This window comes from Cygnus atratus, chromosome 5, assembly GCF_013377495.2.
Source record: "Cygnus atratus isolate AKBS03 ecotype Queensland, Australia chromosome 5, CAtr_DNAZoo_HiC_assembly, whole genome shotgun sequence".
Classification (NCBI taxonomy): Eukaryota; Metazoa; Chordata; class Aves; order Anseriformes; family Anatidae; genus Cygnus; species Cygnus atratus.
This window is the reverse complement of record NC_066366.1, coordinates 34,166,613-34,291,285: the sequence shown is the minus strand read 5'-3', so window position 1 is coordinate 34,291,285 and position 124,673 is coordinate 34,166,613. Positions and strand designations below refer to the sequence as shown.

The 124,673-nt window shown below is 46.7% G+C and overlaps 4 protein-coding genes across 7 annotated transcripts; 1 reads left to right on the top strand and 3 right to left on the bottom strand.

Moving 5' to 3' along the window:
* Positions 1–8,412: 8,412 nt before the first annotated feature.
* Positions 8,413–24,309, bottom strand: MRPL21 (mitochondrial ribosomal protein L21). Of its 2 annotated transcripts, XM_035539460.2 has the most exons (7): positions 24,205–24,309; positions 22,770–22,830; positions 18,949–19,034; positions 15,691–15,854; positions 14,415–14,467; positions 9,336–9,439; positions 8,413–8,651 (listed from the first exon to the last, which is right to left on the bottom strand). In XM_035539460.2, exons 1-7 carry the CDS (start codon positions 24,293–24,295, stop codon positions 8,587–8,589), a joined length of 624 nt encoding a protein of 207 aa, XP_035395353.2. In that variant the 5' UTR covers positions 24,296–24,309; the 3' UTR covers positions 8,413–8,586. The 2 variants fall into 2 exon arrangements, with proteins under 2 accessions (XP_035395353.2, XP_035395354.1); XM_035539461.2 differs by lacking the exon at positions 22,770–22,830 and having other exon boundaries at positions 24,205–24,275.
* IGHMBP2 (immunoglobulin mu DNA binding protein 2) lies at positions 24,108–68,286 on the top strand. 3 transcript variants are annotated; one of them, XM_050710922.1, is made up of 16 exons: positions 24,187–24,524; positions 25,586–25,661; positions 25,814–25,983; positions 27,832–28,024; positions 28,738–28,835; positions 37,221–37,384; positions 37,795–37,995; positions 41,938–42,085; positions 44,407–44,581; positions 54,407–54,589; positions 59,410–59,528; positions 61,260–61,354; positions 61,722–61,845; positions 63,874–64,707; positions 64,961–65,145; positions 67,013–68,079. In XM_050710922.1, coding segments are annotated over exons 2-16 (2,889 nt in total). In that variant the 5' UTR covers positions 24,187–24,524; positions 25,586–25,659; the 3' UTR covers positions 67,211–68,079. The 3 variants fall into 3 exon arrangements, with proteins under 3 accessions (XP_035395351.1, XP_050566879.1, XP_035395350.1); XM_035539458.2 differs by having other exon boundaries at positions 24,108–25,661; positions 67,013–68,233; XM_035539457.2 differs by lacking the exon at positions 25,586–25,661 and having other exon boundaries at positions 24,262–24,382; positions 67,013–68,286.
* Positions 68,287–69,870: 1,584 nt separating this feature from the next.
* On the bottom strand, positions 69,871–74,691 carry SYT12 (synaptotagmin 12). Its single transcript, XM_035539923.1, has 7 exons — positions 74,655–74,691; positions 73,046–73,239; positions 72,521–72,913; positions 71,256–71,471; positions 71,032–71,152; positions 70,729–70,862; positions 69,871–70,044 (listed from the first exon to the last, which is right to left on the bottom strand). Exons 1-7 carry the CDS (start codon positions 74,689–74,691, stop codon positions 69,871–69,873), a joined length of 1,269 nt encoding a protein of 422 aa, XP_035395816.1.
* A 6,335-nt stretch (positions 74,692–81,026) lies between these two features.
* PTDSS2 (phosphatidylserine synthase 2) lies at positions 81,027–121,582 on the bottom strand. Its single transcript, XM_035539714.2, has 12 exons — positions 121,403–121,582; positions 112,138–112,239; positions 106,832–106,914; positions 99,855–99,922; positions 97,026–97,160; positions 95,965–96,015; positions 94,014–94,127; positions 92,452–92,570; positions 91,605–91,719; positions 89,227–89,372; positions 84,377–84,562; positions 81,027–83,532 (listed from the first exon to the last, which is right to left on the bottom strand). The coding sequence occupies exons 1-12, from the start codon at positions 121,534–121,536 to the stop codon at positions 83,388–83,390; spliced, it is 1,398 nt and encodes a 465-aa protein (XP_035395607.1). The 5' UTR covers positions 121,537–121,582; the 3' UTR covers positions 81,027–83,387.
* Between the last annotated feature and the right edge of the window lie 3,091 nt (positions 121,583–124,673).

Genomic DNA, 124,673 nt, shown 5'->3' with positions numbered 1-124,673 from the left:
TGAGTTGTTGGTTTCAAGGGGAGAAGACCTTCCGCCAGGTCTGGAACCACATCTTGCCTGTGCTTTGGTGTGGCAGCATTGCGAGGGCGTTCAGTAACAGGGCACGGGCATATCTGCGAGCAAGGGGCGTGCGTGCACGGATAATTGTGGGCACAGGCGATGTGCAGCCACGCAGAGCAGCAGCTGGAGCAGGTGAGGATGTACATGGTGGGTGTACACCCAGCCCCAAAGGCAGCAGAGTGCTGGGATGAAGGGAAAAGACCTGCAGCATCTTGACCACCTTCAGCAGGCTCTAGGATGACGCTTGCACACACGGTGCAGATGCACGGCTGACACCAGCACCCCAAAATCCCACAGAAGAGACACAATCAAGGCTACAAAGCAGCTGAACGGCCCTGCTAGGGCTCCAGCCTCCTTTTGGAAGGCTTCAGTCATTCCTTGGTGATGAAGCATTTTGCCCGACAAGCTCTGGTGACTTCACTTGCAGCAGCACACAGATCACCTCGGCCGGTGCTAAAGGTGACAGTCACCTCACCCAGTATTTATAGCCCGTACCACGTGTCGAAGCTAAACATCGCTGATGCCTGCACAGGATGTGACCTCAGATGGGGAGAAGGGTCAGCCGAAGCATTCCTGCCACCAGTGGAACCACTGAAGCCCTCCCTGGGAAGAGGGCGCTGGATAAAACAAAGAGCATCTTCGGGGTGAGCCCAGGGAAGGAGCAAGAGGAGATGCAGAACATTGACTTCACAATTCCTCCTGTGGCACCAGCCCCTTACGATGCCCATGCTCGTGCACCACTTCCCCAAGGCTGCCAAGAAACACATCTGCAGCCCGACTACATCTGGAGCCCAGAAGACAACGGCAAGAGCTCCAAACCTCAGATTTCAGGACAAAAGCCACTACCCAGCTGGAGAGGGGGGCGTCAAGAAAAAGAAGTCTTCCTTATGTCCTTCTCCTATTTTTAGTCCCATTTCCTAAGGAAATGAGATGTCTGCAATCAAACCCTCTCTCGCTTGTCCCCGTTCAGTGCAGTTGTTGAGTAGATTGGCTGATTTCAGCCAAATCTGACAGCGCTGTGTGCTCTGGGTAAATCCCAGCTATATTTTTACGTGCATTTATCCCAACTTGTGGCAAATGCATCCAGAAGCCACATCTCCCTCGGCAGGTGCTTAAAACTCCCCCTTGCTTCTCGCAGTATGCCCACTGTCAGCTCTGCTAAGGTGAAGCTCAGATAAAGTGCCAGTAACAGCCAGGTGTGTCAAGGCTGGGTCTCTGCTCCTCCATCAGCTCTGCTGCTAAACCAGGCCTAGGCAATTTCCTTGCAGGCTGGTGTCTGGCGAGCTCCCCTGGTGGAAGGTGCTAGTCAACCACCTCTGTGCCCATCCTTCCTCGGGGTGTAACAGCAGGAGAATGATGTAACGGCCCTGATGACAGATACCAATATCCAAGCACGAAGTCTGCAAGAGGTTACGCCTTCCAATTGTTTTTTTTTCCAACAAATTGGAATTGATGAGCTTTCACCAGCTGCGTTGCATCATATTGCTGCAGCGTTTTGTAGAGCCAGTCCTGGGTTTGTCACAGCTTCAGCTCCCTGCCCGGTGACAGATTCATAGCCCTGGGTAGGACCAAAAGTGAACCATAGCGCTGTGCTCAGCTGCAATGGCCAGAGAGCATCAGGGGGAACAGAGTCTAGCTGAGACACTGGAGCTCCTCTCCTCCTCCCTCAAAAAAACTGTCAGAGATGTTTCTAGGTGCACATATTTGGAAGATCAAATGGAAAAATAATAATAATGTTAAAAAAACCTTCCCACTTGCAGAGCTGTTCCACTGAAAGACCTGACGTATGCCCAGCAATGGCAGAGCAAATGATGCTGTCACATCTTTTTACTCCAAGACCTACCCTCAAGGAAAATCTAAATGGCTCTACTATGATGTCCAGCAAGCGATGAGATCCTAGGTTGGACTTAAGGTTTCTTCTTCAACACACCTTTCAGGCTGGTTTCTTCTGGTGCCCATCCAGGTCCTCTCTTTGCATAGGTTGGATCAGCCAAGACACACTTAACTTAAAAGACTTTGTAAACACTGAAAAGGTTTCTCAGAAGCAGACTGAAGGCAGGGAAGGCTGCAGGGTGAGCTCAGCCCTGCCCTACACAGAAGAAACCACACAGGAGATCATGGTAGATAGTCTCAGCTTTGAGAAGGCATCTTTCAGCTCTGGGGTGGCCAGATGCAAAGTCCATCAAGCTCATGAAACGGAGCCCTAGGCAATGACCAAACTTCTGTCCCAAGAAGTTGGACCCTCACCAACCTCATTTTCTAAATCTCTAACATATATTTAACTCGAGCCAGTAAACACAACAGCATACCTAGACACCCATGCGTGCACGCAAGGGCAACCATCTCCGAACCAGCTCCGCAGTGTGGAGGTGTTATCAAAATCCTGCTTTTGCAGCAGAGCCCATGGAGGAATAGGGGTGAGGTGCTGCCTCAGCTATGAGCATCTCCCCTACTTCTGTAGCCTTCAGGAAAGAACTTGTCAGAGTCCACCCAAAACTATTTGGTGTGTTTAAATCCAGCCAAGGGTAGGGTGATGCTACACCCAGCCAGCCCACAGCAGAGTTCTGAAGGAAAAATGTTTCTGGCTAGCTCGCATCCAATTTCCTCCCCTCCCTCCAAACCCCTGTTTTCACTTCTCTCAAGAACAGGGACAGGAGCAGACTGACCCAGCCTAGAGCTTGGGTAAATTTGTTCCTTCTTTTCTCCTTGATTCAAGTCAACAAACCTAAGCACTGCATTTTGGGAAGTGCTGGCCTGGAGGATCGGTCAATAGCCACATCCAGCTCCAGACCTTCCTGGAGAGACGAGAAGCAGAAAGCACCTCTTGGGGAGAAAACAGCCCCACAGTCCTGTGTTTGCTGGAGACTTTTCAGATGGACGATGATGGAAACACAGCTTTATCACCTGATCGCTGAATAAATCACCTCCAGCGTAACAAAGCACCTGCAGCAGAGCCAGGTGAAGGTAGGCGGGGTGGATATTGCTTTCTGTTGAAATATTTGGGACCAGGCTAGTCCACATTTGCAGTTTTGTTGTTGTTGTTGTTGTTGTTTTTAAAGACAGGGAGTTTGCACTGGGAAAGAGGCCAAATTCACTCATGAATCATGTCCCTGCAAACAAAAATCCAGAAGTAAAAAGTTATCCTAAAGCAGACCGAACGAAATCACCTCAAGCCCCAGAGCATGGGATTCCCATAACACGGTCCAAACTAAATCCCTGGCTATCACTGGCTATTTTGAGAAGAAACAAACAAACAAAAAAAGAACTTTGCTGGACCTGAAAGAAGTGGTGTGTTTGTTTTGATTTAGAAAAGGAAGGCAAAATACAAGCCAGTCCTTTTTCACTCCATTAAAAGACCTGGAGATGCAGGATACATGCAGAAAACAACTCAATACCAAGCTGACTTCAGAGCCTGCACCCTGTTTTTAATAATGACCAAGGTGTTTCAAAGCTTTGGTCCCAACAGTGGTTAGCTCGTCTCCTGAGCACCCACTCGAAGGGCCCAAATCCCAGGCTTCCAGCTCAAGTATTACCCTTAATTGTCTCTCATTAATGACTGCACAAACATTGTTCCTGTTGAGACAACAAGTATGCAGCAAGCTTTGCTACTCACACGCCTCTTGAGAGTTAATGTTGGACAGGGCCATCAGGGACTCCTCTCCAAGAATATATCTGAAGCCACGCTGTCAATAAACATATTTTTAGTTGCTATAGCAAAGACAGCATACAATTAAAAAGTGCTCTCAGACTTCAGGGAGCACACGGAGCCCGCTCCTTTCTCAGTGCTGTTGCAGCCTCCTACCGGAATTGAAACCTGACTTTGCTTCGGCAGTGCAAACATCACATTAGCAGCCAGGCAGAGACACTGCAGAACAAGGACACGGATCCCTATCGCTTCTCCCAGCTTCTATAAATAGGGAGAGAGAAAATAGATGAAAGGCACCTAGTCCCCCTGCTCGCTCACATTGAGGTTGCTGGCCGCTGTCGGATTTCTCCGTAATGGCTTTGTATGGACCTGGCGGTGAAGCATCCCTTTTCTTAATATAGAGGCTGTATTTTTGGGGTCACAAAAGAAGAAAGAAAACCTCTAGTGCAAGAGAAATCAAACCAACACGGTTTCCTGGTGTTACATTCTGTCTGTTGCTGATTTCTAACCGCTGAGGCGTACTGTGACGCGCAGCCAAAATGTGTCTGGATCATGCTGAGAAAATAAATCTGCCTGCACGTAAGAGTTCAAAGACGGCTTTGCAAAGCTGGCAGGGGAAATAAAGAAAAAAGAAGAAAACACCACCAAAGGGGCGTATTAACAGTATTTGCCTTCCACCCCAGAGGCCTGAACGAGGTGCCCTAAGAACTTTCCAAGCCGCTTTGCCACTTCACCAGGATGAAGACTTGCAGCTTGTGGAGTGATACAGAGTGTGAATGTTGAGCAGGTCCGCACATCTTAACCAAGATGCTAAGTCCTTCTGCTGGCCCTTGGGTCCCAAAGTTAGAGTTTAAGGCACTTCCGTTCCTCTGCAGAGGCTGGCCATCGGAAGGAAAGGCCGTGGATGCTCACCACTTACATGACACTTGGTTATGCTGCACGGATAACGCATCCTCACAACAGGAAGGCTTCATGCTGCGAGAAACAGCTTCGTTTGTGGAGCTCATTTTAGAGCACAGAACAACTTGCCAAGGGATGGAAGAGGAACCCCATAAGGCAGGTAATTTAAAACTTGCCCAGACAGAGCTCTGGAGACACGCCACAGAAAGCTATCCCGCCGGATGACCAGCGTGGGCTGTTTCCACTTCAATCGCGATGATAACCTCAGCTTTGTCAGAATGCAAAACCCAAATACCAGCACCTTGATGTTGCAGACTGTGCATCCGAGCAGCCGTGACCATAACGTCCTGCCGGAGGAGGAAGAGAACAGCATTAGCCTTTTAAATTATTGAAACCTCATTTCAAAATCGAACTCTTGAAAGCATCCATCTGAAGGGAAGAAGAGAAAACGAAGCCACAAATGAATTAAGGTGCCACGCTCCATTGCTCTTAAAAGGACACGGGATGAGGTCGGGGCTGGTGCTGACATTCAGCCAGGCCAGCAGTTCATCGATCTCTTGTGCGCCACCATGTCCTGCCAGCTGCTGGGCTCACGCTTAATTAGCACTTTGCTAAATGCTTCCTTTTCCTCCTTCGGAGAGGGAACAGGGGAGCAAGGGGTGCCCTGAGGGGGCTGTATGATTCATCGGGGATCCAGAAAGCAGCACAGCCGGGAATCGCGTCTGCTACACGCAGGCATTCATACCCCAAACCGGAGAAGACGAGAGCAGCGTGAGGCCAGAGCAGAGCTGGCAGAGACGCAATGGCAACTTTCTGAGCAAACCTCTCAGCAGTCTGGCTGGTGAGAAAACAAGGCTTCCTTGTAGTGGGAAAATGTCAGCGTTGCAAAGCCCGTTGTCCTTCTGCTGGGGAATGAAGCAGAGTCCCGTCGGCATTCTTCGAAAGCACGAGAGGGAAAGCAGAACAGCCAGCGGCTTTGTGGCCAGCGAGCAGGGAGCAGGCACTGGAATTTGTGTCTGACTCAGAGCAGACAGATGCCCTCCACGCTCCGGGCAGTGAATACTTATTTACACAAAGTCAAACAGCTCTAAGGGAGATTGGGGGGGGTGGACAAACTCGGCAGTCTTGCTTTAGAGAAGCTGGATGGCAGGAGCTCAGGTCTGGATCTCGTCTAACCCATGTGGATGCCTGATCATTAGAGACCGGGCAAAGCATCTCTCAAATTCCACCCTGATCCGAAGTGCTGTCCAAAAAGATGTTTTGTCCTAACGGATAAATTTCTGCTATGAATCAGTGCTAACAAAAAAAAAAGAAAAAAGAAATCTGTTTTGTAGAGGAATTCCTGCTCTTGCTTAAACTATTTAAGTGTGACAAATCACATCTAGCAGCAAAAAAAGAAAATCTCAAGCGGCCACCCCTAACATGTAAAGCCAAAGAGACCTGCAGCTTCACTCTGGAGAACCAGGGATTTCTGCTTCCATTTGGAAGAGCAAAGAGCTTTCACTTCCCCCAAAGCAGATGCCAGAAGTAGCCCCGTTATGCCTCGAACTGAATGCATAATTTCAATAAAACCTCAATATTTTGCTCTGACTTTATGTAATTACATTTTCGAATCAAAAACCAGGACTTCCTGATATTGGTTGAATTTTCCCTTCCTGCATTTTTCTCAAAAAAAAATAAATTAATAAATAAAGGCAGTAAGCAGAAGCCACTCTAGTTTCATATAGTATCTCATCTGGATTAGAATTGCTTTTCCCAAGGGCATTTTTTTGGGTGGGACCAATTTTATAGATGGACTGAAAACATTTGATTTTTCTTTTGGATAAACACCGGGCTCTTTCTTCCAGTTTCTGAGCCTTGAAATCTCTCATTATTTTCAACCGTTTCCCCAGGAAGGCTAGAAAATTCCTGCTGGAGCCAAGACACGCATGCTGTTCCTTAGCCCCAGCGCTCACAGACCTTAAGAAACGCGCAGGAATCGTGACGTCCCCACTCAAACTGCTTCAGCTGGCAGGGCTGCTTCCGCCGTGGACCGCGAACAGCCTGTAACTGGAAGAGAGGCACCGCAGAGCCTGCGGCAGCGTGCTCTTTGTGCCAGCCCGCTGCCACTACAGATTGCAATTAACTGCTCCTGCTGGGATCTGTGGTCCCAGCGAAGGAACAGAGGCACCTTTGGCAAAGGGGGAAAAGGTGGTGGCACCAGCAGGAGGTGTTTTTTTTTTTTAGAGAAGAGGTTTCTCCCCGCCTTCCGTTTGTAAGGGATTGGAAAGGAAGAAGATGGAATGGTTGAAGCAGGCTGCAGAAAGGGCCCGGCCTTCATATTAAAACCTAGGTGCCCAACCTCCCTGTGCAGTTGGAGAACCAACAGCATCTCCCCAGTGCTGTCCATGCCAGGCTATCCAAAAGGGGGAGATGAGTTGACCATCTCTCTTCCATGACTAGAGAACTAGCTTAACCCAACCGCACCTGGATCTTTCTCTGATGGAAGTCAGGCGAGATGAAAAGCAGCCCAAAGCACTAAGCTTGCTGCTTACGGCACCTCGAGGGATCTCCTGAAGGCTTATAATGACTTGCAAGACTTGAAAGCCAGGACCACACCCCAACATAGTTATGTTCAAAACCAGCATTTCCTTCAGTACAGGGCTGTGGGCACCCTTGGTCCTGTGAAGGAGTCACAGAGAGGGTGCGTAAGGACACCCCATATGGGGACTTCCCTCCTGACCTGGTTGGAGTAAGATATTCCCTACAGACATGGTAAGGTCAGAGCCCGCCTGCCACTTCCCACCATTGCTGTAGGGAATCTGAAAGCTCCCTGGAGAGCCTGCTGAAAGCTCAAGGAAACTCTTCCTGGTTCCATTACTGTCCAACAAACACATGGGGACCCCGGCTGAATACACCTGCTGAACCTGGCCCGGCATATGCTGCTCAGTGACACTGCCCAGTTTGCAGGCAAAGTGAAGAGAGGAAGGAAAATACCGAGACCCAGAGATCAGAAAAGTACTCTGGAGGTCAGGCATCAAGTCTGTTGAACAGACACGAAATCACTCCTGAGCCGCTGGTATCTGTTATTTTGATGGTGAGATACACACGCCGACTATTTATTGCTATGCAACAGCTTGGCTCACCTTTAGGAGGTGAATTTCCCAGCTGCATCTCCTGTTGTTAACGCTTAAGGATTTCCACTGCTTAGCTGGGATCCTGCAGTCATCTTGTTTCACTGCTCTCTTCAGCCCCATGCTTGCTGTGGGCCACAATGTACCATGCGGTATTCCCTGAAGTCATCCAATGCCAACATTATATTAACAGAGCAGCCAGAATTTTGTCAGGAGAGGAAAGCAGGCAAAAAAAAAAAGTCACTTAACACTCTTAAAAACATCTCGCCTTTCTATAGCTATGTAACTGCCGTCTGTGGAGAGCACCAAGTGTTTCCAGAGGACAAATCGGCTCACCTAAACATGCCTTCCTCTCTGCTAGCCTTAAGTGCACTCACAGTCCCAGGATAGGGAAACTTGCAAGGACATGAGCAACTAAGCACAGCAGCAGGCTCTTTAAATTGACTGATCACAGACTTAGGTCCTGCCTTCCAGAATCAGAGCCTCATCTCGGGGACTACAGAGGACAATGGCCCTATTCTTCTGCAGCCAGTGAAGCCCCAGATATTTTTAAGACTTAGCTGAGACACTGATAAACTAAAGTCAGAGAGGTGTGCAGGAAAAGGGAGACCCTATCGGCATGAAACAGCTTGGCAGCTAGCAAGGGATCCTGGGTTGTTTAGGACGCTGAACAAACAAACACCGAAGTTGAAATAATAGTTAACAAAACCATTTCATTTTGCTTTTTAAAAAAGAAATTACATATAGATTTCCATTGTAGACAATAGCAAGAAGTCCAGAAGTTTCCAATGACGAAGCAGTTTTATTTCCAAAATTGCCTAAAGCAACAATAAGCCTAAGCCATACAACACCCGATCAATCAATCAATCATGACAAACAGGGGAAAATTTCTATGGTGTTTATCCGGAGGACGGTCTGCGGGTTTGTGATGACTGAAAAAGAATGAAAAGAGAAAAAAAAAAAAGATCAGATGATAGCACAAAAAACTGTTACATACCTTTCAGAAGGCTTAGCTACATCAGTCTAAGGCATGCCAAGGCATGACAATGCCTAGGAGGGGGCATGCTGGCAGGTAGTGTCATGTTGACAGGACAGCTACATACCATTGGTATGGCACAAGGCAGAGCTCCTATGGGACCATGTCAGACTGCTCGACGTTTTAGTGTCTGTTCTGCAAAGAGCAGTCATAACTTCTCTCCCTCTCAGTCATATCTGAGAAGGGGCCGTCGTCTGGCAATCAAAAAGCCTGCCACGTGATACTGTTAAAGCTTGTTAGTATCTGTGATTAAATATCCAGTATTCACGGCTTTGGAAGGAGAACAAAATTGCTTTTCTGCCCTGGAACTTCCCCCCCCCCCCCCCCCCCCCCCGAAAGGCCTTTTCCAAAGCTATTCACCAAAGGGTGCTAGAGAGAAGGGATAAAGTCACTGTGCTCTGAATGCAGTGTGCACACCTCAGGCAGCAGGCTGGGAAAGAGGTGCTGTGCCATGAGGAGTCCTAGGGTATGTTGAACAAGTCTCCCTCCCCAGGTATTGCTCCTACGTCGCAGTATGTTCCTCTCCCAGACCCAGCCACAGAACAGCAGGGAAGGAAGCTCTGTACTCTTTACATCTTACTTTTCTTCTTTTGATAATTGTGCCTTTTCCAGAAGCGCACGTTAATTTTTGGCCACGACTCCGTCTTTTCAATCACAGTAGCCTCCACACGGACGAGTTCTTTCCTTGAAAATAAACCAAAAAAAAGATACCACCTTTCAATTATTTACATCCTCTGCCTGTCAGTGAGCAGGTTTCTGGGGAGAAAAATGACACCCAGGTAACACACCCTGCCTTACAAAGCCCAGATATGGAGGAACTACAAAGTCACCAGGGAAGGAGGAGGGAAATCTGTCAGGTTGCTGCCTTCATGGTGCAAAGACAAAAGCCTCGAGGTGCTGTCCATGAATCAGGCGAGTGATGTGCTATTCTGCAGGGCAGTACCTCTCTGTCACGTGAGAGCTGAGACCAGAAACAGCCAAGAATGCAGTAGTAAGAGAATCCTGCAGGAACTTGTAGGATTACAGTAGGGTAAATTCTCCTGGCATGTTCACATGATCTTTCTACTTTGCTTACTGTACAGATTAAACAAACACAGTCCCTTCTCCTGTGCTCGGCTGGTCAACACAGAATTCCTTCCTTCTGTACAGCATCCCAGGCAGCTGGAATAAAATCTTCACACCTTTCTCACCTGATTAAGTTCTGGCAAAGGCTGAGCAAAAACATTTGGCCCACTGTTTCTAGCAGGAAGCACAGCTAATTGGCTGCTGGAGCAAGTCACTTCTTCTCCCACATGGTTCTCTTCTGCCTCCCACTCTTGGTCGGTCCTGCTTGTTTACCCCAGATTGGAGGAGAGGACAGGGATTCACTGAGGATTTCATGTACAGCTTTCACTGCAACCAGGGGAGTTCAGGTTGAGTGGTGAGACCACTCAAAGACTCAAATTGTTTCTAAATCTCACTACTACACATGAGAATTCTCAGCAAGTAAACATCCTTCCTCCCCTAGGATGGAGAAGAAGAGAAGAATGCAGCCCGTACTTCTTTCACACTTGACTAAAATCAGAGTAATTTGTCCCTCTGCATTAGCTTACTGACACACACAAATAAACACTTTCTGCCCAGCCAGGGAATCTGCAGAGCATCAGGAGAAGTCCTGCTGAAGTTAGAAAAAAAGAGCACTGGGAATTCTAGCTGCCACTTGAAGAACACCGGAGGTGGAAAACAAGGGGATCTGAGGTATGTGCTGGAGGTCCAGCAACCTGTCTGCACAACGCCTCCTCTCTGAGAAGGTAAGAGCCTCCAGACAAGAGCTTTGGGAAGTTTAGTTTTAATCAACAGCCACAGTGGAGAAGGAAGAGACACTCTTTCATGCAGCATCACTGCAAAATACCATTAAAAACTGATTAGCATGCTCACTTGGCTGCCAGAAACAGTTAAAGAACATTTTCTTGACAAACGACTCTGCACTTCAGGGGCAGAGGAGGGAAGCCCATCTAGCCTCACTGTTCCAACAAGGTCACTAAGAGGCCAAAGGCTTTGAGACATTTAGCATCTCTCTTAACATTTACCCTCTGGGGTGTAATATATATCAGAGGTTAAATCCTTAAGGGAGGAGAGAAAGACAGCCAGAGGAAAAAACTGATAAATTTACATTTACTGACTAGCCCAGAGGAAAACAGACATAAGAATATCTAGATTTTAAAGAGACCGCTGGGTGACCCTGACATCCCAGCTAAAGGGTGTTATCCAGATTCAACAATAGGACCAACAGCACTACTGAAATACACAACAAGCACTGCAAGACTAGGAAAGAAACCAAAAACATAGACTGCACTCCAGGGGCTGGCTGTGTTTTGCCACTCTAATTAGGGAGCTTTACTTTCTGGGCCTAACTTCTGTCCACTGAAAGCAAAGGGAAATCTAAACTCCCACTGACTTCTCACAGGCTTGGACGGTAAAGGCATGTAAGAAACTCACTAATGATGATCACATGGGCAAACTGGACAGCAGCCAGGCCAGATAAAAGGAGCCAGTCACTGAAATCTCCATGCTGCTCTCAGGAGAATCAGGGTTTGCAGCAGCACAGCCAAGCTACCCCGGTACAGCTCTTGCTGCTGGACCACACTAGCTGCCCTAAGCCTCGAGTAGCATTCAGCTGAGGGGAGAAACACTGAAACATCTGCAGATAACCATCTACCTGATGCTGCTTATGGACGTTGACTTGCTTTCCAGCAAATCTTTAATGGTGTTGTTGAGCACAGCTGAGTATTAAGGCAGTAGCTTCACTCTGCAAGTCAAGGTTCAAGGGCAACGGGCCCTGGTGAATCCCCCTCTCTGCTGGACCAAACACCAAGACCTGCTGGCTGAAAGGCTGAAGCAGGGCAGAAGCCAGCTCGCTGGTGAAGTGCATACAAACATAAAAGTTCTCAGCAAAATAGAGCCCAAGAAAAAAAAAATATCTTTATTGAATGTTTTAGGTATGACTGGAATGCCCATAAAAATAAGAAGGGGGGTCACACATTTCCCAGAGTCTGAGATAGTCGGGCCTGCTGCTCTCAGAAGGAAAACATTTCATGAAAAAGGACATCTACCAGATTTTAGCAGGAGGCCAGAAAAATTCATACTGAAACATCAGAGATCAGAGATCAGTCCAATGAAAGGTATTGCCAGTGGGCAGTGCAAGTGATCCAGGTCAACTACAGCCCTGATCCCTACAAAAAGGATCATAACTCTTAGAGGTTAACAACTTAAGCCAAGTCAACGAGCCCTCTCTGTCCTTGCAGAAGGTAACTGAATCCTAGCCTGGCTGTCTGGAAGAGCCTAAGGCACTTTCTCATTGCTGCTGAAGCCATTGCAAAAGTGGTCTGGTGGCAGGAGAAAAAGTAGGGATCATTAAAAGGAAAAAAAAAATCTCATCAGCTGTACTTTGTATAGAAACAAACACAACTTTTTGGCTCAGAGGCACCACTCATTTCACTCAGGCCTAAAACAGATGAGAGGACTCAGCTGATGGTTTGAAATACAAACCTGCCCAAAGTTATGTTCGCTTCCAATCACGGATTTAAAAACGCACAACAATTTTTGCATTATACAGCTAAACGAAGTACAACCACATACCACTTGATACCCTGTGCCAACTGACCAGACAGCAAGTTACTTGAACAGAACCAAAACCCAAGATTCCAGAGTAGAAGCCAGCTAAGAGTTCCCAAAATAGCCTCTGCCACGCAGATATGTTTTGTTGCACTGTTTTTTTTTTTGTTTTTTTTTTTAAGGCTTTAGAGAAGCGTCATCTTGGGAGGTATCTGCTACATAAAATTAAAACATGACCATCTGCCCAAAACAGGACAAGTTCCTACCCGTCTCCAAGTCAGAACAGGGAGTGCAGCTGTAACGAACTGTCTTACGCAGACACTGGTGCAAGCACCCACTGATGTGTTTATTTTTAAAACAACAGAAAAACAAAAATGCCTTTGTTCGCATCCAAGCTCTTATCTCCCCTCCAAAATGTTTGTGGTTTAGGCACAACCGGGAGCTATGTGAAAGAACTGCCTGCAACACATGGGGTTCTGCTTTCCTCAGCCCGTAGCGGAGAGCTGGGGAACCCACAGCTCACGGGGAGGACAGCACCTCCCCAGCAGCCCTTCGCTCTGCCTGGGCAGCCTCCTCCACGCACTGATCACCCTCTGCCAAAGTTACTACAGTTCAGTCCAGTGCCGGCAGATGTGCAGTTTGGTCTGCCTCGAGCAACTGACAAGGCTTTCCGCACGCTCAGAGCACTTGCAGGAACCAAACAGATGGTTTTCTTCCTGTCCTGGAGCTCCTGGCTCTTGGGGCACATACCAAGTGCAGCACTCGGGGAACTGTAAAGAACCACTCCAGTGCCACCAGTTAAGAGAACCAGGTGAAGGACAGTGCTCCTATCCTGCCTGAGGTGCCATATCCCTGTCTGCAGAACGTAGGCTCTTATTTGAGCATCTGGAAGATGACATTTCTAGTCCTAAAAATGGTATTTCCCCTTCCTAAAAATCTTCCACAAGTCTAACAGTGTCTGGCAGTAATTCAAAGGCTCCTGAGGATCTGCTATTCCAGATCTCTTTGCAGCACTGCTCAAAGAGCTGTCAGCTCTCGTAATCCTGCCTAACAAAGGGAACCTGAGGCAGGTACCACCAGCGCAGCTGAAGTCGCATTATCAAATATGCAAACATGTTATCAATACCTCTTAAATATGGACAACCTCCTGGTAACACAGAAAACACTCAGAAGCCAAACCCACCTGAAAACGCGTGGTATTTCTAACTCGAATCTACAAGCCACCAGGAAATATTTCTCAGATCTGCAAGCTCCTCCTCATCTGGCCATCCTCTGCCAAAGTTGCTTCAGTTCAAGCTAACACAAACACGTGGGTTAGCCTGAAACCAGACCACAGCCAGGGCTTCCAGATGCTTAAAGCACTTGTAAGCCACATTATCTTGACCTGTACTTTACCACTAAAACCTCCTGTTCTGGGGAAAACCACATACCATTGATGACTTTGCTTCCAGCCAGTGCTAAGAGCTGAAACAGCAACACCTAGTCCACATACCACTTCCTTCTGGTAAAGCAGAGGCTGAAGAACCAGATGTTCTGACAGTTTGTACAGTGAGTCCGACAGCATTAAGACGGAGCTGGGGCTGTGATTGCTGGAGTCATGTAACTAGGAGGAAGGGAAAACTGGGAACTCTTAAATTAAGATTAAGACCTGCTGAGTTAAGACATGGGTAAATGGAAGTGGGTTTAAAAAAAAAAAAACACAACAACTCAAATTACGAGATTAAGGGATGGGCAAGGATTTCTGGGTTATTCTAAGATGGCTATCGCTGCAATTATGGTTAGGGAGTAAAGATGCTGAAGAGCAAGATTTACTGCTAGTTTGTGCAAGGCTTTTACAATGAGGAAAAAGAACCAACCCAAGAGAGGTGAATATCCTACAGTTACCTTAGGAACAGGTACTGCTGCTCTATCCTGGCATTGAGGTAATGGTTGAAGTCAGCAGAGGCTGATGAGCTTATTTTATGGGTGATTCTTTCAAAACCCATGGGGCTGGGAAAAGAACTAGTGCTGATAAGTTCATGTTTCTCTTCAGTTTAGAGGATAATTCTTGTGTGAAACCTCTTACCCAAGGAGCGGCCTTCCAATAAGCGTGAAATCATCTGCACCAACCAGCAAAACCTATGGAAAATAACTTAATCAGACATATCAGTGGTTCATTACCCCGGCAGAAATGCAAACAACATTTTCCAAATTCTGCAGTCACCATAACGGAGCCAAAAAGCTTAAAAATGCATGTTTCAAACCTGACACTGTTACTAGAGAGGAACAGTGGGAAAAGGCAGCTAACAGGCTAGAAACAGATTCATAAAACAGACAGTCTTCCAGGAGAACTTAAATCTACTAAAACATACTTTACAAGTATCTTTCACAGTCATCAGAACACACTGAACTTTTCTGTTCTGGCTCACCAACAGTTGTAAAAGATATGAAAAGCAATACAGGGAAGAATAATATGCCTTTGCGTGGGATCTGAATGAATGGCAGCTACTAAAATCATTTTTTTTTATACCAATTGCAACACATCTCTACAGAAACCCTTTCATCATTCTCCTCCATGAGGCCCCAAGATGGACAATAACGAAATGAACATCTGGCGTGAATTCGCCACCAAGGGACTAACCATTTTGTTTCAGGACATTTCAATCACCTGCCAAAGACATGACTGAAAAAGTTGCCTCTAAACTGGACTTTCAAAGCAGTGGATGAAGTAGAAAAACTGCCCATCTCTCCTTAACCGCTTACTTGGCTCTACCAACTAGATATTAAGCCAAGCGAATCCCACTTCGGTCTTTCATTTAAGATTTGGATTAACGAGCCTCTACAAGTTCCTGCTAGTTAAGCATGGCTAAGGATAAATATATTGAATTGCACATTGGCAATTCTCCCCTGCATGCACCATCCCTCCCTCCACCCAAGACACTCAGCACGATAAGGATCTCACAAAGCACGGAGCGGTGACAGTTCCTCTGGGAGCACTGTCAGTGTTTTGGGTGTTGCAGTCTCAAGGTAAACACAATCTTCAGCTGCCATCTCTAAAAACAACTGTAATTTTCTCTTTTTTTTGGATGAAGTTAGTACAACAGAAATCCGTCTCCTAACAGAGTCTGGCACAACTCATTCCAACCACATTCGACAGAAATCACATTATCACTAACAGCTTAACTGAGACTGGAACAAAACTAAGGCAAACAGTTGGAGTAAGAACAGGAGATCCAACAGGAACTCTTCAAGACTTTTCTAAAACTGGTTTTCGGTTTTGTCTCACGGAACGTTCGCGTGCCATTTGCTCCAGCCCCATGCATAGCATGGCAATCACAGGCACTGTGGACAAGGCACGTTACCTTTTCCATCCGGATTCGGTCTCCACATTCAGCCTCCAGCACGTTGTCCATCATAATCAAGTCTTCACTGGTTATTTTCCACTGCTTGCTGGCAAAGTGGACCACGGCAAAGAGCCTTCCGTACTGCCCTGCTGCGATCATATTGTTCACCTTTTGTACCACTTCTGTTGGCAAACATCAGGGAAAAAATCAGAGTAGAAAACCCAACAAGGTGTGAAGAGCTGATCAAAATTAATTCAGCCACACTGCTCTCCCCCTAAAACTGTTATCTTCTGGGAATCTCTAAGCAAGGCTCAACAGCGATGTTGTTTTCTACAGGGTGTGAGCCATCCTTTCACAAAGGTATTTGCCTTTTAGTTGCTGGAAAAAAATCATGCAGAAGTAAACACCTATGTATATATTGTGCAGTCAATCCAAGGGTGTTCATTTCTCGGCTTGTATCTTAGGCATCCTAAAAGGCACTGTGTTCAAACACAAAGCGTTCCAGAAGAGAGAGCTTGTCAACACGCAACCTACATCTGGAAGGGAGCTATCCTCAATTCCCAAGTAATACTAGGACTAGGACCCTAAATACTTTGTAAGGTGCCCCGGAGCATCAGGAAGAGTTCTGCAAAGTACGCAGGAAAAAGTGCTCCAGGCATATTAACAAAGCCTGGCCTGAGAACTTGTACCTACAGCAAAATCAGGAGAGACTGCCAGAAAAGCTCTTCCTATACATGCACACACATCCAGAGGTGGTGCCAGGAGCAGCACAAATTCCAGGGACGAGGTCCTGCACAGCACATGCACATAACTCAGTTTTCTGTGATCAGCTTCCTGTGCAGTGAAGCCAAAACCAAGTTTTATGGGAACATCAAAAGGTACTTCTTAATGAGTGCCATTCCCCTACCAAATAGCAGCCTTCCACCCTCTCGAGCTGTTCACAAAAAGAGTAACTTTGCTATAACTGGAAAAGTAGGTTTTCTTCGTTGTCCTCAAAAGTGGCTGAATCGTTTTTTTTCTTGGAATGTAAACACAATATAATGACCGTTTGGGACAGACAAGAATTTAGCAACCAAACCAAACCCAGCCCTTACAGGAACACTCTAAAAGTGTCCAAGTTTCAACTCAGCAGAAGCAAACTATTATAGGCAGAGGTGAAAATAGAAATGATTGTGTGAGACAGTAGTTACTGCAGTCCTCACTAAGATGAGGAGCTTAGCTTCTGTGTTTCTGCAACTGCCATTCCAGAAGAAAAGACCACTGTGTGCTCTTCTCTGACTCAGAGTGGTCCACTACCAGAAGTGCATAGAAAAGCACGATCCCCTTCTCTTTGTTACATCCCCAATGCACAATGGGATATGATAAGTTTCTTCCGGCTCCAAATTGCTGATCCAGGTCTATGAGCAGTCCTGTGGCCAGCATTTCAAAACCAAAATTTCAAAGTGCTGACCTACAGTTTTCCCCTAGCCAGAAAAACACATGTAGTCATGCTCTAACAAGGGTTATTTCCTTGTCAAATTTCAACTTTCTACCCACAGGGCTTTCTCATCTTTTTGTAACAGAAAAAGGTACGTGTTCTTCAACGTACTTGGGCTCTGAAGCTGTTGATAACTCTTCCAAATATCTCTAGACAGGAAACATTGTACGCTTGTACATTTGATTGTTAGTACGGCTTGTATCTTAGCACCATGCGGAGCGACCCTTCCTAAAATATCCATGGCTGTTTCCACAGACAGCAGGAGAATATAAGGCAGAATTCGAATGCTCTGGCTGTTGTATGCTTTGGATAAGCACAGCCAGGAGATAATGATGCAAGCTCATAAACAGTAGGAGGTTACGAGGCACGGAAATCACAATGGCCCCAAGGATCCCGTGTGAAGCAGTCAGAGGAACGTGGGACCCTGCTCACCACAGGGCGTCAGCAAATCAAACCGAGCAGTTTATGGTTCACTGCTGGGTCAAATCATGCTCTGGGACAGAACACTCATCCGTCACTTAAGCAATCCCAGGAGCACAGAGGAAATGAAAAGCGGGATAAAAAAGAAGCCAGAGAGGGGACCTGGAGCAAGAGACTGTCTCCAAAGCACATCACTTGCACAACTATTAACACATTTTAGCTATGCTATGGGAGACTATCTGCAAAAATACAGACACAGCTCTGCTTCTCTCCTGTCATTGTCTCCTTGTACAAGAACTACTCTCCTTCACTTCTTGGGTCTCTCCAGTCTAGAGCCTTTAGAGATGTCCTTTCAGGTGCCTTTCATAGATGTCCCAGAGGCTAACAGAACAATACAGTAGGACAGCCTGTTAATAAACACAGGAGCTCATTTCCTGCATAAAGCAGGCAACTGCTAATTGCCCACCACCACCATGGTAAGGGAAATTCACCCACTGGGGCTCATTACTCCCCAGTTCTGAGAAACATCCTGTGCCCGTGCTGGCTTCCCTGCTACCACCTCTACCACAGTCTGGATGACAACAGCCCCACCTGGGCAATATAAGGCTAGGCACATCTCTGTATTCGATTTTCACATTCCCACCTGCCATGGGGAACCTGTGTGCGTGGCAACAAGTGGAAGCCTGACATGCTGTAGTAAGACCAAGTGATGAGAATGGTTGCTAAACAGCTACGTGCACTTCACTTGCTGATTTGGGAGGCTGACTGCTCAGGAGTCAGCCTCCCGAAAAGGAGCCCAGAGGCTTCGTTCGGGAGGACCACTGGCTGCGTTCAACAGTCCTGACTAGATGCAAGGACAAGAATACATTCACTAAACAGTGTCACTTACCACCTGCTCGTTGCCTTATGTCACACCTCTGCAGCTCTGTCGTGTGCCCACTACCCAACTGCTTATGCTGGCTCTAGCATTCTGTTTTATTTGCTACAAAATACCAGCTCTCTGATGTGCCCACTATCCAACTGCTTGTGCTGGCTTTAGCATTTTGCTTTATCCGCTGAAAGAAAAATAGGTGTTTCCTCCTGTCCAAAATGCATGTTTCACACTTTAGGTGGCAACACATTACATCAGGTAAGATTCCTTTGGCAGCTTTATGACCTGTCAAGCTGTCACACACTAAAGAGGCTTCATGATCTACCCAACTCTCTAATACCAGCAGTTAGAGCACGAGGCCAGTGACACTAAAATATGCCAGAAAGAAGACAAAAAGTAAAAGAACAAGAAGTAGCTTGAATCATTGAAGACAGTGATTTATGCTCAGTCAGGCCACGAATGGCAGTAACAAATCATTAGTCTTCACTTGGAGCCTTGAGACCTTTACCTGCATGATACTTTGCTTCTTCTGTTGGATCTGGCAGTTTCACTTCAGGCCATGGCGGTGAAGTTAGAGATGTTCTGGCAACAAGTCTGTGAACGATAAGGTAAGATTCACCTGTAGCAAACAGATATTGCCAAGGAATGCAAACCACAAAGAGGAGAGAAGGTAAAGGAAACTGGAGATAGAGCAGAAAGTGGTTTTCCACTAGGGGAGCAGAAGTTGTACAGGAGAGTTGACGATTTGTCAGTATGAAAGACTCACCCCAAAACACACTCACACCAGAAGGCAATATCCCACAGACCACATTTCACTTTGTAGCAGCTCATGAACAAGGTGAGGGTTTGTATTCAGGTCTTAAGTCTTATGGGTAGAGGGTGTCAGGCAACACAAAAGCAATGTTACTTCCCTAAGACTTAATCCAATGGAGGACACTGGATATGGCAAAGTCCCCAGACCTTCCACAAGAAATGCTACGAAGGTGCTGAAGCTGCAGCCCAGCTCAGAAGACTGTTCACACACATGCAGAAAACACTTGGCCTCATTTCTGAGTTCAGCCTGCAAACTCTCTGCCACACACAGTCACTGCACCCAGGGCTTAACATCGTTCAGGTCCACCATGAATGGCAGCAAGCTTTAAGTAAAAGCAATAAATGCCTCAGTTGCTGGTTTGTTTTACACCCATCTATCATTAAATTCAGTATGGGGGAAATGGATTTTAGTTTTACTTTCCATTTCAGAATGTTATTTGAAATAGTGTGAAACAAACAAAGAGTTCAGAAAGCAACCAACTGAAAATAAACTCAAAATTCACCTATTTATTGCTTGTTATTGCTTGTCCCTTATGTTCAGACATCTACAGGTAGACGTGCTAGTGACGATCGAGCTCAGCAACCACCAGTTACTTCCCACTGCCTCGTTTCTACAGACTGGGATTTTATCACAAACTCCAGCGCGATCAGACCTACCCAAAGCCTTGCTTGCACTTGAGTTTTAGACAAAAGGCTCGTAAGCTTTTCTAGGTATGTATATACAAATTACCTCCACCACAGCTGACAGGCTGAACATGTAAATGCTCCTCATCCCACTTCAGTACCAAGTACAAAGCCCTGCAGTTATCCAGTAGCAGAGAGCATCCGGGAGGAGGCAATGTGCCTTTGACAGGGAGAAAGGGCTAATGAGCATCCTTAAATCAGCCTCGAGCGCTACACATGAATGACTCATGCATCCTTTTTTCCTCTATTTGTAATGCTCTTCTGTTAAACAGATAGTTTTGAGAGGGTCTTAAGACCACAGCTGGGTTCTTTACAGGAGAGTTATAAGGCTGCTCTTCCTTTGTCACTTTCAGCTGTGTACCCTGAATGGCTTCTCCCATCCAGGTGCAATTCAGCATTCAATACAACAAATATTTAGCCCAAAAGCCTCTTCTGTGCTATCATGATGTCTGTCATCAACCTATACCACTCTGGGGAGGGACTAGCAGAGGGCTCTAACAAGACTTCTTAGACCCATGCCCAACTTGGTTCAGGTGGACCACGGAAGTGAGTGGGAGCATGCGCTGTCTCAAATCCAGCCAGCCAAGCACAAACATAATTTCTCAACATATTTTGCTAAAAGATGCAAATTAAATCCTTTTTTTTTTTTTTTTTTTGAAACAGTAGCTTCCACTGTTGTTACTAAAAAATTGCTTTAATAATGTCTTTTTTCAAAACACTCTGCAACCATACTGCTAAGACAAGAGCCTCACAATTTCAAGACTTCACTTTTGCCCCTGAAAGCCTTCCTGGGGATCATCCAGCGGAGTCCTGAGCATCACAAACATGACCCTTTCAGGATCTTTCAGCACTGCTGCAATTAAGGGATCAATCACAGCTCAAACCACCCCAGCAAGAGATCTTACTTAGAGCCTGCTCTACTTTCTACACCTGGCTGTTGCTGTCTTACTTACTGAAAATGGTTTATGGCTGTCACAGCATGAGACACCTCCAGTTTAGAGAATAAACTGGGAGCTTGAAAGCAAGCAGGCCATGGCATTGACACAGAATGGAAGACTGAAAACAGCCAGGGGTATTTCAGCTAGCAGCCAGCTACATGTTCCCACTAGCTGTCATTCTGCATTCTTTCTGCTTTTCTCAAGACTATCACTGGGAGGGATCCCCTGTCTGAAAACTGAACTAATTCTTTACTGCCTCAAGCCATCGGTACTTGGCTCAAGACATCAGTACCATCGGTACTGCAGGTATTCACGTGCATATGCTGCCTTTCTCGACAGCAGCGCAGATAGCACTAAATCATGAGAACCCTGTTTAAAACGTCAGAGCTGAACAACAATCAACTCTGCTCAAATGTGCCACAGGGTGTTAACTGAAAAATAAAATGCTACGTGAAATTCACAGCGTGAGTGAGAGCAGAAAAAAATGCGAATAGCCCTTGCTTGCAATTAGTTGTTTTTCAAGATCTCTAGGACAAGGAGCAGCAAGGAGGAGCACCAGAGGCAACTGTTTACTTCTCTGCATTAGAGTCAGTTCCAAAAACTATTGATTTGTTCCCAAAGAAACACTGGAGAGAAAAGCATCGCCCTAACCAGGGACAGCACTTTGCACACGCAGTGCTTTCATCAGAACTGTGGCACACACCTCACTGGGCAGGGAAAGGAGGCATGATGCCAATACAGCTACATTTAGACATTATCCTGAGAGGTGCCAAATGCCTTTACTTAGAACACGACACACGGCTGAAAGGCATCAGATTATAGTTCTTTTTTAGGCAAGGACCTATGATACCATAGAGCCAATCTCAGATTTAGTCAGTGGCAGGAAGATTCACCCTGGATTTCATTGAGATGATCAGAGAGCTCCTGGTTTCTCTAATTTGAAGAGAAAGGTGTTGCTCAGTAAATATCACCTCCAACACAAATGGAAAGCTGGGAATTTCCTGTGGGCTGAGATCCACACTTTCTATATAAAAAATTGCTAGTCCTAAGGCTTTGTGGGTTTGTTGCAGAGTTTAGTAATAACATTGTATGCTGTGTCACAGAGGCAGAGATCCAAACTGTGTTCCCACACACTGAGGACCAGCGGGAAGAGACCACCCCCTGCACTCTTCATCAGGACAGAGTGAATGGAAATGAACCTTGTCATTTCTCCCAGATGCTGCTTACAGGATTTCTTTATTTCTGCAGTGTCCCCTTCTGGTTAAAGCAAGAAGCAGCACAGCCTGCAGCTCTATCCAGGTATTTTGGTGCTAGATCCCAGCAGAAGAAATAAAATAAAGATACAAACAAGCAGTTCTAAAAGCGCTGAAATTAATGAAGCCTGAAGTTTTCTGGCTTGGTGTCTTAGAGCAGCTTCTCTTAATTACAATTCATAAAGAGTGCAGTGCAAGTTCAATATTTATCAGATACTGAAAAGACTGGCCAGGAGATAAACCTTGCCTGAATAATAGACCACCTGTACCAAAAAAGATGAGTGTCAGCTGAGGCCCCTTCCTCAGAGTCTGCAATGCCCTGACTTGAGTGGCTTCTCTGCTGTTTACTATGGACTAAGCCACATTGCAGCCCTTTGCTAAATGGAGGATTTAGTTACCTGTCTCTCTACTCAGCTGCTTAATTTCACAAATCAATAGAATTGGCCTTTTAGCAAAGATGACTGAGGGTAGGCAGAGTGTCTAAAATTTTTCAGGAAGTGACAGACAATGGGATCTGAATAGTCTCTCTTTCAAAGGAAAAATAAGCTGCCCCCCAGCCCTTCCTGCCCCATCTTCCCACTCTCCCACAGAAGGTCAGCATTTCAGGGGGCAAAAATCAAAGCAGAGTCATTTGACATTACCCTTCCCGCACTGCAGTGCTCTGGGAACTCTGGTGCCGAACTGCAGATGAAAACAAGAAAGCTAAAAAGGAGAGAGAGAAAAAGAATTAAAAACAAGCAGCAACTGTTGGATTCTTAGGCCTTAGTGAGGAACAGTAGAGCAATGTCAAAAGAAACATCACAGTCCTGGTACCATTTTCTGCCTGTGAAAGCTTTGTTCAGTTTTATCACAATAAGCAAACATAAATGGAAGGAAAAAGAAAATACACAAAGGACTTGCTAGTTGCGTGCAGCATTGTATGAGAGCAAGGGAAAGGCCTCCTCCTGCAAGTGACACATCCAGCTGGACACAACAATTTCACAGGGACACGCTCCGAGCACTCCACCTCTTTTAAAGGACAGTGTGACCGAAAGGCATAGGGGACAGGTGATCTGAACTCTGTACTGCACTCCCTTGATTCTGAGTGCTAACTGATGGTGCTAAAAGGATCCCTCCTGGATGCCTCAGCCCCCAAAACGGGGAGAGAAACTCTTGCATGGCATTTATCAGGCGATTCTCAGCAACTCTTACTAAGCCTTAGAGAGTTTCCATCCAAAAACACGCTGGAGGTGTTCTTCCAGGAACTCACTAGCCATGTGGCCTCCATGCAGATGCCACAACACCAAGGGAAACCTGGAAGGTGCAACAGGTTTGGGTTTTCTGCTCCTACATCTGGATTTTCACTGTCCCAGACAGGCTTTTTATTCCAGAAAGGAATGAAAGAGCTATGGAAGTAAGAACAACAGGAGAAGAATTTAGGAAGATGTATTCATGCTTTTCAGAGCTATGTATATATGAGTTAATAGCATTCACCTGAACACTGAAGTTGGTACTGCCATTAAAACACGAATATTGAAAGAGTTGGTGCATTACCACAACTTAAATTGCGTTTTAAGTGCAGCTTCAGCATTCTTGGAAAGGAGCTGGACATGTCTATACCTTGTTAATTCACAGAAAGAGATGGAGGCCTAGAAACACACACTCAGGGACTCGTCCCCATGTCATCTCGGGGGTAACAACATCCTTTCTGGAACAATTTGTTTAATTAAATGCCAGCCCATGAACACTGTGCGGGAACATCCGCCTTCTCACCCCCCAGCCACCACACGAATGGCAGAGGGGCTTGGGAAGACCTCCTAAATCCAAACGCACATGGTCCCACGAGCAAAGACAGCATTTAATGAGGTTATATTCGCAAGCACACGAATAATCCTAGACAACAAACCTTCACAGGACGAGGGCACCAGCAGCTCACAGCACAACCCCCATACCAAAACCCCACACCTGCCTACAAACCCGCCCCGGCTCCTCCTTTCCGGCCCTCAGCCGAGCACCCCCGGGGGGCAGCAGCCGCCCTGCGAAGGACCGAGAAGGCGGGATCCCCCTTCGACCGACCCCGTCCCCGTTGCCCCTCACCTGCCGCCCGCCGCCGGGCTGCGGCCACCGCCGCCATCTCGCTGCCCCCCGGCCCCTGCCCCGGTAGCGGAAGGGGCGGCCACGGAGCCATGATGGCGGCGGCCACGGTGGAGGCGGCGGCGGAGCGGCAGCTGGAGCTGCTCCGGGAGGAGCGGGAGGCAGAGCTCGCCGAGAGCAGGTAGCATCGGCCCCATAGGTGGTCCCCGAGACCTGCCGTCGCTTGTGGGGAAGCTCTGCTGGGATCGCCCCTATAGGATCTGCTGGCACCCCTAGGAAAGACTCACCCCCATAGGAAACCGAGCTGGAGTCACCCCTGTAAGGTCTGCTGGCACCCCTAGGAAAGACTCGTCTCGATAGGAAACCCTGCTGGGCTCGCCCCTATAGGGTCTGCTGGCACCCCTAGGAGAATCTCTTGACTCGTCCATATATGAAACCGAGCTGGAGTCACTCCTATAGGGTCTGCTGGCACCCCTAGGAAAGACTCGCCCCATAGGAAAATGAGCTGGAGTTACCCCTATAGGGTCTGCTCACACCCATGGGGATCCCTGCCAGACTTACCTCTGTAGGACTTGCTGCCACATGCAGGAAACCCTGCTGACTCCTATAGGATCCCCTCTCCTATGGGAAGCCTGGCTGGCCTGGGCCTTACAGACACTTATAGGAAATGCTGCTGTACTCACTATGTACAGTCCACTCAATGGGAAACCCTGCCACAGTCATCCTGTAGCACCTGATCTCACATATAGGATTCACCCATACTGCCAGCTCGCTCCTATAGATCCCTGTTAGACTCACCCTTTAGGGCTTGCTGTCATCTATAGGATCAAAGCTCACTCCAGCAACATTTTGGGGCTGCTCTTCTCTTCCCCAGACCCTAGCTGGCATCCTGCGGTCCCGTGGCCCCCACACTGCCCTGCCCAGATGCTTAAAATTCCCTACAAACAATGAAACAAATTGGGAGACTAAAGAGGATAAACTTGGGGGTTTTTATTTTTTGTGTCAATCCATACAAAAGTAAAGAACCCACCAAGGCCCCCAAGTAAGACTGTGGGGTGAACCCTGCTGCTGTGGCAGGCGTTGGGCCCAAAGGACAGCAAGCTGCAAAGCTGCTGCCCGTATTTTGTGCCTTAGTCGCTTGTAGCCTGCATGTCAGCGCAAGATATCTGCTCCTTTTCCCTGTGCAGCTGCATGTGTGGAGTATTTGTTGGGGATTAGCAGAACTTCATGTGAAAAACAGCAAATCTTCCATTTTAGAGCTTATATGTGATAGGAGAAAACTTGGATTATTCTCTCATGGCTCATGGGACTGGGTTAACTGGGCAGCAACTTCCTTTTCACACTCAGACAGGAGAGAGGAAAATCATATAAACCTCTTCTTCAGGATCAGTGAGCATCGCCCCATTGCCCAAAATAATTCTGCAGAAGCCAATCCAGTTAAATTGCTACCAAGCAGTCATGTAAGTCAGTACTTCGGTACTACAGGAAGCTAATGTCTCTTTTTGCTGTCATCCTCTTTTTCCATCCCTTTGTCTTTTTCTCTTTTGTCTTCTGAAGCTTTGAATTTGTCTCAGTCTGGCAAATGGTGTTCATGCCTGTGTGTGGTTTCCAGGGCCTGGCAGGAAAACGTCTCCCTGAAGGAACTGCAGCGCAGGGGTGTCTGCTTGCTAAAGCTCCAAGCTACCAACCAGAGGACTGGCCTCTACGGGCGGCTACTTGTGACGTTTCAGCCTAGAAAATATGACTCAGACGCTGAGCTGCCCTATAACAGTTTCGGGCCTGGTAAGTGCTATTCCTGTTCATGGGAAGTAGGTAAGGTGAGAGACGGCCAATGTATTCTTCCTAACATCTTTCTAATGTGACACTTGTAAAGACTGAGCAATTGATACAAAAAGGGAGAAAAAGGTTATGGCTAGAAGATGAATCTAGAGAAAAATGTCCTCTTTCTCCCTCAGCTTTTTATAAGCATGTATGTTGCAACAGGGAAGAGTGACAGTGATTAAAGAGTTGGCTTTCCCTATTCTGAATCCTTAAAAACAAAGCCCTGGTCTCTTGTCATTAAAGATTTCGTGGCACTCTTTGTATGTGCTTACATCTTGGGGTAGGTAAGGAGCTTTTGTTATTTACACTTTAATTTCAAAATGAAAAGTGGATTTTCCTTTTCCTTCCTGAGCTGCCATATTTCCTCCCTTCCCTGTACTGTTATTTTTGGTGAAAAAGAGGTGAAGAGCGTGCCATGTGTATTAGTTGACATGCCTGGATTTCTGTCGGGAATAAAAACAATAGAGAAATACAGACTCACCAGCACATCAGCCAGTGCCCTTTTGACTTGTCTCACCTTCTGCCATCACTTTCTTGAAAAGAGCTGAGCTGCTGCCAGTATCTGAGGAAGGTAAGGACCCAGTCTGCCATGCTGTGGCCAGCTACACAGAATTATCCCTTGAAAAAAGTTGGGTTTGACCATGAAATAGTTCCAAGTGACTCTGCAAGGAAAGCCCTCTGTGTTTTTTTTCCTGCAGAGACCTTTTTTCTCTTTTCCTTAGGCAATAATGATATTGCCTTGCACTCTCCAAAACTGGTCTACAGGAGTGAAGCTGGCTGCACCAGATAGTTTGCTGGTTTAGCTTAGTCCTTTACTTGGTTTTGTTTGCTCAATCAATTAGTTTGCTAAGCAGATGCATTGGAAGTGGAAACTGGACTGTTTCTCATCTGTGGTACTGTTATGAAGTGTCACAGTTCAATTTGTTGATGCATTCCTTGCCAGCCAGGCCTCCAAGCTGCTGACGTGAAATTAAAATGACTCATTGCAGATCAGGGTCTCAGCCTTGAGGTCTAAGAAACAGCATCCGTCAGGGCTCTTCAAAGAGAAGTAACGTTACTGTAGCACTAAATTGTTCCTCAGAGACAAACGTTTTAATGTAAGAGCTGATGGAGACTATTGAGGCAAGCTTCCCTTACTTTGCAAATCTGAGATTTAGTCCTCAATGAGTGTGTGCCTCAGCTAAGGTATCCACTTGTCAGACATCCTGCTTAAAATCTCCATTTCACCACTGCACTGCATAATTTGACTGGTCCCATCTCAACGTGACTGTGAAGAACAGAAAGGCCACAGTGAGTCCTTACAAATCTTGTCTTTCTTAGTTCTACTGACTGGTGTAGAGCAGTCATCTGGGAGGCACACATTGTTGTACAGCCTCCTTGGCTATTACTGAATGATAAAATGAATGTAAAACAGTTTGAGAGTTTGGAGAAGTTAGGTCTTTCCAAGATCTGTGTGAAAGCATCTTAGCTTTATGTGCAGCTCTGTGGAGAGCACTGTTGGTGTCCTCTCCAAGCCCTGTGGTGCATGGAGAACATAAGGCAGCTGGTTAGTTGTTACCTGGTGTCTTCTCACTGCTAATAGTTTTTTCACTTGCCTCTTGCTGCATGCACTATCATGAAAGAGAAGGATATTTTTCTCCTTTTTGGGCTTGATACAAATTCTGATCTTGGCAGAAAACATGGAACTAGTCCTGTGGCTGGTGTAGGTGAGCCCACTGTCTCCAGTGGACCATGCTGGTTTCCTCCAAAGAACTTCTTTTCAAAATACTTACTCCACTTCACTCTCTGTCTTCTAACTTGTCTTTGCAGGTGACATTTTGGGGCTTTATGATTCAGTCGGCCAGGGCGATCCACTCTCCACCGGCATTGTAACACGTGTCACCTCCAAAGCAGTCACCGTTGCCTTTGAGGAATCTCGAGATGGCATGCTGAGCTTGGACCGTGAGAGCTCTTACCGCCTGCTGAAATTAGCCAATGATGTCACCTACAACAGGCTGAAAAAGTAAGGGCTGAGAGGGTGTAGTTTGCCTGGGATCACTGCTCAGGAGTGCAAAGGCCAATTGAAAATTGCCAGGCTTATTTTGGGAGAGCTCTTCTGCGACTGATCTCAGTCTGCTTCACTAGTCTCAGCTTCTCTTCTTTCCCATCTTATTCCTCTTACTCCTGTGGCAGCTCCACTTAAGAGAGGTATCCACCTTCAGGACGTGCCTTTCTTTCTGGTGACTACTGAGGGAACCTGTACTCCTTAATGAGATAATTCAACTGGCTATCTTATGCTGAAGAGTCACAACAGCCTAAATTTATTTACCAGCTGGCTGGTGCAGTCCTGCTCTTCTCTGTTCCTCCCCTGCCCCGCATCCCACAGTTACCCGTTTTGGTCCCGCATTGTGCCAGCTCTGGTGCCCACTGGATTCTGTGTAGCAACTTTTCCATCCAGGCAGTAGAACTGAGTAGCACTTTGATGAATTAATGCACTGAAAAGGCTCAGCACAGGGTCTGACTGTATCAAACCAAAGCACTAGTAGAAAGGGGAAATGTACGGCAGGTACAGGGGATATGAGCATGTGAGGGGTGGGAGATGGAGCAATTAGACTTAGTCGTTGTGCGCACAGACGTCTTTCACTGGGGTACATTGCCCTAGCCCCTAATGTGCACTGGGAATCTCTGAAGGAATTTATGCTGTGCATATAACCTGGGTGTTTTCTTCTTTGGCAGAGCTTTAAACACACTAAAGCAATATCGTGGTGGTCCAGCGTCTGGTCTGATCGATGTCCTCTTCTTTTCGTCTGATCCAACCTCATTCAGTGAAACAAGTAAGGATGTTCCTTTCTAAGACTTTATATCATCCTGATGGCAAGTGCTGGGTTAGTCTCTCTAAAGGAATTTTCTGGACCCTCAGGGTGAGAGCCCCTAGCAGTTTACAGCCCAGTGTGTGCACTGAGACTGCCACTGTGTTTGATCTGCCTTGGTATGCAGGACTGAGAGCTAGGCAGGTGGAGAGCTCTTTTGGATGTATCAGTAAAAGCACATGTTGCTACTCACACAGGTTTTAAGCAAAGATCATGGTAAGTTGTTGTGGGGAAGGAGGTAAAATCTTCAGTCTCCAGAGCAGTCAGTGAAGCCTGAAGTTTCCTACCCACAGGCTCTGCACCACTTTTGAGGATGTTCACATCTTCAGATGCCCCATTAAATCTGACAGATCCAGAGTACTAAGTGAGGGTTGTACAGGTTTTTCCACCCACTATGCTGCCATTACTCCTCTTCTAGTCCACGAAGATGCATCTCTGGGGCTGACCCTCTGAGAGGAGTGCTTGTGGTCTCTCAGTTCATGACCTGTTCTTTGAAACTGCCCATAGGAACAAATTATTCAGATCTTTGTGCAGTTCTGGTCCACGCCAAAAGTGCAGCTCACTTTGCTCTAGGAAAGACCTGAGCTGAACGTGAGTAGTAAGTGGTGTTGCAGCTGGCAGCATTAAACACCTACTTTTCATACTGGTTAATGGGTCACCGGACGTGCTAACCTGGTGTAAAGACCCTTGTCATCTCTGGATCATCGCTGGAAAAGAGACAGAATTACCCAGACTGTTCAGATAGCTAGTGCCCACTTCCCTCAGGGTGTACCAAGAAAAGCTGAATTGTGGCATAAAACAAACAGGATCTGTGATGGGGGAATTTCTTTGCACACGTTCACAAGTCTGAAATTCAGTTTAGTTTATGAGGCATTTCTTATTTGCTTTCTGCCCCAATCCTATCCATAAACTTCAGAGATAAGAAACTACCAGGTCTGCTTCTGTACTTAAAATCCAGTAACTCAGCCTTCATGGGAATTAAGCGACTGTGGAACTACTGCAGTTTGAAACAGCATGGGGTGTATTCTATTGGCTTGTATTTTTATTTTTACAGCCTTCTGATTATGTTTAGTCAAGCTGAAGATATGCAGAGACTGCTTTAGTCTCATCATCAAATACTTAAAACATCACAACTTGGTTTTACCAACAGCTGTCCAAAAAAATGCATGCAAGTAGAATCCCCTTTTACTCTGATCTTTCTTGATTTGAGTTTTTGGGAAACTAAAGATGAAATTACCCTTTAAGAGGAACTGTGAGGAAACCAAAGCCCCTGATGAGCAGAATATGAAGGCTGGGCATCTGTTAATGAGTATTATCCCTTGACAGAAGGGAAATATCATCTGGGCTGCAAAAATCAGGGAAGAAAGGCAGAAGGTAGATTGAGTTGCCTAAGAGGATTGTCAACCAGCCTGTATCTCAGCTCTCTCCTGAGGCCCAGGCTCACCTCTCAGCAGCATATCACGCATTATGCCATCCATCCCTGGTCTCCTTGCTGACCAGGGCTGTGCTCGGTTTCCTCCCCGCTGCAGCTCCTCGTGCTCTGTGCTTGCTGTTGCAGTTTTTTTCCTGTTACCTTGATTACTGCATTTAGTTGTCCACAGTGGTTCCCTTTTTTCACATGCACACTTCTATTACCTTCAGGCTAGGTTTCTGATATATCAGAGATGAAGAGTTAATGCTAGTGTGAGTCATACCTCTGTAGTTCTAAGCACTGAGCTTAGTCTGAGTCAAACCTCTTAGCCTTTTGGCTACCCGGGGACTTTGGTGTACTCAGGTTTTTAATATTAGATAAAAGAATTAAATTTTAATGAACTAACTTTCTTAGCAGCTTCAACTGTGCCTTTTCCCCATGGTGGCAGAACTGCCTCGCTAATAAAGAAAAATTCCTTTCCACTGAATTGCTCAGATGTGCCAAACTAAGCACAGAGATGAATTTTACATCTCCCCAGCACCGAGAATATGGATTGATGGAAACATTCAGTCACATCAGACAGGAGATGCAATACGAGAAGTCAGCATATCACCTGAGAACAGCAAAACACTCTGGCAGGGTGGAATGGCCTTCTATTTACATTTTCACTGTATAGCTCCTTTCATGCCAGCTAGGAAGATGTGATATTAGCCAGGCATTAAATAATAATAACTTTTAAGTTCAAATAGGTCCTGCAAGGTGCCTTCAACTCCCAGCCTCTAATGAGTTCAATGGGAGGGCACTCAGCAGCTGGCTGGATAAATCCTCTCTCTTACACCTATAAGATGGCACACGCGGTTCCCCGGGTGTCCCATATAGCTCATATATAGATGTGTTTCTGCAAATAGTATAGAAATGTGCAACGTGTGGATTATCTGCAAAAGGCAAGAAGTATTTCCCAGGTGTGTGGTCTGACATGGAAGGATAGAAAAACCTCCCAGCATTTCAGGCTGTTTCTCTTCCATGGCATGGCATGGCACCTCCTTTCATGATCAAACATCTTTTAGTCTGGTTTCTTAAAGGAATGTTTCACTGCATCTGTCTCATCCCATCCATTATCTGATTTCAAACAAACCCATCAGGAGTCCCAGAGTTAATAAGTTCTCTACAGCTCATAAAACTGGATGTCTGTACACGCCAGGTTGGATGGGGCCCTGAGGAACCTGATCTAGTGGGTGCCCCTGGCAGGGGGGTTGGAGTTAGGTGATCTTTAAGATCCCTTCCAATCCAAGCCTTCTATGATCTATGTTAACACCACTCTGGGATGCAACTTAAACTCCACTTCCATCAGAAGCTCAGAAAGCCAGCAGTAGGAATAAGACCATATAAACACCCATCCCGAGGAAAAGCTAGAACTGACACTAGTCTAGGCAAAGAAGAGTAGATAAGGTCTGTGCCCAGAGGGACAGTCACTGTCTTCTCTGACGACGTGTAAACCAAATTACAAGGAGATTGAGAAGTAGAAGGGTCACTGGAGAGCATAAGCACCCAGCTCCATGCCCAGATAAAAAATTAGGACACCCTCGAATATCTAAGATGTGTGTGATAGTGGGGGGGGGAGTAGATTAGAAAACTAATTTCTCAAGCATAGGAGTCTTGGGTCTCTTAGCTGGGTTCTCAGAGGTCTGACACCACTGTCCATTTTCATAAAACACATAGGGACTTCATGCCAGCTTGGTTTGAAATTTGTCAGCAGCTTTGTAGTTCTTCATTCCTGCTGCAAAGCTTGGCAGAGTCCTAATGCCATCCTCTGCTTTGTTGGTGCTTTCTGCTGTTTAGTGACATGGAGCCTCTCAACCTGGAGGGAAAAGCAGGGGAAAAGCAAACTTTTTTCAAAAAGGTTGGTTATACAGGGTTTCTTTAGGGCATACTCAAATAGAGTTGCAGTAGCCTGGTGGCATTTTGTGGCCTATCTGGTAAATAACTTCGAGATGCTTGTTTGTTGTTTTTGTTTTACTCTCCTGTGTTGTGATTTACTCATGAGTGGATCACAGCTGCCTTATTATGACAGAGTGTGCTGCCAAATGCTGTGCCTGGAGGATCTATATTAAAGCCTGTGTCATCCCAGGAGGGTGTCTAAATCCAGGCACTGACTGATTAGATGGACAAGGAGTCAGATAAAGCCAATTGAAACATGTTTTTAAAGTAGTTAGTGGCTGCTGGCGTCTGACCAGTGCATGATATATGCTTGCTAAAAAAGCACCGGTATGCACAGAAGGGTAATAATGACAAAAAACAAATTAATGCCTTTATACCTAACTGCTGATGACTTCCAGAGTTGCTAATTGCATGCAGCTATTTCCCACCATACGTGGAAAAATCCTGCTCACTACCTGGGGGATGAGTCCTTCCAGTAGTAATGGGTGTAGGCATGACTCCCACTGGGAAAATGGCTCTGGAGCATGTTTGTTTTGGGATCGGGCTTGTATAAGATGGTTGTCAGTAACTCAGGAAAAAAAAAAGCCAGGCTTTTGACCCTGAGAAGCCTAAAATTAGTTCGTACCAGCCTTCTCACCCCATGATCTTTACAGGCAACAGACAGTCTCACAGCTTGTGGCTCTCACACCACTGCTACTGTGAGATGCTTGGGTTGCCCTTCAGCATCTAGCCAGGAGTATGTTCGGAGATCTGAACTGTGAGGGACATCTAGGGGCTTCAGGTTCAATTCAGAGAGCTGGTAGCTCCCTGTCTGATGCTAAGTGGTGGGGATGTCAGAAGCTGTCTCTTCTGCACGAAGAGCAAAGCTGCAGCGCTCTTGGAGATAACACAGAATGCCAGGGCACTCTCACAAGCCCCTTACATGAGAGTGCATGGCTAGTGCAATCAGAAGGATTGTATTTGCTGAAGTTAGGCCCTCAATCTCTGCTGTTATCTGTCCTCATGAGCTGCTGTGATTGTGCATGGATTGAGCCCTGCATGATGAAGTCCAAGTCCTTGCAAAACATTAAAAACTGCAACTCGGAATAAATATCCTTGGCGTAACACAAAAACACTAGACAGGCTTCAGGAAGAATTACCTATGGATCATCCAAAGGAGCATATGAAGATAAAACCAATGGGTAGACACGATCTGCAGCTAAGAATGGGACTGCTCCCCACCACAAAGCATTTCCAACCCTTATCTTGTTACCTCCAGAAACGTACCAAGTGGAAAAACAGGCTTTCCAAAAGGCAAACTTTGAACAGAACAGGATTTCTGTTCACCAGGCTTGGTGAATAAAACAAAATCCAGAAGCCCATCCATGAGAAATACTTTGCTTGGCTCTCCTCCACTTTAACCTGCACCTGTGGCCCAGAGCATTTAGGGCTTTCCCACTGGAAGCCTCCTATAAGAAAGCCTTCCCTGCTCACAGCTGCTGTCTCACAGCATATACGCAGGGATTCCTGCACCCATACGTTGTGGTGGATGTACAGAGAGGCTTTGCTAGCCAGCAGAGGCCAGCATTTCTCTGCTTGCTGTGCGCCACAGGGCCAGCCAGGCTAGGTGCGTGCAGTCTCTTTTCTTACAGAGAATTCCCTGTTGCAGGCCTAACCCAGTGCAGATCGTGATAGGAGAGAGCTGGTAGCTGTTAATCCTGGAGCAGGTCAAGAAAAAGTGAGGGGATATTAATCTGGGTCTAGATACAGTCAGCCAGTGCTGGCTTCCCAGGCCACGTGGAGTGCAAAAGGCATTGCTTATATCTAATTCTGCTTATTGCACTAAAAAGACACTTGAGAAAGAAAGAAGAAAAAAGCCTATTTTAAAGGTAGGGGTGCAAGCAGTAAAAAAAAAAAAAAAGTTGACCCAGCTGACAAAGGTCTGGGGAAGCACCAGGGATTTATACCAAAGTTTCCTCTGCTCCTTGTCCCATGCATTGAGCTTGTGCTGTGTCACTTGCAAAACCTTAAATGCTCCTTGTCCCTCTACTGTGAACCTTCTGTCAACACAGGGGCCAGGAAGAGGGCCCTGAAATCTATGAGGAAAACTAAGCAGTGTGGACAACTCAGCTGCCAAATACCTAAGGAAGAGAGAAGGGGAAGTTCCCTGTTTCAGGCTGAATTACCCACCTGGGTTTTGTCTAGCAGTGTTTGGCTGCAGAGGTGCTGATTGTGGGATCTGGCTTGTTCTTGGTACCCATACACACAGGAGGCGAGGAGCATACCTTGGAAGGTACATTGAAGTGCAAGAACCCTCCAGCTCTGGAAAACTGGATTTCTTCCTCCCTGGAGAGATTGTTCCTTCATAGTTATGCACCCAACACAGATGGGAACAAAGACCCCTTTCCTGGACTTGAACATCACCTTCCAGCCCACTCCTGCCCCCTGAACTGCTGGTACCATGCAGAAGAGGGTCTTGGTTCCTGCAAAAGTTTTTGGAGGACCAACCTTGCTGGCCAGGGTTGATTTTTTCAATGTAAAGCTAAACCAAGTTCTGCATCAGGGGCTGAGTTACTTGGCCCCCAGTGAGACCCAGCCCAGCCAGGGATGCAGATTGCCCTTCATCCTCTCCAGGGACTACGTGGGGAGGCTGAGATGGACAGCCTTGGGCAGAGCAGGAGACATCAACACAGACTTGATGCCACAGCACTACATCTGGGTTAATGGCCCTCTTCTGGGACCATCTGTGCAAATCCTAAACTGATTGCTTTTGAGAGTACTCGGGCCAATCCTGCTGGAGTAGATAAACAGCATTTCTTGAGGTGAGCCTTCTCAGAACCCAGCTTATAGATGGAAAAATCAGAGGAGCCTCTTAAGAAGCTCTGTCCTCCTCCTCAAACCTTGCTAATGTGTCCAGCCCAGAAAAGAGGCACATTTCCCAGCCTGCCCCCACAGCAACTCTTGGCAGTGTGTGATTAAAAGGGAAGAGGGTGTGCATGTGTGGGGAAGACTGTTTCTGATCTCATTCTTTCAGCAAAGAAATATCAATGACTCTTCCATCCTCACTTGTTCCTTGTTGTGGGAAGTAGCTTTCAGTTTTTAAGCTATTCTTTCTTTTTCCCTGGCCCATGGAAGCTTGCTGTTCTTAGTCACTGCCATACTAACTCAAAAATAAACAAAGCAAGAGGCAGGCTAGTAGGAAAAGTCACCAATACTTCCCCACCGAGCCTTTTTAACCTAACTGTGCTCTTTGTTTAACCTGGGTGCCTCACTTGCTTGTGCTGCTTCAAAAGTCAGTGCCAGAGGTTGCCTGGGAGTTGCACCTAAGTTCACTTGTCTGAAGCCAGAGGAAACTTTTATGCTTTTGATGCATCCCTACCTTAATGCAGAGGTAGAGATAAAACAGATGATGCCCTGCAGGGAATGATGCCCAGAGATTTGTCTTATATAAGCTTTCGTGGGAACATTATTTTCAGTAAACCTCAGATGAGTCATCATCTCTGCTGTAATTAATTTCCATAATGAACAAGGAGATTAGCAGCAGGATTAAGTGGGATGAGAATAAATAATGGGTTTAAATTAGATAAATCTGGGAGGTAAAGAATGGCTTGTGAGAGAATTCTATCTTCTGCAGTGAAACCAATCCTCTTATAACGCAATTTAAACACTCTTTTCTCCTTTCTGATCATTAAAATCCAAACTAACAGTTTTCATCGTTTATATGGGCTGCTTGTATCTTTTTCGTGCCTAGGAAAAAGCGTCTTTGTGTCTTGGCTTCCCCACAGACCACGTACTTCTTTTCTGCTGCTTTTTCACTAGCTGTTTGTTGGGTTTGTTAACCAGACGAAGAGAAATTCCCTTGCAAGGTCAGCTTGAGAAGCAGGCCCCTGTGAGCCTAACAAGGTTCAACAAGTCCAAGTGCAAGGTGCTGCACCTGGGTCGGGGCAATCCCAGGCAGGAGCACAGGCTGGGAGAAGACCTCACTGAGAGCAGCCCTGCAGAGAAGGACCTGGGGGTTCTGGTGGACAAAAAGCTCGGCAGGACCCAGCAGTGTGTGCCTGCAGCCCAGGCAGCCACCTGCATCCTGGGCTGCATCACCAGAGGGGTGGCAGCAGGGCAGGGAGGGGATTGTCCCCCTCTGCTCTGGCCACGAAGATGCCCAGGGGGCTGGAGCACCTCTCCTATGGAGAAAGGCTGAGAGAGCTGGGGCTGTTCAGCCTGGAGAAGAGAGGGCTCCAGAGTGACCTCATTGCAGCTTTTCAATACTTAAAGGGAGCTTATAGAAAAGATGGAGAGCAATATTTTGCTCATACAAATAATGATAGGACAAAGGGGAATGGTCTTAAACTAAAAGAGGGGAGATTTGTATTAGAGGTTAGGAGGAAGTTCTTCACTCAGAGGGTGGTGAGGCACTGGCACAGGCTGCCCAGGGAAGCTGTGGATGCCCCATCCCTGGAGGTGTTCAGAACCAGGTTGGATGAGGCCCTGGACAACCTGATCTGGTGGGTGGCATCCCTGCCCATGGCAGGGGGATTGGAACTGGATGATCTTTAAGGTCCCTTCGAACCTGAGCCATTCTATGATTTTCTTCCCTCTTTTCACTGAATGCTTATTAAATATGCTGGCTCACCTCCAAAATATCCCCAACGCACCCTCCCTGTCCTAAACATTTTGTATTATGGCAAGCAGATGCCTCTTTAAACACTGTAAAGGATCCACGTATAGACTAGCTGTATTCACGCCTGAAAGCTTGCTCCTTTGGAAACATTACCAGGTGGGGGGAAGAGACTGATGCAGCACAGGTAACCTGTTTGTTCTAGAAGTACAAAAATCCTTACTTTTACCAGTTTGTGGTCTTTCAGCCACCTAGGTGGGAAACAGCATACCTCACTCCCCAATCAAGTTATTCTCATTATCTAATAGATTTAGCCCAGCCACTGAGAGCATCTGGTTTATATTCATGTATTTGTTTCTCAGAAAGCACCCAAGTTAAGGCTGAGAATCTCTTGCTGTCTCCCCAGAGCCTTTAAAGTTTTACAATGACTTGCTGGACACATCACAGAGGGAGGCTGTGTCCTTCTCCCTGGCACAGAGAGAGCTTGCCATCGTCCATGGACCACCTGGCACAGGGAAGACCACGACAATAGTAGAGATCATCTTGCAAGCTGTACAGCAAGGCCTGAAAGTGAGTAATCAGTGACAGAACTGTAGTGGCAGCAAGCATGCTGATTTATTTTGCAAAGTCACTGGGGTTCATGGCAGCTGGAGCAGATCCAGTAGCAGCTGTGTTACACTGTAGAGCCTGGCTTGACTTGCACAGGCTGGGCAGTTTACCCTACCAGCTGAAATGAGGTGCAAATAGAAGCTTCAGCGCTCAGGTTTGCTAATTATAGAAAACCCTGCCCTGGTGCTTGAAAGCAAGAAGAGAATTTGAGTTTCCTTTGGTGTCTGGAGGCTATGGAGATGTCAGTGGTTTATTCCTAATAGCTATCCTCTTCTCTGCTCTGCTGAGCACCCTCCTGTTGCTCCAGTGCTTTGCTGGCCTTGGCAGTCTCACATTCAGCAATAACAAGCACTGGCTTTCTCCCCTCACAGGTCCTGTGCTGTGCCCCTTCCAACATTGCAGTGGATAACCTGGTGGAAAGGCTGGCTGGCTACAAAGCCCACATCCTACGGCTTGGGCACCCTGCTCGCCTGCTGGAGCCCATCCAGCGGCATTCCTTGGACGCGGTCTTGGCTCGCAGCGACAGCGCTCAGATTGTGGCAGATATCAGGAAGGACATCGACCAGGCCTTCGTACGTGTCCCTGCAACAGGCCCCACGTGGGTAACCTGAACGGCAGCTCTCTATATTAGCGGCACCCAATCTGTTAGCCAAATTACTTTGTAAGTGAGGAGTGAGTAACTCCACCACTTCTTGGATACTTAAGGGTATCCATCATCTTCCAAGGAAAACAGTGACTTTAGGCAGGTGCTCTGGGTTGCCCCATGAAGAGTGACTGGAAGCAAGTCTCAGTGACTAGCTCTGAATCACATGGAGGAATCAACAGAAGGTCACTTTAGGGGAGGGAAAAGGTTAAAAAAAGCATAGCGGAGAGGTCTCACAATGACAGCTGGAGGTGTACATAGCCTGCATTCATTCTTCTGACTGGGCATCATTTAACTTGGCCTTGGAGGAAAGGAATTGGGGTGCAAGCCTGGTCATCGGAAGTGGGGGAAGCTTCCAGCCTGAAGCAGCATCTTACAGAGACAGCCTCTCTACCAGGGTATGCCTGAGCCAAGTTCACTTGCCAGCAGTGCTCATCTCCATCTGCTGTAGAGGCAGTTGAGGGCAAAACCCCTCCTAGACAAATTCCTCTCTGAACAGGCAAAATCATAGTCATTACTACTGTGCAGGGGGGAGATGCTGCAGTGGCCCTGCTCTCCACATTTTTTGTCTGGCATTGTTCATGCAGTCCTCTTCATCAGAGGGGAAGGGAAACATTCACATCACTAATTCACTTCCTAATGAGATATCTGGCTGTCCTAACACTCCCTCCCACTCTCAGCCACCTCAAGTGGAAAGAGGAGTACGCCATAAAAATGCATCCTTAATTTCTTCTTTCACAACTTAATTTTTTAAACTTAATTTACTGAGTAGCTCTTCTACTTGAGATAATAGATTTTGATGATAATTAGAACTTTTTTCTCCCTCTTCTGGTGACTGCATTGTCCAAAAGCCATTCTGCAAATGTGTCCAGCCTAGGCAAAATTTCCTGTGTCTCAGTAGAAGACAAAGGAAAGCATCTTCATACCCCTGCACGTTGCATCATACTTGCTCAAGTATACTGCCATGCCATTTGGTAGGGCACCACACATTTACTTTTTTGAATGATGCAGGCTGAACATGGCGTTCAGCTCCATGAACATCAGTCTGCAGCTACTGCTGTGGCAGCAGCTTCATTTATTTCCCCAGATGTAGGACCCAGTTGTAATCACAGCTACACACCAAGTATTTTTTACTTAATTTATTTTGCATCTTTCTCACTAGTGGCTGACTTTTTTGCCCTGTCCTCTCCTTGGGAAGGACTTTGAAAGGCGTGAGGAGATTTCACCTGGGAAAGGTGGGAGAAAATGGAAGAAAGCAGAGTCTTTAATACTAAGATCTCCATCTGCTTCCTCCCTAGAGGAAAGGATACATAGGGATGGGAGACAAGGACTGGCCACTAAAGCTTGTTCCACTTCATAACACCAGAGAAAAAAACAATATCTAACATACTGCTGCAATTCAGCTTGCATGGCAGCGCTTTGAGATGCCTATGATAAGGTCTTTCACAAAATAAACACCTGACTTATTACTACAGAATATCCCATGTTGGGAGGGACCCATAAGGATCATCGAGTCCAACTCCTATTACCTCCCTTTCTCTCTCTGGACTGCAGAGACCACCTCTGAGGTCCTGGCCTCTCTCTCCCTAATCCTGCCTCAGTTTCTCCCTCTCAGTGTCCCCTAATTGACTATTTAATTATTTCCTTCCTTTTTTCACTTCTATTTTGACTCCTCTCTCCCCTTTTCTTTACCACTGCCTTCAACCGTGGAGGGACTAGTAAATGAAAAATCCATGTTCTTTGCACACATTTTTCTACCCAATTTTGTTCCCCCCACACACATGCACCTGTTTAGGCTGGGAGCTTTCCAGGACGTCATCTTCTGGATCTTGTTTGCACCAGCAAAGGTGCAGTCCCACAGCAACCGAGCAAGAAAGTCAGACGGGTCCAGGAATATCAAAAAAAAAAAAAAAAAAAAAGGTTAGCCATCTATCCATATCACCAGACAAACAGTGAAACAAGTCTGTAGCTAGCCCAGAAAGAAAGCAGAACCCAACTGAGTTCAGTGCAACCCCCCCTACAAGGTTCATACAAGGATAAGGGAGCAAGGTCTGGCCTTAAATGCAGTTCCCAGACCCAGGGGTGAAGGACACATGGGTGGGGGCCCAAACAAGGCAGATTAGAGTAACTAGAGCCTGCTGGCACCCATGAAGCCCTAACGAGGAGTGAGTGGGCTCAATGTACCAAGCAATATCCTTGGGGCTGACTGACTGCGCTGTTACTGCTGGGCTGGGCTCCCTGCTCCCTCAGCTGCTTTCAGATTTGACATTCAGCCAGATGTTTGGGTCTTAATTTCATCAGCCAGTCGCTATTGTTAATTCACTAACTAGATCTTTTTTGCAAAACAGACATGAAACTTGGAGTACTGGCACCAGCAATTTTGCTCTCTAATTTTCCTGTGTTTCAGGCGGAGAGGAACTTGACACTAGTCTGTTTTGTTCCTTCAACTAAACGAGTACCAGTAACGGCACCCACTCTCTCCTTTTAGGCCAAGGAAAAGATCATCTTTCCTTTTAGCTCAGGAAAGGATGATCCCTCCTGTGTGATACCTCCCCTGTAACTTGTGAACCCGTCCACCTATTTGACTACGTTTGACAGACATATGGAGGCCTTGCAGATATTAAATACCTAGAAGCTTAACAAAAACAGGTGGCTGGGGAGATGAGAGAGACACAAGTGAACGTCTTTCCTAGGGGAAATGCTGTGGTATGAGCTGTGGTAGGGTCTTACACCCCAGACAATCCATCCATGCAGAAGATGGTTATAGGAACCATCAACTCTTATTGGCTTGGCTGCTTTTGAAAGCCCATGTTTGTAGCCTTTTCAGGTTTCTCATGTCATCAGCCTTCCCTCCAAGGAAACAGTCCAAATTTCAGCTTGAGAGCACGGGCAGCCTTCTCAAGGTGACCTGCAGCGAGCGATAGCTTGTCCGTTGTCTTGTAGCTGCCGGCCTGCAGCCAGGAAGTGCCAGCAACCAGTGGTGATGATTTGATGTTTTAGATATATGTAATAGGCATTGCTAAAAAAAGCCACGAGCCTGTGTAGATATTGCTGTGAATCATTTACAACAACTCAGAGACGCCTCTTTAAAAATGCAGAGCTGCTGCTGTGGCTGGCCATGGCGCAGCCAACTCGGGGAGCCCTTCTGCTTCGAGGCCGCTTGGAGCCCAAGGGTCCCTGCTTCCCCTGAGCAAAGGAGCAGACTGAGACTGGGAGAGTGTTTGTGATGTTCCTCACCCAGTAAAGGCACAGAACTCTTCCCTGTAAGCTTAAACACCACTACATATTACACCCCTCCATGTGCTAAGGTGCTTCTGCTTATGCACGGAGTTGGCTGTTGGCCGGACCAAAGCATCTGACCTTCTCCCTGCTAATCTTTGGGGCACAGGGAAAGTACAGGGCAGAGCAGGAGGGCTGAACAGAGGATTTAAGGTCAGGGAGTTACTCTTTAACAATCCTTTATGCTCGTAATTAAGGATGGTTTTAAGAGGTTTTTAAGTATGGACCAGCTAAGTTTGGGAAATCGCTGTCTGGACCATGAGTGATGGTGCTAGTGCTGATGCTCCCAGATGGTCCGATAGGCAGTGAGTGATATTCTCATTTTGCTGCTCCACGCACCGAGCCTGGGGTTGTATTGATACAGTTCATCTTTTGCACAGACAGACATCCTCGTTATGTTTCAGGCAGTGCTGATTGCAGAACGGGCTTGCTGGCAGGGAGAGGGAAGAGAAACCAAAGTTTTATGGAGCTGATTCTGATAAGCCAGTGGACCATGGTGTACAAAGAGGAGCTGTGTTGAATTTGACTGCTTTGGTTATCTGAGAAGCTGGACATAACCCTGTTTGGTCTATCTGCGTTTTTTATTTTACAGGCAAAAAGCAGAAAGGCCCAAGACAAGGGAGAACGGAGCCATTTTCTCAGTGAGATTAAGGCACTGAAAAAGGAGCTGAAGCAACGAGAAGAAACTGCCATGACTGCAGCCCTTACTCATGCCAGTGTTGTCCTTGCTACAAACACAGGTGCAAGATCCTCTTTCTTTGCAATATTTTGCCTCACTTGGCAAGACTGATGTAAACCACGTGCCATGCAGTGCTGCATCCTGCCAGGATAGGAGGGAGGCTTAGATTTCCTGCTCCTGGGAGTTCTGTCAAGTTTTCTGCATGCTGTCAAACCGCTCCCCAGTGGGATCCTCACTGCTTACACCCTGGCACGTTGTTCCACTCTGCAGTGAAGAGAAGGTGTAGACCAGCTTGTGGATCTAGAGTATGTAACTTAGAAGAGCCTTTGGTGGGAGCCAGCGCGGCCCATCTTTTTCAGTTCTGAGTAGGAGCACAGCTTCTAGTGAGTAAACAAGCGCTATTGGAAGTGTGCAGTCTGCTAATTGATTTCATAAGTCACATGGAGTTGCTTTCCTGCTTGGATAATTTCCACGGCTGATGAAATACAACACATGTTTCCGTAGCCTGGTCTCAGTCTGTGTGTTTGGTTAGCTTTGTAAATCACCCGAGTGGAATAAACCACATGGGATTTAGGGAATTGTTCCAGGTGTTGGTCAGGCAGCACATGTAGGCACATCTACAAAATCCCTTGCAATCAAAGGGAAACAGCAGTGTTTAAATTTAACACATGCTAAAGTGCTTTTCTAGATCAGATGTGTAATACTCCAGAGCCCACTTATAATCTTCAGATTTGGTTGCTCAGAGATTACTTGCTGAAGGAAAACATCAGTAATTTTAGGTCAAAAAAAAGAACCTCATGGGGCATTCGCAAGTTACTAACATGAAGGTAAAATGGAATAAAATTCCTTCCAGTAATTATTTGCTGGGAATTGGTCTCTCACTTCTTGTAGCTTTGTATGAAAAAATGGGGGAAGCTTTCTTTTTTTTCAATAAAACTGGTATTTTGTGCTAGGCATTGTGATGATCAGATTTGATTATCTCCTGGGGCTTGCTAACCTGTTTGGAGGTCTATGCAATTCTGTTTCAGTGAAAGGCAATGGAAAAACAAAGGGTTTGAACTTTCGTTTCCTCAGTTAAGTAATCTTGGTATTTGTCTCAAACCATCTAGTTTGGTGGGAATTATTTATGCAAGCCAAACTGCTCTGTTGCTAGGTTCAGCGGAGGGGGAATTTAATCATGGCAACACAGAGGGACAGCAGTGACCTTTAGTTAATGGGAGTTCGATAAGTTGAGCTGCAACACTGGAGGGGACGGAAACCATCTGCACAGCTGCATGCCACATAGGGACAGTTTTAGACAGAACCTTTCTGGTTATTTTTCTTTTCCTTCCACCTGCAGCGTGGTAAAACTGCAAACGTCAAGTTCCAACTGTATGCCCCTTGTTATCAGAGTGGACTTACATAGGCTGGATTTTATTTTATTTTTTTAAGGAAAACACAGCATCTCAGTTGACGAACTATAACATCAGATTTGATGCAGAGCTGTAGAGGCAGCAGGGTTTGCAGTGTCAAAGCAAAATCATTCCTAATCAGTTGCTTTCAGTGTTACATTGCAATAGCACAGGAGCTTTTGAAAAACATTTCTGTGAATGCTGTGACTAAAATCTCCTTGTCTGGCACCCTGGCTTCTTCATCATTCTTTCCTCCTTTTGCGTCTTCTTTTTCTTATGAATTGCAGTGGTATTTTGATGCCTGGGAAATTCACTGTTCTGATTGTTGCACGGATCAATGTTGTTTCATGTCTGGATTATAGCAGGACCCGGGTGAGGGTTATTTGTTTGACAATACAAATGAATGTTTGACGTAAAAAACAGCTCTTGCCCTGGCTGTCTGACTACAGTCTCTTGTGTTTCCCTTCTCCTGCTCTAATGGGGAAGGACAGGGGAGCATAGCCAGGGTCAGCAGGGTTGAGGAATCTGGGTCTCAACTGATCTTTCCCCCTTGGGGTATCCCTCAGTATATTAAGCAATCTCAAGTCTGTCATCCTTCCAGTTTTGGTTGGTGAGTTGCATTTGAGGGCAGAAGGAAAGTGGGTGTTCATTAGTGCTTTTGCTTTACTTTTGCTCTGGTGAAGTATTCGAGCATATTGTTCTGTTTGTCAGCTGTGTTTCACTGCTGTTTTCAAAGATGCTTTGGAAGCTTCTGGCCCCAGATGCCAGGGCAAAAAAGGACAAACAGAAATTGGCAAAAACAACTCTGACACATACATGTAAATGTATATTTATTTGTCATCGACTGCAGAGCTGAATCTCTAAATCTCTGCAGAGAAACATCATTCTACCTCCCTCCCTCAATCACAAAGCATGTAGGCTTTGTTTTAAAAATGTGTTGCTTGCTCTTCTGTGCTTCCCTGCTAAGCTGTGCACCTTGTCCTTTCATTAGGTGCTTCCTCGGATGGTCCACTGAAGCTGCTTCCTGAAGATCACTTTGATCTTGTGGTGATAGATGAGTGTGCACAAGCCGTGGAAGCCAGCTGCTGGATACCTCTGCTGAAAGCTCCCAAGTGCATCCTGGCTGGGGATCACAAGCAGCTTCCCCCCACCATCATCTCTCACAAGTAAGGAGCAGTTTGCGGCCACAGGTTCTCCTGTTTGTGCTTCTGGACACCTCGAGTTTCAAAACATTTCATTAGTGTGATTATTTAGTAGTGTCCTCCATGGGCTGGGCTTGGTCACACAGCCAGAATTACATCAGACCTGTTTTACCCAGAGCCACTGCTTAAAGTTTAATGCACCTCCATCTGAGCAGGCTTTCTTACGGCACAAGGACGTGACAGTTGTGTTACCTGCTGCTGACTCACATAATAGCACAGCATTTGTAGTCAGCATGGCGCTGGAGAGCCTCCTTTTGTGCTGATAACTGCCTGCTGGGCAACTGCTCAAGGGCTTGTAAAGGTTTTGAGGTTGCAGACAGGGAGAGCAATTTGACAGGCAGCCTTTGGCCTCACTCAGGAGCTTTTGCGAGTTCTCCAAGGCGCGTGCACCTTGCCCACGAGGCTCTCGGATGTGCAGGAGCAGAGATGTGGCTTACGGGAGCCTGCACGTCAGATGAAGTTTTGTAGGCATGAGCATAGGTGAGTTGCCCTGGTAGAGGTGCTAAAGGAAACCTCAGAAACTGAAGGCAATTCTGTGCCAGATCCAGCTGTTTGTAGTGGGAATGTAGTTGTCACACAGTGACAGGGACATGCGAGCCTTTGAAACACTGCTGTGCCCGTTCTGCATAGGGCTTCTAAGCTGCATCAGGGGCGTGATCCAGCAGCTGGATTGCCTGCCTTGTCTGAGATTGCTGTTTGCCCATGTTCTGCATGCAATTGAGGCTTGTGTGTCCACAACAGAGAGGATCCTCCATGCAAAAAGCAAGGCAGACAGGGAGGATGAATGCAATGAGGGCATTTGCACAAGGGGCAGGTACTTTTGAGATAAAGAGCATGAGATGAGAGGATACTGTCCTGACTGGTACTGCTAGGGAACCGATGGTGCTTTCAGCATGCTTATCTGCATCCTTCCATCAGCCATCTGAAATGTTCCCCAGCTCCAAAGAATTAAATGTGTTGAGCCTGCATTATTTGCTTGTTTTTTCCTTTAGTGAGAAGGAGTACTGTGCTACGCGCTAATGCTGGATAGCTCAAAATTGTGTATACTTTAATAGATGTTTTTCCTGAGAGATGTGTCATTAGCAGAGATATTTTTTTTTGATTCTGCTTGTTTATGAGCACTGTGTTTGAATTCGTGGTTTTCTCTGTTTTGCACTGAAACTTTCAGACTGGTTGGAAAAGTTGTTCAAAAAAGAGTTTAAAATACTGCATGTCAGCCGTTGAAGTTAGTAAAATGGTCAGCAAACAGAAGTTGAATAAAAGCCAGAAATTCATAGATTTTTAAAACGTTTGTTTTTAAGAAAAATAATCTGTTTTTCTGTGTGAGGTTTTCTTCCACCTGGCAAGAAGGGTGGCCTAGTTTACCTTCTCTTTGCTGACTACAGGCTCCGTAGAGTGAATGTAGGCTCCTGCTCAGATTAATCCAAGTCTTCTCTTTCCTTTATTAAATTCTGCCTCTATGGTTCTGCATTTATTCATTTAACATATTAATGTGGGAGTTGGCCCACTGAGATGCTGCAACGCATTATCACATGCACCACAGTGATTATAAAACTGCAATATGTACAACATGCACATTAAGAACAAGTAGTTTGTGGAAAAGATCCATGGCTACTGCAAATTGCCTGTGCTTTGAGGGGGATACTCTGAACAGTACTTGGGAGCTTTCTGGTAGTTTAAAATATAAATGCAGGCATGTTTATCTAGCTCTAGATCTGGAATTACTGAACTGGCTTTGTGCACAAGCAGAGAAATAGGTCTGACTTCATAAACTTTCTCCTGCTTCCAAAAAATAATTAGCCAGATACATATCTATAACCTCACTTGAATTTTGAACAAGAGAAATGAAACATCCGAGGGAAGCAGCAGCTCAGCAGGTGCCTGAGAGATGGTGCAAATAATGATAAGGAGCTGCATCAACCTGGAGACAAAGGCCTGGTTTTTACCTGATGCACAAATGCTCATTGTTTTGCATATCTTTGCAGGTGATAAGCACACTCCTACACCGTCTAGCAGAGTTGTCTAGGTTGGTGAACTGCACAAAAATGCCTGTCTGGAACCCCCTCACCTTCTTGGTTTGGTGTTTATTTACTGTGGCTTTGCAGGCTGTCTCCCTGCGCCCAGGTTTTCCCCATCTGTAAGATGGGAACAAGCAGCCTTCCCTCCATGCAGCAGCCAAATGGCTGGCCAAGGCCGGGGAGCTGGAGGGAGGCTGCAATCTGTGCTGAGTGAACTGAGTTGTTCTTAACCTCGTCTTGAAAAGAGGTTAATAGTCAGGGGCTCTAGATGAAGGCTAGAGCAAGCTTAGCTCCTGGTAGATCCTTGCTTACTTGCTGTAGGATGGATTTGGTTTCTTTTGGAATCAGATAACAAAACCATGCCCAGTAGAGAAGAGCTTCCTGTATAATGCACAAGGTACTGCTTGGAGTAAGTTTCTATTTACTAAGAAGAAGAAATTTACAATTTGGTCCTTCTAATTTCAGAGTTTTTTTTGTTGTTGGCTTTTTGTTGTTTTTCTTGGAGGGCTGGGTGTTGGTTTTTTTGGTTGTTGTTTTTAAATGCTGTGTTCACTTGTTCTGGGCCCAGCGCTCCTGCCACAGTAATGCTTATTTATAAGATCAGAAGCTTCAGTTGGATGAAAACACTCACCAAATACTTGCTGCGGTCCCAAAGCAACAGCTATTGGAATTGCCATGTGCTAGTGAAGAAGACAGGGTTGCCCAGCCCCAGGAACAGAGCCTAGAGACTTACTTCCCCAAGAGTAAGGCAAAATGTAGTAGAAATCTACTTCTATGTAGATTCTTCTTCTTCTATCTACTTCTACTTCTATGTACTTCTACTTCAATCCTTCTACTATGGCTGAGTGTCTCTAACACTCAGCTGATGTCAGTTTTGCCTGCTCTTTGAAACGAAGCAGATTTTTTTCAGAAGAGCTCAGAAAACATTATACCACCTGCCCAGCTGCTTTCTTCTGCCCTCTCGCTCACGATGGCTGATGTCAGGAGCCTTTGCTGGTGCTGCTTCATGGAGCTGACAGCAGGGAGCTCTTGTGTTTGGTAGGACCCATCTGCTGCAGATCTGCTGCACTTTTCTCTAACTCAATTTTGAGTTCATTTGACAGTGCAGTGGAAAGCTGCCACTAGTTTGCATCTCTCCTGCATTCACAAGTGAGCTTAATGTCCTCTTTCTCCATCAGAAACTGTTGTGCCCCTTAGGTCCTACGGTTGCGACTTGGACCAAGCTGTTTAACCTTGCTGTTCCCATTGTTGTTCTTTAAAAAGAGCGTAATGGTTTTGTTTTCCTTCTGTATTTTTAAATCCCAGCTGCACAAAGAACTGGTATTTGTAAAATTAAGAGAGGGTGCTGGCAGAAGTCAGATCTTCTGGCTTTTCAACCTTGGCAGGGTTAACAACAATGCAGGGAAGCCAATTGTTAGGTCAGCTCCCATCTCGTGGAGTAATCCCTTTTGGAGCTTAACGATGTTTAGACACTGTGTCGCTCTGTGCTCTTCCTAAGTTAAATAGATTTAAAATAAAATAGGACAGAGAGACCGTGTGTCTGAATCAATAGCGTTAGCAGTTCTGTATTTCAGCCTTACTTACCCATGAATTATGATCTGAAAAACTTGCTATGCAGAAAACATTATTGCGCAGAGCATCAGCACGTCCATGACCCAAGTGCTGCTCAGACACGACACCGATCCCCTGCTCAGCCTCGTAAACAGCTGAGTTTTGGAAGATAAAGTGCAAAAAGCCAAGCTGACTTAAGCTTACATGGAAGAAATACAGGCTGGGCTTGTAAATGCTTCTGCTCTCCAGGCAAGCCTCTCTGTTCTTAGGTTAAAAGGCAAAGCTGCTGCAACGCTGCTGGCAGTGCAAGCCAGTCTTCTCTCAGTTTCCCGAATAACTCCTGAAATCCTTTAGCTAACGTGAAGGAAATCCATCAAGGTGTGGAGGGCCTGGAGATCTTCAGCTCCATAAAAGTAGGTAACAAAGCTGAAACCTGAGTTTATGCCTACGCTCTGGGGAAAGCCATCATATGAATTCAACCAGAATAGTGGCCACAAGAGAAGCTGCACAGGAGGGAGCCAGAGGAAACACATCTTTCTGAATTAAGATGCTTGTACAGCTTTCTGTATTAATTACTTTTTAGTATGTTAGTTTAAGTGTTGGAGGACTCCAGCTAATATTCCACTGTATTAGGCATGGTATATAATGAAAGACAGTCCGTGTTATGATATGAAGAAATAGTTTAAAGGGACAAGAAGAATTATTTTCCCCAATTCATACAGGAAATCTGTGATGGCTTCAAGGCCTGAGCAAGATCTCTTGAGCCCCAGCCTGGCATTTGTCTGTGTGCCCATCTTTCCTGTCCTTCCCCTCACTGCTAAAAGCTGGAATCTTGTTAAATAAAATGATTTAAAATTGGGCATTTTAAAGCTTTGATCGTTGATCAGATGATCGACTGGAAAGACTGAGAATGTAGAAAAACAAGTGGAAAATGAATTTCAACTGGAAAATAAAGCTTTCTGAGCTATTTATGGCTTTACCTTTCATCTCAGTGGGAGCCCCTGGTAGCAGTTCCATAGATCTTAATTGCAGATGGGTACACTCGTAGGTATCGGCTTCCATACAGAAATCAGAGTGGGTGCTCCTCAGGCAGGCACTGATCTGCAGTCTTCCTTCTAGACTTTGCCACTGCTTGGAAACAGCAAAGTTTGCCTCTTTTCTACCCAGGGTACCATCCTTCATCTCTGCAGTCTCTGTAGAGCAGAGGGTTCTTAGACAGACTGAATCTGCAGAGGGTTTAAATAGTGTGGTATAGAGTATTTGTCCTGTGGGGAAAAAAAAAAAAAAACCTGGGATGGCACATGTCATGCTGGTGGAAAGCAAAGCTGTGTAATGCTCAACGAAAGGAGTTTTTCGTTCAGGCTCTGTTGTGTCCTGAAAACACCCAACAAGCCTGTGATGGAGAGGATGTACAGCGAGGTCCAGCTGGAGCAGCTGACAGAATTTGGCTCAATAGCCCTCCTCATGAAATGCAAAAGCTAACAAATCTTGATCAATTAGAACAACTTACTTTGAGAAATCAAATTACTTTTCAAATAAACACCTTTAAAAATGAGTAGCTCTTTTCCTTTATACATCTGAACTCCAGCCTTGTTTTTAATTGCTGCCTGAGTGAAAGCATTTGCTTTATTGACCAGGGTGAGGATCACAGCTCTCCTCTTTGCAGCACAGCCCCTTCCCCACTCGAATAAAGCAGAGGCTGGAGAGCATTGCTTTGTGCTTTTCCCAGCTGTGGCCCCTGCAGGCTGCGAGACGCAGCACGAAGGCGGCTCCGTTCTACCTCCATGCTGTTGGGTATTTCCAAGGATTAATTAAGGAGCCCAATCATCCGCCAGCTCCCTCTTTGGTTAATGGAAATAGATAAGCTATTTCCAGGGATGATTCATGCCGAGGACTCAAATCCTTCCACCTACCTTCCTCTTCTCCTCCATTGATGACAGCAGACCTGCAGTGGGTGGACTCCTATTTTCGGGGCCTCAGTGCAGGGTCTAAAGTTAGCCGGGATGAATCTGGGCTGACAGAAGGATCATCTGTTACTACCGGGTGTGAAGTCAGTCCTGCCCAAGTGGGAAGCCTCTGTGAAACAGGAGGGCTTTTATACTTTCTACATGCCATACTGCAAGCACGAGCAGATGAGCAGGCTGCCCCTCAGCTTGTGCTCAGCGCAGGGAGCTGGGCCCTGTCTGGTGTAACTACTTTTTTGTTACCTGCTTTTTCTCCCACACGTTCAGCATTTCAACTATTATTTTTTTTTTCCATTTGAGGAAAAGGGATTTTCGGTGGGGGGGTCTGTGGGATGCACTTCTTTCGTGCTTTTTGAGGTAGCTCAGGATGCAGAGCAGAAGACATTTTGCTGCTGTTGGGTTGTCTTGTCTCCCTCACTCACACCTTACAAACCTTATACCTAGATCTTGTCCATGTTGGATGTGTTTCCTCTGAAAGGGCTCCCAGCAATGGCAAATACCCGTCCCTGCCTGTCCCCTCTCAGCAGCCTTCCTCAAAGCTCACTGACATCAGCTTCAGGCCTCACACTGGTTTTTGGCCTGGTCCCAGGGCGCATCTCAATTTCCAGACACTTTCTGCAGTCTGGCAGGAACATTTGTTTTCCTTGTTTTCATTTTAGTCCTCATTCCTTCCTTTTCTGACATCCTAGTTAATTTGTTTCCATGTCAGGGCTTTGACTTATTTATTTGTTTTTACTCTCTTCAGATACCTGCAGATAGTTATCAGACCTCTTGTTCTCAGCTAGTGTCTTAGACAAGCCGAGGAATATTTTGCTTTCTTGTTTGTTAGCAGTCAGCCTGGATGCCTCCACCATCCAAAACCCCTGTGCTAGACCTCCAGAATAACTTTGCTGAATTGCACATCAAGGTCAAAATGGGTTTGCTTTCAATTTCTCACAGAAGAGAAAATGTCAGGCCTAGGTTTTCTTTGCTAGCCTCTGCAGCTGGAAATAACAAGCTACCCTCCTCCCTCATATTTGTAAGGATTAAAAAAAAATAAATAAATCCACAATATCCAGAGAAAAGGGGAGTTCTGGACAGCCTCACTTACTACTACTACTTTACTTCTGTTTGTGAAACCTCTTAAATCTATACCAGGATGGAAAATCTCAGGGCACAAACCAGAGGACAGCTAATACTCTGAATGTCCACAGCAGCCTCGGCCTGTTTTTGACATCCAAGAGCTCTTGAGGTAGGCAAACACAATAAAATCCTGTTATTTATCCTTCTTCAGACTTTTCTGTCTGAACTTGGTGATACACAATGGGAATCAGAGTGTCTTACAGAGGAGACCAGCTATCCAGAGAGTGAATAAGGAATGATGTAATGTGACTGAAGGTACAGCTCCATCCCCCCATGGGAAACACTTCCCATTTACTCCCCCAATAAAGATCATCCGTTACATCGACGTGGCAGGCTCCTCACGCCCAGCCCATAAAGGATATTTCACACCACAGTGGGCACAAGAGCCTTTGAACTACTTGGTTCCACTTGGCTGCAGCTGTCACTGTTGGCCTTACCTGTAAAGAGCAGCACACAGCGCCAGGGCCTCATCCTCCCTCTTTGGGATCCATCCTGGTAGCCACAGGAAGGTGTATTCAAGCCAAGTGCAGCCTTTTCCTGCATGTGAACCAAGGCAAAAACAGGTTAACAGCAAACACTGGCTTCTGTGGGCTTGTTTGGGTAATCTTGGTGTTTCTATCTTTACTTTATGTATTTTAAAGCAGATGTTTTCTGAGCATCAGGAATGTGGTTCTGTCTCTCCAACCTCCTATCCCAGTTTCATACCTTAAACAACCAACACTTAAAAGCTTTTGCTCTGTGCTGCGTTATTTTGTTGGCATAGGGATCAACCGTTGCAGGAATTAACTGAGCTGTAAATAATAGGAAACTTATTAACAGGTGAAATATTTGTGAGCAGTTTAATATCCTCATTATTAATTCAACATATAACCTCATGTAGATCCCTGCGGTGAAACCTGTGCTGTTAGTGTATAGAAGAGTGCTATTTCCAGGGCTTGCTGTGAGATTTTAATGCCTCCCCCATGCATTATTGTATATCATTAGAAGAAACCCTTCAGAATGTTTGTTGTTAAAAACCACTGCTTTTTTTTTTCCTGCTGGTTCTGCAGAAGAGTCAGCTTTAGACCTGCAAGAACTTGTGAGCCAGGGGAGGAGAGTAAAGGACAAAAGCAAAGGGGAGATTCCTGGGGAGATACCAGCATGGGATGAACAAAGTCTGGGGTCTCTGCAGGGAGTCCCATCAGCATGTAGGCTGGACACAAGGCCACAACACAGGTCCAGCATCCATCCAGCAAAAAACATGGGATCCAAATGACCTACGAGGTACGTCCAGCAGGCAGAGACAGGACATAACTCAGTAGGAAGGGAAGGCAGCTCGCAGCTCTGTGCCGGTGCCTTTCCTTGCTGGCAGGGCCGGGGGACAGCAGGAGAGCCACGCTGCTTCCTAAATTGCCGTGTTTCAGAAGCAGCACAGGGGCTGGGAAGTTGTAAAGGCTTCATGGCCACCCTCAGCAGGGGCCATGGTCATCAGCAGAACACAACACAGCTGGAAGCCGCTGTCACATAACCCAGAATATCCTTACTGCACCCCTGCCAGCTCTTCTCCTAGCCTCCGTGGCTGTGTACGCTGTTCAATGGTCATTATGTTAAAACAGTCTTTGAAAAAGCAGCGCTGTCTCCGAAATCCTGCAGCCGTGACCGTTCACAGCTTATGATCCTTTTTTTATTATTTTTTTTCCCTGTGTGCTGCATTCTGCAATCTGGCAAGGAGGAGGGCTAACGAGACTCGACTTCTCTCCTTGGAAAAATCTACCCTCAATTTTCCCTTCTGCAGTTTTAATGAATTTGCAGTCTCTTGATATATTTACCAAGCTCACCGTTAACGTGACAGAGCTGGCTGGCGCAGCAAACAAGGCGCTCGCCGTGGGGCTGTGTATTGATGCCGCGCTTCCCCGCAGCAGTAATTGGATGCGTGCTGTGCCCGCCGGCCTCAACAGAAACAATTTTCCCGAGCTGTTCCCTGTCATCATTTCATCATTGCTGTGCTTGTTCTGTGTGTTCTGGGAGCAAGCAGAAACCCTCGCCGTGAACCATGAGTCTCAGACGAGACTCAAAATGCTCAAAACATGCAATTCTCGCACCGCGATTCCTCTCCTCCTTCTTCAGACAGACAGCACTGACAAACCCTTTCTGTACGTCGAAGAGAAAGCAATTAGGCTCCTGAAAGGCTTACTTCATTAGCAGGTTTATTAATTTGTGTCACCGGGAACTTTGCCATAAGTGAGGGAGTGTTGGTTTTCTTGATGGGCTGTAAAGCAAATGTTAAAAACCTTGGTCTGGGGTGAGCAGCCGAGGGGTAATGAGAACGCTTGCATGTCAAGTGTCTCGATAAAACACCAGTAAGATCTGGCTGTGCTGACACCAAATGTTTTAAGATGCTTGTAGGGTCAAGCTGTAGTAATAATGCATTAGGTGATCCTGGTGCCACTGCTGAGCTAGGGGTAATGTGAGTACAGCGTTAGGCTGACCGACGTGGTACCCAGAGCTTGTATGAGGAGCGCGAGGATGTTGACGAGATGAGCTTACAGGTTAAGAGTATTTTGTTCTGGAGTTGTTTACCCACGCTGGGCATCCTGACTCCTCTTACTCCAACCACACAGAGCGAATCTGGGTGTGAGAACTGGCCGCTCCAGGCGGGGATGGCTCCTAAACCATTTGTGTCTCTCACATTATGGTGGCAATGCCAGCAGACTTTGCCCTGTGGGAAAGGGAAGCAGGCATCTCTCCATCCCGACACGTTCAGACCGATCTGGTATCTGTGAAATTCTGTCCCTGAGGGCTTCACCCTGCTGGGGACCCCACGCTGGGGATGCTGCAGCCTTCTCCTGCTCCCTCTCCACTCCCCACTGGGACCCAAGTGGAACACACGAGGAAAGCCAGGGAGGTAAAACCATCCCAGCAAGGGGCAGAGACACACAAGGGTGCTCAGCAGGGTCCAGAACATGTATACAAGGTACTCTGATAGCATTGCTGCCTCACACTTTCAGCACTGATGGGCACTGTGTTCAGTTCCAGCTGCATCACTGTCATGGCTGTGTCCGTACCAAGAAGATGCTTATTGATTCTTAAGTGCAAACAGGGTTAGATTCATACAGACATCTAGACTCCACTTCTGACTTGCTTTTCCCATGCAGGGCTGCTGCCAGCGGCCTTTCACTCAGTTTGATGGAGCGTCTTATCGAGAGGTACGGGGAGAAGATCGTGAAGATGCTGACTGTGCAGTACCGGATGCACGAGGCCATCATGCAGTGGGCTTCCTCGGAGATGTACAGCGGCCGGCTCACTGCTCACCCGTCAGTAGCCCAGCATTTGCTCAAGTAAGTGACTTATTCCTTGGTGATATAGCTGAGCAGAGATGTCTTTTTTATCCAGGTGCATGTGGGGTTTGTCCCTTTCCCCATGATGGAGCTTTCCATTCTTCCCTGCGATGGCATTTCTCTTTCGTCCTTTATTTCATTGAGGAAACATTGACTGGGGGGGGAGCTGTCCTTTTTGCTTTGTAACAAGAAGCCATGCAGTTATCTTCCATTTCCTCCGTTGGTAGGATAAATGATTATTATCATTGGTATGATAAGTGATTAAATAAAATCCTCTTGCACCTGCTGACAAAATACAAAGACCTGACCTGCGGTGGGATGACCCCAAGCAGCGTTTCCCTGTCTCGGGCTTTCACTTAGGGTAGGGCCAGACGCTGACTTTTACTGTTTTTCCACATGTCCAAGCAATTACATGGACCACCGTGTCCCCCATCTGTGGTCCCAGAATTGACATCAGAAAGATGAGAAAGCAAGATTCCTTTTCTGGCTTGGATAGTTTTACTGAGGTAAACTTGGATAGTTTACCTGAGGCAGGTCTGACAGCATCAGATCCTTGTCTGCAACACTTTACCATTCCTTTGGTAATTCAGAGGAAATGACTAGCGTTTCTTTTCCATTGCATCCTGGGACCAGCAATTGTTTGCCAACACATGCTGTGACTGTCAATAATTGGTGCTTTTTAAAACTGCACTCAACAGAATTCTTGGGAGGTGAATGGGAAAACATTAATTCTCTCTGTTGGACTTGGAGAAGCACAAAATACCACAGTGCCTGTCTGCGTAGTGCTTTTGTATTTTTAGCAATGCTTTTTTTTTTTTTAATGCAGATATGTAGGAGTTGGAAAAATTGAAATTCCCCTAGAATCTCTCCATTTCACAGTGGAAATGGAAAGAGATAGCAGGAGTTGTTTTGGACAGAGACAGCTGGAGTGGCCATCTTGTTCTGCTCGTTTCATAATTATCTTACTTGTGAACAATGCGAACAATAACGTGAGATAGGAACCTGTGCCCAGACAAGAAGAACAAGCTTTGTGTTTGAGACAGCCCCGACACCCTCATCCTCATCTGCTGCAGCCAGCGTGGGGATTTCTGCAGGTGTCAGCATGCTCTGTATCAGGGCTTCAGCTCAACTTACATCAGAGAGCCTATGCAGAATAATGTCATGGTTTATATATATTTTGTATGTACATATATATATAAATATATATGTAATTATATAGGTGTGTGCAATGAGTTCTTTAAGTAAAAAGGCTTCTTTCTGATGGTTCATCTCTGCCCGGAGCTCAGCTGAGATGGACAGGACTCATTCAGCGATGTTTTAGCCACGAGGATCTAATTCCAGGACTGGTGCCATACAAAATGCACTTCTCGGTTGTTCTTGTTCCTTGACATGCTTATTTTCCCATTTAGCTTCACAAATTAAAAATAGCAGCTAATGAGAAACCCCAGGCAAAATGGTTTGAAACCATTAAAATAGGAGCTAATTGAAAAGTTGAAGTTAGCATACTGTTATTCTGATGAGCTGGCTAATTTTTATGGTTGATAAAGGAGTGAATATCTTTCTTCCCAGCCCACAGGACAGCTTTGTCCCTGCTCAGGGCCCTTTCCTGCAGATATCGATGTCTAAACCTGTAATCAAATCTGCCAGCCCACAGCCCTGCTGACATATCGCATGAATACAGCAGTCTTCAGTTCAGGCACTAGACCACATAAAATTTCTGTGCTTTTGTATAAGACAGATAATGCAGGGCCTTGATACTGGACCACAGTCCTCTTATATTTAGGTTGCTAGTACAAATTCTTTCATGGTATTTGTGACCACCTTCTCTCTTCTGTTGACTTAGGCCAAATGATTTGCTTAATGCAGTGCCTGAGCGAGAAATAAGCAAGTTTTTTCTCTCTGATAGTTCAAAGAAAACCTCTCTTACAAGCAGAAATATCCTAGGGAAGGCTCAGGAGTGCCCACAGGAGTTACCTGCTCCTACTGAAGAGCAGTCAAACCCTGGGCTGCAGCTGCAATAGCATTTACCCAAACTCTGGCTTTGTAGCTTTTTGTTACCTCCTTCCTAAGGGCTGGTGGCCGATGCTCGAGGAATCTGAGCAGTCCTGAAACACTGTGCAAAGAGCAGGGTTTCCATCTCTGCTGAACACATTTTGAGGTATTCCTTTGAAGAAAAATCTGAGGTGATCCCATAATCACCGTAGCCTTTCTCTGAAGAGCATCGTTGATGCAAATCTCGTCTCCCTTACCTGAAGCACAAACACGAGGCTTTGAAAGAACTGCAGCTCTGCTCTGAATGACTTCCTATTTCCTTACCAACTTCTGCTCTGACTTCAGAGGCACTTGGTCTGTGATCTGCTAGGGATTTCTCCAGCACCATCTTTTCTCACAGAAGGGAACTTTGTTTTCCTGCAGTGTCTTTTTTGGGGGGGGGCGGGGAGGAAGAATTTCCAAGGGAGCAAAACCTTCTTCCCACATCCCCCTTCCTTCTAAAATGGGTGACGAAGCACATCAGAAACCCCCACACATCTCCGGAATAAAGTCCAAGAGGCTGCAAGCAGTATTTTCCAACATGCAAAACATTTGTGACTCAATCTGTGAGAAACAGGTTTGAAAATCACCAGCAGCTTCTGCTGTCAGTTTTTATCTGCGCTGGGTGTCCTTTCTCTTAGCACATTTCTGGGGGCCAGCACCCTCTCACTGATGGGGAAAATGGGGGAACCCCTTCTAGTAGGACCCTCAGAAGCCAGAATGCCCCAACTCACCCAGCTGGAATCAGATCCTCCCGGACAAAGCACAGGGTCCCTGGATGCCCCAGGGCAGCACACTGAGCCTGGATCAAGTGTCTGGCTGCATGGATGACTGAGTTTATCCTTGAAGGGCAAGAGTCTCTCCAGGAGCAAAAATCCATCCCCGGATTAAACCACAACATTAAACCACAACAGCACCAGAGATCTTTTCTCCAAGGTAACAGCTGGCTCTGTTGCAATATCTTAAAAAAGAGTGAATTCTTCTCTCCCCTGCAAGATTTATGTAGGTAGTTACTCCTCTGAAGCAACATTCCCAGGGTTGAGGTTGTTCCTGGCACCGAGAGATGCTACGAGGTCTTCCTGTGGCCACTACAAGCAGATAAAGAATCAGGATTTTCTACGTGGAGACCTCAACTTTTGCTCAAAGCGAATCTGCACAGACCTGGACTGTGGCAGGACAGCAAGTGGGCAGGTACAAAGGAGATGGGAAACCTGCTAGATTTGATGTTACAAAGAGAGGAAGACAAACTGTAGCGTGCTGCACAGGGAAGGAAGCCCTCTAATGTGGGACTGAAGGTGGCCCTACTCCAGAGGAGATCATGGAGAGGGAAGTTGGATGCTGATCCCTGTGGTTCTTGGAAATGGGGAAGGTATCTCGTGCCTCTCTTTAAATCCAGTCACCAGGCAGAGGCAGCCAGTCCCCAAAGCTGGGGATGAGCTCTTTCTTTGGGCTTCTGCTCACTGTAGGAGTGGGGAACGTGCACCCTGGGCACTTTTGCAGGGCTTTGGCTCCCCATCATAGCTGTGCTGGTCTCTGTACTTCACAGCCATGCATTACAACAGCACTAGCTTTGAGACGGCAGAAAAATGAGTTTCAGTCAGGAGAGGAGACTCTTGTTGTCACTGAAGTGAGTAATGTCCGAAGTGTGTGGGAAACGGGGCAGTCAGAGGCATACAAATGCAGAGGAGCAGACACACAGTGCTGGGAGTCCTGAGGAGGAGAGGCTGCAGGTGGAACTGGAAATTGGCTTTGCCCTCACTTCCCTGCCTGTCATTTGGTGGTAATCCTCCTCTTCGATGGCTTGCCGTCTGCCATTTTTATTTGCAAGGCTCTCCAGAGTCACAGCTCTCCTTCACTAGCACATGAAGCACTGTAACACCTTGTTTCAGAGCTCTCCTGCCATCTCTGGGCTTTCTCTTCCTGCCCTCCATCACCAGTCCTCTTCCTAGGCTGTAAATTCAGCAAGCAGCTTTCTTGAATAATAAAATACGGTTTATTAAATTTTGTTATTTTCTTTTGAATGCAGAAGCTTTAGATGTAGAAAGGATGTGAAAATCCAATTCCTCTGTGGTTCCCTGTGCTGCACTTTCTTGCCTTGCCCAACAGCACTGCTGTCAAATCTCTGGTAATGCTTCTTTCCCCTCTGAGAGCAGCTGCCACGTCTCCCTAGGCCTGCGTATCTTTCCTGTTTGAGGTCATTTGAGCGAGATGCTGCCACCCACACACCGTGCCCCTGCCTACAGCAGCTGGGCTGTGCAGCAGAGAGAAAGCTCATGGCGCTGCTGGCTGACCCACGCCAGCCACCCCACAGCCCCTCATCGGCGTTTGGGGAGTAATTTAAAGGACGATCCCGCAGCGCAGAGCGATAAAGGCTTTTCAGCTGTGGCTTCCTGGCATTGCCAGACTTCCCTGGGGCTTTGGGACTTCCTCTACTGGTGGCTGTGGTTGCAGTCCTGGCACTGAACCCAGGAAGTCTGGAGATAAAAGCCTGAGACCCCCCCAAGAGCTAAAGGGCCCTGCCCAGTTATCGCTGTACGTGGCAGGCTCTTCGGTAGCATCACTGCCAGCGCAAAGGGGACCACAGCTTGGAGAGACACAAAGTGGGGGGGATCTCAGTTCTCAGATGGCTGTGGTTGATCCACAGCCTTGTCCCTGGGAAGCAATACCCAGCTGTGTTTTCCCCCTTGCCCTTGCTGTGTTGCTGGGAGGAGTAAGCAGCCAGACAAACGATGGCCCTTTTGGCCTAATTCCAGTGCTGTCAGCTGGCCCTTTCCCAACACCTTTTGCAGGGACCTGCCGGGGGTCACCTCCACGGAAGAAACCACAATCCCCTTACTGCTCATCGACACCGCTGGCTGTGGCCTGCTTGAGCTGGAAGTGGAAGACGAACAGTCCAAGGGCAATCCAGGTACCGCGGTTTTGGGAAAACTGGCCTTGCAGGAATTCATCGAGGTCCTCAGCCTCACAGCTTAGTCACAGTCCTGAGATGCTCCCCCTGAGATGCAGGTAGGGTCCCCAGGGAGCCAGGCAGTGGTGGCAGTGGGTGGCCGCGCTGGCTGCCTTGGTCCCTCGCAGAGACCTTTCTCCGAGCAGAGGCAGAGCTGAGGGCTAGGGCAGGGTGGGGAATCCCTGCAGCAGATACCTCACACAAGGTAAATAATACTGAGCACGGCACGAGGCTGTTGCAGAGAGGCTGTAGATGTGGCTCAGAATTGCCTCCCATTCATCTGCTGCTTTCATAAAGTCCCACGTGGCTGTTCTCCATGAATCTTCCCGAGACACTGAGCTTCCTGTGTTTTTCTGGCTTAAAAAATAGGTTTCATTATAAAGATTGAGTGTGAAGTCAGGCTCCATAGCCATTCTCATAAAGCAGGAGAAAATATGAAAATGAAGATGCTACCTCCTTTGCGTCCCTGCATTCACAGCAGGCTGAATGGATGTGATTTGCTATTCGGGGATGCTGCTCGTGCTCCTCTACACTTAGTCTGGCTGGATAGTGCTTAAGAGGCTCGTGGAGGGCCTTGGCCACCCCTGCCCACCACACGACACGCTTTCCCCAGTGGCTGAGCCACAGGCTTCTCTAGCCAGTCCCTCTCACGTGGCCAAAGAGGGCATTTGGCAACGCTGCTGCCTGCTTCAGGGATTCATTTGGTTTCCCTGCCGGTGCAGACCTAACACCAGCGACAGGTTTCTGAGGTTCCATGTCCCTCTCTGACAAGACAGGGAAAACAGACTGTAAAAAACAAAGGCAGTTTATTACCAATTTGATTATCTTATTCGTGAAAATCCACTGGTGTTTTAGTGCCTCTCATTTTCCCGTGCACCAATTCCCATGGCCCCACTGAGACAGAGAAAGGCTCTTGCCCCCAGATGGAGATGTAGAAAAACTTGTTCAGGGATTCTAAGCAGGGGATTAAATGCAAGTCTCCCAAAATTTGGCAGGCTGCAGGTTCTGGATTTTTATACACGTGTTTTGCTGCAAAAGATGGTAAAGGCAGTCTGGCAGATAAACCAGTGAGGTAGTTTACACTCATATTTAGCTTGGCCTTGTTAGATCTCTCTGAGGCAGCCACCGGCCTGAATAGCGAGCTGTTTGTGGCAGGCTGTCTGCAGAGTCTGGAAGCTCAGAGCCCACAGGTCTGAGCATGAAGGTTGTTTCTGTGACCACGGGGGTGGGCTGAAAAGTAAAATAAGACAAAAAGCTGGACTTCTTTCAGCTGCAGCCTAGAGAAGTATATTTGCAGTGAGGTCCAGGGTCTCACTTCAGAGGGAGACTGATCTCTTGCCTGGATTATTGTTATCTCTTGGATTAAGGCAGAAGGGCCAGGGAAAGCTGGGGCTGTTCAGAAACTCTCTTCCTAAGCGTAAACGTAGACAGCTGGTGACTTGGCAAGGCAAGAAGCTGGCAGGGTGCAGCACCAGGAGTGGGGCTGCGTAGCACATCACCATCTGTCCAAGCAGGCCAGGCTGGGAGTTGTTGCTCCCATGCAGTGCTGGACCACAGGCAGTTCTTGCCTTGGTCTTTCCTCCCTGTTTAAGAGGAGGTGGGCAAGCTTCTCCAAGCCACAGCACTCCCAAGCTGTTGGTTTCAGCAGCCTGAAACCATTCCCATCACTGTCCCTTCTGTTTTGTGCCCTAGGAGAGGTGCAGCTGGCCGGTTTGCACATCCAGGCTCTGGTGGAAGCTGGTGTGAAGGCACAGGACATTGCTGTTGTAGCCCCCTACAACCTCCAGGTGAGATGACCCTCTTGCAGCATCCCCTCTCTTTCCCCACGTGCACCGTAGCGGATTCAAACCTTGACACTTTGAGGCAGGATCCCAAAATATCCTCAGAGGGAGGAAGGTGGAAGTCAGAAGCAGAAGCCAAATTACATAATAAGCTTATATGGCCAACTTCTCAAAATTTAAGCAACTCAAGGCCACGGAGGTGGTGTCAGAGAGCTGGGTTATTTTCCACTCCCAGCATCAGGAGCCAGCACTTGGGAGATGCAAGCACTCGTCCTTGTGGATTTGAGAGGAAGGCACTTCTCCAGAGCAATGTCATTTTAATGCTTTTCACCCGAGGCTTTTCTTTAAACGTGATGTATCTCATCTTTTCCAGGTGGACATGCTAAGAGAACACCTTTGCCACAGGTACCCAGAGCTGGAAATTAAATCAGTTGATGGTTTCCAAGGGAGAGAGAAGGAGGCAGTGGTCCTGTCGTTTGTGAGATCCAACAGGAAAGGTAAGAGTTTGCTGCTGAGGAGTAACTCCATGGGGAATGGGGAAGAAATGGGAGCTGTGATTGCTGAAAGGTCACTGGTCTCGTTGCCAAGTGCTGTGGTTTAGTTTCAGTTCTGACTGTCTCTAGCACTTCGCTCTGCACCAGTTTACTGGCAAGAAGCTTCCATTTCAGCTTTTTTTTTTTTTTTTTTAAATGAACACATTTGCTGTCACAGTTGTAGAGGAAGGCTCCCATGCCAGGCAGCAGGTAAAAAGGCAGCCAGGACTGCTTAGTTTGAAGGTTTCCAGAATTGAGGCCTCAGAAATGATTGAACTGGAGTCCCAGGTGTGGCATGTATCAGGTTAGCACCACGCTTGCTGGAGTGCTGAGGGCTTCATGCAGAAGGTGGAAATCCGTGGGGCTTGGAGACTATTTCGGGTCGCTCACTCGAAGAAAGTAGGAGCTGGCATTGCAAGTCACGCACAGAAAATGCTCCTTTTGGAAGTGAAATCTGGAGCGGAAAATCGAGTTCTTCCTTATCGGTGACTGCAGTGGAAGTTAATAGCTGGAAAAAAGCTGCAGCCCCGGAGCCACCAGGCTCCTGTGCAGAGCCATCAGCCCGTGCCGCAGGGTTTTGTGGCAGCCAGCTCAAGCAGAGGGCACGTGTGGGATCGCCCCCCTGAACCACCTCTCTCCCCCGAGGGGTTCGCTGCCCTTTTCAAACCCAAAACAAGACACATCCCTCGCTGCACTGACTCGGCCGCTAATGCTGCTGAAGCCGAGACACCCAGTGTGTGCTGGGGGGGCTGATGTCTGGAAGAAAAAAAGGGGAAAGGATGCATGGAAGGGGGAGGTGGTTTGGTGTTTTTAAAGAAAGCCTGGAGCAAGAAAAGCAGCACCGGGGGGAGGATGGAGGTGGGGTGCAGGACTAAGAATAGTCTTTATTCATGAGTGACTCACCTCGCCTGTGCTTAGTGGCTCAGCGGGAGCTGGTTGTCCTCTCCGAAGGATGTGGCCCCCAGCCCCATTCCGGTGCACAGCGAGCAGACAAAGCTCAGCCCAGTCCCTTTCCTGGGGCACAAGCAGCTTTTCGTGATGTCTGGGCACAGCTCTGGTCTGCACGGGACGTGAGAGATGCTGTTAGCACCCTGTGAGACCCGGGGGAGAAAAGCTCACCTATTTTGTGACCACATTTCTCAGCTCAGGGGAAGCTGGGCACGGTGCTGGCCCTGTGTGGCCATCCAAGAGCCAGCAGGAAGCCCTCGTGCTGGATCAGAGGAGCTGACCTTGCCCCTGCAGTCAGGGGAAAACGCATCAAAGAACCCACAAACCATTCCCTAAGCTGCAGAGCACGGAGAGGGAATCGCCCACACCCTGCTCCTCGAAGGCAACGCAACGTGGACTGCTCGGCCACGGCAAGGCCAGGCAGACACGGAGCCAGGCTGGTCCCTGCAGCAGAGGAGACGTTAACTTCTTCCCTGCCGGCCTCCTCTTTATCCTCAGGAGCTGGAAACTCGAGAGCCGCCCACGCTGCCCTTCTCACTAGCAGATCCTCACTGAGTCATCCTGGCGTTTGCCAGCTCTCACTGCTTTTCTCTGACGAAGTAGCCAGACGGCAGAAGCAAACCTTGCAGAGCTGCCTAAATGCCTGGTGCTGTCAGCCCTGCGTGCACCGGGAGCCTGGGGGCAGGCAGGGGGAGCTCGTCTGGGGCGGTGGATTTCTCATTTCTTCACCTGCAGCTCCCCTTCTGGTGCAAGGGGAGCCTCTTCCACACCGCTCCCTAGGCATTTGCTTCCCGGTCCCAGCCTGCTCTCATGTCCTGGGCTACCCGGGAAATATTTCTCCTCCCTGTGTGCTCTGGGTGTCACCCAGCCCTCTCCCCAACCCAGGGGAGGAGCAGGGACCCCTGGCTCTGGCTTTCAGGCAGTGAACCAGAGGCAGAAGGATCACGGTGTGCCAGCGTGAGTCAGGGGCCCTGCACCCACAGACGGTGCTGAGCAGACACCCGGTGAGTGACCTGGGGGGGCCTCTTGCTTTCTTCCTGCCAGGTGAGGTGGGCTTCCTCGCGGAGGACCGGCGGATAAACGTGGCGGTGACCCGCGCCCGGCGCCACGTGGCCATCATCTGCGACACGCGCACCGTCAGCAGCCAGGGCTTCCTGCAGCGCCTCGTGGCCTACTTCAGCCAGCACGGGGAGGTGCGCACGGCCTTCGAGTACCTCGACGGCCTCGTGCCCGAGAACTACTCCCACGAGAGCCACGGTGAGCGGCGGCAGGGCACGAAGCCCCCCGCGGCACCCGGCCCTGAGCCGCGGCCGCCCGCAGGGAGGAAGCCCAAAGCAGCAGCAGCCAAAGCAGCTCCGCAGAAGCGAGAAACGCCTTTCTCCCCGAGCACCAGCGGGCCTGGGAGAGAGAGCCCAGGGACAAAAGATGATACGAACACGTTTAAAACCATGCTGCTGGCCTTCCTGGAGAGCAGCGAGGCCCAGCTGGATTTCCCCCCGTCCCTCAGTTCGCACGATCGGATGCTGGTGCATGTCCTGGCAGAGGAGTACGGGCTGCAGCACGGGAGCACCAGGGAAGGCAAGGAGCGGTACGTCAGCGTCCGCAAGAAAGAGCCTGGGCAGCCTCCGGCACCCTCAGCTGCCACCTCCAGCCTTCAGCATCCCCTTCCTCAGCCGCAGGAACCTCCTGGGGAAGCTCCTGCCCCTGTCGAGACAGGAGGAAGCAGTGAGGGCTCGGGAAAAGTGGACCTGAGAAGCTTGCACCTGGAGAGAGTTCAAAGGGAGAAAGCAAGACGAGAGGAGATGGCAAGGAAGCTTCAGGAGCCCAGTGCTGGCCTTCAAGGCGGCAGCAAGAAGAAAGACAAGAGCGAAGCCAAAGGTAGGTCATTGCTTCACAACCAGCACCGTTAACGATCCTGCTTGAATGGGTCTTGCTGCTTAATCCCCTTGGTTTTGCCTCCAGACCTCATGTGCGTGAGGGGCTTGGGATGTGGCTCCTGGAAATCTGCAAAAGGGGCTCCCTGGAGCTGTGCTGCTTTGCAGCGGCTGGGTCACGAGGCTTTTTTGGGGGGTTTGTTCGCCACTTCCAAGCGGGTGCTTAAACCCCCATGTCTCTTCTGCCCTCTCTGTAGGAAAGCCAGCAGTCAAAACCGGGGTGGCCGGCACAACGGAAGAAGATATTGATGCTCTGATTTCTGCTGCCATTAAAGCTGACAACACCTGTGGCTTCCCCCGCTGCAAAGCCAGTGTTACAACCCTGGGCCAGCTCTGCCCCCACTGCAACAGACGCTACTGCCTCAGCCATCACGTCCCCGAGGTACGCGTGGGGCCGGGCAGCTGCCCAGGGACTCGAGCACCGTGGGGGCTGGAGAGGAGTAGGACGTGCCCAGCAGCACGGCGTTAACCTGAGAATCGTCCCTGTCAGGCTCCCCAGAAAAGATTTCCTTGCAGGGGGGTTAAAGTAGAACCAGCTCAAGAGTAGGCTTGTGATGGCCACTGAATCACTGTCTTCATAGAACGGCTCGGGTTGGAAGGGACCTCAAAGATCATCTAACTCCAACCCCCTGCCATGGCAGGGATGCCACGCACCGGACCAGGTTGCCCAGGTTCAGCCTGGCCTTGAACACCTCCAGGGATGGGACATCCACAACCTCTCTGGGCAGCCTGTGCCCGTGCCTCACCCCCCTCTGAGTGAAGAATTTCCTCCTAACCTCTGATCTTCTTTAGTCTTCTTCCTTGCTGTTCTTCCACAGCTGCTCGAAAGCCCCTCGCTCCTCAGATCTGGGAAGAAAGAAAGGAAGAAAACAAAGCTTGAACTGTTGTCAGGCTTTATCTTTTAGTTTTGGTGCCAAGGCAGACGGGTAGGTTTAAACCTCCAGGGCTGGCAGCGTGATGCTTCATGGTCAGCCAGCCCTGGGCTTTGAGCCCCTCAGGCAGAGCTGATGAGGCTGTGAAGAGTACTGGGGCTGAGAGATGATGATTTTCCATTCATCCACAGCCTTGTGCTCCCCTCCTGCATCACCCAAGCGTAGCGCTTGGCCACGTGGAGCCTCCCAGGGCTTAGCAACGTTTAGCAAGCCGACCTATAAATCATCAGCAGAGATTTTCCCCTTGTCAAATGCTATCTGTTTCCATGGCAAAGAATAGTTGTATTTATGGTCATTCACAATCCGGGTGGGATGTGAATTTATTTCTTGCAGAATCGCCTCTCCCTGTTGAATTGTAATGAGAACTCCAATGAGAAACAATTGGAAGGATAAAATCCACTTCAGTGAGTTTTTCTTCCCTTTCAAAGCTCAGCCCTTTTTCTAGAGGTCGTCTGGCAAATAGCCTGGGACCTTCTACCCATGCCTGACCCTCAGGGGGGGATTAGCAGGGCCAGGAGCAGCTTGCCAGGCATTGCTCACAGTTCTTCTCTGCCACTGACATGCCCCAGCAGCAGAGACAGAAATCTTTATCAGGGCACGGAGAGAACCAGCTGCTGTCTTCCAGGCTGTGTGTGTTCCTGAAAACATCAAATGATTTGGGGGTAGACTGAGCAGAAGGGATGAACTTTTAAGAGCCAATTTAGACCCAGTGAAGGTGATTCAAGCCGGTGTTGATCTTAACATGCAGTTGGGTCACCTTAAACACAACCTGCGCTTCAGTGCAGGCTGGTTTTGTAAAAGGTTCACCTGCACAGAATGAGCCTTGTGATACCTTTGCTATTATCGTACAGACCAAACTACCCTAGCAAGGCAGATAACGTGGCTGAAAAGAGCTCTTCTCATTTCCCAAGTCACCTGTCCTGTTTCACTCCTTTTTCCATACTGACAACATCAGCGAATGGGAGCTCAGTTTTGTTTCCAACTCACACGTAGGAACCATAAAAGATCCAGCTCCTCACGTGAGGAGTGGAAGTTTCCCCCAAACATTGGAAGTTTCTTGAAGGCGACACTTCAGCTGTCCAAAAGGCTGATTTACCCACTGTGCAGATCCTGCAAGGAAAGAAATTACCTTTCAAAGAAATTACCTTTCTATTTTTGTTTCTTGTTAGAGGAGCTGTAAATAAATGGGAGGTGGTCTTAGGGAGTACGAAGCAGGTGGAAGAGGACCTCCAGGCTCCAGCCACACAAACGCCAGGCTCCCTGTTTCCCACCGTGTGCCCTGTTTCCCACCTGTGTCCCTCCTCTCTCTCCCCCCAGGTTCACGGCTGCGGGGAGAAGGCCAAGGCGCACGCGCGGCAGAGGATCAGCAGGGAAGGGGTTCTCTACCCTGGGAGCGGCTCCAAAGACAAGTCCCTGGACCCTGCCAAGAGAGCCCATCTCCAGCGCCGCCTGGACAAGAAGCTCAGCGAGCTGACCAGCCAGAGAAAGAGCAAAAAGAGAGACAAGGAGAAATGAAGGTGCTGGTTACTTCTCTCTGACAACCGAGACCTTTTCTTAGGTTAACGGGTCAGGCTACGAACACCAAAGATGCACCAAAGGGTGGTGCTGAGCCCCACAGGAAAAGGGGAGCTCGTTCTGGGTGGCAGACAGCTTGGAGCCAGCGTGCCATAGACTGCTGAATAAATAGTCACCGGGCCTCTCGAAACCCCAGAGCTGCAACGGAGGAAGGAGAGCACTTTCCTTTGTCCCAGTTACCCTTATTGACAAAGTAATGGATGTACACAGAGAGGCTGCAGCGTGCCAATAAAGACGGATGTTAAAACACCTAAAGCAATCAGCTGTCACTGGGACATTTCTGCTCCAGCAAAAAGATAAATGCCTGTGGGCAGTAGGGTGGGGAGGAACTGAAAAGCCCCAGGTGACCCTCTCCTCTCGGGAGGATGACTAAGGAAATGGATGCCTCCAGCTCTGTCCTCCCAGCTCCTGTCCCTCCCGGACCCATTACCTGGCCCTGTACCCCCCGAAATAATCCATCCCCCACCCTGCTTTGCTGCCTGCTGAGCCTCAGCTCTGTAGCATCTCCTCCACAGCCCCCAGCGCCATTGTCCCCTCTCCTCGATGGCTCAAGGAGGTCCTGATGACCCACACGTCTTGAACCACCCCCGAGAAGTGGCTCAGAAAGCCACTTACTGTCCCCAGGGCAGCACACGAGTGTCATTCTAGGAGGAAGGGAAAGCTGCTGAGAAGCCTGCACAGAGGAGGGACTGGAAGAGGAGCAGCGAAACCACCAAACCATACGTGCCTTGGCATTTCAGAGCTTTGCAGCACTTGCCCACCAGCGATTTCAGCCTCACTGAACACCAGGGGAAGGCACTCATCTCATCCTGACTAAAAAAAAAAAAAAAAGCTCAGCAATTTGCAGGGGCTGCACATTAGGCAAACCTTCCTATTTCTTTCTTTCTTCCCAAACGCTAGGTGAAGTAGCTAATAAGCACATTTTTCCCCTCAAATCTTGGTGCCTGTCAGTACCGGCTGTGCAAAAATAAACAAACAAACAAACAAAAGTGATGCTGAGCATCACTTGGCTCGTGCCCCGGTCCCCAGAGCCAGCCATGCGTCAGCTCACGGAGGGATGGCGCCGGCTCACGCGGCAGCTGCGTGGTGGCAGCAGATGGGACATGGGGGCTCCTGGAGGGAGAGGTGGGGAGGAGGAAGAGCGTGGGAGAAATAAAATCTGTGCCTCTGCGAGCAGCACTGGGTGCGCACGGGGGAAGGAGCCAGCGCAGCACATGCAAGGGGTTGTGTGGGGGGGGAGCAATCACAGCCTCGTGCCAAAACAATGGTCAGACGGAAGACAGAGGAGCAGAGAAGAAAATCACTGCCAGCTCAGGGTACCACCGTGGTATTATCTTTAATCAGGGCTAAATGGCTCATTCACACTTTTATATTTTTTTTTTCCAGCTCAAATCATTCAAGCAACCCAATGCCTCACCTAGCCCACCCCGTGGAGCCAGCTCCCTGGCAAACAGCCCCCACGCCCCCGCCCCAGGTTTCCCTGCCTGGCTTTCTGCAGGCATCCTGCAGGCAGAGACAAGCCGAGGCTCTGCTGCGAGCACGGGACGCGTCCCCAGAGCATCCTTTGCCTGCCAGCTCCCTCCATCTGTCAGCCTCCAGAAAACTGGGGGAATCGGCTCCCCAAAAAAGCTACCTTTATGCAGGGGACCTTGCTTGGGACAGGAGCCCACAAGCAGACAGTGTCCACAGAGGATTTTTTTCCCCTCCTTTCCCCCTGAAACAGGAGATGGGCTTAAAAATTAGGAACCTGGGCAGGTCTCTGGTGCCTGTTGGACTTGGCCCTGCTGTGGGGGGAGCCCAGGACTTATTTCAGCTGGGAAAAGGGCTGGGGTGGGGACAGGTGCCCCTGCTCACATTTAACCTTTAGGGGATGACTCAGGCTGGACTTGACCTCAAACCCAAGGGGTTTAAAGACCACTCTTCAAGTCCTGACGCCCCTCAGCAGCCAGCAGCATCTGCCTTGATTTATGCTGCTGGAAAGGCGGTGGAAGGAAAGAAGAGATATATAACAACGGTTTGGTTTTTTTCTGCTGTTATTTCTCCCTTTTTCCTTGCAATTTGAAGTGGTTCAGCCCGGGTGCAGTGCACCAAAATCCCTCTGAAACCCAACAGAAAGTCCCCACGTGCCGAGAGAAACCGCACAGTGCCAGCATTTATCGCCCCCCTCGGCATTTTCCCCTCGCTTGCCCCAAAAGCGCCTTCCGAAGCAGCCCGTCGCGTTCCCCCCAGCGGTCCCCAGAGGCCACGTTTGGGGTCACCACTGGTTTGAGGAGCCCGGCGGGGGGCGTGCAGGATGCTCAGGAGCCGGGCAGGCAGCCGGGCAGCAGTTTGGGGAGGATTTTGCTGGTTTTGGTCCTTCCTCGGCGGGTCCCTTGGTAGCTTCCAGCGCATGCGGATGGAGAGAGACGCGGACAGGAGTTTCTCCATCCTCCCCGTCAAGGCTTTCGGCAGCGGGATGCTTGGGCCGAGGCGTGCCGGCAGCTCTGCCTTTTTGGCCAGCCCCAGACCTCTGGACACAGCGCTCGGCCGCCGTCCACGGGGCAGAGCTGGCGTCGGGGTGCAGCGTCCCGGGGCGCGCGGGGCTCCCCCCGCCAGCACCCTTAGTTCCTCCGCAGCGGGTGCCACATGGACACGGGCTTCCTCAGCGTGGCCAGCATCTGGTTCCAGTGGGTGATGCCCATGCCGCTGGCCGCCGGGCCGATGAGGACGTGGCCCGTGTTGTCGGCGCGGCCGTCCTCGCCGCTCTCCGCCACCGTCACCCGCAGGGACAGGTCCTGGGGGAGGCGTGGGGACGTCGGGGTGGGGCGGCACCCCCCCCGTATGTACGTATCCCCATACCACCAGCCACATGTGCACATATAAATGTGCCCCCCCCCAATACCATCCCATACACATCCCCTGTACTTCCCACCCCATAAATGCACATCCACCCAAACCCCGGATATTCCCCTACACCCCTGCCCGGCTCGTACACACATCCCTATGTCCTCCCCCCCCCACATACTGGAAAACCACGTGTGCCCATCCCCACACACAGCCTTACCCTGTACGTATACATCCCCCTAACCTCCCATCCCACATGTACTCATCACCTGACTTCCCCCCACACCCCCTGAACCCGTGTATGCACCCACCTACAAACACAACCACACACTATATGAATTCCCTATACCATACGCCCCACACAACACATCCCACCAGCAGCCATACCCTGCACATACACGTGCCCTCCTATAGCCATACCCCATACAGACACATCCCCCTACAGCCCAAAATCATAAATGCCCATCCCTGTACACGTAACCATACCTGATACCTGCACGTCTCCTGTACCACCACCCCATCCATACACACCCTGCTGCATCATACATGCACCCCGCATCCCCTAAGATTCCCTCTCCACCCCTAGCACAGGGATTTGGGACCCTGTGGAGCAAGACCCCCAGGCTGGGACAGACCTGGAGCACAATGGCTGGCACTGAGAAGATCATGGCCTCGTTGAACAAGGGGTTGTTGTCGTCCCTCTTCACCGCCGTCTTCTTCTTGCTGATCTTCCTCCCGTCCTGCAGCAGGTAGACTTTGACGAAGGGATCTGCTCAGGAGAGAACAGCCTGAACGTTGAGCCAGTGACCTCCCCGGGTGGCTCTGCCCTCCACAGGAGCCACCCCGAGGGACATCTCCAGCAAGCACGGGGACACACCGGGATGAGCACCCACCTCCAGCTCAGAGGAGACGCAGACCCGCGCTGGCCCCCTGCTCACCTGCGGTCACTTTGCCGTTGGTCCACACGAGGTTTTTGGCTTTGACCACCACCACCGTCAGGCGCTCGGCTGTGGGCAGGTAGCTCAGAGACAGCAGGATCTCCCCCACCGTGTCCACCGCCTGCGGGACACACCAGCCATCCAGGAGAGGGACAAAAAAAAAAAAAAAAAAAAAAAACCAAGCCAAACCCGGGCACGCAGAGCCTCGCCGCCACCCCGCTCACCTTGTTCATGTCCTGCAGGTAGAGCCAGGCGTTGAAGGGGCGCAGGGCCAGGTCCAGGTCGGACAGCTTGAGCTCGGCCACGCCGGTGCTGACGTTCCTCTCGTCCTCGTCGATGCCGAAGACGGAGAAGCGCAGGCTGTTCTCCTCCAGCGCCGCCGGGTCCAGCGGGATGGAGAAGCGCTCGTCGAAGGCCACAGCGTAGGCGCTCCGCTGGATCTGCCACGGGGAGAGCCGAGGGGCTGGTTGAAGAGGAGCCCCCCGCGCCGCCGCCACCACCGTCCCCCCTCTGCCCACCTCACCCCCCCGAGACCTCCTAAGGCGACTTCCCCACGCTCCCCCGCCAGCTCTGCCCAACCTCCGCAGTCCCCAGGGGATTAAAGTGCCTCTGTGGGAAAGGCAGATCTGCAGAAAATTTGCTTTATAGCACTGATCGCTCTCAGTTTACAGCCTGTTGTATTTTGGGGATGTCTGGATGAAAGCTACTATAAGAAGTTTTAGCCATCATTTGAAAATAAAACAGAAACAACAATAAAAAAACAGGTACTGCAGAGCATTAAAGGAAAAAAAAAGACTTTATGACTTGTCTCAGGATTGCAAAAGAGGGTAAATAGGGCTGGTAAATTATGAATAATGATGCTAAATAATAAATATCTCCAGAGCGTAAATACAGAACCTGATCTTGGGATGGAAAAATGGTCTTGAAAGAGTGCTGGGAAAATATTTTGCTGTCTTTTTGTGTGCCTCCACCCCCAGGGAAGTGGTTTCTTTGGTGGGATGGGGCTTTCTGCTCCATTCTGGAACAGCCTGATAAAATCAAGCTGGCAGACCCAGAGGCTTTCCAAAATCCCTCTGCAAAAAGCCAAGATGCCAAGAGGCAATTGGAGGCTCCTGCTTTCCCAGAGCATTTTTTGGGGTGTTAAAAAAAAAAAAAAAAAAAGGGATTTTTTTTTTTCCCCAAAACCAGCTCTGATCATGCCTGCAAGGAGGGAGGAATGCCGAGGTAGTCCTGTTGCCTTTTTATCTGACTGCACAAAATTTTTGACCGCCCCATCACATGCAGAGAGGGACTCCAGGACACATCCCCCTCCAGTTCCCATCTGGGACCCCTGCTACCCAAAAACCCCGCAACCAGCCCCAACCTCAGCGGTGGCTCAGCACAGGTGAGCCCGGACCCCTTTCCACCCCAGGACACGTCACCACCCTACACGCCCGCGTTGCGAGCAGCACCATGCCCGCGCGGGGTTTTCGGGGAAGGAGCCGCTCACCCGGGAGATGCCGACGATCTGCTCGGCCGGCAGCAGGCTGATGCGCATGAAGCAGGACTCGAAACGCGTGTCCTCCTTCTCCAGCAGGTCCTTGCCCTGCAGCAGCGTCACGTGCAAGGTGGCCGCCTTCCCGTCGTACTCCATGGACACCTCCACCTGCCCCACGGTGATGTCCTGCCCAAAGTTGTTCCCGATGGAGGAGATGGAGCTGAGCGAGTCGGCCGAGATGGATTTCTTCAAGGGGCCGTAGGGGGCCAGCCCCAGGTCTTTGCTCATCAGCTCCAGGCTCCCCAGCTCGTTGATGCTCTCGAAGGTGTCAGCCGCCTGCAGGCTGGCTTGGCGGATGGGCGACGTCTTCCCCAGCCCCCGCTGCGAGCCCACGGCGGCCCCACGCTGCGAAGGAGAAGCAGTCACTGCCACTTGGTCCCCTCCTTGGAAGAAGCACTTCTGCACCTCCAGCAACTCCGCGTTTGCACCAGGAGCAGCACTGAGCCCAGCTCCCCACGCCTGATTTATCTTTTTTACCTTGTGCTTGACATCCGAGCACGCCGCCCCGTATTTCTGCTCCAGGTAGCGGTAGTCATAGTTGGGGAAGGGGGACGGCGCCGGGTAGCTGCCGGAGCGCCAGAGCTTCCACAGGTTGATGGCCGCGATCCCCAGCAGCGCCAGTGCGCCCGCGGCATAGATGCCGACCTCCCAGCGCGGCGGGCTGGTGGCCACTGCAAGGGGACAGAGGCACCGTGAGCCACCCCACGGAGGGGGCTTCGGCCACATCCCGGCCAGGAGCTCTTCATCCCCTTCACATGGGATCAGCTGCAGAGGCTGGGAATTAATCGCAGCTGCCCACAGGTTGAAAAAGGGCGGTGGGCAGTGCTTTGCAAGCCTAGAGTCACAGATTTTTGGCCAAGCAGCCCCTGGGAGGTGAGGCGCACACATGTTTCTGCCCCGCTCCCCAGCAAGCAACATCGGTGAATGGCTGCAGCGCCCCCGGGACGCAGGGAGCTCTCAGCAGCGGGAGCAGCCCCGTCCCGCTCACAGCAATCCCGCATCGCCTTCATGCTGAAGGGAACTGCTCGGGATGCCAAAAAAAAAAAAAAAAAAGAAGGAAAAAAAATTGGAATGGGAAAAAAAATTGGAAGTATGGGAAAAAGAACCCTAAGGGTAAGTGATGGGAGGTGCAGAGGAAAAAGCCTGGCTGGAGGCTGCGAACTGGGTCGGCTGTGATGGCACAGCGAGCCGTCGGTGCTGCATTGCAGCAGCCTCCATCGCCCGAGCGATTCGAGCAACGCTGGTGGCTCAGCCTAACAAGAAGAAAAGGAGGGGAGTCGGGGGGGGGGGGGGGAGATTTGTGATTATTGAGCGCTGCTGGGGGCCCCCCAGCGCTGCCTCCTGTGTCACACCACCATGCTCCTGCCTTCAGCGGCGGCTTCAGAGGCAGAAGGAGCCGAAGCCAGGCTGGTCCCATCACAGCTTTATGCCCCCGACCTGCTCTGGCAGGAGGGCTGTGTCAGGAGACAACAGCTGTTTGTACCCCAAGCAGCGAATTCTGGTCCCTCGAAAGGACCACGAGCAGCCCAGAGGGATTTTGTGGGATAAAAGCTTGGGGCAGAAGCCAGGTCTGGCTTCCTCCATCCCTGTCCAAGCACAGTTTAGGTTTGTGCAGGGCTGTGGTGCATCCCCCTGCATCCCTGGGGGGTGATGGTGCTGGGGGAGGCGCTGTGGCTCCCCTCTTCCTAGCGCACTCCCACGCACAGAGGTGCTCGGCGGCAGCCAGCTTCGCCAAATTCACAAAATCCTGTTATAGCACGGGGGCAAAACCGGGGCAAAACCCAACCCCTTCTGACTCCTGCTTCTGAGTAACTCCAGGCACAAAACCCAGCTGTGCTCTAAACCCGCTTCCTACGAGTAACCTGCCCATTTTTTAGGGCAGAGTGCCTAATACTGGGAAGTTTAGGAATTTTCCTTTTTCAATTAAAAAAAGTCAGGAGATGAAACTCCATGCTCACGTGTGATGGAGAGGGGCTCCTGATGAAAGCAGCGGGGACCAGCAGCTCTCCTGCAGGGCTGTGTATGCCAGCACCGAGGGCTCAGCCCGCCCCCAAAAACCCTTCCCGGAGCTCATTAAACCACTCACCGCTCAGGCGGTACCTGCCCGCGTGGTCGCTGTCCATGGCAAGCACTCCCCGCTAGCGGGACAGCCTGCAGTGCACAGGGAAAAGCAGTTAGGGTAAGAGGAAAAAAATAATTAAATTGTCTTTTTTTTTTTTTTGTCTTTCTAAGTAGGGATGCTAAATAGCTGCTCAATGACTTTTCTCTATTACCTTCCTCACCCGGAGGGGTTTTCCCAGGTGAATGCTACGTGAGACCCAATCTTAAACACGAGCAATTCTCCAAACTAGACCCGAACCACGCTCGTGGCCAGGGAGGAAGAGCTGGATTTGCCTGGTGGCTGAAGATTTGGGTACCATCTTCCAGCTCAGCCGGGCTATCGATGAATTTGGGCACCCAGGGGGCAGCCGATCCCCCAGCCCATCCAGGTTTGGAGTTTAACAGGAGAATTGGAAATTGCAGTGTTTCATAGCGTAAAATATGAGCCCCGGTAGCCTGATGTGGCTGGCAGACCTCCACTAAGGGCAACAGGGTCCAGCAGGAGAAGGGTTTTCTGAATGTAACAGAGCCACGAAGCATCCCGAAACAGCAGCAAGGCTCGGAGATGCCCACCTCGCCCCAGCCTCGCGCCTTGGTCGCGCTGTGCATCAACACTCGGCTGAGAACGGGCACCTCGTGTCACCCCCGGGCTGAGCGCCACGAGGGACGTCCAACACTGTGAAACCGGGTGGTGACAAGCACATCGCCACGGGGGCTCACCCAAAACAGACCCTTTTATCTGCTGGAAAACCACCTCACCTAAGAGGCTTCATTTTCTGGCTTTTTGAAACTGTGAAAATAAAAGTAGTTTAGAGGAACGAGTTTCTCTGCAAAAGTGCAAATATCCCTTGTCAAAACGCTCCGTTTCCTTCAAAGCCGTTCCCCCCGTGACAGCGTTTTCTGAGCAGCTGTGAGGACAAGCAGCAGCTCCAGCAGATTTCCGAGGCATCCCCATGAGAGCCGCCGACTGACTGCAGCATTCATCGAAGGAATTAAATGAGCTGGTATTTCCCCCAGCACAGCAGCAAGACGACGACAGCCTTTCCTGGGCACGCAAACGAAGGTGCAACCAGAGCTCGGGAGGAGATTTACAGCTTTTTGTGTCAAGCCAGGCTTTCCCCACCTGTTTTTGTTTGTTTGTTTTTAGTTTTTTTCTTGGTGGGACGTCGGGATCCGGGTATCACAATGGGGTCAGGGCAGCTCTGCTCTCCTTGAGAGCTGCTGCGATGGGACGTGGGGCATCTCCTGCTCGGGGGGATAAAACAGCTCAAAGGGGGAGACCCGCCAGTGAAGCCACCTGTCTGCTGAGAGAGGGGGGGCAATTCCCTCAAAATTAAGAGGGCTGACACCCCCGCTTGCCCTCACTGCTGTGACCACTCGAGGCTAGAAGACGCTCGCACAAGGGGTCTGCATGGTCCCAGCACGCCTCAAGCACCGCGGGTAAATCCAGGACACGCCGCAGAGCAAGCTGCAGCCCCCAAAAGTCATAATCCAAGTTATAAATGGCAGCAGTGATCTCTGTGCAAACCTTGCTTGCTGCCCCTGGTCGCCCAGCACGGGCAAGCTCCGTCCCCTCCACCCTCCAGCACCGTCCCCACGTCCTGGGCTGGGAGCGGGGCTTCTCCATCCCCCCCAGTCCATCCCCAGCCTCCTGCCAGAGGGTGAAAGCCTCGATCTGCAAGGCAGAAAAGTAGGATGGGGTTTGCTGATGGTGAGTTTGTTAACAACAATAAATCCCAGACCTGACCCGAGGGGTTGGGCTCTGCCCCTCACCGTGCTGAGCCCTGAACGCAATCCCACCGTGCTCCCCCTCCCACGGTTACTGCTGCAGGAGGTGAGGGCAGCAGCCACCTCCCCAGCAGACCCCCCCACTCCAGGCACCAAGCAGTGCCCCAATCTTCCCAGTTTTTCACCCAAAGAGGACCCCGCACCACCCCACGCCTCCCGCAGCCACAAGGCAGCGCTCGGTGGCACCGGTGCTCCAAGGGTCTACGGAGCCACAGCGGGCACAGGCCTGGATCTGTCTCAACACCAATTGCTGGCTTTTTTTTTTTAATTTTATTTTTAACCTGTGCTGGTTAAAAGCAGGGAAGAAGGAAATCCTCGGGACCCTCCTCACCTCCATCCTTAGCCAGGCAGCATTTGCATCCCCGGCAGTGCCTGGGAATGCAGCAGAGCCCGGCCCAGTGAGCCGGGGAAGCCAATGCTGAGCCCAGGGGGTGGCTCCAGGGTTGAAGCAGCCCCCAGCTCCTCCAAGGGGTGCCAGGTTGAGCTCCTTCCACACCAGGAATTTCCAGCGCGATGCCAGGCTGGGCTCCTCGCACCGGCTGCAGGGTGCAGCGCCTGCTCACAAGTGCAACGAGCTGGGCAGCCTCTGCCCCGCATCACCCAGAGCGAGGAGGTTTTTGCCCTAAAGGTTTTGCCCTAAAGCAGCCCAAACCCCCGGCCGAGCAGGCTGGGGGGAGCAGGGGCCCCAGTCACGCCACATTTCTGTAGGGTTGCTCTGGAAAAGCATTTCCCTCCCGGTTCATCCTCGTGGCACCACAGCCAGGGCATCGCTCAGCCCCGGGGTCTTGCATCCGCACCCACCCGGGGTACCCCAAATCCCCCTCTCCTGCCTCCCAGGGACCCCCAGGTCCACCCAGCACCCTCTGCTCCCCCTTCGTAGCACCTTCGGGCTCTTCCCTTGCTCCCCCCAGGGTATTTTTCTGCTTCAGGACCCGTGTGCAGGAGGCGACGCGCATTGCAATAAGCTCAGAAAGCTGCACCGGCGAACCCCCCAAAATAAATAAACAAGTAAAAAAAATAAATAAAAAATAAAACCGCGACCCCAAAACACTGCAAGGGGGCGAGAAGATGCTCTGCAGGGGTCGCATCCCCTGCCTGGGGGGTGGCGTGGACCCGACGGGGGTTTCCTCCCCTGCCTCCCCCTCTCCCCCCCATCACCACCGCCAACCCCGCGTCTCGGACTCACCGCTCCTTTGGGGAGAAAAGGGAGAAAAAGCTCATTTTGCGGCCGGGGGGTGCTGGCAGCGGGCGGCTGGAGCGGGGACTGCGGGAGGGGCCGCCCCCTCCCGCCCCCCAGGTGCGGCCCCAGCCGCCGCCCGCCCCCTGCAGCCCCCGACCCCGCCGGGCGGGTTTGGGATCGGCTGCTGCTCCCCCCCCCCATCCCGCCCCTTCCTCGGGTTTGGGTTTCCCCCAGCCACCAGCATCCTTCAGCCCCGGGGTCCTGCATCAGATAAGGCATGGGATGAGACAGATGCAGTGAAAACCCAAATCCCCCCCCCCCTCCTGCCCCCCAGGGACCCCCAGCTCCATCCAGAGCCCTTTGCTCCCCTCTTGTAGCATCCTTCAGCTCATCCTTCAGCTGCTTCAGGACCCGCATCCCCTCCTCTTCCCTCCTGCAGGGGTGATGCTCTCCTCTATAAGGCTTTTTACGGGCTACGGCTTGAAATCGTTACCCCAGAGCCAAAGGTTTGGCTCCTCGCCTGTCCTTAATGCGGGCTCCGGGGCTTCAGGTCCCTTCCCACCGCTGCAGGACAGAAACCACCGCGCTCCTCGCCCCCCCTTCCACCCCTGGACCCCGGGGGGGGAACTGGGCAAGGTCCCGGCTCTGCCCCTTCAGCCACAAAACCCACAGGTTCTCCTCTCCCTCAGCGCAGCACAAGTCAAAGGCTCATCCCGAAAACGCCAATTCCATGGGATTTGTCCCCAAAAAGCCCTTTGATCGGAGACCAAAAGCTCAGCACCCCCTGGCAGGCGCCGTCTGCTGTGGCAAAGGAACTGGTCAGCAGCCAAACCTCCCCGAGGTGCTCCTATGGGGTGGGGATGGAGAGCCTGCCTTCTCCTCTCCTAGCCTCGGAGCCCTGTGTTCAGCCTCTTTCCTACTCCAAATGCCGGGCCACCGCTCCGTAGGAGCGAGTGGTAATTCCAAACAGAAAGATTCAATTTGCTCAAATTAGTGAAAAAATAATAATCGCAATTTGGGGAGGAAAGAAAACCATTCGCCCCAAGGAAAAGGCCAGCTCACCTGGTGCACAGCAGCGTGATGCTCCAGGAGCTTTACCTCCCAGGAAAACCCACCAAATCCTTCCTGGCGGAGAATTCATCTTTAGGGAGAGATGGTTTTTAATTTTCTCATAGATAAAAAAGAAACAAAAACCAACAATGGACTGAATTTCAACTGCAGCCCCATTTTGGGTGGGAGCTGAACCTCGTCCCCCAGCTGAGAGCCCTCTCCAGGAGCACGGGTTCCCCCCAAAGCAGCCCTTCCTCCAGACGTACAAAAGGCAGCTGGAAATTGAGCTGGCGAGGGTTTCTTCCTTCCTCAGATCCCAAACCTAAGAGAGGAGAAGCGTTCCCAGGGGCCAGCAGCCGTCCGTCTCCGCAGCCCCGGACACCAGCACCCTCTTGTGGGGCCTCCTTGGGCTCAGCCCCGTCCACGGCTGACCTCCAGAAAGCTGGGTTTAGCCAAATTCGGTTTGGCCGGTATCTCTCGGCCATCTGAGAGCAACGTAAGGCACCCAAGTGGCCCTATGAAAATATTTTGTTAATACCACGGGGACATGGTGGAGGTACCTCAAGCAGCTTCTGCTTGCAGCGGCACGCTCAGCCAGCTCGCTAGGAAGTAAAGAGCTCTTTATTTCTGGTCAAAACACTCCTGGAAAAGCCCCCCAGCAGCAGCCAGCTGTGCGTCGGGCATTTTCCAGGTGGTTAAACCATCACCCCCGCCCCGTGCTGCTGTTCTTACACCTTCACCTCTGGAGGGCCTCACCTTTTATGTGCTTCTTCAGCCTCTGCTGATTTACCTTATTCACTTACCCCTGCCCCATCTGAATTCCCATCCGAAATACCACCCGGAGCAGTACTCTGCAGACTTTTAAGTCTAATAATAGTAATAACAGACCACTGAGCCTTTTAAGAAATAAATACCTACATACACACACACAAAAAACACAAACCACCACCACACACAATGAACATGCTTGAGCCTAAAGAACAAACAGCCAGGGACGGACGAACAGAAGGCAAGAAGTGTTCTGGAAGCCCAGCACCCAAAATCTCTGCCCACTGAAGGCTCCCACCAGCACACGGAGGTACCTCAGAGGATGGAGCAGTGCAGAAAAGCACCAACAGGCATGTGCCCTCCCCAGGCTTGCCTCCTTGCAGGAACTAGATGGCTGCTGCTCCTTCGCCTGGCAGATCCATGCAGGGGGGCAAGGGCCATTGCCTGCTCCTTTAAAATCCAGCTTAAAAAAATATATAAAATAAGGCAGTAGCTGTGTCAGAAGCTGTTGGCGACGACAAAGAGGCAGACAAGACTCAGCGCTTCAAAAGCGAGGATATCCCTATTGCTTTCCCATCTGGAAAAAAAAAATCCCATCCCACACGTATGTACTGCATTGAACACACCAAGAGAAACCCTCTGGGACTTTCCTGCCTTCACAGCCACAGAGCCTGGTGGCTGTTTGGTGGTCTCCTGCCCCGTGACTCACAGCACAGACTGGCAGCGAGGAGTCAATGCCACTGTCACCAGGCATAGAACGAGGTGCGTGCGCTCATCGCAAGGCAGCGCTGGTGTTTTGGGGTATCGGACTTCGGAGGATCCATTCTCATCGACCAGAGCCCGTGCAGGAGGTGATTCAGCATTAGCTGAGTATGTTTTCACTCACCTGGCCAATTCCCCTGCATTTTCCCTTTTTAAACCCAACAACTTACCACTGGTAAACTTCACTACAAACATTATGGCATACCCACACGAGGAAGCTACCTCGTTCCAGTTTTCCGAGAAGGAAGGTGAGCGAAGAAAGCCTGCAGTAAGATAAGGATGCGCGTGGTCATGGGAGACAGTCACCTCTTTCATCTCCATGGGGGGTGGTCTCATCTTATGCCACTGCAAATATCATTTAAGTAAAACTTCTCAGCTGTCCTTTCATCATCTCTGTATGAAGTTGCTTTTGCCTGCTTCTCAGAGAGATGATCACAAAAGGATTTCTAAAACCAGGCAAGATTTCAATGATTAGAGCCCACCTGCAATGCTGGACATGAAATCTGGAAAGGAAGAACCGAGACTGCAACGTTACTCAACGTGTTGTGTGCACAGCTCACGTCCGCTTTACTGTGCAAAGATCACCAGTGCAAATGACCTGCAAGAAGTTTCTGAATTGCAACAGCTGACCAAGGACTTGTACCATCCATTTCTCTGAAAATCTGGACACGGTGGTTATCTTAAGGCCCAGGACCCATCACAGACAGCACCGATGCATTTGGTAGTTTTCGTAGCAAGGGAAATTCAAGCCAAGCCCCCTCAGCCCCACTTTTGAGGTGACGAGCAAGACAAAAGAGGAGCACAGGCACGTTGTACCAAAGAACACACCAGCAAACATCACTTTATTACACCGGTTCAGTTATCCAGACTAACCATAAGAGCCATGTAGATGGATGTAGACGAACACAAGTCAGTGTCTTACGTATTAGGTCAAAGCTCCAGAACTGTTACTGGGAAGGGGCACGCTTCACCAGTTGTTTCAGATGTACACGTGTGGCCCTTTGGCGGGGCAGGGAGGAGGGAGGTGCAGTGACAGATCCACCCCCAGGTGTGCCTGCTACCACCCAGCTCCTGAGACAGCCTCGAGGTGGTCGTAGGGCAGAGATCAGCGGGGCACCACAGCGATAACCAGCACAGACGGAATGGAGATACACTGACCTGAGCCTCGCTCAGCTGGGACTACACAAGCACAACACACTGGTACAAGCTACCAAACAATCAGTTAACAGTTCACAGGACTGGTAGAAAGCTGGAAATTAGAACGACTCGGGGTGGAAAGGCATAGAAATAAATACTCGCTCAACTCAGCACCGTCTGCCCATTTACAAACTTGCCAGCATCGAGTTGCACAGCCATTTATTCTCCACTACCTCAGAGCAGCAAAAGACTAGGATTTAAGAGCAGCCATCGGGTGACTATCCACAGGACGTTGTACGTACTCGAGGAAGAAGATGGATGCTACCTCTCACACTGGTCATCCTCCTCTCTGTATGCTAAGCGACTGGGGCAGGCCCCAGGGCCCACGAACACTGCTTCATTTGTTGAGCTCTTCTGATGCAACCCATTCATTAACTAATGCTCCATTACTTGAAGAGCGCCCTACTGCTAACTGTCCGTTCTTTAGAGGTGGAAAATATTTGGGTCACTCTGTAAACCTAGAGAAATGCAGATTTTGGTTGTTGTTCATGTACAGGACCAAAACCGCTCAGAAATGAGGATGTTTGCTAGCAAGCAGCTCTGCAAGTCTCCTGCCACTTCAAAAGTTTGGGGCTGTGCTCTTTAAATGTTACTGGTGTTGTTTATGTAATTTTCTTCTGGATAAACACTTCCCTGAAAAATATCCTTTAAGAGCCAGATTAGATCATTGTATCTAAGAAGTGATACGGTTACATCAGTGCCTCAGGGGCCAATGCAAAGGCTTAGAGCAGGGTTTACCAAATTGATGCTTAGTTGCAGCACTTACATTTTGGAATAACGACCTGAAAAAATGCAGCCCAGGTTTCTAATTTATTTTCCTAGATGCTGAGTCATGAGCAAAAAAAAAAAAAAAAAAGCTGTTTAGTTTGGCCTGCAAACCTCCACTACGCACTGCTCAGTGAGGAACGATGCGCGTTCTTCCCGCTTGTTCTTTTTGGCAGGGATGGCAGCATGGTAACGGCTATTTTGTGCGTGATTGCAGAGAACACCTTTTCCAGTTGGACTCAGGAGATTGCTCAGCCTGGAGCTACCTCAAGAGGAGAAGGGGGCAGCTCTGAAGGTGGCAGAACAGGACATGCCTTGTACAGCAGACACCAAGAATTAAATCCTCTCGGCAAGCAAAGAGCTGAGAATAAGGCAAATAACTTAAGAAGGATGGAGTAACTCCCAGTTTTCTGTTTGTAATAGATTTCACTCCATGAAGCAAATGAAAGGCGGGCTGACCTTTCTTATTTAACCCTCCCTTCCATTTAAGAGATGACCAAGATTAAAAAAAAAAAAGAAGTCCTTCTGTCTCCCTAGAGCTGTGACATAACATAAAATTATTGTAAGCTATTCCAGGATATTGAAAGTCAGTTTAGAGAAAGGCAGTAACCCCTGCATTACAGGGGCTGTAACAGTAGTGTACTGTATCACATTCTGTGCAAGTTACGCAACTTGTTCACAAGCTTCAGCTTATCTATGTTTTATCTCGCTGCACTTCTGTTAATTGGTGGCTGAACACGTTACACAATCTGACTCCACATCTCAAGGTATTTTCAAGCAGAAGAAACAAAATTCATTTCCTGTGCCGGTATCTGCACACTCCAAAACAAGTGCTCTTAATGCCCAAATGTCAAAATCGAGATCTCACAGTTCACTGGAAATAGGTCGGCTAGATTCCCTTTGGGCTTTGTTTTAAAGCCTCTTGTCTCCAAACCTTGTTTGCTAGGAAGACATACAACACGCCTGGACGAAGATCCCATCTCGTTGCAATGGTGTTGGTTCTGACTTCCCTCTACACAGACTTTCTCTGACTCTGACTAGGTGTACAAGAGGAGAAAGGGTACGCATGTCAATGCGATATCTTTTCCCCCAAGAGGACTTTCACACGTTGGAAAACTAACAATGAAACAAGTTAGGTAGGATAAGGTTGAAACTGTCCACCAGGCCAACTTGAGCACAACGAGTTCTTTTTAGCCCTTTGTCTGTTGCTCAAAGTTTCCTTTCCCTTAGTTTGTTCCCATTTTGTTCATCCAGTATTGAAGAATGTCCATCACCATTGCTCAAGCACTTGTCCTTTTCATATTTGTGTTCTTGCTTCTGTCTTCTTATTTCCTTATACCTCAAGGTGATGTCACTAAAAAGAAAAACAAACAGACATGTATACCAGTGATGCAAATAAACAGTTTCAATATACAATAAAAATAATAAACCAGTTCTGTTCTGGATGCAAGCACCCTTGGGATAACTTAACCCATCTGAGTATTTTGGCTGGAAATTTCTGAAATTGCTGATGGCATTAATTCATTTGAGATCTGTTTCTTGCTAGTAGTCTGGCTATTTTCACTTCTTTCAGAAGCATAACACAACAGCAAGTTCAACAACAACCTGTTGCACAGGGCCTGCTCCAGAGATCACACTGTAATTCTTTCAGCCTTGTACTGCTGCTATTTTTTTTTTAAACCTGCGCAGAGCAGCATCCAAACCCAAGGGGTTTAAGTTGGCTCACTTGTTGCTAACACTAGGACAGCTTGGACAATTGCAGTGCAGTACTGTTCTTGCAGTGAAGCCGTAAACATCTTTGTCTTGTCTAAATCACAGCACACAAAAACCAGAACACTAACCTTGGTTGCCTTCTACATTCAGCCAGGAAAGCCGCATGAAGTCAGGCACTTAACTGTTCACCTGCTTCTACAGCAACCATAACACAAGCAGTCCCACAAAGACCACAGCTACCAGAGGCTTGATCCATAAAGAAAACTGCCAGGATCATGCATGGAAAACTCCCTGCTTACTTAATAATTCTTAACAGAGAAACACTGTAGCTCTACCCATCCAAAAGAGCTGTAGTCCCTCTTCAGGAGGCACTGAAGGCTGACGACAGCATACACTTGACATTCCACACGCTGTTGAACAGAAGCCTAGAACAGTCCACACCTAAGATCCAGGCCAGACCTGGACATAGCACAACCACTTCTCACCGAATGAAGAAACGCCAGGCTGTCCAGGTGAGCACAAGTATAATCCCCAAGATCCAGCACTGGGTAATGTAGAAAGGAAGCGACAGTGTGAGCGTGTAGGGATCATACTTCACTACAATCAGGAACTCTGTGGCAGTAATAGCAGCAACCAGCCAGGCCTGCTGACCCAACTTCTTATGGAACTTCCTGCAAAACAAACACAGAGATAAAGGAAAGCCATTACTATCAAACTAAGCATTTGGAGAAATATTCATTCATAAAAAGACAGCTGGGGTAATAATTTCATTTAGCTTTGCACAATTCTGTAAGTCTGGTCTGGATTACACACACACATGCAGGCTGACAGCTTCCACGCTGGTATTAATTTCCTCTCAGAGGCCCTGAAAACACTTCAGAAGTTAAACTCCAACATTACATGATGCAGGGAAGTACCCCTACTTTCAGAGTATTGGTAAATCCAAGTAAAAAAAAATTATCCAACCACCTTGAGATTAGCTGAGGTTCGGGGTAAGGTATGAAGTAGGAGCGCTACTCCTAGATTACTCCTGCAAATACCAAGTCACACTGCCATACCTGTATTTAACCCCTAGATAATTAATTGCATTCTGAAATTTACTCTTCCCAAGTAGGTGTTCAGTGAGCTGTCACTAATGACCTCTAAAGCGATTTTAACAGAAGAAAGCTTAATAACAACAGGGTAAGTCACTGGGAGACACAAGGAAGGTGTTCCACTTCTAGGACAACACAACCTTGAAACAAAAACATGCTTAATATTTAATCCCCAGGGTTTGTTTTTAAGCAGGAGCAGACAAGCAAATTAGAAACTGCACTGTTCTGTACAAGCCTAGCGAAGGAGTGTACTAATCAATCACTACTGCTAGGAATTAAACTGCAGTACAACCAAGACATCTATTTAGAGGCTCTACTGGCAGAACGAGAGATTGGAGATATGCTATCTTTTGGGCCACGTACTCCTGCACGGGAAATACATAAAAATAAAATACCTACTGACTGTCCTTCAAGAAATGTCAGTACCCTCACAGTCAGGCTATTACTAGAAACCTGGGTAAGTTGCTTGATCTAAGCAAGCTAGATCCTGCATTTCTTGACCCTGTCTGCTAACGTCGTTTCTAGACTTGACATTTTTCCCTTTTACTAACCTGTCAGACTAGATGATTCGTATAGCAGATGTAGCTCTGTTTAGGCAGCACAAGACCTTTTCTCTGCCTTGGGTTGCACTGGCATCCTGCCCACCACAGCACCACCGGTACACATGGATTTGCTGCCCAACAGCATAGCCAAGTAGGTGACTTCACACTTGGTAGAATAAAGCTTTGTTCTTCTATCACCCACCTTCTGAAACTTGGATGCAGAGGGGCCTTGCCCTCTCACTTATCACAACGTGTTCTGATGTACATTTTCCTACCAGGCCATTTCTCTTTTGTCCAGCTTACTGTGTTACTCCGCTCCTACCGCAGCGTAAGATGCAGAATGAAACGCATCCAGGAGGACCTCAGTGTAAAGTGACAGAATTACCAGGGCAGGACAAAGGAGATGGGGAGCAAGTGTTTTAACAACCTTCAGTGGGCTGGGGAGAGAGAAACGGACATGTTAAGATGACATCTGCAGTGCTTCTAAGGCACTGCAGCAACAGGAAATTCTAGTTGGGCCTGTAACTATGGCTTAGACACTGGCTTAGTAAATGCTGCAATATTCAGTGGCCACGTAAAACCTTGGGGCTGTATTTCCTTCCCAGTTTTGCCACAAAACGGACAAAAGAGAAACCACCTAACAAACCCCTGATTAGGATTGCCCTTGGAGAGGGGCTGCTCAGCTAATGCTTCTCTCTGCGAGGCAGAGAAACAAGCCTGCCACCTCCAGCTGGTATAATGCCCAGCTTGCTCAGGTCAGAACAGACCCCCAGGCATCCCCAGTAGTGCTGGGGAGAGGGAGCTGCGACTGCACATTTGCTCCCAACTTCTCTTCCCTTCTTTTCATCTGTTGCCAGCAGTTGCATTGAGAGCAGCCTTCCTTTAGCAGGCATTTTGCTGCTGCTCAGACACATCTGCTCCATTGAATCCCCTTGGAGTCTCTGTATCTGGAAAAAGAACTAAGCATGGGAAGCAAACAATTTCTCTTCACTCTCCTGTGATGCTTTCCTGAATCTAGGGGAGTCATAGCAAGTCAAGCACACAAAACACACATTTTCTTTAACAAGAGGCCCGACAGCCATATTTGACACCAATGCGTAAGTTCAAACTACACAACATTGACCAAATACACTGGAAAAAAATATGATACAGTAAACCGAGTGTGGATTATTGCTGATGCAGATGGGATGAGTGCATTCCACTTTAAAAAAATATCCTGCCTAGATCAACTCAAGGTGAAAGGACTTCAGAAACTGCTCCAGGTGATTTACCTGAGATTAACCAGGCAGAAACTAGCCATAACACACGGACAGAGAAAAAAGAAACATCTCTCACTGTGAACTCAAGCTGTTCAGATGACTGGATCAGCTTTCTGCTTTGCTGATCTGCGTCCTGATTTGCCATTGTTTTCTTTCACTAGCTTATGAGAGCACACTGACAGAAGAATCAAGGTAACTCCAACAGAGAGCTGCGCAGACCCTAAGGCTGACAAAGAAGAGAGTTGGTTCTTCTCTCATGAAAGGTTTTAAAGAAAAACCTATATATTTTTTTTTAATTTGATGAATGAGTTTAAAATTCAGGGCCTTAATGCAGACCCCTTGGAGGAGACATGAAGACTAGAAACCAGGAAGGTATGGCAAGGTCAGCTGCTACAGGTCCTCTTACATTGTGGCATTTCTGGTCAGGAACATTTCATTAGCCAGTCCTCAAGAACTCCAGAGGCAGAGCATATCAACTGGAATAGGAGCACAGAATATCTTAGAGTTGGAGAACAACTTCAAGAACCACCTCTCTCTTGGACTATTCCCTTCTAGATACTTTTTTGTCACCATGCTCAGATCAAGTTCCTGCAAGTAGTCCTATGACTCTCTGCACATACTAAGAATCATGAATGAGAAAAAAAGAGTTTTTGTATTTGAAATTTGCAACATTTAGTCCAGAAAGTAGAAATGTTAGCTGAAGAGACCTAATCGGTTTATCTCAGACAATCCCATCAATAACAGACAAGACATTGTGCCATGATTCTGACAAGGAAGGTCAGTGGAATACTCCAACCTTTGTCCATAAAGTTGATGAATGAGTTTCCAAAAGGAAAAGGTCAGGAAGGTTTCTTGTGTGGTGTTAGCTGGGAGCCTCCCATACAGCCTGCTCTTCCTCAGCAGCTTCTCCCTACAACACAACAGGAAGAACCCATCAAGGAACTCCACTAAGTTCCTTGGCTCAAAATGATGTGCAACTGAAAATACACCCAGATACACTGGTAAAATGGGGGCAGATGATCTCTGCTTGGATGACACAAAATGCCTGAAGGAATCAAAATCCAGTTGCAAGAATCTTTACAGAGCAGGTATCAGGGAAGACCAGATGCTAGGTTCCACCATTTTTCATGAACAATCTGGTGAGGTCAGGTCTGTGGTGCATCAAGCAGAGCCATGAACCTCAGAAGAAAGGGAGTTAATCACCTTACCCACCAAGAGAAACAGGCCAGTAGGTGGTGGTGGCAGTCATGAAGACATGCAGTTCAGGATGAGAGTCTCTGCTTGCTTGATGAATTTCTCCAGCTCATTGAAAGAATGGAAAGAATTAGCAGTGAGGCACTGGTGACTGATGATTCTTGTAAATTTCAATGTCATGCCATGTGGTTGAACAGAGGGCAAAGGAATTGGTTTTTTCTAACCCAAACGAAAGGACCAGAAGATGGGGGAGTGGTGCTAAGGAGAGGAGCTCACCAGTGAGAGGTAGAGACCTCTTCTTACCTTTGAGTTGGAGGCACGTCCCAAACCAGTAGGTCCGACACCAAAGGCAGGGGCAGCCTGCCACTGCTGAATGTCCTGCAATCCACTAAGCAATGTGGGTTGGCCCTTCTTCCCAGCTCTAGGAGTCAAAGCCTTGCAATGGAAACTGATCTTCAGAGAATGGTGGAACCCTAAATTCTGAACACAGACACTTTTTGTGTTGGTCAGTGACAGACAATGAGCACCCCTTGAAGCCAGGCGTTGTCTTAGACTTAAGATGTGGGCTCAGGCAATTTGTGACATTACTACTAAAACTTAAAAGAAAACGCGATTTTGAGAACAAAGCATTCTCTGATCTTACATGGTCTGCAGAAACAAAAGCAGCAAGGACAAATATGATGCTTAAGTAGGAACAGTCTGAAAGTACATGCACTGTTGTGTATAGGTGCACTTTGCCTTCAGTATACTTTACTGTAGGGTCTGCTGATGTGCAAGAGGGTGCCATGAGAGCTTCAGGGGACCAGGAACCAGTTGGAAGACAGATCAAGAAAAGAAGCACCTTTAAGAAACAGATTTTTTAGTTTGGGCCCTGTTGTCCTTAGAAGGTACTACTAAGGACTATAGTTCCTGGCTATCGATCTGAAAATGGAGTTAAGTACTCCCCTGCCCACAAGCCAGTGGCACTCCAGCTAATTTATACGTTACATGCTCAAAAGAGTGATCATTTATTAAATCTGAGGTTAAAAACAGTGCATATGGAATGCCCTTAACAGCTGTTCTCCATCCAGATGCAGTCAGAATTTTACCTCCAAACCAAAAGAAAACAAAGCAGATGCTCTGGGGTTAGATCATTTTGTCCCCAACAAGCTGAGATGGATGCCAACAAGCTGGAGCAAACTGGAGCAAACACAGAATAAAGCAAGTGAAGCTTGACATGGTAATATACACAAGAGGACTGGCTTACGGGTCATCCATGAAGTCGTAGATCTCCCTCATAGCCACACCTCCCACATTAACAAAAAAGACAAGTCGTAACAGGACCAAGTAGTGTTCTGGTGGCATCCAAAGGACAAACTTCAAGTAAAATGTGTTCAGCTCTGCCAATAAAAACTGAGAAAAAGGACATTTTAATTACATTCAGAAGACTTCACTGAATGAAGCCTGGAATCTCCCTGCACCCATGCATGACACCCCCCCCTACCCCCACCCAATTATTCACCGACTCCGCAATGCCCTATGGTATCACTAAATCCACCATCATCCTCTGCAATAATGACCAAGAACAGGTGGTGGGTTGTTTTGTTTTTGTTTTTTTAACATCCCCCCCAGTCGCCGAGTGTGTTGGAAGAGGTTAAAAAAAACACATACACGTTTGTGCATAGCACAGGACACAAAAGAAACCTGGTCAAGCATCGCCCCTGGTGTCAAACAAGTTTATCGGGAGTTTGAAGTACCTTCAGAACTACTAATAAATCCTAAATGCAAAAAGCTTCTCCTTCCAACTTCTCCTTCCAAGTATTATTCCATCGAGGGAACCCAAAATGACAAGAGGCAGTAGCAATGAATCCTGGTCAGTGTTTTTACGTGCCTTTCCCCCCCCACACCTTTTTTTAAACAGTTGTGCAACCACCACTGCCAAAGCCAACTTAGGAGCACTGGTTACACATTTATAGCAAATGTTCTCAAGTGAGCTGTCCTAAGAAAGCGATTAAGTGAGCAAGTAGACACAAGTTTCTCACTTCAGAAGAAATGATATTAAAAGGCATTAAGTGTTGCTTAATACAGAAGTATATGCTAATACATGAAGCTGTTTATAAACTGGAAATCAGCTGCAGCTATGTTTTGCTACAAGAAACATTATTATAACAAAATATAGTATAAACTCAATGGAACTTCTCAGCTGCAGAATCTATTCCTGCACCTAAAAATGATTTCTTCAGAGTGCAGAAAAATTGGAGTATGCACACAGTAACCATTAAAGCAAACAAATTTTATTTATACAGGCACATTTATGTTAATTCTCCCATCAACTATGGGAACCTCAGCAAGTCTGTTATGCTATGCGAACTGGGCAAATGTTTTATGTAGCAGAAATAAGGTGATTTGAAGTTCTTTTCAACTGGGTTTGCAAACTGCCTGATGCATCCCTGCTGGCACTGCTTTATGTTGCTTGCTTCGTTACAGACAGCATATTGCTCCTGCAGCACACTCAATCTGCAACGTGACGTTAATGTAAAGCAAGACGGAGGTGGTGGCTTATGAGCTGACTGTGTCCCACTCAGCAAGCTGGGATAGGGAACTTCAAAATCAGGCACCACTCAATTTCATATTCCACATATTTCAAGATGATTAAGTATGCTGTTCTAGCAACTGTTACAAAATACACAGACCAGATATATCCTGTACCATAGCAGAAGCCAGTTAACGCCCATTGTCTTTGGCATCACTGTAAGTACCACAAAGGGTTTTTTGTTACTGTTTTTAAGTTAAATTTGACAGTTACTGAATTGAAATAAACCTGAGTTGCTCAAAACTGAGCTGAGTGACATCCCATGGATACCACAAAGGCCAAAGTCTCCTAACTGAGAAGAGGCAGGAGTGGGGAAGAAGCATTTAAAAATGCCACATTTTTCCTCCATGTCAACGCCATGTGCTATGTGAGATGGAAGTTATGAATTCAAGATGATGCATTCCCACAACGTAGCCACTCAGATGGCTAAATCAAGGAGGCAGACTTCCAATGTATTGCAACTGCTGGAGAAACAAACATTTAATTTTGTCTAAATGGGGTGAGTTTACCTGTACTGGTCAAGCTGGATACCATTAGCACTGTTAAGTACTAAATGTTCAGTGAAACATCCAAAAAATTAGGATAGCAGAATTATTTAAGTCTGTATAAAAACATTATCCAAGGCAAAACTGCAGGCGTCAGGAGCCATGCTGCCCAGAGCTAACATACGGCAGCCTGAGGCTTTGACCACAGTCCTCTCCAGCTGGAATGTGTTACGTACCTGCTTGAGGCACAGAGAAACAAGCCCCTTCCATCCAAGGCCAATGTTTTTGGTAGCAGCAGTTACTCACTGAATTGTGTGCAGATCACGGTTTAAATCATTCACATTGCCAATCAGTGATGTTCAGCGAGAAAAAAGTATTTATGTAATGAATCTGTAGACTGCACCAGAGACAAGGAAATCTTTTCTGCAGAATTCAGGAGCGATCTCTTCTGGCCTCAACTAAAGAAACATCACCACGCCAGTGTTTCAGCCTAAGTTACCTTCTGCATAGTCAAGCATTACAAAACACCAAATCAGATGATAGAGAAAAGACAAGACGTTTCCTTACTACAAAGATAATGCCACAAACTGCTAGCCATCTGCGTAAGCTGGATGCTGGCTTCCACTCAAATTTAACCCAGCTATAGGGGGTGAACTGGAAGACAATTCTCTTCATTTTGCCTCTGAAAGGAAAACAGAACACATTGTTATGATTTAAGAAATGGCAGATAAGAGACATCTATCTACATTTCCATTTCAGACATCAATCCATGTATGTGAAATGCCTCCATTTACTGCATTAAAAATACTACTTACTGAGATTTAACATTTCAAGCTTTCTCTTAAAGAGAAGCCCGTTACTGGACTATCATTTTAACTTTTAGTAGATTATATCCACTGTAATAAGCAGTTCCTCAGTTCTGCTTTGCTAAGCAAGGAAACGCTACAGACAAGAATAGTTTCCTACCAGTAGAACACTACCAGGGATTTATTCAATTAAAAGTTTCAGCATCCCAATTACTACAAAGTTTTGACTACTGGGGAACACATTATTTGCAAACAGATCCTTGCTGTGAATGAAAGAGCCTGATCCTGGACTTGGGTTTCCTGAATCTTCAGTTACAATTTCATTATACAGCCTAATTTCCACAAGACACCCTCAGTTCCTAGACATCAGGCAATGCTCATGACAGACAGGTATGTTTTTTAACAATTCTGTGTGCAAGTGAAATAAAATTATCATATACAAGCTTCCAAGTTGTGTCAAGTTATCTAATAACTGAGTCATTTAAACACATGTGGATTCTTTAGATCACATTAACAGGATAATCCAATCAGCAAGCAAGGTCTTAAACAGGGTCCCAAACTTTGTGCAGTGCTACTGCTTGCAGAGTTAACTTTCTACGCCAACTTACTTGTATGTAGGAATGTTCCAAAGTCCTTGCCATTTGTATGTTTTCAAAGAAAGCCAAGAGAGAGTCTTCATCCCACAGTAAATTCCTAATCCATTACATAAGATAACATCCATTATCCACTGAAAGGAGAAAGAACAGTGATGCTGGTAAAGAAACCGTAAAGCTTGTGAAAAAAGGAAAATACTGTAAATATATTTATGTGCAGACACAGTCACAAGGACTGGACATTCCCAGAAGAGTGGTGTATGAACCATCAGGAGAGAGAATCTGAACTGCCCAAGTCTGCTACAGCCAACATCTGTAAAATACTTGTGCTTTAACTCCTCTTTTGCTGTATTCCTTCTGCTGCAGAATAGACCTCTTCCTATTTACTATTCACCTCCACTCTGTTAAGCGGTAACTTGAAACACAGCAAAATAAGTCTGAACGTGTTCCTAACATGCTGCCTAAACTTCAGACTGCCTCCTAAAGAAATTACTTATCTCCAGGATGTGAAATTAAACTCGTGATTTCTCCTCATGCTCTGCCTTACTCTCTCATTCTGGAGACAGAGCTCTTGAGCTGACAAAAAACTGGCTGCCCTCTTCATTTGAAGAAGGAGAGAGTGCAGTGTTCATTTCATTAGAAGTTTTCTGAAGGCAAAATGCCTTTGCTTGATGTCTTTATGCAAACTGCATTTATTTTCATAAACAGAACCACACAGCAAATCATCACAAGCTTGGGAAAGAACCTGGACTGTACAAGCTGAAATAACATAAGAACCAGAGCTATGTGCCCTGAACGTAGATAATTTTGATTGCTCCTGTAGCCAGTTTACATTTCACAGGAATATGAAAAACACATAAAAGAAAAAGAAAATGAAGTATGACACTTTAAGCTACAGAGCTTACTTTTTCCGTAGAGAAACTAGATAATAGCAGTTAGCCCCTCTGGCTTTAAAAAACACACACAAGCAGTGTTTTTAGGACAAGAATGGTTATACACTATAACGTATAAAAACCATAAAGCTTTTCAGTAAGGCCAAACCTTTATCTTTCCAAGCAGCTTTTTATACACCATAGCAGGACTTCTAAACACAGCAATATTGACTGTTTTCAGAAAACAGTAAAGATAGGTCTACGCTGAAGGAAGAGCTGGACATAAATTGCACTGAGCCTGTTTTCTTAACAGACAAGAAAAATCACCACGTGAAACTCTACACACAAAGTTTTGCCTCTCTCTTAATTTCAGACTCGATGGTTTGTACCATCAAATATTTCAAAATGTTCAGCTAACGCCTTAGTCTTTCTCTGGTGTGGAATGAACCAAAACAAATATTTAACCACATGAAATAAAGTTACCATGCCACAGAGAAGTCTGCAAACCTGCAAAATTATACAAACTGTGACTAACATATAACAAGCTCAATATGGAGAAGTGCCAAAGCTCCTGAGCTGCAGTAGCCATACATACATTTTTGGTCATGCACATCATGCAACGTAGTTTTCACCATTTCCTGCCCCCTCCCTTTAAAATATATACCTCAGTTTATACACAAATATAATGATTTATGCAGTACATACGTGATCCCACCAACATTCGCTGAAGTTTGGAAGCTGGTGTTCCAGACTGTACTCCAGAAATTCAAACATCACACTGATGATCATACACATCCACCAGTCTCGAATCATCAGCGTCTGTAACAAGGGAGAAAAATCTTTCAAATATCCACAACAGTAGTTGTACAACATACTAAAGTCATTACAAAAACAAATATTTGCACACTGTACTGAGCAGTACCAGACATCACTTACACTGATGTCCTTCAGAAATCTAAAGGAAGAACTCCAGAAATACCGTAGAGACTGCTTAGATTTACAGTTTTGCCACGGTGTATGGACAAATTATGTTATTTTCTAATTTCAAAACTCATCACTTAAGGAATATGAGGATTTAGACATGTCTTATCAAGCATTAGTCTGAAAAGATGATCTAAATGACTCCAGAGTATATGAGGCCCACAATAATTTCTGATGAATGAGGCACATTCATTTCCAGTATTGCTGTTCTGGTGCTTTGAGAGGTAACTTAAGAATCTGTTACTCAAAACAGGGAACAGGAAAACAACAACAAACACACACCACATGCTCCTCGCTGTTTATGAAGACAACACACCCAACTTCCAGCTTTTTATAGAAAAATATGTTAACTGACAAATAAGAAATATAGCTGCCAGCTTCCTTCTGGCTTAGCAGCAGAGAAATGAACACCTCGTGGGGCATGCTGAGCTCTTCAGATCAGCCTGCAGGCTGACAAGTTGACATATCATCTCAAGCATTTCTGCAGAAACATTCTCCCAAGTCCTTTTAATCAAAACTAGGCTTCTTCCAGACCAAGACAGATAATAGCTTGAATGAGCAGACAGGCATCTTGAATTATGTCCCAGACAAGTTCTTCAGGAATGTGTTACTACTCCCTTATGTCTTTTAATCATGCTCTGCCTATTTAGGCATTTGTTCTCAGAATGACATTATTTGTACAAATACAGATAGTAATTGAAATGTTATTTTGATATTTAAGCTTTTAATGGAATTCTCTTGGACGAAGAAGATCCAAGTTTCTCCAAATTTACAGTTTTGTAATACTAACAGAACAAGCCATAGACACGTTGATCTGAAGTCAGTCTCCCCGTGCATACCATACTCATCTTTTGATTATGGGGGGAAAAAAACAAAAACAAAAAAAACCCACACAGAGCAATACATCTGCACTTCTGAAGATGAAAAACAGCACAGCACTTGTAACTTATTTTTAAAGCAGACTGAGCTTTTTCAGCTTATTATTCCTGGTGGTCTGGTAGATTGGAAAAAAAAACCTTACAAAAACAGACAAAAAAAAGAGAAGGTCTGCAGGACAAAGTAAGGTTAGCAAGTGAGCTTGCACTTTTTTTTTTTTAAAGTAATATTTAGACCAAAGTGTTCAGTAAAAAATGGACTGAATGTGTTCTGCCAGGGACAAGCACAACCTGAATTTCTTCAACAGTTGGTTACTTTACAGTAAATGTCAACAAGAACTAAAACAGCACCTTCCCACTTATGATTGAAATTCCTGATTTGGAAGCCACTGGGAAAAGCCTGTCTTGGAATAATCCTAGCGTATCACCATGCATCTATTTTGGATAACAATAAACTTTTGCTGCCTTTTCTGAATACTGTCTTGTTCCCCACACTCTACATTCAAAGGTCATTCAAAGATTTATCTTGCTACAGAAGTAAATGATTTTACTTTTATTTATCTCACCTAAGAATGAATTATAGTGAAGGAAGGAGCTTGTCAATGTAATGTTACTTTGGAAAGAAATGAGATGACTGAACAAGGAAAAAAAGCCTTTCACGTTTTACAAACACAGTCTAGTTCACAGATGACTGCCTAATATAATTGATCATTAAGACTGGCATCACTAAAACAGAAGCAGTCAAGCTATGAAAGAAGAATAGTACTGCAAGAGAAATGTAACAGAAGGCTCATTCTTACTTTCAGGTACCAGCCAAAAAAGTGAGCAGGAACAAATCCATCCAGCTTGTCCTACAAACCAAGAAGAGAGTGTAGGTCACTTTGTACTATAAACAATTACTCAACTTTGAAGCTTACTTTTTTCCAGGAAAAGACGCAGCAATAAATATCAGTTGTTCCACATTCTAGATGCATTTTAAGAGATTCTTTGTTCTCAAGTACAGCGAACATACAAGAAACCTTTAAAGCAAAGTCAGGGAGCTTAAAGGGCAGAAACTGGGATCAGGACTACTGATAAAGTGGAGACTACCTTCTTAATGCAAAATGTCACGTTCTTTGCCTTACAAGGGGACAGGAGGATGCATTCAAATCAGACATAATAAAGAAAATGCTATTCTTCACCATACCCCAATCTTGTATCTAGGAAAGCTTCTTACATCTCACCATTCCTGACAACAAAAAAACACGGGCAAAGAGTGGCTCTCCTCCACCTACTACCAATGGAGCAGTAGGAGAGAAAAGTTATTATTGCTCTCAGTTACTATGCTTCCTGATGCACTGAAGACTTACATGGTAGACCCAAAGAATTTAGTGCTCCGCAATTGTGGAGTTTAAAGCAATCACAATTCCACTGCCCTTGAATTTCAAGTCCTCTGGTAGCCAGCAAGAAACAATAACCTGACAGTTTGTGGTATACAGAAAGGTCCAACTTATGGGTTGCTTGCAACATGCAACTTTTGAACTTCGTGCCTCAAGGTGACTGGGATTAGAAGATTCTTTAGGCACGCTAATAAATCCAGACTCTTAGGGGAAACAGGTTTACATCAATAATCTGAGAAACAAGGATTGTTCAAGTTTACCCCCTTTCTTGGGCAGTGTAATTAGGATACAAAGAAGCACATCTCCATCTGCCCGGGAAGTGCAAGGAAGAGAAACAAAGAAGCTAGAATCAGTCATGACCTGCTTTCTGATTCAGCACTCAGAAACACTGATGACTGCGCTTTCAAGTTTTTAATTAAGCAACCGTTACAAAAAAAAAAAAAAGTCAGACTCACTAGCAAATAACTTTATTTGTTTCTTACCCAGATGTTGTGAAATGGATCTGTTTCATTGCCAGGATCATAAATAAGGCAGTTGCCACCGTAGTCTCTTTCTGGCAAAGGAACACCTAAATTTGGATCGATGTACTTCATAAACTGTCTCCCATCTTGTACAGTCTGCAAAAGGAACACAAAACCCAGGTTTTCCTCTTAGTAAGTGCTAATGGACAGAGAAATACAAAGATAACTTATATCAACAGCCTATCTTCAAACGGGTGTTTTTTAACGAGTCGCAAAACAATTCTTAAAATTCATCTAGACCTCAGAGCATCACACAGCACATACACCTGAGTTTCCAGACCTCTAATGCCAAATACAGAAGACAGAAACAACTAAAAAATGAACTTGAGATTTCTTAAAGATGAAAAACACAAAAACCAGATCTTTAACTCAGTTTCCTAAGCTACTCCTCTATGCCCCCTCTCCCCTAAAAGCTTAGTACTTGAACTGACACACAATTCATCCTCCTTTTTTCTGACCCTTTTGCCCTTCCTCTCTTCCTGAGGGTAAACAAAAAGCAGTCAGCAAACAAGGAAAGGTTAATTTAATGTCTGCATCTCCTACACTAGCGGCCTCCTGGTTTCCTAGAATGGGAAAGACACAGCTGCAGGAAATGCAGCTCAAACAAAATACAGCACATACGAGCACCAGTAGATGGAACATGCAGATCAAGTGCTCTGTTAGCAGGATTTGTCTTGCACGTGTGCTCAGCTCACTTCAGCTACAGAAAGTTGAGATCTGCACCGAGTTTCATGGCTGAAAAGAATGAGCACTGCCTGTTGAATAAACAGCCATTTCCAATAACGTCCCACTAGCAGCACACGTAATAAACCCCGAAGCAAACTGCAATGAGAAAAATTACCCAACTATTTGTTATAGAAGGTGACCAAGACCTGAACTAATTTACTGGTCACTCACACAAACGTTTACTGAATGGGCATTTCCCAATGAAATCGATCACTGCTGTGGTCAATGTTTTACAGCAGAAACATCAATGACAGACAGATGAATAAGCTAGCAGATATTAAAAACTGAGGAACGACAAAATTAGTTAATAGCAATAATAAAGTTACAGAATGAAACCAATAAAGTCAGATTAACTATAAGACAAGTTTCAACTATGAGCGAACTTGTATTTACTTTTTAAGTAGTTTAGTCACTAACTGACTCAGCAGAATTTTAACCTTACTTAAACTTGTGCAAAAGTCATAATGTATTTTTAGTAAGGAGCTGGGCACCAGCTAGTGAGAGTCCTTAACGACTAAATGGCTGGTAACACAACATACTGCCAGAGGAAAGCAAAGCAGTTCCAGGCTTTCGTATGAGAATTCAGAACTACCACAGTGCTATCAAATAAAAATGAAACACATTATTCAGTTTGGTTGCAGCTAGTCATGAGTATCATTTACAAGGATGCCTGGAAAAAACAGAGGGTGACATGAAACAAACAGTAAGAACGTAAGAATAAATTGGAAGTGAATAAATATTCCTCAGTGGTGAGGAATAACAACAAAAAAGGCAAGACAGACCTGTTCATGCTTGTGAAAGGGTCACAACTCCACTCCCTCCAAGCAGGACAGGCAGCCTGAAAGAAACCCTAATGAGACATTAGGGCCCTGCGTAAGGGTTTACACTGAACCCCCAAGTTATGCCAACAGGACAGAAAAAACATCTTGTTCTTTACTGACCTACTGCGGACACATTCCAGCTGCCCACTGACACAACAAGCCAGCCAAAAACCAAACCAAACTAAAAAATCCACACCAGACTTCTTCACTCTTAAAGAGAACTTGGCATTGACTTTTGAGAAGACTCCAGGAAGGTCGAAAAGAACAAGAAATGCTGGAGCCAAAGGAAATCTTTGATTAACCGGAAAGGGTTTGATCAATGTTAAGAACTTGTTTGCAAAGCAAATGTCCTACTCCAACGCAAAGAGAGCTGACAGGTTGTGACCCTTCTGAATTCTAGTCCCACTTCTTAAAGCTCTTTGGCCTCTAGAGGCAAAACATTGTATTTTTAAATATGTTCCTCATCATCTTCTTATCTAAAATGATCAGTTTAATGCTACTTGATGAGTACACAATGGTACTTCACAACCCTTTTAAGATGCAGAGCACCAAATGCTACTGGGATGTCAGCAGGAAGGTACTGGTTGAAAAAGATCCACTGGCAACTCCAAAACCTAACACCAAAAAGTAGCCAAGGTCTGACAGAGCAGAATGTTTAACTGCCACTGTCCAATATCTCTACATTTGCTTTGGCTTCAAGTTATACTGTCGCCTGAGGAGATGACTACAACAACTGGATTGTGTAACTGAGGAGAGAGTAAGTCTCCTTCAAAGCCTAGAGCTCTTTTTTTTTAAAAAAAAAAAAAAAAAAAAAAAGTATTCCAAGGTATTAAATAAGATGAATTCACTCCACAATCTGCAGGGTCTAAGAAACTAACAGCTGATATGCAACTTCAGCAGTGAAATCAAATCCAGCAAAGCAGAGACTAGATGTCAGAAGAACTAACTCCTGGTCATTTGATGTAACCAAGAATACTGACTTTTTTATTAACTCATTTAAGATCACTTCGCTCTGGTGTCTAACGTGGGCTGAGATTAACTGGAGATCAGGAGAGACAACAGGGTGAAATATTTTGAGAATATAATTTTTCTTCAACCTAGAAGTCACATTAAATAAAACAATGTACACAAGAATGAAGTAGAGCATCTTCTGCAGTCAGTGAGGATCCCAAAAAAAACAACACAAATGATTTTATACTCATGTTAGACATCTAGCTACTAAACAGCAGTTTAAGGTACTTACCTGGAACAGTATGAAGATGAGGAAGAGTTCATACACAACACTGACACACAGCCAGAACCTCCAGTAAGCTACAGAAACAGACAAACAGGATGTCAGCAAAAGCTTCAAGAAGAATAGTTGTCAGTTATGCATCTGTTGCGACTTAACTAAACGTTTCAAGAAGAGATGCTCTCACCAAGATATTATAAAGCTCAGTATTCAAAGTATTTGCTGTCCTTCCTGAGGGTACAGCCAGAAAGGCTTGTTCAACTACTAGAAAGGCTGCTATGCAAATATGCCAGAATTACTCTGGCAATGACCAGGATCAACAAAAATGCTTCAACTTGATGAACTAAATATTTAAGAATTAGAAGGAATATTTGCGACTTACAATGCTTTCTAGCAGTCCTTGGAATGGAGCTGTATCCTTCCTGGACTGACCTTATTTCTTCCTCCACCGTCACATAACCTGATCTGCCCAGCTTTGGTTTTCCCAGCCCTGTCATGGCTAAGTAGCTTGGCCAACTTCTACCTGTTTATTGCTAAAATGGACAAAACTAACACCAGCAGGGGGGACACCTCTGCTTTTGTTTGTAAGCCCATCTTCTTCCCTGAAGACAAGGTTTTTTCCTTGAAGGGCAGGAAGCATTTCAAAAATACCAAAGACGTTTTCACTTTTACTAGGAACTCAATACCAAAAAAAAAAAGTATGAAAGGCTTAGCAGGTGCTAGATGCAAGACCGATAAAACCATCTGATGCTCTCCATAAGAAACATCAGGCAAAACTCATCTGTTTCAGAGCCTACCGTCATTTTTCACCCTCACGAGATGTGTGATTTCAGCTCTTCTCAGACTGAAGCAACACCTGAAGCAAAAGGGTACACAAATTAAAGTATTTGTGCACTTTCTGCTCTGTCATTGTCACCTCTGTTCTTCCGTAAGACTCAGTCCCCAAGCAATAGGCTCTCTGACTGTCTTGGATACCAGCTTTGTGGTCCACGGGCTGCATTCATGCCCCTAATTCATCCTACTCCAACCACAGACTGCTTTGGCCTCCATTCCGTACAGTCATTTCTGGGCTCTGGAATCTCATCCAGCTTTTGGTTAACTCCTACAAGGGAGGAAGCAGGTTAATGCAGAGCCAGCATGTGTGCAGACAGAGCACTCCAGCATTTTTTCCTAATCACATACAAAAATTTATCCGAGGTAGTTCAGCAAAACTTGACTCATTCTAAGTGGATATTTAAATCTTGCAGTAACATTATGTACTAATCACTTAGGAATGATTTTAATAGACTTTCCTTCAGGTGTTTCCTGTTTACACTCACAAAACCAAGCTCTCCTTCCATGGCTACATGGAGGTGATGGTTACAATTGGGCTGGGGCAAAGAGGAATCAAAACAGTCATCTGTAAGGCTGAGCAGAGACAGCAAGCAATTCCACCTCCATGTTCATGGTTTGCCATGAAATAAAAAAAAACACACAAGCATCTTCAGGCACAATTTGGGCATTTCTCTCTATTAACTCCAATGGAACTTAAGATATGTTAATGCTTCATAGTCAGGACCATGACATAAATAATGCAAGAACTCAACATCAAGTATAGGCTTGCAAACTTGTTTATCAGCTCAGAACCTGAAATCATCTAGCTGTGGTGTTGCAGGACTTTTTATAGGCTTGTTTGCCCCGAAACAAAAATAAATGTCATGGTTGCCCTGTTGAATCATAAGTAGCAAAAAATGAAGAAAAAAAAACACATTTTAAAAAGAAGCCTCTTATCTGACAGCCTGCTAAAGACACAATCATTAAAATAGATTGAAATGTGAGAAGGCGTGACCTTTTTTCACCAAAACTGCTGAATTTAACTTAATCAAAATGGCTTACTTTACACTTCCAGAGGGGAAAAAAAAATAAAAGCAGGTGTGGCCTGGATAACAGAAAGTTTAGGGCTCTGCAACAGATACCACTGGAAATCCCGAAGTTTTAAGATTTTTACTTGAAATTCACAAACATAATTGTAATTGTTTAATTATGCAATAAGGTGAAGCCTTTTCTTAGGTGTCAGTTAAAAAATAACAAACACAAAAACAACTCTAACATATGCTATGAGGTGTTTTACAACTTTTTTTTGTCCCTTGGTCACCTTAAGAGAAGGAAAAGCAGAGTTCAGCCTGCCTTCTCCTCAGAAAGGCAGCAACCAGTGCCTCCTGCCCAGCTGTCTTTGCCTAGACGTTGTGGAAATGGTTATTTAATACTTCTGTCCCTCCTTCAAGACTAGATTAACTTGAAAATCCATTGGCAAATTTCTCTTGGAAGGACTGACTGAGAGTGTGCACCCTCTTGTCTTTTCTAGAATGCTGCTTAGGAAAAACAAACAAAAACATCCACTGGTCAAAGATGTATTTGGGAGAGACAAACTTCTCCCTACACTGGCACCACTGTACTGCTGAAAAATACTTCAGGCTTTGCAAGCAAATCTTCAGGATATCTTGAGGGGAAAAAAAAAAAAAAACACACCACCATATTTCTATTTAAAATGTGTTTTGTGTTTGATAACATTTTCTACCCCTTCCTATGAATGCAAGAGTAAGCAGCGTGTTCACACCAGAAGTAAGAATTAACTTTTCATTTACATTTCTACAAAAATTATTTCCTTTATACATCACCTTCAGACTAGCAGCCTTGGCAATGCTGCTTTTTTCTGACCTACGGAGCCTTGTCTGACAGATTTTATGTTCCTCGCAGCCATAAATGTGGCAGACTAACTCTGAAATCAATGTACACACCGTTCAGATAGCAGAAAAATCTAAACCTGCAGCTGAGCTTTTCTTCTCCTACGTACATAAAGTTCTGGCAACAGGTGATCTGCAGCTGCTGAATACACTCAGCAATGCTCAATAAAGCAAAATAATTAATAAAAGATTAAGATCTCGTTGCAATTTAGTGTGCTTTCTCCCCAGCAGACATAAGCACCCAGGAGGTTTTGAAGACTACTTTCTATCCGTACAAGCACAGCAGAAACAAGATGTTTTCCAAGCTGTACAAAAACATTGTGTTCTCTCTCTTCCTGGACCAGCCTCAGCTATAAAGTTATTTTTGGCATACTCCTATTATTTGTTTTCCTTAAATGCACTGTCACCGTGAACCTCCCTCAAATTAGGATTATCTGCCTGATTAAACGGGCCTCAACTAATCATTTACATACCTGAGAGTTTAGTGATTACTATGCTCAAACACTAAACTGCTGTCATCCTTGGGAGACTTAAGAATATTTAACAAGAGTGCTGCCTGGCCGAGTGCACAACCGGCCACTTACCCCTAGTTATCATCACAGGTTTGAGTTTAACCTATGCAACCTGAAAGGCTGAGTTTAATAATAATAATAATGATAATAATAATAAAAGGTACGTGCCTGAACAAGGCACTTATCTTAGAGCTGTTAAGTGGGTGGCACTTCGTAAGCGCTAATCAGAAGTTGCACAGGACACAAACAGGGAGAAGTGTCTGCTCTGGGCAGCCACATGCCTGCTCGAATTACTTAGCACAAGGTTTTTCATAGCGAGCTCGGGTTCGGAAGCACCATCCCGTGACCTGAGAGCAGCGATGTGATGGAGCGACCGAGGGAGCAGCAGAGAGAACACAAACCTTCAGAGCAGTCCTAGCTCAGTCTACACAGTATTTCATTGCTAAATGTAAGGCTTCAAAAATATTAAGTGGCTAAGTTAAGATATGAAAATAAGAGTTAAAAGCTCGGCTTGTCCAACCCCCTAGATACAGGGTAATTTATTTCACCCAGTCAGTGAAACTATCGCTATCCCAACAGTCCAATGAATTTATGTACAGACAGTAGTGAGCATCCAGATTCCTGAATTGGTAAAGGAGCTGTCAGAAAAGGGCAGATCATGAACTATTCTCTAACAGAAGGATTTCTTCACTGCAGAATTACAAGGCAACCAGCCGCTGCACCTGGTTTTACCAGCAGCCTGTTCTGTCAGTGCTTTCTCACCTAGGACAGGTACAGAAGAGATCCAGTTTTTGCCTGCTCATTTTTCTAGCTACTTCAGCCTATGGGTTAGTTAGGAATATCATGGTTTACTCTCCAAACTGCTTATGCCACCAGGAATGATGCATTACATCAAATAACTGTTGACAAGAGTTGGGAATATTAGATGTGTTCTTGGGGCAGTAATAATCATCTCAGAAAGTTACATTAAAATTACAATCTGGGCACGGTTGTCTTGACAAAGACGATAAAGCATCACTGGACCCTTGCAACATTACATCATTTGTATGCTCAAGGCTCCATAAGGGGAGTTGAGAATAAGAATCGAGAAAATCTTTTAGCTGCAAATACTAAGTCGGCATACTGATGACCTATATCCATGACCCATATCCATATCATTTTCGCATGAAATGCAGTAGACTCTCCGCATTTAGGTGTTCACCCACCAATAAATGGACCTGCAGGCAGAGTTTAAGATTTCACCCCTGTGAAATATTGTTCCTTGGGGATAAGGGCATATTCTCTTTTGCTACACGGCTTGGAAGCTGTTCGCATTTTGTTGAGCATGCTAGAGGCACTACAAACCAAATGGAGGCTTTGAAGCTAATGGTTTACAGGAAAAAAAAATAATGGAAAATTAGATAAAAAGTAGGGAAAGAGTGTTAAAAACATCAGTCTTCCCTAAATAACCATACATATTTCTTTGCGTAATAGCCCTGCATTTCTGAATTATGGTAAAACAATTGGTATGGGTCCATGTGGCAAATTATTACCTAGAGAAAATGGGTCAAAATCAGTAGAAAAATGGTAAAGCTGAATGGGCAATCAACTAAAACTGACATAGCCAGTAATGCTGAAAGGGGAAAAAAGTCAGTCTGGAAGGCTAAGTGTAGAAATGGCCAAGTCTGGAAATCTTAAACGCTCACATAGTGGCTAAGATCAATTTCGTTAATAACCTTAGTGGAAAGTAGATTAACAACACAAAATATACAAACAGCAGCAGCGGGGAAGGCAGGGACAGCAAGGAGAAAAATCAGATGACCTCAGAGGAGATGACCTCAAAAAAAAGGAGTAATAGAAGAACTCAGAATACAGTTTCACACTTAGGAACCAGTAAGTTTTCATACACGATGTTAGCTCATCAGCAGAGTAACTGAAGGATTAGTGTCACCTGTCAGACTCTGAGCTGCCACTGTAATACAGCCATGAAAAAAGCACAAGTAACATGAAGTCTGCCATCAGGGTGCTCCCAAAGAGATATTGTGAAGTTTTAATGCTGTCACGAAAAACATGAGCACTACCAGGTCTGGATAGCCATTTTCCAAGAGGAAAACCCAAAACACACACAGAGGGCTACTAAAATGTTATGGGGTAAACAAGCTTATGTTGAGGGGGAGACTAAAGGCAAAACTTGTTTGCTTTAGCAAAACCAATGGTGAGATAGCATGAATTGTGTATATATAAATCAGGTGGATAAACAGAGTAAGAAGAGCTATTTAAACAGAAAAGCAACACAGGCACAAAACCCAAACCAAAATATAAAACACCTCCGAGCTGATCGTAAATAGGTACAGACATACTGAATAATAGTCCTCCAAAATCACCCAGCTACCATAACATCTAGCCACTTCTCATACACAGCTCAGAGAGTTGGTGTAACAGATCTGATGGGGCTGTATGTGATCATAGCGACCTGAATCTGACCCACAGGCTTTCTTCTGTCCTATAAATGGAAGCTGCGCACACCAGCAGCCTGTACTTCCAGTTCCTTTGAGATGAGATCTTTCTCTTGGAACAGCACCGTGAAGCTAAGGTCAGAGACTCAGCTGCCTGATGGACACTTCCCAGTACACCCTCCACAGCCCTCCGTAACTGAAGAGCTGACATGGCATCTCGGGGGGCTGCAGCACCAAGCCTCTGCTGCCTGCAAGACTGCTGTTCTCATTTAAACTGGCACCCAGGTGTCTGGCTGCGACCATGGAAGTATCTGCTGTCCTGGTGAACTGTTGTAGCCCTTGAAAACCACTCTTCAGAAGATCATCTCATCTAACAAGCTACAAGAAAGGTGAATTAATACCAAAAAAAACAAACCACATTACTAAACTCAGTATATAAAGTGACTGAATATATGACAAATTTGACTGTCAAAAGATAATCAGCGTCAGTCCCCTAAGTGCTGTCTACCACCTGTGTATGTTACCGTCTTGGAAACACCAGATCAGTCTACACTAGCAGTTTGCTGTACACATCTACGACCTTCAGACTTTCTCCATCCTGTTTGTCCTACTTCATTCTAGGGAATAAAAATGACTTCTTTCACAGACAAAACCACTGGATGTTCTCAAACTGAAAGCTATGACAGGAAAGAAGCCAAATATCACTTAAAGGGAGTAATTTCTCTTACATAAGGTACCAGAATTAATTGCAACTTTGATTAAAAAGACCTCGAAAAACAAGAACTTCTGATTAAAACCTTAAGTTTACAGAGATGTGCTGTGTGCATTGCTCTAGAACAATATCCGCTTTCATCAATGTTTTTAACCTGTCTGCTGTTTCTCATATAAAAGAGGATTCCTAAACTGAAAAGTTAATTTTTTGGCATAAGAAATATTTCAAGAATATTATGTAAGCCTATATAAATTCCCTTAGCTCTTTCTCAGTGATTCACAACATCTAAACATAGGCAAAAAGATCAAAGATGTTAAAATTCTTCACTTGATATAGCAGTACAAAGAAGAGGTTTTATGTTATGGTCTCAAACACTCTCAGGACTTACAGTCTTACACTGAAGGCTCACTGTGCTGTTTGGAATACCTTGGTACTTGAGGAGGCTGGCTGGAAGCTGGGAGGCTATATACGAACTGTGCAGCGTTAGTGTGCCTATATTATGAGTTAAATTATGACTTACCTCCTCTGCAAGTAACACAAGTACTTACATTCAGCATAAAATGCAACTTATCAGAAATATTTGCGTAATTTAAGTGACTTAAATTACCTGGATGAGGTCTTGAGAATGGTCCATCTTTAGCTTGTGTAACTCCAAAACATAGAAAAACCAAAATACTGGCAACAATGCCTCTGAAAGTAAAAAACAGAACAGACTATTTATATTGCTGCATCTTCCCAATGAAGTTGTAAATTGTATTCTTAGGTATCAAAAATATCTGGTCTTTATTTCTTAACCTCTAAACATGTCAGCCATTAAATAGATCCCTTTTGGAGAATATGTTTCAGGGAAATAGCATAGAATGTTTCAGTTGGAAAGGACTTACAAAGATCATCAAGTCCGACTGCCTCTAGGCAACAGGTATAGGAAATAGGTATAAATTCCTACACTTTACTTGCGGTTTCACAAAAGACTGTCTCAAATCCCCAAGCCCACCCTCCTATCCTTCTTCCTTCCTCCCCACTAACTGCATGCTTCCATTCCTCAGGCAGTCCAGGAGTCTGCTGGATGAGTTTTCAGTGAGATCAACAACAAACCAAAAAAGAGCAATTTCTTGATCCACACGATGAGTCTAAGGCTTTAAATGATCATGACATGTACAGTCAGTCAAACACTTCCCTACGTCTCTGACTTTCATGCACGCTACGTCAGCAAGACACTAACTGGAGAGATTTCTTCCTGTTAAATTTTGAGGAGCATCATCTCCTCGCTCCAGTAAAATTCCAATGAAAGATCATGAGGAACCATTGAAAAGCCATTTCCTGGGTTGTCTCTACTCCAAAAACATTTTCTCCATCAACTGAAGACAAGGAGAAGCTTTTAAAATTAAACCAGCACTGTTGCTATTCCAAGAGCAGGAACCATAATATAGATCCTACATAACGTAATAGAGACATTACTCTACCAGACCATAAGACCAGGTATACCAAGGATCCACCACCTTATCCCAAACCCCTAAGCCGCAGTGCACAAGGTTTTCTCTCATCCTCAGCAACATAAGACCTACGGGAGGACTGCCATGGTCCTGCCATCCTTCTCCTTCCAGGAGGCAGCAGAATGAGAGGGATGAGACTGGTTCAGCTGAAAACTAACCTAGGAACACAACAATTTGTTTTAAGCTGAGTCAACACACCACTCACACAAGGAAGGAACACAGCAGCCCCCATTTGAGGCTGAACTGTTAGCTTAAGCCATTGCAGATGCAAAGCTTTAAAGGCAGCCACATGGCTCCAAGAAGAGATTTGTATTTTTGCATTTTGTAGCACATAACAATACACGTTGCTTTGCTCACTATCATCATGCTCAGTCATGAACCAACATGTTCAAGATTTTTAGGCCTTGTAGGGTATTTTTCCCAAAGCTAGAGACGACCTGAATCTAAATCACCACAGGAACTTAGTTATGTTTCTTTCTAAAATCCAACCTCAGCCAAACAGCAGATGCAGCAGCAGTGCCAAAATAAGCTGTGGTTTCAATTTTTTTTTTTTTTTTTTTTTTTTACTTCAAGTTCACCATGGGAAGCTTTGAAGAAAATCACAAATCTGTGTAATAGCCATGCCAGCTCCATTACCTTTTTTTCCTCAGTGACCAAATTCGTATCAACACACTGCCTCCTTACAAAGCTTTCAAAGCCTAAGCAGCAGCTTGTCCTCCTGGCTCAGCACAGCTCCAAGTAAGAACTTCTCTAGGATTTGAGAAGGGTACAGTGCTTGCCTCAAACTACATCCATGAAGGTAGCCTAGAGGGACAAGGTTTATAAGTTTCCCTGAGCAGCAGATCAGGAAGGCAGTGCCTACAAGAATAATTTTAGTGCTTAACCAAAAAAAAAGGGAAAACAAAGCAACAGCTTCGTTAGTACAAACAGGCTATTGTTTCTGTTGTTTTAAAAGAGTCGATTCAGAAACACAAGACAATGAAGCCTATGAGTTGCTGTGTACCACTCTCTGTTCCAGGCATTTAAGCAGACAGCTCCTGCTCCCCGTCCTTTCTCTGGCTGTACCTATGTTAGCACTATGTTAGTACAGTCCCCTCAGGGCTCTGACCAGACGAAGAAGTGGCAGACAGAGGCCTAGCCTCTCTCTTACCTTGTTTCCTTGGTAGGTGTTCAGCAGCAGCTTGCAAACACACACACCCCCAGTCTCATTACCATGGCTGAGCAATGATCAATTATGCCAGAAGCCAGCATAGACAGGCATCTTAGAAGAGAGACTGATTTACAGCTTGAAATTCAATATAAAGCCCTGATGCCTGCAGGATTTTTTAAAACCTGAATGCATTTACATGTGTTTTTTTTTTCCCCTAAAGATCCCTTGCTCAGCACTCAAAGCATTAGTGGATTTCTTCCACAGCCACGGTACACAAAGGAGGCCGCTGAGGATTTATTTAGCTGTCCTCAGAGCTCGAGTGCGATCCTGTCGGCTCCTGCTTAACGGGAGAGGAGAAGCTGCCAGCTGCCAGACGGGACGGACTATGTCAAGGCAACTCTGAATGCTGTAAGACCTCTGTGAATAAAAAGCCTTATCGATCAGACAGGTTTTGCAATGCAATATCTCTTTGGCTAAGTAAAATTTCAACTCTTTACAACAGAGACAATCTGATCATATATATTGCATGATCACATCAACATCTTTGTGTATGATCCTAATGAACTTTGACTAGATTTACATATAAAACATTCCTATATAACTTATAGTACAAATAAAAAGATAAAATCCTCCTTTAATTGCTCTAACACATAGCAGGAAGGCAAATGGCACTCAAATACTAGCACACAAACAGACGCAAGTACGAATCCCAGCTCCAGATACCACACCCCATGTTCTCCCGGTGACTTACTACCTCTCACCCTGCCCTCACCTGCTGCTGCAAGCGCCTGGGTGAAGCACTGATACTAGGGAGAAAATGGGAGCTTTGCATGACTTCCTGCTGCTTTACTCAGTCCAGGAAACAGCAACAGCAGACAGCACAGCAATTTGTGTACTTTGCTTCAATTTCATGGTTTGCTCGCAGCCCCTAATGCAGTTCGCAAGCAGTCTGGCATCTCTTAGCATGAGCTTGAAAACAAGAGAGATTTAAGTGTCTGCAAGCACGTATTTAGACTTTGCACCTCCGGACAAAAACACTGCTCCACTGTCATTGTGCAGCAGTTGGAAATAAAAAAGCATGACAGCCAGAGCCACTGCTCGTTGGTAATAAAATCGCCGCTGTTCATTAAGCAGGCAAGTGTTCCTACGAGACATTTGCCAAGTGACAGTCCCACACCAGGCCAAAATTTTTGATCAAAACACATAGCAGCTCTTTAAGGAGACTGAAAAAGTTCTCAGGGTAGGATGAAATATTTTAAGTTATGAAGGTAAAACGAACCTGTGAGAACTGGGGATGCGGATATACCTAAGTATGTTGTGACCACCTTGCTCCTGCCTCTCTTTGTTCAAGTATGCCCCTGGAGAGCCACACAAAACTGGTCAGGAACGATACAACACAAGCAAGTGCACAGAGGCTAAAAAGAAGGTTAAGAGCACTGGCTGGAACATGATTTGAGCTTGAACCCTCTGTGTTTAGCAGCGCTAGATTTGGGAAAGCACTTGCCTCAAAGACTTCAGAAAAGAGATTTAAGTAAGACCAGATAGGAGTTCACAGAAAACTGACACAATGCAACAGACACTCACTTCCATCCGTTAAATCAGGTCCCATGGCAACAGAAGCAAAGCTTTGGAAAGGCCCAATAAGACCGATGTTATTTCTGCGCTGAATTTTAGCTTCGGATAAAGTAATGCTTTGAGTTAATTGCAATCTCAGAATTCAGCATGTAGCTGGCATGGCTATGGTAAGAGCATAAGGATGAAGCCTGAATGGAAACAGAGAGGTATACTTCAAAAACAATATTTGAAAGACCTTATGCGATTCTCAGATGCTGGTTTTCAAGTATTTTTACAGCTAGACGTTGCAGGCAGTACTCCACAAGCGGAGATGTGAAAGTGATCAAAGAACATCCCCTGCTCATTGCTTGGTCTGGCACTATTATGTTGATTTTTAACAATCGCAAACATTACTCCCTGCGCCGAATTTGAAGAAAGCAACATCTATTTCATGAAAGAAAGGTTAATCTGATGATTAATCTGCTTTGGTTTTGTTTTTGTTAAAGCAGTAAGGGCTCTAATCTCAATAATAAGATATTCCACTGAGTCACCTTCTATCTGTCTTATCCCCTAACGATGTGTCATCACTTCTCTTTCAGCTTTTCCACTTCTTTATTCTGAACTACCGTTCCAGAGGATGTCCTACCTCCATCCGTTCGCTGAACTCGCACACTGTTGTAACGGGAAGTAAAGTGGCATTTGTTCACATCAGAGCCTTGCAGAAATTTTCCCAGACCCAGACAGGCCACTCTGTTCCAACTTGTTCCATTTCAACCCCACGCATAAGAATACAAACCCTCAGCTCCGCACACATGCGAGTGTGAATTACATTAACTACAACTATTGTGTAACTGATAGAATAACAACTGTCTCAGGAAATACCCCGATTCCTGCATCTCCATGACAACAAATGCCATATCCATATTCACTGTAGAAAATGGAAAAAAAAGTAGGAAGAAATCCTTTCATAGCAAAGGGGAGAAAAGAAGTGTTATATTTAAGAAGCCAGACAGGCAGGAAATGATGATTTTCATGCTTATAACAAGGATGCTTTGCAATTTGTAAGCACCACTTTAATTCTTAAAATATAGTCAGATTTTAAAAGACCACTTTACTTACCCTTTTTTGTTCCCTACTGTATTTCTTTTTTTAAAGATGAGAAATTCAGCTACACGTAATCGGTTTAAATTGTGGTTTAATCTCATCCTTAATTTCCATGAGTCTCCCTTTGGGCTAGAAGTTCTCATGTTTATTTTCAATAACAAATAAGCACCTATTAAAATCTGAAGTATTTTTTTTAATAAAATTATACTTAAGTGAGAGAAATTTAGTCACAGTTCACATGTTCAGAAAGTTAGGTTATTTTAAGAAAAAAGCAAAATCCTTGCCAAAGAAACACAGTGAATACTTTGAGGCTTTAGAAGAGTTTTGTGATTTGTTTCAAATCATACACACAGGGCAGCCACCAGGTATGACAGTGAGCAACACCGAACTGATTAGCAATTAAATTCAATGACCGGCACCAACAGAACTTAGACAGTTATGTTTGCTCTTGTCACTTGCTAAGGGTTTGGGCATTTGGGCCATGCAAACAAGTTAATACAAAAGAGCATTTGAGGTATCTTATCCATAAGATTAAAGCATGGAAGGCAACTTGTTCACACAGCTACCCTCTAGTACTACATGCCACATAGAAACACTTTCTCAGACATTTACCTCTTTGTATTGTAAGCTGTATCTTGCGGTGTTTCTTCAAGCAAGGTTACGTATCCCAGTGCACACGTGAGGATGAACAAGACTGTCAGGGTGTGAGCTCTCCTAAAATTGAGAAGAGAAAAAACTGACATCAGAAAGCAGAAAACCCCAAGTTGCTGCCTTTGAGTGAGCCCTCAGTAAGGCTCATGTGTCGACAGCAGTCAATTCTACTAAAGGATTTTTTTTGTATTGTACTGCACAGGAAAAGGAATTTAGCATTTGCACGGAATTTAGTCACCAGGCTGTCATGCACTAGCACGCAAGAGAAGCCTATCACCAGAACAGGTCTTGCTCATTTTCCCTCGGCGTATCAAGTTAAGGAAGGTTTGGACTAACGTGTGCTACGTGAACAATGGCAGCTTGAACAAAAATGGCACCAACTGTGCTAATACTGAGATTACTGGAAAAAAAAAAAAGACTTCTCTCCTGCTTAGTCAGGTACACACTTGGTGCTACTGTACCACTGTCAGTAAAACAGCAATAAAAACAGCAGCTAATCAAACAGACTCAAGACAAAACCAAAGGATGCTCAAGCCAGACACAAGTAACTCGCATTAAAAAAAAATTATAAAACATCATCTCTGGATGAGAACAGCTGCAACTGTAAAAGTTCCGATGCTCCCTCTGGCTGCCTTATTTCTACTGATGCTCACAGTTTCATTTCATCTTAGCAGCAAACAGGAGGAGCAGAGGTTCGTGCCCGCAGAACCCCACGCAGCCATCTCTCCGCGAGGAGTTTCTGCTGGAACAACTGCATCAGCAAAGGTGCCTGGCAAAGCTGGGTGGCTCTTCTTCTGCACTGCTAAAGGTGCAGCCTGGCTGGTGTAACCTACCGGCAAAGGCAGATCACGCTCATGCGCTGTTCACTTCCCCTTCCATAAGAGTCCATCCTCCTACACAAATTTTATTAAGGAATTCATATGTGAAAGAAAGAAGAGCTAAGTAAGCACAGGCAGACCCAGCAGCTGAGAGAACTGCGTGGAGCTGGTTGACATGTAAACCCACATACCTACCGAGTATAATACACATAATATTCTTATGTAGTGCATGGTGCTTTTTTTTTTTTTTTTTAAAGTCAAAAATTCATTTCCTAATGAAAAGCCATTCGTTACTTTCAGTGGCAAACTTATCTGACCTCCGCTTGGAAGCAGAAGCACGGGAAGTCAAGCCATTTAAGACCAAATCATAAAGACACAAGTTGTACAGTCCTCTAAAACGTCTTCTAGTACAAACCATTAAAACAATACCAGCATAAAACATCAAGCTTAGAGAACAGAGAAACAGCGAATGAGATGTATCTGACACATATATATATATACCTTCGGATGTTACATTTTCTTGTTGTAGTATTACATTTCCATTTTATATTACAAAACACCAAAGTTAAACATATGTTTACGTTGTACAGGGCACGAGAAAATGGAGATCATCACAGATTTCCAAGAACTCTACTGAATCACCTTTAAACACCAAACCCAGTAACCTAGCTAAAAGTGCTCTAAAAGTTAAGGCAAGCATTATTTTGAACCACAATCTGAAGTTCAGCCTAGTCCAAAACACGCCCACTTCTCACAACATCCTTTTAATCCCACCGGAAAACACATGCAATACCTCATAAGCAGATGAAATCCTCTTCTGCCACTGTTAGAAAAGTGTTCAGTATTTAACGCTATCCCTCCTTGCAGTCCAGAGGACACAAATTAACCAGTTCCAGAAAAAACGAGAAGGATGTAGGAGTATTTTCAAAATTAGCAAGGCATCAAGATGTCAAAATAAACACGCAAAGGCTCCACAGCAGCACAACCGATGCATTTTCCCGGCAAGTTGTCTTGCAGGATGCCACCTAACAGGTGATTCAGACACCACAGATTAATATTCATTTACCAGCCATGTGACTCGGGGCCTATTTTGTAACCTCCACGAGTTTAAAAAACCAGACACAGCCCTCTCAAAGGCTACAGGACAGCGCGGGGCTGAAGGAAACACCCCAATTCATTCACATCGGAGCACGGTCTCAGTCACTGCACGTACTCATGCATGTAATTGATACAAAAACAACCTATATTTTGATCACAACAGAGTTGTTTTAATTGCAAGGCTGTGCATTATATTTTGTGCCTGGTTTTATTCCTTATTTTTGAAACGAGTATCTAAGAGGATACAAGAATCTATAAATGCTGTCTTCCATCATCTCACCACGTCCCAGTCTGAATACGAATATGAAGTCGGTTACTTTTCCAATGTGCTGTGTCACAAAAAATGAAAAAAAAATCAGCTGTGAGCATGTCCTCATTTAGATAAATGCACCTAGAAACTCGTCAAGTAGAAGAAGGAAGATCTAGTTTCATTCAGCCCTGCGGGGAGTCTGTAGCAAAGCAAATGGTCAGTGTCTGAGAGCTCCGTGTCCCTCTGCCTTTGGTTTATTTTGGTCTATCACCAACTTGAAATTCAACAAGCCCCCATGTTTAACATGGAATGAGAAGCTCTATCCCTCGTATTATCTCATCTCCCCTTTTAGCTGTGCCTTCACTTCCAGCTGAAGCGAGATGGTCTCGTAGCAGGTCTTAGAGATGGATAAGCACGTAAACATATTTTCAGTCTAGTAGGAAATCCAAAGACCGGGATGAAAGGCTTTCTGGCTTGGTTTGTCTTCTGGAAAGAGCAAGTTGACAGCTCCAAGCAAAAAATCACCAGTAGTGACAAAGCAACAGCAGCTGCCAGAGGTAGCAGGGCATCTTGCAAACCTACCTGCCTGATCAAACAAGTTCAGGTATGTATTTATGCTTGCTTCCTTAACTTCCCACAGTCCGGAAGTTAAAAAGAAAGAAAGAAAGAAATCCAGTCACATGGAACAAGACGAAGTGTTAAGCATCTACAGCAGCCAGTAAAAGGGAGAGCACGCAGGAGTGCTTGTGAAGAATCAGTCAAGATGACTTAACCGGCATAAAGAGGGATTAAGTCTCCACGTACGCTCCGAAATAATGCTTCAAGAGGAAGACAGCCCAGCTAATAACATCCAGAGCAAGGTAAGCATTACGGGAATTATGCAGAAAGGCTTATGTTCTCCTGGTTAGCCTAGAGCCTCTGGAGAAGGAAAAGAGCTAAGCTAAGCAGACCGCAAGTCTTCCCCTTAGCATTATACAAGAGTTTGGGCTCTACGTAAGAAGCAGGGGTACAGACTACTTTCAGTGCCAGGTTTTATGCCAAAAATCTCAGATAACAGTATCTAAGAAGACAGACACACAAAAACATACAAGGTCAGGATGGTCAAAGAAAATTCACAATAAATCCTAAACTACCAAGAAGTCAGAGCTTATTTTTCTGCACTAGCATTTTTCTGCCTTTCTGTACCTTACATCTAGCTCTTTCCCCATTTAAGTTTAAGGGAACATTTAAGTGAAATATTTCCAGTTTTATTTTAATTAAAATACTTGCCATTGTAATTTAGCTAAATGCCAATCGAGAGCAATTAAGTCAGTCCAACAGACAGCATCAGTAACTACATCACTCCTTCACTGAATCTTATAAAGTAGGAGCTTTGCCAGCAAATAAATTCAACCCGAACTTCTTTTTTCATAGTAATTTGTTTTCTGTCACATTTAGACACTAGTTTTTTCAACAAAACGACTATCAGAGCTTTTATTTTCCCAAATAAAGTATATGACAAACATGAGGTAAGACAAAACCGTACGAATCTCTTCCTTTTAGCAGGTTGAGACAGATCAGCTCCCAGGACTGAAAGGAGGCAGTAATACCCCAGCATCACCTCCTTCAAACTCCAGCACAAACTAAAAGGGGCTTAAGTGTACGCGACCACACCCTTATCACCCATTTCTCTGCATTAATGTTCTTGTTTGTCAAAAGTGATGCAATAACTGCCTTAAAATCAACTGCTGAGAACATGCCAAGGATCGATGTGTTAATCTTTTTGTCAGCTCTCTGTTGGAACGAAATTCCAAAGAACAGGCTGCGTGGTTTGTCCCCGATGTAAAAAGTTACCTTCATAGTTACTGCTGGCAAAGAATGCCAACAAAAACTATTCCCAACTCAGGCTGCTATCAACTTTTTCACAATTTTTTTTTCCTTAATTCCAACTAACGGTGAAGTCTTAAAAGCATTTCTGAAAGTGATTTTAAAAGATGAACCAATGTCCAAGCTCTCCGCCTTCTGTATAGCTACACCTCATTTGACACCTGTGAATTTCAAGGAAACATGACAAATGGAGAGTAGGACAAATCCAGTATTTCAGCAACAGTATAGCGTTTCAGTAAGTTCCCATGAGGAATACGTTATGGAAAAATACAAGAAAAAATTAATCACAATGTAACATTGACCAACATTTTGACATTCAAAACCAAAACTGTAACTAGGAGGGAAAAAATACCATCTGGATAAAGAGAGAGGCTTTTGAAACCTTCAACAACAATTTAACCTTTGGTCATAACTTGGTAAGACATCCGAAATGGGTGACATGAAACTCAGATGTTCACGGTGCACGGGGCCAAAGGAAGTGGTCAGGCCTCAGCATTTATAAAAAAAATGTTAAAAAAGTTTGTGACATGAGACCTCTCTCATCCACCCAGATCACAAAAAATAATCGGCAGCAACCAGAGGATGTACTTTGTCCTGTGACACTGCCTGAAAGCTCCAAGCACCCACATCTTCAACGTAACAGGGACACAGCTGGGGCTTTTAAGCTGCAGCCTGTGTTTTAAAGTATTTAAGCTCAGAGATAATCAAGAAGTACCTGTTCTTAGACCAGTAACATATCTTCAGCACATCTGTAAAGGTAAACGATGCCGATTAAACTTCTGTACATACGTGTGACTTTCCGAAACAGGAACGTCCCTTTTCCTTCCATAAGTCTTTCTGCTTTTACAAGTCAGTGCCTCTCGTAAAACAATCACCTGATAAGAGCAGCACAATAGCACGTACTCCCATAGAGAAACCAGAACAATGGATTAAAAAGCAAACCACACTTCAGCAAATTAGTCATTTGCCTCTGAATGAGAAAGAAGAAAAAACATCTCCATTCATCGGTTCTACAGTTAGCAAGTTAATCAAGGTTCCCAAAACGTTCATTTTCAAATACTGAACATTTTTATCCTTAAACCTGTCTAAGGATAAATAAATAAAACCTGAAATCTCTATTTCAGGTTTCAGTTTAAAGCAATGCCACTGAGACAGTGTCATTTTGCATGACAGATAAGGTGCAATACTCAAGTAAGAGCCCAAGACACACTTTTAAGAAGCATATTTTAAAAAAGGACGATAGAAGGGAATGAGAGGGAGGTGCCCTTCTGCCAGATTAAACTGCATAAAAGCACGGAGCTAGTTCTTTGGGCTGATAATTTGTTTTGTAAACTGCTCTAGAAATCAAGTCATATGATGGCACTTTGATGAGTTCAAACAAGGGCATTGAGGAAGCTCTGCGCAGAGAGCTCCGACCACAAACTCTTGCTGTGCACAGGACACACCATCATAAGCAAAGCAGTTTTCCCAGGATGAGGCTAATCCTGTGCACTCCTGGCATGCAGTATTGCTTGTGGCACGGTGGCGTGTCCTTGCACTCTCTCCCCTGGAAAGTACCCCTCGGGACCCTGTGTTGGCTCCCAAGTTTTTCCCATCTTCCTTAAATAATGCTGGAGCACATCTACAAAAAAAGAAATTGATACAGGCAATTAATACTAGACCTAAAGCCCCCATGGGGCATTAAACTCTCACACGGTCTCCGCACAAAGATTTTTCTTCTGCTCCTCCAGCTTGCCTGCAGGAACTAGGCGACTCTTTCCTTTCGGGAAGGGGCAGTGCCATAACAATGCAACACTCCGTCAACACGTACCCTCAGCTGCAAGAAGAGTTAATACAGTCAGCAGGACTTGGTCAGATTGCACAATGACCTCCTGGATGTTCTAGCAGCCAGACACTGCCAGGGCATACCTAAATATTAAAAAAAGACAGGCTGAGCTACGTACCAGTACCGTATGCAATCGGATTAAACTTAGTAACTTCTGGGCAGGTAGAGAATCGGAAGCACCGATCAGCAAATAGAGAACCTCACCAGGGCCCACTTTAAAGCGTCCAGATTTTAAGAACATGAAAAAAAGCCCAGCAAATGTCAAGTTTCCAACAAGCCTGAAGAATGTTCCCTTGAAAGCGCTGCAGTCAGCCCTCACAAGAGGGGACAGGAAGGTTCAACCCAATTTGCAGCTCTTCTATCTGAGAGATTCCCAAGATAAATCACTCACCTCTTCCTCCAAACGGCCTGTTAGAAAATCTCATGCTGCTGTAAATTTAGTTTTTAAGAGATAAGAACTATACACAAGAAGTGGCTAAGTAATATTTTAGCTTGAATAACAATGCTGTATTTCCACAAATGGCTGCTTTGCACACAAATCTACCTTTCCAAAGAAATATTGGTGCGCCAGCCATCAGGAAAGATTTCTCTTAATATTTTCCTCAGAATAAAATAAGAAGCAGACAGGCTTTCTTTTCTTAGCTACGATTTCTATGCTTTTTACACCACGCAGAACTTTTAGGATAAAATTATATGTAAGATGTAACCAGAGGATCCCAAACTGGCAATCAAAGAGCATCCAAGACGCAAGGACTGGCACGAAAAGAGTGACCACCGCCCTTCTGCCCCCCACACTGGCTACCAGAAGGGGAGGAAGGTTTCCTCTTCAAAAGAGCTTCTGCAAACCTCTACATTGATCACGCAGTGGAGATAAATTACACTATTTTACTGAGCTTCCCTGCTCCCCAACAAAAAAGACGCTGCTCCTCTTTTTCAGTTTCAAGGATCAGTAGGCATCTGCCACAGGTAACAGAAAGCCAACTTCCATTGGATTTTGTTGCCTGCTCACAGGTAACAAAAAAAACACAACCAAACAACAACAAAGTCCCTGCTACCAAAAACTGTAAGACACATCAGCATTTGCTCTTCTGCAGGTCACAGAAGTGAAGCCACAGTGATGCCACAGAATACACATGGGGACATTAAGAAAAAACAAAGTGTTTTTTTTCATGCTAGCTCAGTACAAATGTAAGATCTACTATGCTTCAAACTGTACAGAAAAAAAAAAGTCAAAACCTCAGCCACAAAGGGGTCCTTTGTTTGTATTCAGAGAGCTAATTCTGTAAGCAGACGGGCAAGAAACAGTCACAGGTACTGGAAAGAAGAGCAAACACATTTCCTAGGACAGCAGCTTGCCAGGCAGGCCTGAATATTTCCAGCACTCGGTAGCAGTAGGTGTTCTGAAATTAGTTCAGGGATAAGAGATCCAGCCAATCTGCTTCATAAAGCTCCTTCCCATTTCCTTTCCTTGACATTTCCCAATGGCAAAAAGAGCTGTCGAGGTACTGACCAAGCAAGTTCCCAGAATGTAATTAAAATACAGTATTTTCCAGGTTAAAGTCATTAGGACTGAATAAGAATACATGCAATTATACAGCACCTAACCTGTTTTTCAACGTTTTTAAAAGATTTAAAAAGAGAAGACAGCTAAGAACTACCACCTTTCCAAAGCATTACGTTTATAGCAGTAAAGTTACCTTTGCAAACTGAACTACTTTAAACTGATTTCTGCCTGTGTCCACAAGTCCCACATTACTTAACATTTCCAAACCGAGCAGGCCATGTCAGTAACCTTATCCAACAGCTTCTGAACTTCAAGGAGAAAAGGTACTTTCCACGTAGCTCATGTGGGCAAAGACAGCGGGCACCTACCCTTTTAGGTTTCTATTTTCTGGAACCAGCACAAGAGCACTGTTAAGGGCCACGGGAAGAAAACAGCTCCTCTGAATAATTTTTCTTCTTGCACACAACAGAAAATTTAGCTTGTCTTTTGGTAAATGACGCTCAGACACGCAATGCCATCATGCATGGGTCAAAAGTAACAGAACGGAAAACCTATAAACTTTTACAAGCATTTACACTCCTGGATGCCAGCACAAGCAACATGCAGAATTGAGTAATAAAAAAAGAAAGTCACCTGAAAATAGGTAAGTTAAACCTTTCTATAACACACTTGTACACTTGTCCCTACTTTCCTCCTGGAAAGAACTAGCTGATAAAGCAGAAGCCTTAAAGAAGGGTAGCACATCTGTACATTCAAGGAGAAAGTTCACCTGGACAAATGAACTGCAGTTACAGTATTTTAGGATAACGAACCCGTACAAGCAGCAGACTATGTGCTGCCCCCACACACAACAAAAAGGTGCAGGAAGGCGAAATTACACAACAACAGCATCAGGTGTTTTGTAGGCATCACAAGACCCCAGAAAAGAACTCCATTAAGAAGACAACACGAAAGTGACAGTGTTTTACCCATTTTCCATTTATAAGAAGGCACTCCTCAGCAGACCTCGGCAGGATCCAGTTGCTCACTCATTCACTCAGCCTACATGAGGCAACGCTCATGTGCTCTGCAAGAAAGTTCCTCCTGTCCTTGAGATGAGGATGTCCCTCCGCTATACTCACACGTCAGCTCCTAAAGAGACCTCCTAGAGGTCCTGCAGGATCTAAGCGCTTCTCAGCGGCTCGTGCTAGCAGAAATACCACCCGGTATCAGCGGCTTCATCGAGATCCACACCCCCCGGCTCTGCTGCTGCCCAGATTGGCAGGGTCAGAGCCAAGCGTCCTCCTCCTGCTGCTCCCAAATGTCAGACCCGAGCCAAACCGTGCCGGCCCTCAGCTCGGATTCCAGGCGAGCGGCTGTAGCGTCAGCGGGCTTCTTCTCCGCTCAGGGATGAAGGAAAGCGGTGTTTGCTGTTGGGTTTCCTTACTGAAAGAGGACGCACGCAGGTGCTGGCCGGAGCGGGTTCCTGGAGCCCCTCCAGCAGAGGAGGGATTTAAAAGCGCTGCCACGGGCACGAGCGCATCTCGTCCCGCAAGGACCGCTTGTACCAAAACCCACGGCGGGGAATCACCACGTTTCTGGCCAAAAACATCCCCGTACTTATCTTCCGAACGGAGCACGCCACGGAGCTGTGCGGAACACCCAAGGGTACCGAGGGCTGCTCCCCTGCGGGGCCACAGCGAGCACCGACACGGGGAGCCACGGAGAGGGAAAAACAGGTTAAAATCCTGACAAAACGGGTACGGGCACAGAGGTGCCCACACACTACGAGCTCCTGGAGTACCAGCAGACACCTCTAGACCCCCCCGCATCGCGACACCCCCATATCGCGACACCCACCGGGAGCCCCACCCCCGTCTCCTCACCAGAAGAAAGTGTTGGTGCCGTCGTCGTACACCTCGGACTCGGTGCTGCGGCGCGGGCCGGGGCCGTCGGGCTGCTCCTCCAGGGCGGCTTTGCCCAGCGCCCCGCCGGGGCCTCGGCGCTCGCCGCGCCTCATGGCGGCCACGGCCGCGCGTGCCCGCCCGCCGCGGGTGCGCGCAAAGGCCGCGCTCGGGAGAGGGAAGGGGAGGGGAGAGGGCGGGGCACGCCCCCGGCGAGGTGCGCGGGGCCGCGCGCAAGCGCACAGCGGGGAGGGAGGGAGGGAGGAGGCTCCCGTTGCCACGGCGACCGTGCGGCCTGAGGGAAGCATGGCGCCGCGGTGGCCCTCGGGGTGGTTCCCTCACGGGCAGCGTCCTGCCACCCCCGGGGCTGCCCCCGTGAAGGCGTTGTGTCGCCCAACACGTCGCACTCCTCCCTGGGGCCCTTCTGTGTCTGTCATGGCTTCCTCCGTCCCCGCAGGCACCTCAGGAAGCTGTCCTCTGGGGGCAATCCCTGTGGGGGCAACGGAGGAAGGTGGAGGAAGAGGCCCCCGGGCATCTTGTCCCTGCCCGTGGAACTGGATGGTCACTGAGGTCCCTTCCAACCCCAGCCATTCCATTGTATGATCACACCCCACACAGGTCACTTCACAGGTGTCACTTCAAAAGTCACTCTGTTATCCTCGCTGCCGAACACAAAGCGCAGCACCCCTGGAGCAAGAAGTTCACAAAGTTTGTTGAAAACAGGGTGGGAGAAGGGAACTGTGGCCAGGTGAAGGCTCAGCAGGGTTTCAGGCTGTTGACTCTGTTCAGGTGGCAGTTTCACCGCGAGCATCCCCAACGCCATCAGGAATTCCTGCCTGATCCTTGGTGAATGCGCCTTGAGCTTGTGAAACCTGAAAATATTCTTTGTTGGGGGTGTTGTTACAGCTCACTGTGGCAGGCATTTGCTTTGTCTGCAGGAAAAACAAAACAAAAACAATTGGGAAAACAGCCCTTTCAGCTGTGACAGGACAGCATTATGCTAAGAGTACACGAGTACATCTCAGCTTCTGTAGACAGAAGCAGTATTGTAGCAGTACTTAATGCTCAATTTCTGTATTTTTTGACAAAAGTAATGAAAGAATGATAATTAAAGAAAATGGCTTATGTTTATACCTACTCGCGTGAATTATCTGGGGACAAGTGATCCTTGCCAGACTGTTCTGCAGCTTTCAAGGAGCCCAGAGTGTGCACTCCAGTTCCTTCCACCCCTGGCATCCTGGTTGTCCCAGCTCCTTGCAGATTGAAACATTAACTATTTATAATCGGTTTTGCATTTGCAAAAGTGGCAGCATTTTGCTGGCAAAGCTTTCCGTTTCCAAATGGGCAGCCTGACCAGGGCTAGTGGTCGTACGGGAGCCACCTGCTCGCTTGTTCAGACACACACGGAGACATTTCTAGACAGGCAAGTCCAGATGCATGATTTGGGTGCTCCCACACCCTCAAGCTTGCTGTATTCTTATTCCTCCTTGACCCCCTCATGGGGTCTCTTACCTGCAGCAGAACATCCTGAGCTTTCCAAACTCATCATGAGGATCAGGCTCTTCAACCAAAACAAACCCAAACATGAGATACTGCTCCTGGCCTGTGGGTAGGGAGACCTTTCTTTCCAGCAAGATGCTAGAGCCATCCTGGTGCTTTCTGTGTTAGCAGACACCACATGGGAGAAGAAAACCCTGCAGGAGCAAAGAAGGGAAGCCAAGGAAGAAATGAGGGAAAATATTTATGTGACTGTGAAGGAATGAGCTAGCCGCATGATGGCAGCAGCTAGCTAGGCAAAGAGCAAGGAGTGCGCGGGGTAATGGGCAGCAGAAATTGCTTGTAACCACCAGCTAGGAGCTATTAGAGCCATTTGCGTATGAAAGGAGCTTTGCTGGGTTGGCAACGCTACCATTCTGCTTATTTTCTCTATTGTTAAAGACAGAGCAAGTCTGTGTAGCTGCCACACCTGAGCAAGAAGGATTCAACCAAAGATTCTCCAAGAAGGTTGAATACTCCTGCCCTTTGAGAAGAAAACAATTCTGCAGGTACACTTCTGGCTACTGCAGTCTCCTACTGACCTGAAATGCCCTCTCTCTCCTGGCAGCCCCACTATGTTATTTGAGACCTGGGGGCCCTTAGCCTGTTCCAAGAGATGCCACCAGCTCCCACTGCAAAAGCAAAGGCTGCGGTCACACAGTTTTGTGTCACATTGGGAACATCCACCACATCTCACAAAGGAAACCTAAACAAGCTCTACATTAGTGTCCCTTTCTGCCCAGCCTAAAGCCCTGACGCGCAAAACAAATTAAATACACACAGTACTCACCAAGCAGCAGCTGACGCAGCTTTCTGTAGTCATTGCAAGCACTGAGTCAAGTCCAAGCCTTCTGGGCACTTATGGACTCCTACCTCCCTGTGTCTGTTGACATGGGCCTATCACCACTGCTTTGGGCCTTCAGGACAGGCAGAAATTCTCCAGGACCCAGCTTTTCGGAGGGTCTTTTTTTCAAGGAGCTACAGCTCATTGGCCTGGTACAGCTGGAAGAAATGCACAAGAGGCTAAAACTGTACAGCCAGAGCAGAAGTTAGAGCTGATGGCATAAAATGCAGGTTGGGAAGTGCAGTCAGGACTTTGGAAGAAGCTTTTTCATGAGGAGGGTTGTGCAGTGCCAGGTCACCTGAAGAGGTGGAGGAATGAATCTCTGTCAATTGAGGCTTTCAAGACTCAGCCAGACAGAGCCCCGAGGATCTAATGCCAACAATTCACCCACTTGGAGCAGGAGGTTAGACTGGAGACCTCCAGAGGCCCCTTCCAACAGCACTTCCATGTTTCCATGCCTTACAGGGTGAAGCCACCCAGTACTTTCACCTGGAGCAGCACCACCTCACACAGCTGGAAGGCTACAACGTGCTACTTTCTGCCACCTCCAGAGCCACAGCTGGCCCTCTCCAGCACACTGGCTCTTCCTCTGCCTTAGCCTCAAATTTCAAAACAAATTTTGGCCCCAAAAGTGGAACTTTTCCCATCCAGAACCACTTCCCTTGAACTATCTCCAAAGCACAGTTGGTGGTGCTAGATGACAGCAGCTCGAGCATTCAGACCCAATATATTCTTGCCAGGCTCTCAGTATCTGGCTGGCTTGCTTATTAGCGCTGTTGTCTAATAAGATTTTTTATAGCTGCTGAGAAACATATGCACTGCAATCAAACCTGAAGCTTAAGATGTTCAGCAAGTATTAGGCTTTATACAGTG

What these genes read in the sequence shown, in the direction of transcription:
- IGHMBP2 (XM_035539457.2), top strand. Translation starts at nt 24,294, where the DNA reads ATGATGGCGGCGGCCACGGTGGAGGCGGCGGCGGAGCGGCAGCTGGAG. An exon ending in GTAGCCCAGCATTTGCTCAA is followed by an intron (nt 54,590 to 59,409) that starts GTAAGTGACTTA and finishes CACCTTTTGCAG; the next exon opens with GGACCTGCCGGGGGTCACCT. An exon ending in TCAGCCATCACGTCCCCGAG is followed by an intron (nt 65,146 to 67,012) that starts GTACGCGTGGGG and finishes CTCTCCCCCCAG; the next exon opens with GTTCACGGCTGCGGGGAGAA.
- MRPL21 (XM_035539460.2), bottom strand. Translation starts at nt 24,295, where the DNA reads ATGGCTCCGTGGCCGCCCCTTCCGCTACCGGGGCAGGGGCCGGGGGGC. An exon ending in AGCCCGGCGGCGGGCGGCAG is followed by an intron (nt 22,831 to 24,204) that starts GTGAGGGGCAAC and finishes TCTCCTTTTTAG; the next exon opens with CTTTCTTGTTTTCATCTGCA. An exon ending in AGAAGCAAAGTATCATGCAG is followed by an intron (nt 15,855 to 18,948) that starts GTAAAGGTCTCA and finishes GTTTGCCAACAG; the next exon opens with AAGTGGTACAAAAGGTGAAC.
- SYT12 (XM_035539923.1), bottom strand. Translation starts at nt 74,691, where the DNA reads ATGGACAGCGACCACGCGGGCAGGTACCGCCTGAGCG. An exon ending in AGATCGTCGGCATCTCCCGG is followed by an intron (nt 71,472 to 72,520) that starts GTGAGCGGCTCC and finishes TCCCCGTGGCAG; the next exon opens with ATCCAGCGGAGCGCCTACGC. An exon ending in ACCTGCAGGACATGAACAAG is followed by an intron (nt 71,153 to 71,255) that starts GTGAGCGGGGTG and finishes TGTGTCCCGCAG; the next exon opens with GCGGTGGACACGGTGGGGGA.
- PTDSS2 (XM_035539714.2), bottom strand. Translation starts at nt 121,536, where the DNA reads ATGAGGCGCGGCGAGCGCCGAGGCCCCGGCGGGGCGCTGGGCAAAGCC. An exon ending in GCGAATGTTGGTGGGATCAC is followed by an intron (nt 92,571 to 94,013) that starts GTATGTACTGCA and finishes TTCTCCTTTCAG; the next exon opens with TGGATAATGGATGTTATCTT. An exon ending in TGGAACATTCCTACATACAA is followed by an intron (nt 91,720 to 92,451) that starts GTAAGTTGGCGT and finishes TTTTCCTTTCAG; the next exon opens with AGGCAAAATGAAGAGAATTG.